This window comes from Telmatherina bonti (genome assembly GCF_933228915.1).
Source record: "Telmatherina bonti genome assembly, chromosome: 2".
Taxonomy (NCBI): Eukaryota; Metazoa; Chordata; class Actinopteri; order Atheriniformes; family Telmatherinidae; genus Telmatherina; species Telmatherina bonti.
In genome coordinates this window covers 2,491,575-2,634,773 of record NC_136620.1, presented here as the reverse complement: position 1 = coordinate 2,634,773, position 143,199 = coordinate 2,491,575, and the positions used below count along the sequence as shown (strand labels likewise).

Here is a 143,199-nt window from a genome sequence, read left to right as displayed (position 1 = left end):
GAACCCGGTCTGTTAGTGTCTGTGGCCAGATCCCGGTCTGAAGGTGCCCATGGCCAGAACCCAGAAACCGGTCTGAAGGTGTCTGTGGCCAGAACTCGGTCTGATGATGTCCGTGGCCAGAACCCAGAACCGGGTCTGATGGTGTCCGTGGCCAGAACCCGGTCTAATGTTGTCTGTAACCAGAACCCAGAACCGGGTCTGATGGTTTCCGTGGACAGAACCCGGTCTGATGGCGTCCGTGGCCAGAACCCGTTCTGATGGTATCTTTGGCCAGAACCCAGAACCCGGTCTCATGGTGTGAGTGGCCAGAACCCAGAACCCGTTCTGATAGTTTTTGTGGGAAGAACCCAGAACCCGGTGTGATGGTGTCTGTGGCCAGAACCCGGTCTAATGGTGTGTATGGCAAGAACCGAGAACCCGCTATGATGGTGTCTGTGGCCAGAACCCAGGACCCTGTATGATGGTGTCCGTGGCCAGAACCCAGAACCCGGTGTGATGGTGTTCGTTGGCCAGAACCTAGCACCCAGTATGATGGTGTCCGTGGACAGAACCGAGAACCCGTTATGATGGTGTCCGTGGTCAGAACCCGGTCTGATGGTGTCCGTGGCCAGAACCCGGAACCCGGTATGATGGTGTCCGTGGCCAGAACCCAGAGCCCGGTATAATGGTGTCCGTGGCCAGAACCGAGAACCCGTTATGATGGTGTCCGTGGCCAGAACCCAGAACCTGGTATGATGGTGTCCGTGGCCAGAACCCAGAACCCGGTCTAATGGTGTGCGTGGCCAGAACCGAGAACCCGGTATAATGGTGTCTGTGGCTAGAACCTGGTCTGATGGTGTCTGTGGCCAGAAACCGATCGGATGGTTTCTGTGGCCAGAACCCCGAACCCGTTCTGATGGTTTCGGTGGCATGAACCCAGAACCCAGAACCCGGTCATATGGTGTCCGTGGCAAGAACCCGGTCTGATGGTGTCCATGGCCAGAACCCAGAACCCAGAACCCAGAACCAGATCTGATGGTGTCCATGGCCAGAACCCAGTGTGATGGTGTCCGTGGCCAGAACCCGGTCTGATGGTGTCCGTAACCAGGACCCGGTGTGACGGTGTCCATGCCCAGAACCCGGTCTGTGGTGTCCGTGTCCAGAACCCAGAACCCGGTCTCATGGTGTCCGTGGCCAGAACCCAGAACTCGGTCTGATGGTGTCCGTGGCCAGAACCCGTTCTGATGGTGTCCGTGGTAACAACCCAGAACCCGGGCTGATCGTGTCTGTGGCCAGAACCCAGAACCCGGTCTGATGGGGTCCGTGGCCAGAACCCGGTCTGTTAGTGTCTGTGGCCAGAACCCAGAACCCGGTCTGATGGTGTCCATGGTCAGAACCCGGTCTGTGGTGTCCGTGTCCAGAACCCTGAACCCGGTCTCATGGTGTCTTTGGCCAGAACCCAGAACCCGGTCTGCTGGTGTCGGTGGCCAGAACAGAGAACACGGTATGATGGTGTCCGTGGCAAGAACCGAGAACCCGGTGTGATGGTGTCTGTGGCCAGAACCCGTTCTGGTGGTATCTTTGGCCAGAACCCAGAACCCGGTCAGATGGTGTGCGTGGCCAGAACCCAGAACCCGGTGTGATGGTGTCTGTGGCCAGAACCCGGTCTGATGGTGTGTATGGCCAGAACCGAGAACACGGTATGATGGTGTCCGTGGTAAGAACCGAGAACCCGGTGTGATGGTGTCTGTGGCCAGAACCCGGTCTGATGGTGTCTGTCGCCAGAACCCAGAACCCGGTGTGATGGTGTTCGTGGCCAGAACAGAGCACCCGGTACGATGGTGTCCGAGGCCCAGAACCCAGAATCTGGTCTGATTGTGTCCGTGGCCAGAACCCAGAACCCTGTCTGATGGTGTCCGTGGCCAGAACCCGGTCTGTTAGTGCCTGTGGCCAGAACCCGGTCTGTTAGTGTCTGTGGCCAGATGCCGGTCTGAAGGTGTCCATGGCCAGAACCCAGAACCCGGTCTGAAGGTGTCCGTGGCCAGAACTCAGTCTGATGATGTCCGTGGCCACAACCCAGAACCGGGTCTGATGGTGTCTGTGGCCAGAACCCGGTCTGATGGTGTGTATGGCAAGAACCGAGAACACGGTATGATGGTGTCCGTGGCAAGAACCGAGAACCCGCTATGATGGTGTCTGTGGCCAGAACTCGGTCTGATGGTGTCCGAGCCACAAAACCCGGTCTGATGGTGTCCGTGGCCAGAACCCGGTCTGTTTGTGCCTGGGCCAGAACCCGGTCTGTTAGTGTCTGTGGCCAGATCCCGGTCTGAAGGTGTCCATGGCCAGAACCCAGAACCCGGTCTGAAGGTGTCCGTGGCCAGAACCCAGAACCGGGTCTGATGGTGTCCGTGGCCAGAACCCGGTCTAATGTTGTCTGTAACCAAAACCCAGAACCGGGTCTCATGGTTTTTGTGGCCAGAACCCGGTCTGATGGCGTCCATGGCCAGAACCCGTTCTGATGGTATCTTTGGCCAGAACCCAGAACCCGGTCTGATGGTGTGCGTGGCCAGAACCCAGAACCCGGTCTGATGGTGTCCGTCGCCAGAACCCGGTCTGTTAGTGTCTGTGGCAAGAACCCGGTCTGTTAGTGTCTGTGGCAAGAACCCCTAACCCCGTCTGATGGTGTCCATGGTCAGAACCCGGTCTGATGGGGTCCGTGGCCAGGACCCGGTCTGATCGTGTCTTTAGCCAGAACCCAGAACCAGATCTGATGGTGTCCATGGCCAGAACCCGGTCTGATGGTGTACGTAGCCAGGACCCAGTGTGACGGTGTCCATGCCCAGAACCCGGTCTGTGGTGTCCGTGTCCAGAACCCTGAACCCGGTCTGCTGGTGTCTGTGGCCAGAACCCGGTCTGATGGTGTCCATGGCCAGAACCCGTTCTGATGGTATCTTTGGCCAGAACCCAGAACCCGGTCTGATGGTGTGCGTGGCCAGAACCCAGAACCCGGTGTGATGGTGTCTGTGGCCAGAACCCGGTCTGATGGTGTGTATGGCAAGAACCGAGAACACGGTATGATGGTGTCCGTGGCAAGAACCGAGAACACGCTATGATGGTGTCTGTGGCCAGAACTCGGTCTGATGGTGTCCGAGGCACAAAACCCGGTCTGATGGTGTCCGTGGCGAGAATCCAGGACCCTGTATGATGGTGTCCGTGGCCAGAACCCAGAACCCTGTCTGATGGTGTCCGTGACCAGAACCCGGTCTGTTAGTGCCTGTGGCCGGAACCCGGTCTTTTAGTGTCTGTGGCCAGAACCTGGTCTGATGGTGTCTGTGGCCAGAAACCGATCCGACGGTTTCTGTGGCCAGAACCCAGAACCTGGTCTGATGGTGTCCGTGGCCAGAACCCGGTCTGATGATGTGTATGGCCAGAACCGAGAACCCGGTATGATGGTGTCCGTGGCCGGAACCGAGAACCCGGTATGATGGTGTCTGTGGCCAGAACCCGGTATGATGGTGTCCGTGGCCAGAACCCGGTCTAATGTTGTCTGTAACCAGAACCCAGAACCGGGTCTCATGGTTTGCGTGGCCAGAACCCGGTCTGATGGCGTCCATGGCCAGAACCCGTTCTGATGGTATCTTTGGCCAGAACCCAGAACCCGGTCTGATGGTGTGCGTGGCCAGAACCCAGAACCCGGTCTGATGGTGTCCGTGGCCAGAACCCGGTCTGTTAGTGTCCTTGGCCAGAACCCGGTCTGTTAGTGTCTGTGGCAAGAACCCAGAACCCCGTCTGATGGTGTCCATGGTCAGAACCCGGTCTGATGGGGTCCGTGGCCAGGACCCGGTCTGATCGTGTCTTTAGCCAGAACCCAGAACCAGATCTGATGGTGTCCATGGCCAGAACCCGGTCTGATGGTGTCCGTAGCCAGGACCCAGTGTGACGGTGTCCATGCCCAGAACCCGGTCTGTGGTGTCCGTGTCCAGAACCCTGAACCCGTTCTCATGGGATCTGTGGCCAGAACCCAGAACCCGGTCTGCTGGTGTCTGTGGCCAGAACCCGGTCTGATGGTGTCCATGGCCAGAGCCCGTTCTGATGGTATCTTTGGCCAGAACCCAGAACCCGGTCTGATGGTGTGCGTGGCCACAACACAGAACCCGGTGTGATGGTGTCTGTGGCCACAACACAGAACCGGGTCTGATGGTGTCCGTGGCCAGAACCCGGTCTGATGGCGTCCGTGGCCAGAACCCAGAGCCGGGTCTGATGGTGTCCGTGGCCAGAACCCGGTCTGATGGCGTCCGTGGCCAGAACGCAGAACCGGGTCTGATGGTGTCCGTGGCCAGAACCCGGTCTGATGGTGTCTGTAACCAGAACCCTGAACCGGGTCTGATTGTTTCGGTGGCCAGATCCCGGTCTGATGGCGTCCGTGGCAAGAACCCGTTCTGAAGGTATCATTGGCCAGAACCCAGAACCCGTTCTGATGGTTTATGTGGCAAGAACCCAGAACCCGGAGTAATGGTGTCCGTGGCCAGAACCCGATCTGATGGTGTGTATGGCCAGAACCGAGAACACGGTATGATGGTGTCGGTGGCCGGAACCGAGAACCCGGTATAATGGTGTCTGTGGCCAGAACCCGGTCTGACGGTGTCCGAGGCCAAAACCCGGTCTGATGTTGTCCGTGGCCAGAACCCAGGACCCTGTCTGATGGTGTCCGTGGCCAGAACCCGGTCTGTTAGTGTCTGTGGCCAGAACCCGGTCTGAAGGTGTCCATGGCCAGAACCCAGAACCCGGTCTGAAGGTGTCCGTGGCCAGAACCCGGTCTGATGGTGTCTGTAACCAGAACCCAGAACCGGGTTTGATGGTTTACGTGACCAGAACCCGGTCTGATGGCGTCCGTGGCCACAACCCGTTCTGATGGTATCTTTGGCCACAACCCAGAACCGGGTCTGATGGTGTCCGTGGCCAGAACCCGGTCTGATGGTGTGTATGGCCAGAACCGAGAACACGGTATGATGGTGTCCGTGGCCAGAACCCAGAACCCGGTGTGATGGTGTCTGTGGCCAGAACCCGGTCTGATGGTGTGTATGGCCAGAACCGAGAACACGGTATGATGGTGTCCGTGGCAAGAACCGAGAACCCGGTGTGATGGTGTCTGTGGCCAGAATCCGGTCTGATGGTGTCTGTCGCCAGAACCCAGAACCCGGTGTGATGGTGTTCGTGGCCAGAACAGAGCACCCGGTACGATGGTGTCCGAGGCCCAGAACCCAGAATCTGGTCTGATTGTGTCCGTGGCCAGAACCCAGAACCCTGTCTGATGGTGTCCGTGGCCAGAACCCGGTCTGTTAGTGCCTGTGGCCAGAACCCGGTCTGTTAGTGTCTGTGGCCAGATGCCGGTCTGAAGGTGTCCATGGCCAGAACCCAGAACCCGGTCTGAAGGTGTCCGTGGCCAGAACTCAGTCTGATGATGTCCGTGGCCACAACCCAGAACCGGGTCTGATGGTGTCTGTGGCCAGAACCCGGTCTGATGGTGTGTATGGCAAGAACCGAGAACACGGTATGATGGTGTCCGTGGCAAGAACCGAGAACCCGCTATCATGGTGTCTGTGGCCAGAACTCGGTCTGATGGTGTCCGAGCCACAAAACCCGGTCTGATGGTGTCCGTGGCCAGAACCCGGTCTGTTTGTGCCTGGGCCAGAACCCGGTCTGTTAGTGTCTGTGGCCAGATCCCGGTCTGAAGGTGTCCATGGCCAGAACCCAGAACCCGGTCTGAAGGTGTCCGTGGCCAGAACCCAGAACCGGGTCTGATGGTGTCCGTGGCCAGAACCCGGTCTAATGTTGTCTGTAACCAAAACCCAGAACCGGGTCTCATGGTTTTTGTGGCCAGAACCCGGTCTGATGGCGTCCATGGCCAGAACCCGTTCTGATGGTATCTTTGGCCAGAACCCAGAACCCGGTCTGATGGTGTGCGTGGCCAGAACCCAGAACCCGGTCTGATGGTGTCCGTCGCCAGAACCCGGTCTGTTAGTGTCTGTGGCCAGAACCCGGTCTGTTAGTGTCTGTGGCAAGAACCCCTAACCCCGTCTGATGGTGTCCATGGTCAGAACCCGGTCTGATGGGGTCCGTGGCCAGGACCCGGTCTGATCGTGTCTTTAGCCAGAACCCAGAACCAGATCTGATGGTGTCCATGGCCAGAACCCGGTCTGATGGTGTACGTAGCCAGGACCCAGTGTGACGGTGTCCATGCCCAGAACCCGGTCTGTGGTGTCCGTGTCCAGAACCCTGAACCCGTTCTCATGGTATCTGTGGCCAGAACCCAGAACCCGGTCTGCTGGTGTCTGTGGCCAGAACCCGGTCTGATGGTGTCCATGGCCAGAACCCGTTCTGATGGTATCTTTGGCCAGAACCCAGAACCCGGTCTGATGGTGTGCGTGGCCAGAACCCAGAACCCGGTGTGATGGTGTCTGTGGCCAGAACCCGGTCTGATGGTGTGTATGGCAAGAACCGAGAACACGGTATGATGGTGTCCGTGGCAAGAACCGAGAACACGCTATGATGGTGTCTGTGGCCAGAACTCGGTCTGATGGTGTCCGAGGCACAAAACCCGGTCTGATGGTGTCCGTGGCGAGAATCCAGGACCCTGTATGATGGTGTCCGTGGCCAGAACCCAGAACCCTGTCTGATGGTGTCCGTGACCAGAACCCGGTCTGTTAGTGCCTGTGGCCGGAACCCGGTCTTTTAGTGTCTGTGGCCAGAACCTGGTCTGATGGTGTCTGTGGCCAGAAACCGATCCGACGGCTTCTGTGGCCAGAACCCAGAACCTGGTCTGATGGTGTCCGTGGCCAGAACCCGGTCTGATGATGTGTATGGCCAGAACCGAGAACCCGGTATGATGGTGTCCGTGGCCGGAACCGAGAACCCGGTATGATGGTGTCTGTGGCCAGAACCCGGTATGATGGTGTCCGTGGCCAGAACCCGGTCTAATGTTGTCTTTAACCAGAACCCAGAACCGGGTCTCATGGTTTGCGTGGCCAGAACCCGGTCTGATGGCGTCCATGGCCAGAACCCGTTCTGATGGTATCTTTTGCCAGAACCCAGAACCCGGTCTGATGGTGTGCGTGGCCAGAACCCAGAACCCGGTCTGATGGTGTCCGTGGCCAGAACCCGGTCTGTTAGTGTCCTTGGCCAGAACCCGGTTGGTTAGTGTCTGTGGCAAGAACCCAGAACCCCGTCTGATGGTGTCCATGGTCAGAACCCGGTCTGATGGGGTCCGTGGCCAGGACCCGGTCTGATCGTGTCTTTAGCCAGAACCCAGAACCAGATCTGATGGTGTCCATGGCCAGAACCCGGTCTGATGGTGTCCGTAGCCAGGACCCAGTGTGACGGTGTCCATGCCCAGAACCCGGTCTGTGGTGTCCGTGTCCAGAACCCTGAACCCGTTCTCATGGGATCTGTGGCCAGAACCCAGAACCCGGTCTGCTGGTGTCTGTGGCCAGAACCCGGTCTGATGGTGTCCATGGCCAGAGCCCGTTCTGATGGTATCTTTGGCCAGAACCCAGAACCCGGTCTGATGGTGTGCGTGGCCACAACACAGAACCCGGTGTGATGGTGTCTGTGGCCACAACACAGAACCGGGTCTGATGGTGTCCGTGGCCAGAACCCGGTCTGATGGCGTCCGTGGCCAGAACCCAGAGCCGGGTCTGATGGTGTCCGTGGCCAGAACCCGGTCTGATGGCGTCCGTGGCCAGAACGCAGAACCGGGTCTGATGGTGTCCGTGGCCAGAACCCGGTCTGATGGTGTCTGTAACCAGAACCCTGAACCGGGTCTGATTGTTTCGGTGGCCAGATCCCGGTCTGATGGCGTCCGTGGCAAGAACCCGTTCTGAAGGTATCATTGGCCAGAACCCAGAACCCGTTCTGATGGTTTATGTGGCAAGAACCCAGAACCCGGAGTAATGGTGTCCGTGGCCAGAACCCGATCTGATGGTGTGTATGGCCAGAACCGAGAACACGGTATGATGGTGTCGGTGGCCGGAACCGAGAACCCGGTATAATGGTGTCTGTGGCCAGAACCCGGTCTGACGGTGTCCGAGGCCAAAACCCGGTCTGATGTTGTCCGTGGCCAGAACCCAGAACCCTGTCTGATGGTGTCCGTGGCCAGAACCCGGTCTGTTAGTGTCTGTGGCCAGAACCCGGTCTGAAGGTGTCCATGGCCAGAACCCAGAACCCGGTCTGAAGGTGTCCGTGGCCAGAACCCGGTCTGATGGTGTCTGTAACCAGAACCCAGAACCGGGTTTGATGGTTTACGTGACCAGAACCCGGTCTGATGGCGTCCGTGGCCACAACCCGTTCTGATGGTATCTTTGGCCACAACCCAGAACCGGGTCTGATGGTGTCCGTGGCCAGAACCCGGTCTGATGGTGTGTATGGCCAGAACCGAGAACACGGTATGATGGTGTCCGTGGCAAGAACCGAGAACCAGGTGTGATGGTGTCTGTGGCCAGAACCCGGTCTGATGGTGTCTGTGGCCAGAACTCGGTCTGATGGTGTCTGTGGCCAGAACCCAGAACCCGGTGTGATGGTGTTCGTGGCCAGAACCGAGCACCCGGTATGATGGTGTCCGAGGCCCAGAACCCAGAATCTGGTCTGATTGTGTCCGTGGCCAGAACCCAGAACCCTGTCTGATGGTGTCCGTGGCCAGAACCCGGTCTGTTAGTGCCTGTGGCCAGAACCCGGTCTGTTAGTTTCTATGGCCAGATCCCGGTCTGAAGGTGTCCATGGCCAGAACCCAGAACCCGGTCTGAAGGTGTCCGTGGCCAGAACTCAGTCTGATGATGTCCGTGGCCACAACCCAGAACCGGGTCTGATGGTGTCCGTGGCCAGAACCCGGTCTAATGTTGTCTGTAACCAGAACCCAGAACCGGGTCTCATGGTTTCCGTGGCCAGAACCCGGTCTGATGGCGTCCATGGCCAGAACCCGTTCTGATGGTATCTTTGGCCAGAACCCAGAACCCGGTCTGATGGTGTGCGTGGCCAGAACCCAGAACCCGGTCTGATGGTGTCCGTGGCCAGAACCCGGTCTGTTAGTGTCTGTGGCCAGAACCCGGTCTGATCGTGTCTTTAGCCAGAACCCAGAACCAGATATGATGGTGTCCATGGCCAGAACCAGGTCTGATGGTGTCCGTAGCCAGGACCCAGTGTGACGGTGTCCATGCCCAGAACCCGGTCTGTGGTGTCCGTGTCCAGAACCCTGAACCCGTTCTCATGGTATCTGTGGCCAGAACCCAGAACCCGGTGTGATGGTGTCTGTGGCCAGAACCCGGTCTGATGGTGTGTATGGCCAGAACCGAGAACACGGTATGATGGTGTCCGTGGCAAGAACCGAGAACCCGGTGTGATGGTGTCTGTGGCCAGAACCCGGTCTGATGGTGTCTGTCGCCAGAACCCAGAACCCGGTGTGATGGTGTTCGTGGCCAGAACAGAGCACCCGGTACGATGGTGTCCGAGGCCCAGAACCCAGAATTTGGTCTGATTGTGTCCGTGGCCAGAACCCAGAACCCTGTCTGATGGTGTCCGTGGCCAGAACCCGGTCTGTTAGTGCCTGTGGCCAGAACCCGGTCTGTTAGTGTCTGTGGCCAGATGCCGGTCTGAAGGTGTCCATGGCCAGAACCCAGAACCCGGTCTGAAGGTGTCCGTGGCCAGAACTCAGTCTGATGATGTCCGTGGCCACAACCCAGAACCGGGTCTGATGGTGTCTGTGGCCAGAACCCGGTCTGATGGTGTGTATGGCAAGAACCGAGAACACGGTATGATGGTGTCCGTGGCAAGAACCGAGAACCCGCTATGATGGTGTCTGTGGCCAGAACTCGGTCTGATGGTGTCCGAGCCACAAAACCCGGTCTGATGGTGTCCGTGGCCAGAACCCGGTCTGTTTGTGCCTGGGCCAGAACCCGGTCTGTTAGTGTCTGTGGCCAGATCCCGGTCTGAAGGTGTCCATGGCCAGAACCCAGAACCCGGTCTGAAGGTGTCCGTGGCCAGAACCGGGTCTGATGGTGTCCGTGGCCAGAACCCGGTCTAATGTTGTCTGTAACCAAAACCCAGAACCGGGTCTCATGGTTTTCGTGGCCAGAACCCGGTCTGATGGCGTCCATGGCCAGAACCCGTTCTGATGGTATCTTTGGCCAGAACCCAGAACCCGGTCTGATGGTGTGCGTGGCCAGAACCCAGAACCCGGTCTGATGGTGTCCGTCGCCAGAACCCGGTCTGTTAGTGTCTGTGGCCAGAACCCGGTCTGTTAGTGTCTGTGGCAAGAACCCCTAACCCCGTCTGATGGTGTCCATGGTCAGAACCCGGTCTGATGGGGTCCGTGGCCAGGACCCGGTCTGATCGTGTCTTTAGCCAGAACCCAGAACCAGATCTGATGGTGTCCATGGCCAGAACCCGGTCTGATGGTGTACGTAGCCAGGACCCAGTGTGACGGTGTCCATGCCCAGAACCCGGTCTGTGGTGTCCGTGTCCAGAACCCTGAACCCGTTCTCATGGTATCTGTGGCCAGAACCCAGAACCCGGTCTGCTGGTGTCTGTGGCCAGAACCCGGTCTGATGGTGTCCATGGCCAGAACCCGTTCTGATGGTATCTTTGGCCAGAACCCAGAACCCGGTCTGATGGTGTGCGTGGCCAGAACCCAGAACCCGGTGTGATGGTGTCTGTGGCCAGAACCCGGTCTGATGGTGTGTATGGCAAGAACCGAGAACACGGTATGATGGTGTCCGTGGCAAGAACCGAGAACACGCTATGATGGTGTCTGTGGCCAGAACTCGGTCTGATGGTGTCCGAGGCACAAAACCCGGTCTGATGGTGTCCGTGGCGAGAATCCAGGACCCTGTATGATGGTGTCCGTGGCCAGAACCCAGAACCCTGTCTGATGGTGTCCGTGACCAGAACCCGGTCTGTTAGTGCCTGTGGCCGGAACCCGGTCTTTTAGTGTCTGTGGCCAGAACCTGGTCTGATGGTGTCTGTGGCCAGAAACCGATCCGACGGTTTCTGTGGCCAGAACCCAGAACCTGGTCTGATGGTGTCCGTGGCCAGAACCCGGTCTGATGATGTGTATGGCCAGAACCGAGAACCCGGTATGATGGTGTCCGTGGCCGGAACCGAGAACCCGGTATGATGGTGTCTGTGGCCAGAACCCGGTATGATGGTGTCCGTGGCCAGAACCCGGTCTAATGTTGTCTGTAACCAGAACCCAGAACCGGGTCTCATGGTTTCCGTGGCCAGAACCCGGTCTGATGGCGTCCATGGCCAGAACCCGTTCTGATGGTATCTTTGGCCAGAACCCAGAACCCGGTCTGATGGTGTGCGTGGCCAGAACCCAGAACCCGGTCTGATGGTGTCCGTGGCCAGAACCCGGTCTGTTAGTGTCTGTGGCCAGAACCCGGTCTGATCGTGTCTTTAGCCAGAACCCAGAACCAGATATGATGGTGTCCATGGCCAGAACCAGGTCTGATGGTGTCCGTAGCCAGGACCCAGTGTGACGGTGTCCATGCCCAGAACCCGGTCTGTGGTGTCCGTGTCCAGAACCCAGAACCCGGTGTGATGGTGTCTGTGGCCAGAACCCGGTCTGATGGTGTGTATGGCAAGAACCGAGAACACGGTATGATGGTGTCCGTGGCAAGAACCGAGAACCCGCTATGATGGTGTCTGTGGCCAGAACTCGGTCTGATGGTGTCCGAGCCACAAAACCCGGTCTGATGGTGTCCGTGGCCAGAACCCGGTCTGTTACTGCCTGGGCCAGAACCCGGTCTGTTAGTGTCTGTGGCCAGATCCCGGTCTGAAGGTGTCCATGGCCAGAACCCAGAACCCGGTCTGAAGGTGTCCGTGGCCAGAACCCAGAACCGGGTCTGATGGTGTCCGTGGCCAGAACCCGGTCTGATGGCGTCCATGGCCAGAACCCGTTCTGATGGTATCTTTGGCCATAACCCAGAACCCGGTCTGATGGTGTGCGTGGCCAGAACCCAGAACCCGGTCTGATGGTGTCCGTGGCCAGAACCCGGTCTGATGGTGTGTATGGCCAGAACCCGTTCTGATGGTATCTTTGGCCAGAACCCAGAACTCAGTCTGATGGTGTGCGTGGCCAGAACCCAGAACCCGGTGTGATGGTGTCTGTGGCCAGAACCCGGTCTGATGGTGTGTATGGCAAGAACCGAGAACACGGTATGATGGTGTCCGTGGCAAGAACCGAGAACCCGCTATGATGGTGTCTGTGGCCAGAACTCGGTCTGATGGTGTCCGAGGCACAAAACCCGGTCTGATGGTGTCCGTGGCGAGAATCCAGGACCCTGTATGATGGTGTCCGTGGCCAGAACCCAGAACCCTGTCTGAAGGTGTCCGTGGCCAGAACTCGGTCTGATGATGTCCGTGACCAGAACCCGGTCTGTTAGTGCCTGTGGCCAGAACCCGGTCTGTTAGTGTCAGTGGCCAGATCCCGGTCTGAAGGTGTCCATGGCCAGAACCCAGAACCCGGTCTGAAGGTGTCCGTGGCCAGAACTCGGTCTGATGATGTCCGTGGCCACAACCCAGAACCGGGTCTGATGGTGTCCGTGGCCAGAACCCGGTCTAATTTTGTCTGTGGCCACAACACAGAACCGGGTCTGATGGTGTCCTTGGCCAGAACCCGGTCTGATGGCGTCCGTGGCCAGAACCCAGAGCCGGGTCTGATGGTGTCCGTGGCCAGAACCCGGTCTGATGGCGTCCGTGGCCAGAACGCAGAACCGGGTCTGATGGTGTCCGTGGCCAAAACCCGGTCTGATGGTGTCTGTAACCAGAACCCTGAACCGGGTCTGATTGTTTCGGTGGCCAGAACCCGGTCTGATGGCGTCCGTGGCAAGAACCCGTTCTGAAGGTATCATTGGCCAGAACCCAGACCCCGTTCTGATGGTTTATGTGGCAAGAACCCAGAACCCGGAGTAATGGTGTCCGTGGCCAGAACCCGATCTGATGGTGTGTATGGCCAGAACCGAGAACACGGTATGATGGTGTCGGTGGCCGGAACCGAGAACCCGGTATAATGGTGTCTGTGGCCAGAACCCGGTCTGATGGTGTCCGAGGCCAAAACCCGGTCTGATGTTGTCCGTGGCCAGAACCCAGGACCCTGTCTGATGGTGTCCGTGGCCAGAACCCGGTCTGTTAGTGTCTGTGGCCAGAACCCGGTCTGAAGGTGTCCATGGCCAGAACCCAGAACCCGGTCTGAAGGTGTCCGTGGCCAGAACCCGGTCTGATGGTGTCTGTAACCAGAACCCAGAACCGGGTTTGATGGTTTACGTGACCAGAACCCGGTCTGATGGCGTCTGTGGCCAGAACCCGGTCTGATGGTATCTTTGGCCAGAACCCAGAACCCGGTCTGATGGTGTCCGTGGCCAGAACCCGGTCTGTTAGTGCCTGTGGCCAGAACCCGGTCTGTTAGTGTCTGCGGCCAGATCCCGGTCTGAAGGTGTCCATGGCCAGAACCCAGAACCCGGTCTGAAGGTGTCCGTGGCCAGAACTCAGTCTGATGATGTCCGTGGCCACAACCCAGAACCGGGTCTGATGGTGTCCGTGGCCAGAACCCGGTCTGATGGTGTGTATGGCCAGAACCGAGAACACGGTATGATGGTGTCCGTGGCAAGAACCGAGAACCCGGTGTGATGGTGTCTGTGGCCAGAACCCGGTCTGATGGTGTCTGTGGCCAGAACTCGGTCTGATGGTGTCTGTGGCCAGAACTCGGTCTGATGGTGTTCGTGGCCAGAACCGAGCACCCGGTATGATGGTGTCCGAGGCCCAGAACCCAGAATCTGGTCTGATTGTGTCCGTGGCCAGAACCCAGAACCCTGTCTGATGGTGTCCGTGGCCAGAACCCGGTCTGTTAGTGCCTGTGGCCAGAACCCGGTCTGTTAGTTTCTATGGCCAGATCCCGGTCTGAAGGTGTCCATGGCCAGAACCCAGAACCCGGTCTGAAGGTGTCCGTGGCCAGAACTCAGTCTGATGATGTCCGTGGCCACAACCCAGAACCGGGTCTGATGGTGTCCGTGGCCAGAACCCGGTCTAATGTTGTCTGTAACCAGAACCCAGAACCGGGTCTCATGGTTTCCGTGGCCAGAACCCGGTCTGATGGCGTCCATGGCCAGAACCCGTTCTGATGGTATCTTTGGCCAGAACCCAGAACCCGGTCTGATGGTGTGCGTGGCCAGAACCCAGAACCCGGTCTGATGGTGTCCGTGGCCAGAACCCGGTCTGTTAGTGTCTGTGGCCAGAACCCGGTCTGATCGTGTCTTTAGCCAGAACCCAGAACCAGATATGATGGTGTCCATGGCCAGAACCAGGTCTGATGGTGTCCGTAGCCAGGACCCAGTGTGACGGTGTCCATGCCCAGAACCCGGTCTGTGGTGTCCGTGTCCAGAACCCTGAACCCGTTCTCATGGTATCTGTGGCCAGAACCCAGAACCCGGTCTGCTGGTGTCTGTGGCCAGAACCCGGTCTGATGGTGTCCATGGCCTGAACCTGTTCTGATGGTATCTTTGGCCAGAATCCAGAACCCGGTCTGATGGTGTGCGTGGCCAGAACCCAGAACCCGGTGTGATGGTGTCTGTGGCCAGAACCCGGTCTGATGGTGTGTATGGCAAGAACCGAGAACACGGTATGATGGTGTCCGTGGCAAGAACCGAGAACCCGCTATGATGGTGTCTGTGGCCAGAACTCGGTCTGATGATGTCCGTGGCCAGAACCCGGTCTGTTAGTGCCTGGGCCAGAACCCGGTCTGTTAGTGTCTGTGGCCAGATCCCGGTCTGAAGGTGTCCATGGCCAGAACCCAGAACCCGGTCTGAAGGTGTCCGTGGCCAGAACCCAGAACCGGGTCTGATGGTGTCCGTGGCCAGAACCCGGTCTGATGGCGTCCATGGCCAGAACCCGTTCTGATGGTATCTTTGGCCAGAACCCAGAACCCGGTCTGATGGTGTGCGTGGCCAGAACCCAGAACCCGGTCTGATGGTGTCCGTGGCCAGAACCCGGTCTGTTAGTGTCTGTGGCCAGAACTCGGTCTGATGATGTCCGTTACCAGAACCCGGTCTGTTAGTGCCTGTGGCCAGAACCCGGTCTGTTAGTGTCAGTGGCCAGATCCCGGTCTGAAGGTGTCCATGGCCAGAACCCAGAACCCGGTCAGAAGGTGTCCGTGGCCAGAACTCGGTCTGATGATGTCCGTGGCCACAACCCAGAACCGGGTCTGATGGTGTCCGTGGCCAGAACCCGGTCTAATGTTGTCTGTAACCAGAACCCAGAACCGGGTCTCATGGTTTCCGTGGCCAGAACCCGGTCTGATGGCGTCCATGGCCAGAACCCGTTCTGATGGTATCTTTGGCCAGAACCCAGAACCCGGTCTGATGGTGTGCGTGGCCAGAACCCAGAACCCGTTCTGAAGGTTTCTGTTGCAAGAACCAAGAACACGGTATGATGGTGTCTGTGGCCAGAACCCGGTCTGATGGTGTCCGAGGCACAAAACCCGGTCTGATGGTGTCCGTGGACAGAACCCAGAACCCTGTATGATGGTGTCCGTGGCCAGAACCCAGAACCCGGTGTGATTGTGTTCGTGGCCAGAACCGAGCACCTGGTATGATGGTGTCCGAGGCCCAGATCCCAGATCCCGGTCTGATGGTGTCCGTGGCTCAGAACCCAGAACCCTGTCTGATGGTGTCCGTGGCCAGAACCTGGTCTGTTAGTGCCTGTGGCCGGAACCCGGTCTTTTAGTGTCTGTGGCCAGAACCTGGTCTGATGGTGTCTGTGGCCAGAAACCGATCCGACGGATTCTGTGGCCAGAACCCAGAACCTGGTCTGATGGTGTCCGTGGCCAGAACCCGGTCTGATGATGTGTATGGCCAGAACCGAGAACCCGGTATGATGGTGTCCGTGGCCGGAACCGAGAACCCGGTATGATGGTGTCTGTGGCCAGAACCCGGTCTGATGGTATCCGAGGCCAAAACCCGGTATGATGGTGTCCGTGGCCAGAACCCGGTCTAATGTTGTCTGTAACCAGAACCCAGAACCGGGTCTCATGGTTTCCGTGGCCAGAACCCGGTCTGATGGCGTCCATGGCCAGAACCCGTTCTGATGGTATCTTTGGCCAGAACCCAGAACCCGGTCTGATGGTGTGCGTGGCCAGAACCCAGAACCCGGTCTGATGGTGTCCGTGGCCAGAACCCGGTCTGTTAGTGTCCTTGGCCAGAACCCGGTCTGTTAGTGTCTGTGGCAAGAACCCAGAACCCGGTCTGATGGTGTCCATGGTCAGAACCCGGTCTGATGGGGTCCGTGGCCAGGACCCGGTCTGATCGTGTCTTTAGCCAGAACCCAGAACCAGATCTGATGGTGTCCATGGCCAGAACCCGGTCTGATGGTGTCCGTAGCCAGGACCCAGTGTGACGGTGTCCATGCCCAGAACCCGGTCTGTGGTGTCCGTGTCCAGAACCCTGAACCCGTTCTCATGGTATCTGTGGCCAGAACCCAGAACCCGGTCTGCTGGTGTCTGTGGCCAGAACCCGGTCTGATGGTGTCCATGGCCAGAACCCGTTCTGATGGTATCTTTGGCCAGAACCCAGAACCCGGTCTGATGGTGTGCGTGGCCAGAACCCAGAACCCGGTGTGATGGTGTCTGTGGCCAGAACCCGGTCTGACGGTGTGTATGGCAAGAACCGAGAACACGGTATGATGGTGTCCGTGGCAAGAACCGAGAACCCGCTATGATGGTGTCTGTGGCCAGAACTCGGTCTGATGGTGTCCGAGGCACAAAACCCGGTCTGATGGTGTCCGTGGCCAGAACCCAGAACCCTGTCTGAAGGTGTCCGTGGCCAGAACTCGGTCTGATGATGTCCGTGACCAGAACCCGGTCTGTTAGTGCCTGTGGCCAGAACCCGGTCTGTTAGTGTCAGTGGCCAGATCCCGGTCTGAAGGTGTCCATGGCCAGAACCCAGAACCCGGTCTGAAGGTGTCCGTGGCCAGAACTCGGTCTGATGATGTCCGTGGCCACAACCCAGAACCGGGTCTGATGGTGTCCGTGGCCAGAACCCGGTCTAATGTTGTCTGTAACCAGAACCCAGAACCGGGTCTCATGGTTTCCGTGGCCAGAACCCGGTCTGATGGCGTCCATGGCCAGAACCCGTTCTGATGGTATCTTTGGCCAGAACCCAGAACCCGGTCTGATGGTGTGCGTGGCCAGAACCCAGAACCCGTTCTGAAGGTTTCTGTTGCAAGAACCAAGAACACGGTATGATGGTGTCTGTGGCCAGAACCCGGTCTGATGGTGTCCGAGGCACAAAACCCGGTCTGATGGTGTCCGTGGACAGAACCCAGAACCCTGTATGATGGTGTCCGTGGCCAGAACCCAGAACCCGGTGTGATTGTGTTCGTGGCCAGAACCGAGCACCTGGTATGATGGTGTCCGAGGCCCAGATCCCAGATCCCGGTCTGATGGTGTCCGAGGCTCAGAACCCAGAACCCTGTCTGATGGTGTCCGTGGCCAGAACCCGGTCTGTTAGTGCCTGTGGCCGGAACCCGGTCTTTTACTGTCTGTGGCCAGAACCTGGTCTGATGGTGTCTGTGGCCAGAAACCGATCCGACGGTTTCTGTGGCCAGAACCCAGAACCTGGTCTGATGGTGTCCGTGGCCAGAACCCGGTCTGATGATGTGTATGGCCAGAACCGAGAACCCGGTATGATGGTGTCCGTGGCCGGAACCGAGAACCCGGTATGATGGTGTCTGTGGCCAGAACCCGGTCTGATGGTATCCGAGGCCAAAACCCGGTATGATGGTGTCCGTGGCCAGAACCCGGTCTAATGTTGTCTGTAACCAGAACCCAGAACCGGGTCTCATGGTTTCCGTGGCCAGAACCCGGTCTGATGGCGTCCATGGCCAGAACCCGTTCTGATGGTATCTTTGGCCAGAACCCAGAACCCGGTCTGATGGTGTGCATGGCCAGAACCCAGAACCCGGTCTGATGGTGTCCGTGGCCAGAACCCGGTCTGTTAGTGTCCTTGGCCAGAACCCGGTCTGTTAGTGTCTGTGGCAAGAACCCAGAACCCGGTCTGATGGTGTCCATGGTCAGAACCCGGTCTGATGGGGTCCGTGGCCAGGACCCGGTCTGATCGTGTCTTTAGCCAGAACCCAGAACCAGATCTGATGGTGTCCATGGCCAGAACCCGGTCTGATGGTGTCCGTAGCCAGGACCCAGTGTGACGGTGTCCATGCCCAGAACCCGGTCTGTGGTGTCCGTGTCCAGAACCCTGAACCCGTTCTCATGGTATCTGTGGCCAGAACCCAGAACCCGGTCTGCTGGTGTCTGTGGCCAGAACCCGGTCTGATGGTGTCCATGGCCAGAACCCGTTCTGATGGTATCTTTGGCCAGAACCCAGAACCCGGTCTGATGGTGTGCGTGGCCAGAACCCAGAACCCGGTGTGATGGTGTCTGTGGCCAGAACCCAGAACCCGGTCTGATGGTGTGTGTGGCCAGAACCCGGTCTGAAGGTGTCCATGGCCAGAACCCAGAACTCGGTCTGATGGTGTCTGTGGCCAGAACCGAGCACCCGGTATGATGGTGTCCGAGGCCCGGAACCCAGAACTCGGTCTGAAGGTGTCCGAGGCCCAGAACCCAGAATCCGGTCTGATTGTGTCCGTGGCCAGAACCCACAACCCGGTATGATGGTGTCCATGGCCAGAACCCGGTCTGATGGTGTCTGTGGCAAGAACCCAGAACCCGGTCTGATGGTGTCCGTGGCCAGAACCCGGTCTGATGGTGTCTGTGGCCAGAACCCGGTATGATGGTGTCCGTGTCCAGAACCCGGTATGATGGTGTCTGTGGCAAGAACCCAAAATCCGGTCTGATGGTGTCCGTGGCCAGAACCTGGTATGATGGTGTCCATGGCCAGAACCCGGTATGATGGTGTCTGTGGCCAGAACCCGGTCTGATGGTGTCCGTGGCCAGAACCCGGTCTGATGGTGTCCGTGGTAACAACCCAGAACTCGGTCTGATGGTGTCCATGGCCAGAACCCAGAACCAGGTCTGATGGTGTCCGTGGCCAGAACCCGGTCTGATGGTGTCTGTAACCAGAACCCAGAACCGGGTCTGATTGTGTCCGTGGCCAGAACCCGGTCTGTTAGTGTCTGTGGCCAGAACCCGGTCTGATCGTGTCTTTAGGCAGAACCCAGAACCAGATATGATGGTGTCCATGGCCAGAACCAGGTCTGATGGTGTCCGTAGCCAGGACCCAGTGTGACGGTTTCCATGCCCAGAACCCGGTCTGTGGTGTCCGTGTCCAGAACCCTGAACCCGTTCTCATGGTATCTGTGGCCAGAACCCAGAACCCGGTCTGCTGGTGTCTGTGGCCAGAACCCGGTCTGATGGTGTCCATGGCCAGAACCCGTTCTGATGGTATCTTTGGCCAGAATCCAGAACCCGGTCTGATGGTGTGCGTGGCCAGAACCCAGAACCCGGTGTGATGGTGTCTGTGGCCAGAACCCGGTCTGATGTTGTGTATGGCAAGAACCGAGAACACGGTATGATGGTGTCTGTGGCCAGAACTCGGTCTGATGGTGTCCGAGCCACAAAACCCGGTCTGATGGTGTCCGTGGCCAGAACCCGGTCTGTTAGTGCCTGGGCCAGAACCCGGTCTGTTAGTTTCTGTGGCCAGATCCCGGTCTGAAGGTGTCCATGGCCAGAACCCAGAACCCGGTCTGAAGGTGTCCGTGGCCAGAACCCAGAACCGGGTCTGATGGTGTCCGTGGCCAGAACCCGGTCTGATGGCGTCCATGGCCAGAACCCGTTCTGATGGTATCTTTGGCCAGAACCCAGAACCCGGTCTGATGGTGTGCGTGGCCAGAACCCAGAACCCGGTCTGATGGTGTCCGTGGCCAGAACCCGGTCTGTTAGTGTCTGTGGCCAGAACCCGGTCTGTTAGTGTCTGTGGCAAGAACCCAAAACCCCGTCTGATGGTGTCCATGGTCAGAACCCGGTTTGATGGGGTCCGTGGCCAGGACCCGGTCTGATCGTGTCTTTAGCCAGAACCGAGAACCAGATATGATGGTGTCCATGGCCAGAACCCGGTCTGATGGTGTACGTAGCCAGGACCCAGTGTGACGGTGTCCATGCCCAGAACCCGGTCTGTGGTGTCCGTGTCCAGAACCCTGAACCCGTTCTCATGGTATCTGTGGCCAGAACCCAGAACCCGGTCTGCTGGTGTCTGTGGCCAGAACCCGGTCTGATGGTGTCCATGGCCAGAACCCGTTCTGATGGTATCTTTGGCCAGAACCCAGAACCCGGTCTGATGGTGTGCGTGGCCAGAACCCAGAACCCGGTGTGATGGTGTCTGTGGCCAGAACCCGGTCTGATGGTGTGTATGGCAAGAACCGAGAACACGGTATGATGGTGTCCGTGGCAAGAACCGAGAACCCGCTATGATGGTGTCTGTGGCCAGAACTCGGTCTGATGGTGTCCGAGGCACAAAACCCGGTCTGATGGTGTCCGTGGCGAGAATCCAGGACCCTGTATAATGGTGTCCGTGGCCAGAACCCAGAACCCTGTCTGAAGGTGTCCGTGGCCAGAACTCGGTCTGATGATGTCCGTGACCAGAACCCGGTCTGTTAGTGCCTGTGGCCAGAACCCGGTCTGTTAGTGTCAGTGGCCAGATCCCGGTCTGAAGGTGTCCATGGCCAGAACCCAGAACCCGGTCTGAAGGTGTCCGTGGCCAGAACTCGGTCTGATGATGTCCGTGGCCACAACCCAGAACCGGGTCTGATGGTGTCCGTGGCCAGAACCCGGTCTAATGTTGTCTGTAACCAGAACCCAGAACCGGGTCTCATGGTTTCCGTGGCCAGAACCCGGTCTGATGGCGTCCATGGCCAGAACCCGTTCTGATGGTATCTTTGGCCAGAACCCAGAACCCGGTCTGATGGTGTGCGTGGCCAGAACCCAGAACCCGTTCTGAAGGTTTCTGTTGCAAGAACCAAGAACACGGTATGATGGTGTCTGTGGCCAGAACCCGGTCTGATGGTGTCCGAGGCACAAAACCCGGTCTGATGGTGTCCGTGGACAGAACCCAGAACCCTGTATGATGGTGTCCGTGGCCAGAACCCAGAACCCGGTGTGATTGTGTTCGTGGCCAGAACCGAGCACCTGGTATGATGGTGTCCGAGGCCCAGATCCCAGATCCCGGTCTGATGGTGTCCGAGGCTCAGAACCCAGAACCCTGTCTGATGGTGTCCGTGGCCAGAACCCGGTCTGTTAGTGCCTGTGGCCGGAACCCGGTCTTTTACTGTCTGTGGCCAGAACCTGGTCTGATGGTGTCTGTGGCCAGAAACCGATCCGACGGTTTCTGTGGCCAGAACCCAGAACCTGGTCTGATGGTGTCCGTGGCCAGAACCCGGTCTGATGATGTGTATGGCCAGAACCGAGAACCCGGTATGATGGTGTCCGTGGCCGGAACCGAGAACCCGGTATGATGGTGTCTGTGGCCAGAACCCGGTCTGATGGTATCCGAGGCCAAAACCCGGTATGATGGTGTCCGTGGCTAGAACCCGGTCTAATGTTGTCTGTAACCAGAACCCAGAACCGGGTCTCATGGTTTCCGTGGCCAGAACCCGGTCTGATGGCGTCCATGGCCAGAACCCGTTCTGATGGTATCTTTGGCCAGAACCCAGAACCCGGTCTGATGGTGTGCGTGGCCAGAACCCAGAACCCGGTCTGATGGTGTCCGTGGCCAGAACCCGGTCTGATCGTGTCTTTAGCCAGAACCCAGAACCAGATCTGATGGTGTCCATGGCCAGAACCCGGTCTGATGGTGTCCGTAGCCAGGACCCAGTGTGACGGTGTCCATGCCCAGAACCCGGTCTGTGGTGTCCGTGTCCAGAACCCTGAACCCGTTCTCATGGTATCTGTGGCCAGAACCCAGAACCCGGTCTGCTGGTGTCTGTGGCCAGAACCCGGTCTGATGGTGTCCATGGCCAGAGCCCGTTCTGATGGTATCTTTGGGCAGAACCCAGAACCCGGTCTGATGGTGTGCGTGGCCAGAACCCAGAACCCGGTGTGATGGTGTCTGTGGCCAGAACCCAGAACCCGGTCTGATGGTGTGTGTGGCCAGAACCCGGTCTGAAGGTGTCCATGGCCAGAACCCAGAACTCGGTCTGATGGTGTCTGTGGCCAGAACCCGGTCTGATGGTGTCCGTGGCCACAACCCGTTCTGATGGTGTCCGTGGTAATTACCCAGAACTCGTTCTGAAGGTGTCCATGGCCAGAACCCAGAACCAGGTCTGATGGTGTCCGTGGCCAGAACCCGGTCTGATGGTGTCTGTAACCAGAACCCAGAACCGGTTCTGATTGTTTCGGTGGCCAGAACCCGGTCTGAAGGTATCTTTGGCCAGAACCCAGAACCCGGTCTGATGGTGTGTGTGGCCAGAACCCGGTCTGAAGGTGTCCATGGCCAGAACCCAGAACCCGGTCTGAAGGTGTCCGTGGCCAGAACCCGGTCTGATGGTGTCTGTAACCAGAACCCAGAACCGGGTTTGATGGTTTACGTGACCAGAACCCGGTCTGATGGCGTCCGTGGCCAGAACCCGTTCTGATGGTATCTTTGGCCAGAACCCAGAACCCGGTCTGATGGTGTGCGTGGCCAGAACCCAGAAACCATTCTGATGGTTTCTCTGGCAAGAACCCACAACCCGGTGTGAGGGTGTCCGAGACCAAAACCCGGTCTGATGGTGTCCGTGGCCAGAACCGAGCACCCGGTATGATGGTGTCCGAGGCCCGGAACCCAGAACCCGGTCTGAAGGTGTCCGAGGCCCAGAACCCAGAATCCGGTCTGATTGTGTCCGTGGCCAGAACCCAGAACCCGGTATGATGGTGTCCATGGCCAGAACCCGGTCTGATGGTGTCTGTGGCAAGAACCCAGAACCCGGTCTGATGGTGTCCGTGGCCAGAACCCGGTCTGATGGTGTCTGTGGCCAGAACCCGGTATGATGGTGTTCGTGTCCAGAACCCGGTATGATGGTGTCTGTGGCAAGAACCCAAAATCCGGTCTGATGGTGTCCGTGGCCAGAACCCGGTATGATGGTGTCTGTGGCCAGAACCCGGTCTGATGGTGTCCGTGGCCAGAACCCGGTCTGATGGTGTCCGTGGTAACAACCCAGAACTCGGTCTGATGGTGTCCATGGCCAGAACCCAGAACCAGGTCTGATGGTGTCCGTGGCCAGAACCCGGTCTGATGGTGTCTGTAACCAGAACCCAGAACCGGGTCTGATTGTTTCGGTGGCCAGAACCCGGTCTGAAGGTATCTTTGGCCAGAACCCAGAACCCGGTCTGATGGTGTCCGTGGTAACAACCCAGAACTCGGTCTGATGGTGTCCGTGGCCACAACCCGTTCTGATGGTGTCCGTGGTAACAACCCAGAACTCGTTCTGAAGGTGTCCATGGCCAGAACCCAGAACCAGGTCTGATGGTGTCCGTGGCCAGAACCCGGTCTGATGGTGTCTGTAACCAGAACCCAGAACCGGGTCTGATTGTTTCGGTGGCCAGAACCCGGTCTGAAGGTATCTTTGGCCAGAACCCAGAACCCGCTCTGATGGTGTGTGTGGCAAGAACCCGGTCTGATGGTGTCTGTGGCCAGAACCCAGAATCAGGTGTGATGGTGTTCGTGGCCAGAACCGAGCACCCGGTATGATGGTGTCCGAGGCCAAAACCCGCTATGATGGTGTCTGTGGCCAGAACCCGGTCTGATGGTGTCCGTGGCCAGAACCCAGAATCAGGTGTGATGGTGTTCGTGGCCAGAACCGAACACCCGGTATGATGGTGTCCGTGGCCAGAACCCAGTCTGATTGTGTCCGTGGCCAGAACCCAGAAACGGTCTGATGGTGTCCGTGGCCAGAACCCGGTCTGATGGTGTCTGTGGCCAGAACCCAGAACCCTGTCTGATGGTGTCCGTGGCCAGAACCCGGTCTGTTAGTGTCTGTGGCCAGAACCCGGTCTGAAGGTGTCCATGGCCAGAACCCAGAACCCAGTCTGATGGTGTGCGTGGCCAGAACCCAGAAACCGTTCTGATGGTTTCTCTGGCAAGAACCCAGAACCCGGTGTGATGGTGTCCAAGACCAAAACCCGGTCTGATGGTGTCCGTGGCCAGAACCGAGCACCCGGTATGATGGTGTCCGAGGCCCAGAACCCAGAACCCGGTCTGAAGGTGTCCGAGGCCCAGAACCCAGAACCCGGTCTGATGGCGTCCGTGGCCAGAACCCAGAGCCGGGTCTGATGGTGTCCGTGGCCAGAACCCGGTCTGATGGCGTCCGTGGCCAGAACCCAGAACCTGGTCTGATGGTGTCCGTGGCCAGAACCCGGTCTGATGGTGTCTGTAACCAGAACCCAGAACCGGGTCTGATTGTTTCGGTGGCCAGAACCCGGTCTGATGGCGTCCGTGGCCAGAACCCGTTCTGAAGGTATCTTTGGCCAGAACCCAGAACCCGTTCTGATGGTTTATGTGGCAAGAACCCAGAACCCGGAGTAATGGTGTCCGTGGCCAGAACCCGATCTGATGGTGTGTATGGCCAGAACCGAGAACACGGTATGATGGTGTCGGTGGCCGGAACCCGGTCTGATGGTGTCCGAGGCCAAAACCCGGTCTGATGTTGTCCGTGGCCAGAACCCAGAACCCTGTCTGATGGTGTCCGTGGCCAGAACCCGGTCTGTTAGTGTCTGTGGCCAGAACCCGGTCTGAAGGTGTCCATGGCCAGAACCCAGAACCCGGTCTGAAGGTGTCCGTGGCCAGAACCCAGTCTGATGGTGTCTGTAACCAGAACCCAGAACCGGGTTTGATGGTTTACGTGACCAGAACCCGATCTGATGGCGTCCGTGGCCAGAACCCTTTCTGATGGTATCTTTGGCCAGAACCCAGAACCCGGTCTGATGGTGTGCGTGGCCAGAACCCAGAAACCGTTCTAATGGTTTCTCTGGCAAGAACCCACAACCCGGTGTGATGGTGTCCGAGACCAAAACCCGGTCTGATGGTGTCCGTGGACAGAACCGAGCACCCGGTATGATGGTGTCCGAGGCCCAGAACCCAGAACCCGGTCTGAAGGTGTCCGAGGCCCAGAACCCAGAATCCGGTCTGATTGTGTCCGTGGCCAGAACCCAGAACCCGGTATGATGGTGTCCATGGCCAGAACCCGGTCTGATGGTGTCTGTGGCAAGAACCCAGAACCCGGTCTGATGGTGTCCGTGTCCAGAACCCGGTATGATGGTGTCTGTGGCAAGAACCCAAAATCCGGTCTGATAGTGTCCGTGGCCAGAACCTGGTATGATGGTGTCCATGGCCAGAACCCGGTATGATGGTGTCTGTGGCCAGAACCCGGTCTGATGGTGTCCGTGGCCAGAACCCTTTCTGATGGTGTCCGTGGCCACAACCCGTTCTGATGGTGTCCGTGGTAACAACCCAGAACTCGTTCTGATGGTGTCCATGGCCAGAACCCAGAACCAGGTCTGATGGTGTCCGTGGCCAAAACCCGGTCTGATGGTGTCTGTAACCAGAACCCAGAACCGGGTCTGATTGTTTCGGTGGCCAGAACCCGGTCTGAAGGTATCTTTGGCCAGAACCCAGAACCCGGTCTGATGGTGTGTGTGGCCGGAACCGAGAGCCCGGCATGATGGTGTCTGTGGCCAGTACCCGGTCTGATGGTGTCCGAGGCCAAAACCCGCTATGATGGTGTCTGTGGCCAGAACCCGGTCTGATAGTGTTCGAGGCAAAAAAACCCGGTCTGATGGTGTCCGTGGCCAAAATCCGGTCTGATGGTGTCTGTAACCAGAACCCAGAACCGGGTCTGATTGTTTCGGTGGCCAGAACCCGGTCTGAAGGTATCTTTGGCCAGAACCCAGAACCCGGTCTGATGGTGTGTGTGGCCGGAACCGAGAGCCCGGCATGATGGTGTCTGTGGCCAGAACCCGGTCTGATGGTGTCCGAGGCAAAAAACCCGGTCTGATGGTGTCCGTGGCCAGAACCCAGAACCCGGTGTGATGGTGTTCGTGGCCAGAACCGAGCACCCGGTCTGATGGTGTCCGAGGCCCAGAACCCAGAACCCGGTCTGAAGGTGTCCGAGGCCCAGAACCCAGAACCCTGTCTGATGGTGTCCATGGCCATAACCCGGTCTGTTAGTGCCTGTGGCCAGAACCCGGTCTGTTAGTGTCTTTGGCCAGAAACCGGTCTGAAGGTGTCCATGGCCAGAACCCAGAACCAGGTCTGAAGGTGTCCGTGGCCAGAACTCGGTCTGATGATGTCCATGGCCACAACCCAGAACCCGTTCTGATGGTTTCTGTGGCAAGAACCCAGAACCCGGTGTGATGGTGTCCGTGGCCAGAACCCGGTCTGATGGTGTCCGAGGCCAAAACCCGGTCTGATGGTGTCTGTGGCCAGAACCCAGTCTGATGGTGTCTGTAACCAGAACCCAGAACCGGGTCTGATGGTTTCCGTGGTCAGAACCCGGTCTGATGGCGTCCGTGGCCAGAACCCGTTCTGATGGTATCTTTGGCCAGAACCCAGAACCCGCTCTGATGGTGTCCGTGGCCAGAACCCGGTCTGATGGTGTCCGTGGCAAGAACCCAGAACCTGGTATGATGGTGTCCGTGGCCAGAACCCAGAACCCGGTATGATGGTGTCCGTGGCATGAACCCAGAACCCAGTATGATGGTTTCTGTGGCCAGAACCCAGAACCCGTTCTGATGGTGTCTTTGGCCAGAAACCGATCCGTTGGTTTCTGTGGCCAGAACCCAGAACCCGTTCTGATGGTTTCTGTGGCCAGAACCCAGAACCAGATCTGATGGTGTCCATGGCCAGAACCCGGTCTGATGGTGTCCGTGGCCAGAACCCGGTCTGATGGTGTCCGTGACCAGGACCCGGTGTGACGGTGTCCATGCCCAGATCACGGTCTGTGGTGTCCGTGTCCAGAACCCAGAATCTGGTCTCATGGTGTCTATGGCCAGAACCCAGAACTCGGTCTGATGGTGTCCGTGGCCAGAACCCGGACTGTGGTGTCCGTGTCCAGAACCCAGAAAAAACGGTCTGATGGTGTCCGTGGCCAGAACCCGGTCTGTTAGTGTCTGTGGCCAGAACCCGGTCTGTTAGTGTCTGTGGCAAGAACCCAGAACCCGGTCTGATGGTGTCCATGGTCAGAACCCGGTCTGATGTTGTCCATGGCCAGAACCAGTTCTGATGGTGTCCGTGGTAAAAACCCAGAACCCAGGCTGATGGTTTCTGTGGCCAGAACCCAGAACCCGCTATGATGGTGTCCGTGGCCAGAACCCGGTGTGATGGTGTCTGTGGCCAGAACCCGGTATGATGGCGTCCGTGGCCAGAACCCAGAACCCGTTCTGATGGTTTCTGTGGCCAGAACCCGGTCTGATGGTGTCCGTGGCCACAACCCGTTCTGATGGTGTCCGTGGTAACAACCCAGAACTCGTTCTGAAGGTGTCCATGGCCAGAACCCAGAACCGGGTCTGATTGTTTCGGTGGCCAGAACCCGGTCTGAAGGTATCTTTGGCCAGAACCCAGAACCCGGTCTGATGGTGTGTGTGGCCGGAACCGAGAGCCCGGCATGATGGTGTCTGTGGCCAGAACCCGGTCTGATGGTGTCCGAGGCCAAAACCCGCTATGATGGTGTCTGTGGCCAGAACCCGGTCTAATGTTGTCTGTAACCAGAACCCAGAACCGGGTCTCATGGTTTCCGTGGCCAGAACCCGGTCTGATGGCGTCCATGGCCAGAACCCGTTCTGATGGTATCTTTGGCCAGAACCCAGAACCCGGTCTGATGGTGTGCGTGGCCAGAACCCAGAACCCGTTCTGAAGGTTTCTGTTGCAAGAACCAAGAACACGGTATGATGGTGTCTGTGGCCAGAACCCGGTCTGATGGTGTCTGTGGCCAGAACCCAGAACCCTGTATGATGGTGTCCGTGGCCAGAACCCAGAACCCGGTGTGATTGTGTTCGTGGCCAGAACCGAGCACCTGGTATGATGGTGTCCGAGGCCCAGATCCCAGATCCCGGTCTGATGGTGTCCGAGGCTCAGAACCCAGAACCCTGTCTGATGGTGTCCGTGGCCAGAACCCATTCTGTTAGTGCCTGTGGCCAGAACCCGGTCTGATGATGTGTATGGCCAGAACCGAGAACCCGGTATGATGGTGTCCGTGGCCGGAACCGAGAACCCGGTATGATGGTGTCTGTGGCCAGAACCCGGTCTGATGGTATCCGAGGCCAAAACCCAGAACCAGATCTAATGGTGTCCATGGCCAGATCCCGGTCTGATGGTGTCCGTAGCCAGGACCCAGTGTGACGGTGTCCATGCCCAGAACCCGGTCTGTGGTGTCCGTGTCCAGAACCCTGAACCCGTTCTCATGGTATCTGTGGCCAGAACCCAGAACCCGGTCTGCTGGTGTCTGTGGCCAGAACCCGGTCTGATGGTGTCCATGGCCAGAACCCGTTCTGATGGTATCTTTGGCCAGAACCCAGAACCCGGTCTGATGGTGTGCGTGGCCAGAACCCGGTGTGATGGTGTCTGTGGCCACAACACAGAACCGGGTCTGATGGTGTCCGTGGCCAGAACCCGGTCTGATGGCGTCCGTGGCCAGAACCCAGAGCCGGGTCTGATGGTGTCCGTGGCCAGAACCCGGTCTGATGGCGTCCGTGGCCAGAACCCAGAACCGGGTCTGATGGTGTCCGTGCCCAGAACCCGGTCTGATGGTGTCTGTAACCAGAACCCAGAACCAGGTCTGATTGTTTCGGTGGCCAGAACCCGTCTGATGGCGTCCGTGGCCAGAACCCGTTCTGAAGGTATCTTTGGCCAGAACCCAGAACCCGTTCTGATGGTTTATGTGGCAAGAACCCAGAACCCGGAGTAATGGTGTCAGTGGCAAGAACCCGATCTGATGGTGTGTATGGCCAGAACCGAGAACACGGTATGATGGTGTCGGTGGCCGGAACCGAGAACCCGGTATAATGGTGTCTGTGGCCAGAACCCGGTCTGCTGGTGTCCGAGGCCAAAACCCGGTCTGATGTTGTCCGTGGCCAGAACCCAGAACCCTGTCTGATGGTGTCCGTGGCCAGAACCCGGTCTGATAGTGTCTGTGGCCAGAACCCGGTCTGAAGGTGTCCATGGCCAGAACCCAGAACCCGGTCTGAAGGTGTCCGTGGCCAGAACCCGGTCTGATGGTGTCTGTAACCAGAACCCAGAACCGGGTTTGATGGTTTACGTGACCAGAACCCGGTGTGATGGTGTCCGTGGCCAGAACCCGTTCTGATGGTATCTTTGGCCAGAACCCAGAACCCGGTCTGATGGTGTGCGTGGCCAGAACCCAGAAACCGTTCTGATGGTTTCTCTGGCAAGAACCCACAACCCGGTGTGATGGTGTCCGAGACCAAAACCCGGTCTGATGGTGTCCGTGGCCAGAACCGAGCACCCGGTATGATGGTGTCCGAGGCCAGAACCCAGTCTTATTGTGTCCGTGGCCAGAACCCAGAAACGGTCTGATGGTGTCCGTGGCCAGAACCCGGTCTGATGGTGTCTGTGGCCAGAACCCAGAACCCTGTCTGATGGTGTCCGTGGCCAGAACCCGGTCTGTTAGTGTCTGTTGCCAGAACCCGGTCTGAAGGTGTCCATGGCCAGAACCCAGAACCCGGTCTGAAGGTGTCCTTGGCCAGAACCCGGTCTGATGGTGTCTGTAACCAGAACCCAGAACCGGGTTTGATGGTTTACGTGACCAGAACCCGGTCTGATGGCGTCCGTGGCCAGAACCCGTTCTGATGGTATCTTTGGCCAGAACCCAGAACCCGGTCTGATGGTGTGAGTGGCCAGAACCCAGAAACCGTTCTGATGGTTTCTCTGGCAAGAACCCACAACCCGGTGTGATGGTGTCCGAGACCAAAACCCGGTCTGATGGTGTCCGTGGCCAGAACCGAGCACCCGGTATGATGGTGTCCGAGGCCCAGAACCCAGAACCCGGTCTGAAGGTGTCCGAGGCCCAGAACCCAGAATCCGGTCTGATTGTGTCCGTGGCCAGAACCCAGAACCCGGTATGATGGTGTCCATGGCCAGAACCCGGTCTGATGGTGTCTGTGGCAAGAACCCAGAACCCGGTCTGATGGTGTCCGTGGCCAGAACCCGGTCTGATGGTGTCTGTGGCCAGAACCCGGTATGATGGTGTCCGTGTCCAGAACCCAGTATGATGGTGTCTGTGGCAAGAACCCAAAATCCGGTCTGATAGTGTCCGTGGCCAGAACCTGGTATGATGGTGTCCATGGCCAGAACCCGGTATGATGGTGTCTGTGGCCAGAACCCGGTCTGATGGTGTCCGTGGCCAGAACCCGTTCTGATGGTGTCCGTGGTAACAACCCAGAACTCGGTCTGATGGTGTCCGTGGCCACAACCCGTTCTGATGGTGTCCGTGGTAACAACCCAGAACTCGTTCTGAAGGTGTCCATGGCCAGAACCCAGAACCGGGTCTGATTGTTTCGGTGGCCAGAACCCGGTCTGAAGGTATCTTTGGCCTGAACCCAGAACCCGGTCTGATGGTGTGTGTGGCCGGAACCGAGAGCCCGGCATGATGGTGTCTGCGGCCAGAACCCGGTCTGATGGTGTCCGAGGCCAAAACCCGCTATGATGGTGTCTGTGGCCAGAACCCGGTCTGATAGTGTTCGAGGCACAAAACCCAGTCTGATGGTGTCCGTGGCCAGAACCCAGAACCCGGTGTGATGGTGTTCGTGGCCAGAACCGAGCACCCGGTCTGATGGTGTCCGAGGCCCAGAACCCAGAACCCGGTCTGATGGTGTCCGAGGCCCAGAACCCAGAACCCTGTCTGATGGTGTCCGTGGCCAGAACCCGGTCTGTTTGTGCCTGTGGCCAGAACCCGGTCTGTTAGTGTCTTTGGCCAGAAACCGGTCTGAAGGTGTCCATGGCCAGAACCCAGAACCAGGTCTGAAGGTGTCCGTGGCCAGAACTCGGTCTGATGATGTCCGTGGCCACAACCCAGAACCCGTTCTGATGGTTTCTGTGGCAAGAACCCAGAACCCGGTGTGATGGTGTCCATGGCCAAAACCCGGTCTGATGGTGTCTGTGGCCAGAACCCAGTCTGATGGTGTCTGTAACCAGAACCCAGAACCGGGTCTGATGGTTTCCGTGGTCAGAACCCGGTCTGATGGCGTCCGTGGCCAGAACCCGTTCTGATGGTATCTTTGGCCAGAACCCAGAACCCGGTCTGATGGTGTCCGTGGCCAGAACCCGGTCTGATGGTCTCCGTGGCCAGAACCCGGTCTGATGGTGTGTATGGCCAGAACCGAGAACACGGTACGATGGTGTCCGTGGCCGGAACCGAGAACCCGGTATGATGGTGTCCGAGGCCAAAACCCGGTCTGATGGTGTCCGTGGCCAAAACCCAGGACCCTGTATGATGGTGTCCGTGGCCAGAAACCAGAACCCGGTGTGATGGTGTTTGTGGCCAGAACCCAGAATCGGGTCTGATTGTGTCCGTGGCCTGAACCCAGAACCCGGTATGATGGTGTCCGTGGCCAGAACCGAGAACCCGTTATGATGGTGTCCGTGGCCAGAACCCGGTCTGATGGTGTCCGTGGCCAGAACCCAGAACCTGGTATGATGGTGTCCGTGGCCAGAACCCAGAACCCGGTATGATGGTGTCCGTGGCATGAACCCAGAACCCGGTATGATGGTTTCTGTGGCCAGAACCCAGAACCCGTTCTGATGGTGTCTGTGGCCAGAAACCGATCCGATGGTTTCTGTGGCCAGAACCCAGAACCCGTTCTGATGGTTTCTGTGGCCAGAACCCAGAACCAGATCTGATGGTGTCCATGGCCAGAACCCGGTCTGATGGTGTCCGTGACCAGGACCCGGTGTGACGGTGTCCATGCCCAGATCCCGGTCTGTGGTGTCCGTGTCCAGAACCCAGAATCTGGTCTCATGGTGTCTATGGCCAGAACCCAGAACTCGGTCTGATGGTGTCCGTGGCCAGAACCCGGACTGTGGTGTCCGTGTCCAGAACCCAGAAAAAACGGTCTGATGGTGTCCGTGGCCAGAACCCGGTCTGTTAGTGTCTGTGGCCAGAACCCGGTCTGTTAGTGTCTGTGGCAAGAACCCATAACCTGGTCTGATGGTGTCCATGGTCAGAACCCGGTCTGATGTTGTCCATGGCCAGAACCAGTTCGGATGGTGTCCGTGGTAAAAACCCAGAACCCAGGCTGATGGTTTCTGTGGCCAGAACCCAGAACCCGCTATGATGGTGTCCGTGGCCAGAACCCGGTATGATGTGTCCGTTGCAAGAACCCGGTGTGATGGTGTCTGTGGCCAGAACCCGGTATGATGGTGTCCGTGGCCAGAACCCAGAACCCGTTCTGATGGTTTCTGTGGCCAGAACCCGTTCTGATGGTGTCCGTGGCCAGAACCCGTTCTGATTGGTGTCCGTGGTAACAACCCAGAACTCGTTCTGAAGGTGTCCATGGCCAGAACCCAGAACCAGGTCTGATGGTGTCCGTGGCCAGAACCCGTTCTGATGGTGTCTGTAACCACAACCCAGAACCGGGTCTGATTGTTTCGGTGGCCAGAACCCGGTCTGAAGGTATCTTTGGCCAGAACCCAGAACCCGGTCTGATGGTGTGCGTGGCCGGAACCGAGAGCCCGGCATGATGGTGTCTGTGGCCAGAACCCGGTCTGATGGTGTCCGTGGCCAGAACCCAGAACCCGGTATGATGGTGTCCGTGGCATGAACCCAGAACCCGGTATGATGGTTTCTGTGGCCAGAAAGCGATCCGATGGTTTCTGTGGCCAGAAACCGATCCGATGGTTTCTGTGGCCAGAACCCAGAACCCGTTCTGATGGTTTCTGTGGCCAGAACCCAGAACCAGATCTGATGGTGTCCATGGCCAGAACCCGGTCTGATGGTGTCCGTGGCCAGAACCCGGTCTGATGGTGTCCGTGACCAGGACCCGGTGTGACGGTGTCCATGCCCAGATCCCGGTCTGTGGTGTCCGTGTCCAGAACCCAGAATCTGGTCTCATGGTGTCTATGGCCAGAACCCAGAACTCGGTCTGATGGTGTCCGTGGCCAGAACCCGGACTGTGGTGTCCGTGTCCAGAACCCAGAAAAAACGGTCTGATGGTGTCCGTGGCCAGAACCCGGTCTGTTAGTGTCTGTGGCCAGAACCCGGTCTGTTAGTGTCTGTGGCAAGAACCCAGAACCCGGTCTGATGGTGTCCATGGTCAGAACCCGGTCTGATGTTGTCCATGGCCAGAACCAGTTCTGATGGTGTCCGTGGTAAAAACCCAGAACCCAGGCTGATGGTTTCTGTGGCCAGAACCCAGAACCCGCTATGATGGTGTCCGTGGCCAGAACCCGGTATGATGTGTCCGTTGCAAGAACCCAGTGTGATGGTGTCTGTGGCCAGAACCCGGTATGATGGTGTCCGTGGCCAGAACCCAGAACCCGTTCTATTGGTTTCTGTGGCCAGAACCCAGAACCCAGAACCCAGAACCCAGAACCCGGTCTGATGGTGTCCGTGGCCAGAACCCGGTCTGATGGTGTCTGTGGCCAGAACCCAGAACCTGATCTGATGGTGTCCATGGCCAGAACCCTGTCTGATGGTGTCTTTAGCCAGAACCCAGAACCCTGTCTGATGGTGTCCGTGGCCAGAACCCGGTCTGATGGTCTCCGTGGCCAGAACCCGGTCTGATGGTGTCTGTGGCCAGAACCCAGATCCCGATCTGATGGTGTCCATGGCCAGAACCCGGTCTAATGGTGTCTTTAGCCAGAACCCAGAACCAGATCTGATGGTGTCCATGGCCAGAACCTGGTCTGATGGTGTTTGTGGCCTGAACCCGGTCTGTTAGTGTCTTTGGCCAGAACCCAGAACCCGGTCTGATGGTGTCCGTGGCCAGAACCCGGTCTGTTAGTGTCTTTGGCCAGAACCCGGTCTTTTAGTGTCTGTGGCCAGTACCCAGAACCCGGTGTGATGGTTTCTGTGGCCAGAACCCAGAACCAGGTCTGATGGTGTCCGTTGCCAGAACCAGGTCTGATGGTGTCCGTGGCCAGAACCCTGATGGTTTCCTTTGCCAGAACCCAGTCTGATGGTGTCTGCGGCCAGAACCCGGTCTGATGGTCTCCGTGGCCAGAACCCGGTCTGATGGTGTGTATGGCCAGAACCGAGAACACGGTATGATGGTGTCCGTGGCCGGAACCGAGATCCCGGTATGATGGTGTCCGAGGCCCAGAACCCGGTCTGATGGTTTCCGAGGCCCAGAACCCAGAATCGGGTCTAATTGTGTCCGTGGCCTGAACCCAGAACCCGGTATGATGGTGTCCGTGGCCAGAACCGAGAACCCGTTATGATGGTGTCCGTGGCCAGAACCCGGTCTGATGGTGTCCGTGGCAAGAACCCAGAACCTGGTATGATGGTTTCCGTGGCCAGAACCCAGAACCCGGTATGATGGTGTCCGTGGCATGAACCCAGAACCCGGTATGATGGTTTCTGTGGCCAGAAACCGATCCGATGGTTTCTGTGGCCAGAAACCGATCCGATGGTTTCTGTGGCCAGAACCCAGAACCCGTTCTGATGGTTTCTGTGGCCAGAACCCAGAACCAGATCTGATGGTGTCCATGGCCAGAACCCGGTCTGATGGTGTCCATGGCCAGAACCCGATCTGATGGTGTCCGTGGCCAGAACCCGGTCTGATGGTGTCCGTGACCAGGACCCGGTGTGACGGTGTCCATGCCCAGATCCCGGTCTGTGGTGTCCGTGTCCAGAACCCAGAATCTGGTCTCATGGTGTCTATGGCCAGAACCCAGAAAAAACGGTCTGATGGTGTCCGTGGCCAGAACCCGGTCTGTTAGTGTCTGTGGCCAGAACCCGGTCTGTTAGTGTCTGTGGCAAGAACCCAGAACCCGGTCTGATGGTGTCCATGGTCAGAACCCGGTCTGATGTTGTCCATGGCCAGAACCAGTTCTGATGGTGTCCGTGGTAAAAACCCAGAACCCAGGCTGATGGTTTCTGTGGCCAGAACCCAGAACCCGCTATGATGGTGTCCGTGGCCAGAACCCGGTATGATGTGTCCGTTGCAAGAACCCGGTGTGATGGTGTCTGTGGCCAGAACCCGGTATGATGTGTCCGTTGCAAGAACCCGGTGTGATGGTGTCCGTGGCCAGAACCCAGAACCCGTTCTGATGGTTTCTGTGGCCAGAACCCAGAACCCGGTCTGATGGTGTCTGTGGCCTGAACCCGGTGTGATGGTGTCTGTGGCAAGAACCCAGAACCCGGTCTGATTGTTTCCTTTGCCAGAACCCAGTCTGATGGTGTATGCGGCCAGAACCCGGTCTGATGGTGTCCGAGGCCAGAACCGAGAACCCGGTATGATGGTTTCCGTGGCCGGAACCGAGAACCCGGTATGATGGTGTCTGTGGCCAGAACCCGGTATGATGGTGTCTGTGGTCAGAACCCGGTCTGATGGTGTCTGTGGCCAGAACCCGTTCTGATGGTATCTTTGGCCAGAACCCAGAACCCGGTCTGATGGTGTGCGTGGCCAGAACCCAGAACCCGTTCTGATGGTTTCTCTGGCAAGAACCCAGAACCCGGTCTGATGGTGTCCGAGGCAAGAACCGAGAACCCGGTATGATGGTTTCCGTGGCCGGAACCGAGAACCCGGTATGATGGTGTCTGTGGCCAGAACCCGGTCTGATGGTGTCTGTGGCCAGAACCCAGAACCCTGTCTGATGGTGTCCTTGGCCAGAACCCGGTCTGTTAGTGTCTGTGGCCAGAACCCGGTCTGATGGTGTCTGTAACCAGAACCCAGAACCGCGTCTGATGGTTTCCGTAGCCAGAACCCGGTCTGATGGCGTACGTGGCCAGAACCCGTTCTGATGGTATCTTTGGCCAGAACCCAGAACCCGGTCTGATGGTGTGCGTGGCCAGAACCCAGAACCCGTTCTGATGGTTTCTCTGGCAAGAACCCAGAACCCGGTGTGATGGTGTGTATGGTCAGAACCGAGAACACGGTATGAATGTGTCCGTGGCCAGAACCCAGAACCCGTTCTATTGGTTTCTGTGGCCAGAACCCAGAACCCAGAACCCAGAACCCGGTCTGATGGTGTCCGTGGCCAGAACCCGGTCTGATGGTGTCTGTGGCCAGAACCCAGAACCTGATCTGATGGTGTCCATGGCCAGAACCCAGTCTGATGGTGTCTTTAGCCAGAACCCAGAACCCGGTCTGATGGTGTCCGTGGCCAGAACCCGGTCTGATGGTCTCCGTGGCCAGAACCCGGTCTGATGGTGTCTGTGGCCAGAACCCAGATCCCGATCTGATGGTGTCCATGGCCAGAACCCGGTCTAATGGTGTCTTTAGCCAGAACCCAGAACCAGATCTGATTGTGTCCATGGCCAGAACCTGGTCTGATGGTGTTTGTGGCCTGAACCCGGTCTGTTAGTGTCTTTGGCCAGAACCCAGAACCCGGTCTGATGGTGTCCGTGGCCAGAACCCGGTCTGTTAGTGTCTTTGGCCAGAACCCGGTCTTTTAGTGTCTGTGGCCAGAACCCAGAACCCGGTGTGATGGTTTCTGTGGCCAGAACCCAGAACCAGCTCTGATGGTGTCCGTTGCCAGAACCAGGTCTGATGGTGTCCGTGGCCAGAACCCTGATGGTTTCCTTTGCCAGAACCCAGTCTGATGGTGTCTGCGGCCAGAACCCGGTGTGATGGTGTCCGTGGCCAGAACTCAGTCTGATGGTGTCCGTGGCCAGAACCCAGAACCCCGTGTGATGGTGTCCGTGGCCAGAACCCAGAACCCGATCTGTTGGTGTCTGTGGCAACGGTCAAATCCAAAGTTCCAGCACTCTCTCCTACCTGAAGTCTCACTTCACTATAAATATGATCTGTGGACTCCTAATGAAATGGATAACAAATGCGATGCAAAGATAGATAAAAGAAAGTGAGAAACGGCCCTACAACACAGCCGAAGGCAAACCAAGACATGAGAAGAGACCAAACCTTCACAATCAGGGGGACGAGAGACACCTTCACCAACTCCACTCAAACAGAAATATAGTCGGCCCTGATTGGGGACTCCATAACGCTGCATGTGACAACGGATTGAACTTTTTCTGATACAACCATCAGGAAACAAGCAGAGATCTTTCCAGACTATTTGGTCTTTACATCCAAAAGGCATTAGGGTCATCATGATATTCTGTGGAGGAAAAGTGACTCTGAGATCCATAAGAAAAACTTTTCTCTGCTGTCGGAGGGAATGCGTCACTCTAGAGACGCCATGTCTTCATTTCACACCCATTTCAGCAGGGGATTGAGTTTTTCGATAACTTCAATATCTCTTGGAACTGTAAGGAACATTTCAGACCTGATGGAGTGCATCCAGATCTATCTGGAAGCAGATTACTTGGTGCTCATCGTCATGCTGTAGGGACGGCAAACCCAAACATGAGCACAGAGATAAGAGCCAAGGACGTAGAGGCGAGACCAGCTCTCCCCCATCATCACATCCTCTTCTCCACATCACCCAAGGTCTCCAGAAGATGTCTCTGTCCCAGTCCAGACCACAGAGACCCAAATCTGTCCCCTGCAGACCAGAATCCAGACCAGAGGCCAGACAAGAAACCAGACCAGAGGCCAGAACAGATTCCAGAACCGAGACCAGACCATAGTCCAGACCAAAGTTCAGGCTAGAGTCTAGATCAGAGTCCAGACCAGAGACCAGATGAGCAGAGTGAACGTGTTCAGCACAACACGGCAGCCAGACCATCATTCTGCTGCCAGACTGCTGGACAGGACGGGTTTTTAAAAAAAACTTGGTTTAGTTTAGGAATCTCACTATAACTTGTCCGGGCCTCTGCAGTCCAGTCTTCTTCATTCCAGTTCGAACTCTCCATCAAGTCCACGTTTATCTTTGATTTGTTCTTCCAAACTTGATTATTTTATTCCCCTCACAGTTTTCAGGCACTGAGGATCTTTATATGTTGGTCCTTTGATCAACACTTTTCAGGTTAGCACTTCTTGCCTCAAGTTGTTTCAGATGGCGTGACTATGGATTAATAATTTTGCCGTCTTGGTTTCTTTGTTCTGCTGCACCAAGACCCAAGGCCCTTTTTGAGTCACTTACACCTTTCTTTATCTCTTCAACGTTTCCAGCTGTTTCAGAACAAAATTCTATGATTTCTTTTAGTCTTTCAGAAAGACAAGAGGCACAGCAATAGCTTGAGTTTTTCCTCCTTTTGTTAAGCCATCTTCTTCTTTACATTTCCAAATATGTGAATAATGTCTCAATGAAAATACCGATTTTTTTAAGTTAAGTTTTTAAGATCATCTACGTGGTTGGTAGTGTGTCACCAGCTGGCTGCCATCTTGCTTGACTACTTCAGGGTCACTTCACAATTTGCATTGCAAGTTCAAAAGTATTCAAAGTTTTGTTGCATTTATAGGCAGTTTATGGTTTATCTAGTTTTCTCCTTTTTTTGTTGGGCTGAATTGCTTCTTTCAGGTATCCCTTTAACTTTCGCACTAACAAAACAGCCAGTGAAAAATGGTTTTCTGTGTTTTTTTCCATTTGTTTTGGACAAGAATACAGACAATAAATAAGAAGAAGATGTTAAAAAGAAGAATTTAATAATAATATAAGTGAAATGGTGGAAATGTGAAACAGTAGTGTTATGACAAACAGCTTTGGTTTTACTTTCCCAAACTAACTGGTAGAGATGGTTATGCAAGTTTATTTCCACAATTTTTTAAAGAAATTCATTCAAGGCACTGCAAATTTACTTCTACCAAATGGTATCTATTTGCAGGTTTCATTCATGGCAAAATCTGTAAATGCAGAAGGGCTTCTAACTGTGAACAGTTTTTTATAGACGTTTTTATGAAGTGTCTTACCCTCTCAAAGTCCTTTAAAGGGTTCTCCAGGTTCAGGTGCAACAGGTTTCCCAGTATGGGCAGGGCTGGGGGTCCCGGGGGGAAGTTCTTGGGCCTCCAAGATTTGAAGTGGAAGATGAATAAGCAAACACAGAGCCATAACAGAACTACTGAGGCCAACATGGTGGTGGTGGTGGTGTTGCTTCAGCTGGTAGCTCTGCCTTGTCTAGCTCTGCATTTTGTTCCTGTGGGCTGTAGGAGCATTGCAACATCACAGGCAGGTCAAAAGTCCTCATCTGATAAGACCAAACCAGGCCACAAAGTCTTACTCACAAGCTGATACCCTCCACTTTTCCTAGGTGATTACTCAAATATTTAATTTACATAAATGCTTAAAAGTAGCTTCGAAGGTTGTATTAAAGGAGGAGGCTGATGTCTGGCAGATACAGATCACAATTTCGTTGATAGAGTACTTTTCTCCAGAGAGATCTCTCAGACTGGACATTTATGTGCTGGAGGACATGTAATGATCTCAGCAATGTTTTTGTTTAAATATAAAGCTTATGATATGAATAAATCCTGAACAGCTGACTCTGTGTCAAGGTTGGCTTTGGAATGTTTAGAATTCCACTGCTCTTTAGGTCTATATTTTTAAAATGTCTATCTATTTTATTGTTTGTTTATCTGTTTGTGTATCTTTTTAAATGGACCATGAGCCCAGAGTAAAGATTTAAGGTATAAGCAGTGCTTTTCAGTTTTCCAACATATATGATGCAACCCAGTGTGCTGCACAGGATCAATACAAACTGACAAGAGAACAGCTAGTTACGTATTGTAGCGCGTGTTTAAAAGACTCAAGATTTAGCAGTAAAACGCACGTGTTTATGACTGAAACACTAGTGGTCGGCAGATCAATTCAAATATCGATGATATCTATTCCAAGGTTGGTATCAAAATCGATTAATACTAGTGCGTATGTATGTGTGATCTTGGACGGGTTCTACTAGAACTGGAATTTCCCCTAAGGGATGAATAAAGTATCTATCTGTCTGTCTGTCTGTCTGTCTATCTGCCTGCTTCTATTTCATATGGGCTTCACTCTTTAAGGCCATCACTAGTGGGTTTATCTTTCCGTGCACATGCAAGTAGCACTAAGAACTAGCCCAAACACACTTGTCGGGTGGGCCCTTTTTTCTGCCTCCAGTATAAATTGGGCTGAGCATTACAATCGGCTCCCAAATTTTCTTCAGCACTGAAGCGTCACGTCCTTCATCCAGAGTTAAGATGACCCCCACTAGTGGTATCCCACAGTGCCCAGTTTGCCAGACCAGCTACACTCAGGATCTACAGCAGAAACATCGGAATGTCATTCGGACTGGAGAAATGTGGGCGGATGATCACAAAGAGAGGGAAGGTAATCCATACGGAGGGCATTGCACTCCCAGAGGGCAGGATAACAGATGTGGAGGAAAGCTACAAGTACCTGGGCATACCACAGGGGAATGGTAAGTCCAGTGTCCAGCGACTAGACACTAAGAGCAAAGAAGGGGGCCGGGGACTAGTGAGCATCAAGGCCACTATCCAAGATGAAACATCCAAGCTCCATGATACATCAGGAAGAGGGCACCGAGGGATGAAGCACTTAGTGAATGTCTCAGACAATGGAGTCTGGAGGAACACGAGATGGAAGAACCATCATGGGAGGAAAAGCCCCTGCATGGGATGTACCACCAGAAGATCACCGAAGTGGCCGATATAAACAAGTCCTATCAATGGCTGGAGAAGACTGGACTGGAGGACAGCACAGAGACACTAATCATGGCAGCACAGGAGCAGGTCCTGATCTACCACACCAGGCAGGATCCCAGATCTATCAGACCAGGCAGGATCCCAGGTCTACCATACCAGGCAGGATCCCAGGTCTACCAGACCAGGCAGGATCCCAGGTCTACCATACCAGGCAGGATCCCAGGTCTACCAGACCAGGCAGGATCCCAGGTCTACCAGACCAGGCAGGATCCCAGGTCTACCATACCAGGCAGGATCCCAGGTCTACCAGACCAGGCAGGATCCCAGGTCTACCAGACCAGGCAGGATCCCAGGTCTACCAGACCAGGCAGGATCCCAGATCTATCAGACCAGGCAGGATCCCAGGTCTACCATACCAGGCAGGATCCCAGGTCTACCAGACCAGGCAGGATCCCAGGTCTACCATACCAGGCAGGATCCCAGGTCTACCAGACCAGGCAGGATCCCAGGTCTACCAGACCAGGCAGGATCCCAGGTCTACCAGACCAGGCAGGATCCCAGATCTATCAGACCAGGCAGGATCCCAGGTCTACCATACCAGGCAGGATCCCAGGTCTACCAGACCAGGCAGGATCCCAGGTCTACCAGACCAGGCAGGATCCCAGATCTACCAGACCAGGCAGGATCCCAGATCTACCATACCAGGCAGGATCCCAGATCTATCAGACCAGGCAGGATCCCAGGTCTACCATACCAGGCAGGATCCCAGGTCTACCAGACCAGGCAGGATCCCAGATCTACCAGACCAGGCAGGATCCCAGGTCTACCAGACCAGGCAGGATCCCAGATCTACCAGACCAGGCAGGATCCCAGATCTACCATACCAGGCAGGATCCCAGGTCTACCAGACCAGGCAGGATCCCAGATCTACCAGACCAGGCAGGATCCCAGGTCTACCATACCAGGCAGGATCCCAGGTCTACCAGACCAGGCAGGATCCCAGGTCTACCAGACCAGGCAGGATCCCAGATCTACCAGACCAGGCAGGATCCCAGGTCTACCAGACCAGGCAGGATCCCAGATCTACCAGACCAGGCAGGATCCCAGATCTACCATACCAGGCAGGATCCCAGATCTATCAGACCAGGCAGGATCCCAGGTCTACCATACCAGGCAGGATCCCAGGTCTACCAGACCAGGCAGGATCCCAGATCTACCAGACCAGGCAGGATCCCAGGTCTACCAGACCAGGCAGGATCCCAGATCTACCAGACCAGGCAGGATCCCAGATCTACCATACCAGGCAGGATCCCAGATCTATCAGACCAGGCAGGATCCCAGGTCTACCATACCAGGCAGGATCCCAGGTCTACCAGACCAGGCAGGATCCCAGATCTACCAGACCAGGCAGGATCCCAGATCTACCATACCAGGCAGGATCCCAGATCTACCATACCAGGCAGGATCCCAGATCTATCAGACCAGGCAGGATCCCAGATCTACCAGACCAGGCAGGATCCCAGATCTACCAGACCAGGCAGGATCCCAGATCTATCAGACCAGGCAGGATCCCAGATCTACCAGACCAGGCAGGATCCCAGATCTACCAGACCAGGCAGGATCCCAGATCTACCAGACCAGGCAGGATCCCAGATCTACCATACCAGGCAGGATCCCAGATCTATCAGACCAGGCAGGATCCCAGGTCTACCAGACCAGGCAGGATCCCAGGTCTACCAGACCAGGCAGGATCCCAGATCTACCAGACCAGGCAGGATCCCAGGTCTACCAGACCAGGCAGGATCCCAGATCTACCAGACCAGGCAGGATCCCAGATCTACCATACCAGGCAGGATCCCAGATCTATCAGACCAGGCAGGATCCCAGGTCTACCATACCAGGCAGGATCCCAGGTCTACCAGACCAGGCAGGATCCCAGATCTACCAGACCAGGCAGGATCCCAGATCTACCATACCAGGCAGGATCCCAGATCTATCAGACCAGGCAGGATCCCAGGTCTACCATACCAGGCAGGATCCCAGGTCTACCAGACCAGGCAGGATCCCAGGTCTACCAGACCAGGCAGGATCCCAGATCTACCAGACCAGGCAGGATCCCAGGTCTACCAGACCAGGCAGGATCCCAGATCTACCATACCAGGCAGGATCCCAGATCTACCATACCAGGCAGGATCCCAGATCTATCAGACCAGGCAGGATCCCAGGTCTACCAGACCAGGCAGGATCCCAGGTCTACCAGACCAGGCAGGATCCCAGATCTACCAGACCAGGCAGGATCCCAGGTCTACCAGACCAGGCAGGATCCCAGGTCTACCATACCAGGCAGGATCCCAGATCTACCAGACCAGGCAGGATCCCAGATCTACCAGACCCGGCAGGATCCCAGATCTACCAGACCAGGCAGGATCCCAGATCTACCATACCAGGCAGGATCCCAGATCTATCAGACCAGGCAGGATCCCAGGTCTACCATACCAGGCAGGATCCCAGGTCTACCAGACCAGGCAGGATCCCAGATCTATCAGACCAGGCAGGATCCCAGATCTACCAGACCAGGCAGGATCCCAGATCTACCAGACCAGGCAGGATCCCAGATCTACCATACCAGGCAGGATCCCAGGTCTATCAGACCAGGCAGGATCCCAGATCTACCAGACCAGGCAGGATCCCAGATCTACCAGACCAGGCAGGATCCCAGGTCTACCAGACCAGGCAGGATCCCAGATCTACCAGACCAGGCAGGATCCCAGATCTACCAGACCAGGCAGGATCCCAGATCTACCAGACCAGGCAGGATCCCAGATCTATCAGACCAGGCAGGATCCCAGATCTACCATACCAGGCAGGATCCCAGATCTATCAGACCAGGCAGGATCCCAGGTCTACCAGACCAGGCAGGATCCCAGATCTACCAGACCAGGCAGGATCCCAGGTCTACCAGACCAGGCAGGATCCCAGATCTACCAGACCAGGCAGGATCCCAGGTCTACCAGACCAGGCAGGATCCCAGATCTACCAGACCAGGCAGGATCCCAGATCTACCAGACCAGGCAGGATCCCAGGTCTACCATACCAGGCAGGATCCCAGATCTACCAGACCAGGCAGGATCCCAGGTGCTGGGGATGTTTTTTGGAGTGTTGGCTGGCTTACCTTGTACTCCGAGGAAGGAGCCACCCAGAGAGCTGATTTTCTTTGCAAATGGCAGAGCAATTAACAGGGCAATTTTCATGGACAAAAACTTCAATGGGACCTAATCCAAAGGTTTGAAAGACGCCCCAGTCAGTGCAAGTAACACCAGGGATAAATCCCACAGAGGCGCTAAGGCACATGACATCGGTCTGTGTCTACGTATGCCTTTTAGGAAGCATTTGACCAGGGGATGACTGAACAGTGTTCAGGGGAGCATGTCTTAATATATATATATATATATATATTGAGGGGAGAGAGAGAGAGAGAGAGAGAGATATGTAACTGAGTACAAAAGTCCATATTAAATTATGGCAAAGTAGGTGCAACACCGCCATCTACTGGCGTAGTGCACAGCGTGGGAATTGCACAGAGGAGAAACCATCTTGCTGTGTTAAGACATGCTCCCCTGGTCATCCCTGGTAAAAATTTATTTTAATGTGCAAATAAGGAGCTTTAAAAAGATTGACAATCTCAAAGGCATGAGATTACAGTCTAAATATTATAACATGTCAAAAAATGTTAGATATTATTTCCATAATATAAACTTTCAAAATGAGAGAAAACAAAAGATGGCATCTGTAAAAGTTTGGGCACCCTGCATAGTTAGTACCTTGGACAACAGAGACCTGACAGTGTCCTGGATTGTTTACAGTTAGTGTCTGGAAAGACCAGGTGATGTCAATATCAAAGGTTTTAAATGCTCAGACTCATCTGACCTCGCCTCAACAATCGGCACCATGGGTTCCTCTAAGCAGCTGTCAAGAACACTGGAACTGAAAATAGTTGATGCTCACAAAGCAGGAGAAGGGTGTAAGAAAATAGCAAAGTGTTTTCAGATGCTAATATCCTCTGTTCCGAATGTAATCAAGAAATGGCGGTCATTGGGAACAGTGGAAGTTAAAGCAAAATCTGGAAGACCAAGAAAAATATCAGACAGAACAGCTCACAGGATTGTAAGAAAAGCAAGTCAAATCCCAAGTTTGACTGCATGATCCCTCCAGGAAGATCTGGCTGATACTGGAGTCATGGTACACCATTCCACTATAAAGAGGTACTTGTACAAATATGGCCTTCATGGAAGAGTCATCAGAAGGAAACTTCTTTTACGTCCTTACCACAAAAATCTGCATTTGAAGTTTGCAAAGGAACATATAGACAAGCCTGCTGCATTTTGGAAACAAGTTCTGTGGACTGATGAGGTTAAAATTGAACTTTTTGGTCGGAATGAGCACAGGTATGTTTGGAGAAGAAAGGGCACATAATTTAATGAAAAGAACCTCTATCCTACTGTTGAGCATGGGGGTGGATCAATCATGCTTTGGGGTTGTATGGCAGCCAGTGGCACAGGGAACACGTCACGAGTAGAAGGGAAAATGGATTCAATGGGATTTGAGCAAATTTTGGATGCCAACCTAATGCCATCTGTGAAAAAGCTGCAGTTAAAGAGAGGATGGATCTACAAATGGATAATGATCCTAAAAACACCTCAAAATCCAGGGTGGATTACATCAAGAGGCATGAACTGAAGGTTTTACCATGGCCTTCACAATCTCCTGACCTCAACATGATTGAAAGTCTATGGATAGACCTTATAAGAGCCGTGCGTCACAGATGACCCAGAAATCTCAAAGATCTGCAAGACTTTTGCAAGGAAGAATGAGCAAAGATACCTGAGAATGAAGTCCTAAAGCTTCTACAAAACTCTAAACCAACTACCTGTGCACTTGATCCGGCCCCTACCGACATCCTGCAGAGCATTTCTCCGACAATCAAAACTGCAGTAACTCATTTTTATCAACTCCTCTCTTGAATCTGGGGTCTTTCCCTCTGTCTTCCAGCAAGCTCGGGTCACCCCGCTGCTGAAGAAACCCACACTCAACCCAGTCCAGGTTGGAAACTACCGGCTGGTCCCACTGGTGCCGTTCTTATCTAAACTACGAGAGCGTTCTGTCTTCAGCCAAATCTCGCGATTCCTTCACGCCCTAATCCAGACCTACACTCCCTCTCCACAGCTACGTTCCACCAGTGAAAGATGCCTCGTGTTACCACCACAACTTGGGACTAAATCACCAGCCAGACTCTTTTCCTCTGTTGTTCCACGATGGTGGAATGATCTCCCAAACTCTGTCCGCTCTGCAGAGTCCCTGTCTACTTTTAAGACCCAGCTGAAGACTCAGCTCTTCAAGGAGAACTTCAACACTTAGTTTAGCTGTATTTGTTGGAAAGTTGGAGAACTTAGTCCAGTTCTTTGCAACAAACTTTATGGTATTAATTCTTTGTAGTTTAACATAGGTGATATTATATGGTGGAAAGGGAGTAAACAAAAAAAACAAACAAAAAAAAAGCCTGTAGCACTTCATGCAAGGATCTGCGTCCAAGTGGACAGTCCACCAGCGTCTTCCTACGATGTCCTCTACTGTTTGATTTTGTGCTTGTGTTGTTCTCACTCATATGTAAGTCGCTTTGGATAACAGCGTCTGCTAAATGACTGTAGAATAGAATAGAATAGAATAGAATAGAATAGAATAGCTCAAACAAGAATTAAAAGGCTCTTGGCTGGCAAAACAAGAGGTTACAAGCTGGGATACTTACCAAAGGGGGGTGTACAAGGTACCAACTATGCAGGGTTCCCAAACTTTTACAGACACCATTTTTTGTTTTTTTGTTATTTTAAAAATTAAAATGATGGAAATAAGATCAAACCTTTTTTGACATGTTATAAAACTGTCTAATCTGTAATTTGATGCCTTTTGGAGATTTTCCATCGTTTTAAAGCTCCTTATTTGCACATTAAAATACATTTTTACCAGGGGTGCCCAAACTTTCGATCACCACTGTAGAAGAAACATAAATAAATTCAGACAAAATAACAAACCCTGAGAATAAATCCATTCTGGGATCTCCCCTCCCCATCACACCTTAAAAAAAGGAGAAAAAAATGCTAGGTGCGCCCGAAACCCCAACACAACAAAAAAAATCCACACGTTCTGTGCTTATAATGGCGAAAATGTCTCAGATAACTTTCTAACAAGCCCCACTCAACCTCATGAAGTAATATACAGACATCTCAATGATATAACTTTAGTAAATCTGTCTTTAGTTTTTAGGCTGTAAAATATGTACGTCTAAACTTGGGCAGATAGTGAAACAAGGATTGAGCCCAGAGAAAAGGAGAAAGAAAGATTAAATACATACATATATCTACATGTGTGTGTATATATATATATATATATATATATATATATATATATGCGTGTGTGTGTGTATGTACATATATGTATATATGTATGTATATGTATGAACATACATATGGCTGCTTCTGTTGCTTTTTTCAGTCAGAGGGATCTGTAAACATAGCGGTGAAGTCACTACATTGGAAACACTGTGGGTGCACTGGGTAAATGCTGCCCACTGGTGGACAGCGGTTGGAGGATTCTGTGACCCTGCAGAGCCACCTTGTGTCAGAACATCTGACCTGTTCCCAGGAAAACTGAACACCTGGTAGGGGATGAAGAACCTGCCTTAAATTAAAGACCTGGATTTGTTTACGAAATCTGGACATGGTTAAGAACCTGGGTTATTTTGAGGGACCTGGGTCGAATTGAGGGTTTGGGTGTAGCACCAGCTTCAGGATTAGGAGCTTGTTCAGTGTAAACAGTTAACATGTTGCTACATTTTTCAATTTAAAACGAGAACCAACATGTTTGGGACTTCTCATCATTTCCTTGCTGGTACTGGAGCGTCTCTTCTAGAAGGGGTTTCAAGTGAAGGTGTCCTACAGCGCTGGGTTGGACTCGTCGCAGTTCAGCGAGTATGTGCTGTGTGACAAACTGCGCTTCAGTAAGACCATCCATAGCGCCGTGATCCAGATCAAACAGGAGCTTCTAGACTAACAGCATGGAGCAGTTCTGGAAGTCCGGTAGAGCCTGCATCTTTTCAAACCTGACTCCTTGGACCTGAACTTGGTCCAGATGAACAGATGACTTTTATAACAGAACTTTTTAAAAAAAAAACCATTTGTCTTTGTGCTGCTGAGTTGTTGGTACAGTGTTGATTAAAAACTTCTGGAGACCCGAACATGAACATCATCATTTTATTCCATTTTTCTGCAAACGTACAAACAACTGTAAAACCTGAAAGAGCTTTAGCTTCCATCCAGAATGTAGGAAATATAAATAGTCACATAAATCTAGTCCTTCCAGCAGATGGACCGGAGTTGGGTTCTGAGTCCAGGTCCTGCTCAGGATCTGTTAACGGGTTAGGCTAAATGTCACACAAACAAAAAAAAACTAAACTAACATTTAAATATGAGGTCCAGCTGCATTTTCTTGACCAATCAGAGCTAAAGTTCGACCGTGACGACGAAGGTGAGGACAAGGCGGCTGCAGGAATGTAGAACCTTGTGTAGCCTGAGAGTTCAGTGTCGGAGAACCAGCTCCCGGTCAGTGTTTGTGTTAAAGGGACAGCCATGTTTATCTGCTGAGTCACCATCAGCTTCAAGTACTCTGATGAACTTTAAAAACAATCATCAAACTTTAATTATTACCTGTACGGGTCACCTGTACGGGTCACCTGTACGGGTCACCTGTACGGGTCACCTGTACGGTCAGAGAAGTGTCTGGTGGTGTCATGTCATTAGAAGTGGGATGAATGAGCATCCTTTCACATGAAGGCTGGTATGATCTGAGGCTGAAATCTGCTACCGGACCAGAATCCATCAGACCCCTCAGGAGGACCAGAATCCATCAGACCCCTCAGGAGGACCAGAATCCATCAGACCCCTCAGGAGGACCAGAATCCATCAGACCCCTCAGGAGGACCAGGGCCGTGGCCCCTCAGGAGGACCAGAATCCATCAGACCCCTCAGGAGGACCAGGGCCGTGGCCCCTCAGGAGGACCAGGGCCGTGGCCCCTCAGGAGGACCAGGGCCGTGGCCCCTCAGGAGGACCAGGGCCGTGGCCCCTCAGGAGGACCAGGGCCGTGGCCCCTCACTTTAGCAGGGCCTTGTAGAGTGTCAGAGAATGAGCTGTGCTGCGGTCCTGCTCCAGACACAGGATGAAGTCCCTGAGGTTTACCCGAGTAATCCGCTGACGGAGCTGCTGGCGGGGGCAGATGGCTGCCGAGGACATGCTGGAGCCTGGAGCCACCTGGGGAGGGAGGAGATGAGAGAAGAGGCACATTCATCATGGGCAGGTTTTCTTTACTGGTAGACTTCCACTGAGGGTTCTTCTGCAGCTGCTGCTTGAACCTGTACAGTCCAGGTCCACCAGAACCCAACCTGGCCCAGCTGTAGATCAGGCAGGACCAGGATTCCTCCTCAGTCATCTGATTTAACTAAAACTGTTGAGGAACATGGCGGTTCTGCTCAGCTCTGTGGGCCATACAGGTCTCACAGAACTTTCTGGATCTTCTCCATCAGATCGATACGTCTGCAGGAATCAAACCATCTGGAGAACTGAACCTGAACGTTTCCTCAGGTCCAGAATAACCTCATTAGAGGACGAAGACAGGAGACCTTCAGCTCAGGAGTTTGGAATTCTGACATCCCTGATTTTATGGAGCAAGACAGAACATTTGTGTATTTGATGTCCTACCTCGCTGCCTGATGTGGCTCCGCCCACTGCGTCCAGCTTCCGTTTCTTTCGTGGTCCGATGGCGGCAAGAGCCGTGAGGTTGGCGTCTCGCTGCCGCATCTGAGCGAGTTCCTGCTGCTGCATCTGAGGAATCAAACCATGATGTTACAGATCTAGAACCGGCCACAGAACTGGGGGGTAGAACCGGCCACAGAACTGGGGGGTAGAACCGGCCACAGAACTGGGGGGTAGAACCGGCCACAGAACAACCGGCCACAGAACTGGGGGGTAGAACCGGGCCACAGAACTGGGGGGTAGAACCGGGCCACAGAACTGGGGGGTAGAACCGGCCACAGAACAACCGGCCACAGAACTGGGGGGTAGAACCGGCCACAGAACAACCGGCCACAGAACTGGGGGGTAGAACCGGCCACAGAACAACCGGCCACAGAACTGGGGGGTAGAACCGGGCCACAGAACTGGGGGGTAGAACCGGGCCACAGAACTGGGGGGTAGAACCGGGCCACAGAACTGGGGGGTAGAACCGGCCACAGAACAACCGGCCACAGAACTGGGGGGTAGAACCGGCCACAGAACTGGGGGGTAGAACCGGGCCACAGAACTGGGGGGTAGAACCGGCCACAGAACTGGGGGGTAGAACCGGGCCACAGAACTGGGGGGTAGAACCGGGCCACAGAACTGGGGGGTAGAACCGGCCACAGAACTGGGGGGTAGAACCGGGCCACAGAACTGGGGGGTAGAACCGGGCTTTACCTCTTTTGCCTTCTGTTTGAGTCTAGCCTGTTCTGGATCTTCTTGTCGCGCTCGACTCTGAAAGAAAGACATCAGATTCCATGTTTGATGAAAGAAACACAACCTATCCCCCATCAGAACCCATCCCCATTAAAACCCCCCCCCCCCCCCCCCCCCCCCCCCCCCCCCATCACAGCCCCCATGCCCCCCAACGGTGGTCATCAGCAGAAACCGGGTCACTGATTCAGAACCAGTACAAAGAAATAACAGGGTTCTGAAGGCCACAACCAGAACCAGCATGTGCAGTGAGAACAACTCCAAAAACAAAACAAATAGCTGCTGCTCTGTGACCATGGCAACGGACAGAGGAGGTGAGAAGTACCTTGGCAGCCTTCAGCAGCATCTCCCTCTCCTGTTCATCCTTCCTCTGCTTCTCCATCCTCTCCAGCTGCTCAAAGAAACGGAGTTGAGAGCGAACGTCTGACATCTGCTCGTGGTGCTCTTCATCCTAATGAGGAAGAGGTCCGATCAGCCCCAGGAGCTCCAACATCACCAGCTTACACATCCAACAACTGGGTCAGAACCAGAACCAGAACCAGAACCAGAAAGAAGTGCGTGTGTTGGTACCTTTCCTCCATCGGTGCGATGCTGGGCAACGACCGAAACCTTCTCCAGCAAAAAGCGCAGCCTGGACTGAGTTGCATGAGAGATGATGTTGACCACGTCCAGAGGAACCTCTGTCACACCCAGCTTCTTAGCTGAGGGGAGAACCGTTTATCAGACATATGCTCCCACAACGACGACAGCACAAGTGACAAACTCCAGTTCTGGAGGACTCATCGGGGGCGGTACAGCTCCACCTGGTGGCAGTCAGAGACCGTCAGAGGGCAATACTGAAAAAATGGAGCTGTTGAAGTGCTCTTGGGGGGCTTTGGAGATGAATTGTTCACTTTTGATGATATAAATCCATATGGTCAGTGGTCGGCAACGAGACAATAATATCTGTTTTACAAGGTTATACTGATTAAAACTGAAAGCAGGTTCTTGTCAACACAGAGTGATGATTACAGCGCTGTAAGACAGCTGGTCGAGCGAGAGGGGGGAGAGAGAACCACAGCATGTCAGCTGCGTCGGGAGCAGCAGAAGTTAGCTGTGAGAAAATGTCCTTAGCAGCAAATGTTTTGCTCCAAACTTTAGTAAACACCATAAAGCTCTTCTAGTGTCAATCCTGTTTCTGCTTCATCCAGCTGCAGCGAAGCGAAGGGAGTTTAGCCTGAAGCTACCTGAAGCTAGCTGCTGCTGGGTGAAGCGAAGGGAGTTTAGCCTGAAGCTATCTGCAGCTAGCTGCTGCTGGGTGAAGCGAAGGGAGTTTAGCCTGAAGCTACCTGAAGCTAGCTGCTGCTGGGTGAAGCGAAGGGAGTTTAGCCTGAAGCTACCTGAAGCTAGCTGCTGCTGGGTGAAGCGAAGGGAGTTTAGCCTGAAGCTACCTGAAGCTAGCTGCTGCTGGGTGAAGCGAAGGGAGTTTAGCCTGAAGCTACCTGAAGCTAGCTGCTGCTGGGTGAAGCGAAGGGAGTTTAGCCTGAAGCTACCTGACGCTAGCTGCTGCTGGGTGAAGCGAAGGGAGTTTAGCCTGAAGCTACCTGAAGCTAGCTGCTGCTGGGTGAAGCGAAGGGAGTTTAGCCTGAAGCTACCTGAAGCTAGCTGCTGCTGGGTGAAGCGAAGGGAGTTTAGCCTGAAGCTCACTGCAGCTAGCTGCTGCTGGGTGAAGCGAAGGGAGTTTAGCCTGAAGCTCTCTGCAGCTAGCTGCTGCTGGGTGAAGCGAAGGGAGTTTAGCCTGAAGCTCTCTGCAGCTAGCTGCTGCTGGGTGAAGCGAAGGGAGTTTAGCCTGAAGCTACCTGAAGCTAGCTGCTGCTGGGTGAAGCGAAGGGAGTTTAGCCTGAAGCTACCTGAAGCTAGCTGCTGCTGGGTGAAGCGAAGGGAGTTTAGCCTGAAGCTACCTGACGCTAGCTGCTGCTGGGTGAAGCGAAGGGAGTTTAGCCTGAAGCTACCTGAAGCTAGCTGCTGCTGGGTGAAGCGAAGGGAGTTTAGCCTGAAGCTACCTGAAGCTAGCTGCTGCTGGGTGAAGCGAAGGGAGTTTAGCCTGAAGCTCTCTGCAGCTAGCTGCTGCTGGGTGAAGCGAAGGGAGTTTAGCCTGAAGCTCTCTGCAGCTAGCTGCTGCTGGGTGAAGCGAAGGGAGTTTAGCCTGAAGCTACCTGAAGCTAGCTGCTGCTGGGTGAAGCGAAGGGAGTTTAGCCTGAAGCTACCTGAAGCTAGCTGCTGCTGGGTGAAGCGAAGGGAGTTTAGCCTGAAGCTCTCTGCAGCTAGCTGCTGCTGGGTGAAGCGAAGGGAGTTTAGCCTGAAGCTCTCTGCAGCTAGCTGCTGCTGGGTGAAGCGAAGGGAGTTTAGCCTGAAGCTCTCTGCAGCTAGCTGCTGCTGGGTGAAGCGAAGGGAGTTTAGCCTGAAGCTCTCTGCAGCTAGCTGCTGCTGGGTGAAGCGAAGGGAGTTTAGCCTGAAGCTACCTGAAGCTAGCTGCTGCTGGGTGAAGCGAAGGGAGTTTAGCCTGAAGCTACCTGAAGCTAGCTGCTGCTGGGTGAAGCGAAGGGAGTTTAGCCTGAAGCTACCTGCAGCTAGCTGCTGCTGGGTGAAGCGAAGGGAGTTTAGCCTGAAGCTATCTGCAGCTAGCTGCTGCTGGGTGAAGCGAAGGGAGTTTAGCCTGAAGCTACCTGAAGCTAGCTGCTGCTGGGTGAAGCGAAGGGAGTTTAGCCTGAAGCTACCTGAAGCTAGCTGCTGCTGGGTGAAGCGAAGGGAGTTTAGCCTGAAGCTCTCTGCAGCTAGCTGCTGCTGGGTGAAGCGAAGGGAGTTTAGCCTGAAGCTCTCTGCAGCTAGCTGCTGCTGGGTGAAGCGAAGGGAGTTTAGCCTGAAGCTCTCTGCAGCTAGCTGCTGCTGGGTGAAGCGAAGGGAGTTTAGCCTGAAGCTACCTGAAGCTAGCTGCTGCTGGGTGAAGCGAAGGGAGTTTAGCCTGAAGCTACCTGAAGCTAGCTGCTGCTGGGTGAAGCGAAGGGAGTTTAGCCTGAAGCTACCTGACGCTAGCTGCTGCTGGGTGAAGCGAAGGGAGTTTAGCCTGAAGCTACCTGAAGCTAGCTGCTGCTGGGTGAAGCGAAGGGAGTTTAGCCTGAAGCTATCTGCAGCTAGCTGCTGCTGGGTGAAGCGAAGGGAGTTTAGCCTGAAGCTATCTGCAGCTAGCTGCTGCTGGGTGAAGCGAAGGGAGTTTAGCCTGAAGCTCTCTGCAGCTAGCTGCTGCTGGGTGAAGCGAAGGGAGTTTAGCCTGAAGCTCTCTGCAGCTAGCTGCTGCTGGGTGAAGCGAAGGGAGTTTAGCCTGAAGCTCTCTGCAGCTAGCTGCTGCTGGGTGAAGCGAAGGGAGTTTAGCCTGAAGCTACCTGAAGCTAGCTGCTGCTGGGTGAAGCGAAGGGAGTTTAGCCTGAAGCTACCTGAAGCTAGCTGCTGCTGGGTGAAGCGAAGGGAGTTTAGCCTGAAGCTATCTGCAGCTAGCTGCTGCTGGGTGAAGCGAAGGGAGTTTAGCCTGAAGCTACCTGAAGCTAGCTGCTGCTGGGTGAAGCGAAGGGAGTTTAGCCTGAAGCTACCTGAAGCTAGCTGCTGCTGGGTGAAGCGAAGGGAGTTTAGCCTGAAGCTATCTGCAGCTAGCTGCTGCTGGGTGAAGCGAAGGGAGTTTAGCCTGAAGCTACCTGAAGCTAGCTGCTGCTGGGTGAAGCGAAGGGAGTTTAGCCTGAAGCTCTCTGCAGCTAGCTGCTGCTGGGTGAAGCGAAGGGAGTTTAGCCTGAAGCTCTCTGCAGCTAGCTGCTGCTGGGTGAAGCGAAGGGAGTTTAGCCTGAAGCTCTCTGCAGCTAGCTGCTGCTGGGTGAAGCGAAGGGAGTTTAGCCTGAAGCTACCTGAAGCTAGCTGCTGCTGGGTGAAGCGAAGGGAGTTTAGCCTGAAGCTACCTGAAGCTAGCTGCTGCTGGGTGAAGCGAAGGGAGTTTAGCCTGAAGCTATCTGCAGCTAGCTGCTGCTGGGTGAAGCGAAGGGAGTTTAGCCTGAAGCTACCTGAAGCTAGCTGCTGCTGGGTGAAGCGAAGGGAGTTTAGCCTGAAGCTACCTGAAGCTAGCTGCTGCTGGGTGAAGCGAAGGGAGTTTAGCCTGAAGCTACCTGAAGCTAGCTGCTGCTGGGTGAAGCGAAGGGAGTTTAGCCTGAAGCTACCTGAAGCTAGCTGCTGCTGGGTGAAGCGAAGGGAGTTTAGCCTGAAGCTACCTGAAGCTAGCTGCTGCTGGGTGAAGCGAAGGGAGTTTAGCCTGAAGCTACCTGAAGCTAGCTGCTGCTGGGTGAAGCGAAGGGAGTTTAGCCTGAAGCTACCTGACGCTAGCTGCTGCTGGGTGAAGCGAAGGGAGTTTAGCCTGAAGCTACCTGAAGCTAGCTGCTGCTGGGTGAAGCGAAGGGAGTTTAGCCTGAAGCTACCTGAAGCTAGCTGCTGCTGGGTGAAGCGAAGGGAGTTTAGCCTGAAGCTCTCTGCAGCTAGCTGCTGCTGGGTGAAGCGAAGGGAGTTTAGCCTGAAGCTCTCTGCAGCTAGCTGCTGCTGGGTGAAGCGAAGGGAGTTTAGCCTGAAGCTCTCTGCAGCTAGCTGCTGCTGGGTGAAGCGAAGGGAGTTTAGCCTGAAGCTACCTGAAGCTAGCTGCTGCTGGGTGAAGCGAAGGGAGTTTAGCCTGAAGCTACCTGAAGCTAGCTGCTGCTGGGTGAAGCGAAGGGAGTTTAGCCTGAAGCTATCTGCAGCTAGCTGCTGCTGGGTGAAGCGAAGGGAGTTTAGCCTGAAGCTCTCTGCAGCTAGCTGCTGCTGGATGAAGCGAAGGGAGTTTAGCCTGAAGCTCTCTGCAGCTAGCTGCTGCTGGGTGAAGCGAAGGGAGTTTAGCCTGAAGCTCTCTGCAGCTAGCTGCTGCTGGGTGAAGCGAAGGGAGTTTAGCCTGAAGCTACCTGAAGCTAGCTGCTGCTGGGTGAAGCGAAGGGAGTTTAGCCTGAAGCTACCTGAAGCTAGCTGCTGCTGGGTGAAGCGAAGGGAGTTTAGCCTGAAGCTACCTGAAGCTAGCTGCTGCTGGGTGAAGCGAAGGGAGTTTAGCCTGAAGCTACCTGAAGCTAGCTGCTGCTGGGTGAAGCGAAGGGAGTTTAGCCTGAAGCTACCTGAAGCTAGCTGCTGCTGGGTGAAGCGAAGGGAGTTTAGCCTGAAGCTCTCTGCAGCTAGCTGCTGCTGGGTGAAGCGAAGGGAGTTTAGCCTGAAGCTCTCTGCAGCTAGCTGCTGCTGGGTGAAGCGAAGGGAGTTTAGCCTGAAGCTACCTGAAGCTAGCTGCTGCTGGGTGAAGCGAAGGGAGTTTAGCCTGAAGCTACCTGAAGCTAGCTGCTGCTGGGTGAAGCGAAGGGAGTTTAGCCTGAAGCTACCTGAAGCTAGCTGCTGCTGGGTGAAGCGAAGGGAGTTTAGCCTGAAGCTACCTGAAGCTAGCTGCTGCTGGGTGAAGCGAAGGGAGTTTAGCCTGAAGCTCTCTGCAGCTAGCTGCTGCTGGATGAAGCGAAGGGAGTTTAGCCTGAAGCTCTCTGCAGCTAGCTGCTGCTGGGTGAAGCGAAGGGAGTTTAGCCTGAAGCTCTCTGCAGCTAGCTGCTGCTGGGTGAAGCGAAGGGAGTTTAGCCTGAAGCTACCTGAAGCTAGCTGCTGCTGGGTGAAGCGAAGGGAGTTTAGCCTGAAGCTACCTGAAGCTAGCTGCTGCTGGGTGAAGCGAAGGGAGTTTAGCCTGAAGCTATCTGCAGCTAGCTGCTGCTGGGTGAAGCGAAGGGAGTTTAGCCTGAAGCTATCTGCAGCTAGCTGCTGCTGGGTTTAGCTTTTCACAGCAGAGGTTTCAGAGATTGGGGAAGCAACAGTAAACCAGCAAAGAAATGTTGGCTGTGAAAATGAAGATGAGGAAAGTAAGCTGAATACTCATGTTGGTGTTTAGTTCACTTGGTAAAGCAGACAGGTGTAAGGTTCAATTCCCAAATCTCCCTGACCCACTTTCTCCTCTATTGCTAATTAATAAAGGACACTAGAGGCTACACCATGTTATATATTTTAACACATGGTGTTAAAATGTTTCATGGTTTTAATTTGAACAATAATATATAAATAAATGTAGAAATACAATGAAATTAAACAGAATTTGTTTGAAAAAAAAAAAAAGACAGTCATTTTGGCCATTTGGTTGGTCAAAGATAATTGCCCCAGGCCAAATCTAGCTGCCAACCCGTTTTAGAAAATAATTAAATATGTGATAAGCAAGTCACAAAGAGTAAAATTAAATTACTTTCCACATCCACTGATCCAGGTTTCAAGCTGTTCACATTGCTACAGACGTATTTCTTCTTCTCTTACTTGAGCAACAGTAAGGTCTCTTTTTGAGAGTTTACCGCTGCATCTGGGGTGACTGACTTCTATCTGAGATTCAAATGTGTTTACATCCTATTGGTGTTTGACTCCACATTGCTATTATTCAGTCTTTTACAACCTGAATAACAGTGTTGTGCAAAACCGAAGAGAATGTGTGAATTACTCTCCCTCCTCACATACCACATAAAAAAGTCATGATAAGATTTTTCATGTCTTTCAGGCAAGTTCAAAGCTCATGCATGCATCTGCTGATCATGTTTAAATTCACTTCTGTAAACGGAGCGTTTTGTGACATCACGTATATGGCGCTTTCTCAAAAAACGTTTAGAAGCAATGGAGCAAAAGGTTTGACGCCTCTCGACTGAAGACTTATGAAAGATATTAAACAGTAATACCAGGAGAGGCAAGTAAGGGGCAGCAGCGCCCTGTCTGAAAGAGACGATCATAAAGAAGACCTGCGGCGTCGTCTATAGAGCTGCTGCACGCACCGAACCTGCCATACGCCTGTAATAGCCAACTTTCAGGATTTAACTTGGCGGTAAAATGTCCCGCCTCCATGGCAACTAACCCGCCATACACACAACATCCGGAGGAACGGGAAACGGCCACACCAACGAAAAGAATAAAACCAGAGAAATGGTGAGAAATTTGAGACATTTGTGCAAAATCAAATATAAACATTTTTATATTAAATCTATTTGCAAAAATGCATATTTGACACTGATCCTCCTCCAGGAGGAACCCAGCGATGCCGAGTCAAACTAGGACGAACCAATTCAATTTAATTCAATTCAGCTTTATTTGTACAGCGCCACTTCACAACAATGTTGTCCCAGGACACTTTACATACACATCATTTCAAGCCAATTCATACATTTCCTATAATAGAAACCAACTGATAGCATCGAGTCATGACTTGGATCCAATCCTCCATCCTGAGCTGCACGAGGCGACAGTGGGAAGGAAAAAACTCCCCTTTAACAGGAAGAAAACCTCCAGCAGAACCCGGCTCAGGGAGGGCAGCCATCTGCCTCGACTGGTTGGGGTGGAGACGACAGGAAAGACAGATCAACATGTACAACTGCACTTATTCAGGAAGACCTGCGGAAAAAGGTTGTGCCCCCCCACAACCCAGAAAGAATAAAACAGCACCGGGGGAGTAAATCATGAAAACCTCATTAATATCAAAACAATGAATCTAATAAGACAAAATAATAAATCCATTAAATGTGGTTTAATGAATATTAGAGCTCTTGTGTTGAAGTCTCTGTTAATCAATGACCTGATTACTGATCATCATATTGATCTATTCTGTCTTATGGAAACCTGCTGCAGCAGGAGGATCATGTTAGTATTAATGAATCGACTCCACCAGATTGTCTAAATGTTCATGTTTCCAGAACTACAGGTCGAGGAGGAGGTCTGGCAGCTATCTTTAAATCAGAACTATTGATTAGTCCTAGACATAAAATAGTTCCAATAGCTTTGAACACCTGACTCTTAGTCTCTCCCACCCAAGATGGAAATGAGAGAAGCCACTTCTCCTAGTAGTAGTCTACCGTCCACCTGGATCTTCCTCACAGTTCCTAACTGACTTCTCAGACCTCTTATCAGACTTAGTGCTGAATACTGATAAAGTTATTGTTCTGGGGGATTTTAACATTCATCTTGATGATGAACATGACAGTTTAACCATTGCCTTTAACTCTATATTAAGTTCAATTGGATTTTCCCAAAATGTCCACAGACCGACTCATCCTCATCGTCACACTCTGGATCTTCTTCTGACATGTGGCATCAAAAGTGATCAACTAACAGTTTTTCCTCATAACCCTGTTCTGTCTGATCATTTTTTAATAACTTTTGAGTTTACTTTACTTGACTACACAAGGGCTGAGAAGAAAATTCATTCTAGTCGATGTTTGTCAGATAGTGTTGTTAACAAATATAAGAAGTCTATTTCAGCAGTATTTCCTCCAACACCATGTGTTAACCTGACAGGAAACACCCATCCAAGCTTTACTCCAACACAGGTCCATGAATGTGTTGCTAGAATGACAGCTTTAATGCGTATAACACTAGATAATGTTGCTCCTCTAAAGAAGAAGAGAACCAGTCAGATGAAGCGGCCCGGTGGTTTAATTCCCAGCTTCAAGCTTTAAAACAGACATCAAGACGTTTGGAAAGAAAATGGCGTTCATCTGGCTTAGAAGAGTGTCTCATAGTCTGGAAAGAAAGTTTAATAGTGTATAAAAAGCCTTGCATGTGGCTGGAACAGCTTATTATTCATCATTGATAGAGGAGAACAAGAACAACCCCAGGTTTCTCTTCAGCACTGGAACCAGACTGACTAAGAGCCATAGTGCCGTTGAGCCATCTATTCCTTTCAACCTCAGCTGTGACGACTTTATGAGTTTCTTTGGAAACAAAATAGTTTCTATCAGGAAGGAAATCAGTAATAACCTGAACACTACTAATGTTATTTCATCTGCAGCAGCCTTAGAGACGTCTTTAGAAGCTGATTGTCATTTGGACCGTTTCTTGCCTGTACAGCTCTCCGAGTTAACCAACATAATAGCTTCATCTAAACCTTCAACCTGTGTTTTAGACCCCATCCCAACCAGATTATTCAAGGAAATATGTTTAATCAATACGTCTGTACTGGACCTGATCAGTTCATCTCTATTATTAGGATATGTACCTCAATATGTTAAGACAGCTGTAATTAAACTGTTGCTTAAAAACAACTCTGGATCCAGGACTTTTAGCTAATTATAGACCAATATCTGATCTCCCCTTCTGGTCTAAAGTTCTGGAGAAAACAGTTTCAACCCAACTATGTTCCTATCTGAGCAGAAACAATCTGAAGAGTTTCAGTCAGGATTTAGAGCTCATCATAGCACAGAGACAGCACTGGTGAAAGTCTAATGATCTTCTCATGGCCTCAGATAAAGGACTTCTGTCTGGACTCATTCTTTTAGATCTCAGTGCTGCATTCGACACTATTGATCACAATATTCTGCTACAGAGGCTGGAACATGTTATTGGGATTAAAGGGACCGCATCAGACTGGTTCCAGTCAGATTTATCTGATAGATTTCAGTTTGTAAATGTAAATGATGAGTCTTCCTCACACACCAGGGAAAGTCATGGAGTTCCTCAGGGTTCTGTACTTGGACCAATACTTTTCACATTATACATGCTTCCCTTAGGAAATATCACCAGGCAGCATGGTATAAATGTTCATTGCTATGCGGATGACACTCAGATCTACCTCTCCATGAAGCCAGATGAAACCAATCAGTTTCTTAGATTACAAAGATGTCTGACAGACATCAAGACCTGGATGACTCTGAATTTTCTCCTTTTAAACTCAGACAAGACAGAGGTTGTTATCTTCAGGCTGAAAAACTTAGAACAAAATGATCCAGTAATGTAATTAATCTGGATGGCATTAATCTGGCCTCCAGTACCACTGTGAGGAACCTTGGAGTCATTATTGACCAGGACTTGTCTTTTAGCTCACATTTAAAACAGGTTTCTAGAACCGCCTTCTTCCACCTGCGTAATATTGCAAAAGTTAGGGGCATCTTGTCTCAGAAAGATGCAGAAAAATGAGTCCATGCCTTTATTATTTCCAGACTGGATTACTGCAAGTCCTTATTTATGGGTTGTCCCAAATATGCCCTGAAAAGTCTCCATCTGATCCAAAATGCTGCAGCGAGGGTTCTGATGAGGACTACAGGAGAGATCATATTTCACCAGTTTTAGCCTCTCTACACTGGCTCCCTGTTAAATCCAGGAGAAAGTTTAAAATTCTTCTCCTCACATATAAAGCTCTCCATGACCAAGCTCCATTGTACATAAAAGATCTTATAGTTCCATATATTCCAAATAGAGCACTTGGCTCTCAGACTGCAGGTTTACTGGTGGTTCCCAGAGTCTCAAAGAGTCCTATGGGAGGAAGGGCCTTTAGCTATCAGGCTCCTCTCTTATGGAACCAGCTCCCACCGTGGGTTCTGGAGGCAGACTCCCTCCACACCTTTAAGATGGAGCTGAAAACCTTCCTTTTCTTTCCTGTCCTCTCCACCCCAACCAGTCGAGGCAGATGGCTGCCCTCCCTGAGCCGGGTTCTGCTGGAGGTTTTCTTCCTGTTAAAGGGGAGTTTTTTCCTTCCCACTGTCGCCTCGTGCAGCTCAGGATGGAGGATTGGATCCAAGTCATGACTCCATGCAATCAGTTGGTTTCTATTATAGGATATGTATGAACTGGCTTGAAATTATGAGTATGTAAAGTGTCCTGGGACAACATTGTTGTGAAGTGGCGCTGTACAAATAAAGCTGAATTGAATTGAATTGATTTATTCTTGTTGGTGTCACTGTTTCCCGTTCCTCCAGATGTTGAGCGTATGGCAGGGCAGAGTTGGCATGGAGGCGGGACCGAGTCTTAGATGTTCCAGACGGGTCTGACCTGTGTCCAGGATGCGGTGGTGCAGCAAGTCAGTTGGAAGGAAAGACTCGTCTTTACAGGACCGGATCTTGGTGCCAACCAGCTCCGAGCTGGTTGCTAGGATACGGGCATTTTCCTCATTGAGGTTGACGCCCGCCATCGAGGCCACGTCGTTGATGTCGTCATCATCTCTGTGGAGGGTGGAGGAAACGTGTTAAAGCAGACTGGGTCCCAGAATCAGAACTTCAGCGTTCATTTTCAGTTTTCTGAACCCAGAACGCTGACAGAACGCCAGTGGACACCTGCTGCCCCCTGCTGGCTGATTTGGGTTAAATGAACCAGATGTTTTAATCCAGGTGGTACTGGTTGGATTGATAATTTATAAGACTGAAACCTGATCACTCTGATTGATCATGGCTGGTAAACTCCTTTCTTGCTTGTGAAGGTGGAGCCTCTGATCTGAGTGCAGCTGGTCACGCTCAGTTCTGGTGCTGATCATCTTGGTAGTGGTGACAAATCAGACTTACCTAAAAGTCCCGCCCCCCGGGTCGCTGAGCTTCTTCTGATTGGCTAAAACCTGCAGGCTAGCCAGACTCTTCACAGCGCAGCCAGCAGGTCCTCGTATGAACGTAGCTGCAGAACAAGTAAAAGCTCAAATTCTGACCTGAGATCAGCAAATTGAGACGGATATCGACACCTACACTCGAAGGTCGAAAGGAACACACCAGCTGCACTTAGCACTCACCTTGATGTCTGACCTGCTGACTGATGACTACAGGTGAACGGGTCTGCAAAGTCTGGACTCCAGGTCTATTGACAGGCTGAAGGAAAGACGTCATGATTAGACAGGTAACAGTTTCACCTGTTACCGAGCTGCAGCAAGTTCCACCTGCAGACCAATCAGTGTTAAAGGCATGGAAAATCTGATCAGCAAGGACTGATAACCCCAAAGTGTGACCTGTAAAACACCTGGTCTGTGACCTGTAAAGCACCTGATCTGTGACCTGTAGAGCACCTGGTCTGTGACCTGTAGAGCACCTGGTCTGTGACCTGTAAAGCACCTGGTCTGTGACCTGTAAAGCACCTGGTCTGTGACCTGTAGAGCACCTGGTCTGTGACCTGTAGAGCACCTGGTCTGTGACCTGTAAAACACCTGGTCTGTGACCTGTAGAGCACCTGGTCTGTGACCTGTAAAACACCTGGTCTGTGACCTGTAAAACACCTGGTCTGTGACCTGCAGAGCACCTGGTCTGTGACCTGTAAAACACCTGGTCTGTGACCTGCAGAGCACCTGGTCTGTGACCTGCAGAGCACCTGGTCTGTGACCTGTAGAGCACCTGGTCTGTGACCTGTAAAACACCTGGTCTGTGACCTGTAAAACACCTGGTCTGTGACCTGTAGAGCACCTGGTCTGTGACCTGTAAAACACCTGGTCTGTGACCTGTAAAACACCTGGTCTGTGACCTGTAAAACACCTGGTCTGTGACCTGTAAAACACCTGGTCTGTAACCTGTAGAGCACCTGGTCTGTGACCTGCAGAGCACCTGGTCTGTGACCTGTAGAGCACCTGGTCTGTGACCTGTAGAGCACCTGGTCTGTGACCTGTAAAACACCTGGTCTGTGACCTGTAAAACACCTGGTCTGTGACCTGTAAAACACCTGGTCTGTGACCTGTAGAGCACCTGGTCTGTGACCTGTAGAGCACCTGGTCTGTGACCTGTAGAGCACCTGGTCTGTGACCTGTAAAACACCTGGTCTGTGACCTATAAAACACCTGGTCTGTGACCTGCAAAACACCTGGTCTGTGACCTGTAAAACACCTGGTCTGTGACCTGTAAAACACCTGGTCTGTGACCTGCAGAGCATCTGGTCTGTGACCTGCAAAACACCTGGTCTGTGACCTGTAAAACACCTGGTCTGTGACCTGTAAAACACCTGGTCTGTGACCTGTAAAACACCTGGTCTGTGACCTGTAAAACACCTGGTCTGTGACCTGTAAAACACCTGGTCTGTGACCTGTAAAACACCTGGTCTGTGACCTGCAAAACACCTGGTCTGTGACCTGCAAAACACCTGGTCTGTGACCTGCAAAACACCTGGTCTGTGACCTGTAAAACACCTGGTCTGTGACCTGCAAAACACCTGGTCTGTGACCTGCAAAACACCTGGTCTGTGACCTTAGAAACACCTGGTCTGTGACCTTAGAAACACCTGGTCTGTGACCTGTAAAGCACCTGGTCTGTGACCTGTAAAGCACCTGGTCTGTGACCTGTAAAGCACCTGGTCTGTGACCTGTAAAGCACCTGGTCTGTGACCTGTAAATCACCTGGTCTGTGACCTGTAAAGCACCTGGTCTGTGACCTGTAAATCACCTGGTCTGTGACCTGTAAAGCACCTGGTCTGTGACCTGTAAAGCACCTGGTCTGTGACCTGTAAAACACCTGGTCTGTGACCTGTAGAGAACCTGGTCTGTGACCTTAGAAACACCTGGTCTGTCACCTTAGAAACACCTGGTCTGTGACCTGTAAATCACCTGGTCTGTGGCCTGTAAAACACCTGGTCTGTGGCCTGTAAAACACCTGGTCTGTGACCTGTAAAACACCTGGTCTGTGACCTGTAAAACACCTGGTCTGTGACCTTAGAAACACCTGGTCTGTCACCTGTAAAACACCTGGTCTGTGACCTGTAAAACACCTGGTCTGTGACCTGTAAAACACCTGGTCTGTGACCTGTAAAACACCTGGTCTGTGACCTGTAAAACACCTGGTCTGTGACCTGTAAAACACCTGGTCTGTAACCTGCAAAACACCTGGTCTGTGACCTGCAAAACACCTGGTCTGTGACCTGTAAAACACCTGGTCTGTGGCCTGTAAAACACCTGGTCTGTGACCTGCAGAGCACCTGGTCTGTGACCTGCAGAGCACCTGGTCTGTGACCTGCAGAGCACCTGGTCTGTGACCTGTAAAACACCTGGTCTGTGACCTGTAAAACACCTGGTCTGTGACCTGCAAAACACCTGGTCTGTGACCTGTAAAACACCTGGTCTGTGACCTGCAGAGCACCTGGTCTGTGACCTGTAAAACACCTGGTCTGTGACCTGTAGAGAACCTGGTCTGTGACCTTAGAAACACCTGGTCTGTCACCTTAGAAACACCTGGTCTGTGACCTGTAAATCACCTGGTCTGTGGCCTGTAAAACACCTGGTCTGTGGCCTGTAAAACACCTGGTCTGTGACCTGTAAAACACCTGGTCTGTGACCTGTAAAACACCTGGTCTGTAACCTGCAAAACACCTGGTCTGTGACCTGCAAAACACCTGGTCTGTGACCTGCAAAACACCTGGTCTGTGGCCTGTAAAACACCTGGTCTGTGACCTGCAAAACACCTGGTCTGTGACCTGTAGAGAACCTGGTCTGTGACCTTAGAAACACCTGGTCTGTCACCTTAGAAACACCTGGTCTGTGACCTGTAAATCACCTGGTCTGTGGCCTGTAAAACACCTGGTCTGTGGCCTGTAAAACACCTGGTCTGTGACCTGTAAAGCACCTGGTCTGTGACCTGTAAAACACCTGGTCTGTGACCTGTAAAACACCTGGTCTGTGACCTGTAAAGCACCTGGTCTGTGACCTGTAAAGCACCTGGTCTGTGACCTGTAAAGCACCTGGTCTGTGACCTGTAAAACACCTGGTCTGTGACCTGTAGAGAACCTGGTCTGTGACCTTAGAAACACCTGGTCTGTCACCTGTAAAACACCTGGTCTGTCACCTGTAAAACACCTGGTCTGTGACCTGTAAAACACCTGGTCTGTGACCTGTAAAACACCTGGTCTGTGACCTGTAAAACACCTGGTCTGTGACCTGTAAAACACCTGGTCTGTGACCTGTAAAACACCTGGTCTGTAACCTGCAAAACACCTGGTCTGTGACCTGCAAAACACCTGGTCTGTGACCTGTAAAACACCTGGTCTGTGGCCTGTAAAACACCTGGTCTGTGACCTGCAGAGCACCTGGTCTGTGACCTGCAGAGCACCTGGTCTGTGACCTGCAGAGCACCTGGTCTGTGACCTGTAAAACACCTGGTCTGTGACCTGCAAAACACCTGGTCTGTGACCTGTAAAACACCTGGTCTGTGACCTGCAGAGCACCTGGTCTGTGACCTGTAAAACACCTGGTCTGTGACCTGTAAAACACCTGGTCTGTGACCTGTAAAACACCTGGTCTGTGACCTGTAAAACACCTGGTCTGTGACCTGTAAAACACCTGGTCTGTGACCTGCAAAACACCTGGTCTGTGACCTGCAAAACACCTGGTCTGTGACCTGTAAAACACCTGGTCTGTGACCTGTAAAACACCTGGTCTGTGACCTGTAAAACACCTGGTCTGTGACCTGTAAAACACCTGGTCTGTGACCTGCAGAGCACCTGGTCTGTAACCTGTAAAACACCTGGTCTGTGACCTGCAGAGCACCTGGTCTGTGACCTGCAGAGCACCTGGTCTGTGACCTGCAAAACACCTGGTCTGTGACCTGCAAAACACCTGGTCTGTGACCTGCAAAACACCTGGTCTGTGACCTGCAGAGCACCTGGTCTGTAACCTGTAAAACACCTGGTCTGTGACCTGTAAAACACCTGGTCTGTGACCTGCAGAGCACCTGGTCTGTAACCTGTAAAACACCTGGTCTGTGACCTGTAAAACACCTGGTCTGTGACCTGCAGAGCACCTGGTCTGTGACCTGTAAAACACCTGGTCTGTGACCTGTAAAACACCTGGTCTGTGACCTGCAGAGCACCTGGTCTGTGACCTGTAAAACACCTGGTCTGTGACCTGTAAAACACCTGGTCTGTGACCTGCAGAGCACCTGGTCTGTGACCTGCAGAGCACCTGGTCTGTGACCTGCAGAGCACCTGGTCTGTGACCTGTAAAACACCTGGTCTGTGACCTGCAGAGCACCTGGTCTGTGACCTGTAAAACACCTGGTCTGTGACCTGTAAAACACCTGGTCTGTGACCTGCAGAGCACCTGGTCTGTGACCTGTAAAACACCTGGTCTGTGACCTGTAAAACACCTGGTCTGTGACCTGCAGAGCACCTGGTCTGTGACCTGCAGAGCACCTGGTCTGTGACCTGCAGAGCACCTGGTCTGTGACCTGTAAAACACCTGGTCTGTGACCTGCAGAGCACCTGGTCTGTGACCTGCAGAGCACCTGGTCTGTGACCTGCAGAGCACCTGGTCTGTGACCTGTAGAGCACCTGGTCTGTGACCTGTAAAACACCTGGTCTGTAACCTGTAAAACACCTGGTCTGTGACCTGCAGAGCACCTGGTCTGTAACCTGTAAAACACCTGGTCTGTGACCTGTAAAACACCTGGTCTGTGACCTGCAGAGCACCTGGTCTGTGACCTGTAAAACACCTGGTCTGTGACCTGTAAAACACCTGGTCTGTGACCTGTAAAACACCTGGTCTGTGACCTGTAAAACACCTGGTCTGTAACCTGTAGAGCACCTGGTCTGTGACCTGTAAAACACCTGGTCTGTGACCTGTAAAACACCTGGTCTGTGACCTGTAAAACACCTGGTCTGTAACCTGTAAAACACCTGGTCTGTGACCTGTAAAACACCTGGTCTGTGACCTGCAGAGCACCTGGTCTGTGACCTGTAAAACACCTGGTCTGTGACCTGTAAAACACCTGGTCTGTGACCTGTAAAACACCTGGTCTGTGACCTGTAAAACACCTGGTCTGTGACCTGTAAAACACCTGGTCTGTAACCTGTAGAGCACCTGGTCTGTAACCTGTAGAGCACCTGGTCTGTGACCTGTAAAACACCTGGTCTGTGACCTGCAGAGCACCTGGTCTGTGACCTGCAGAGCACCTGGTCTGTGACCTGCAGAGCACCTGGTCTGTGACCTGTAGAGCACCTGGTCTGTGACCTGTAGAGAACCTGGTCTGTGACCTGTAGAGCACCTGGTCTGTGACCTGTAGAGCACCTGGTCTGTGACCTGTAGAGAACCTGGTCTGTGACCTGTAGAGAACCTGGTCTGTGACCTGCAGAGCACCTGGTCTGTAACCTGTAAAACACCTGGTCTGTGACCTGCAGAGCACCTGGTCTGTGACCTGCAGAGCACCTGGTCTGTGACCTGCAGAGCACCTGGTCTGTGACCTGCAGAGCACCTGGTCTGTGACCTGTATCTGAAGGTGCGCTTGCTGGTCCTACCGGAGCTGCTGTGCTTGTGATTGGTGGGTTGAGGCGGACCGTGCTGCCTGCTGGGCCCACAGGCAGCCGTGCTCTGATGGTGGTGGTGATGGAGGAGGGGGCGATAGGTGGCGGTACAGAGGCGGTGGGATTGGTTGTCGTCAGAGTCTGCTGGCTGTTCAGTAATGTCTGACGGAGGGCTGGGAGGCTTTTCTGTGGACAAATAAGAACTGATTTAGCAGAGGAAAAGTAACAAAAAGCTGACTGGAAGGATGTGTTGTAGTCTACCTGTAGCTGTACGACTAGTAACTGTCATTTTAGTTATGGTCCTGGTAAATACAACCACTGTACAGTCTTTCATCCATTTTCTGAACAGCTTAGCCCAGTTTAGGGTCGCAGGGAAGCTGGAGTCTATCCCAGCAATCATTGGGCAAGACACCTGGACAGTCACCAGTCCATCACAGGACCTGTACTCTACAGTCACATTTAATTTCTTTGTAATAACTATAATTAGAAAATAATTACACATCATTGTACAGTTTAATTACAGATGAGTTTTAAATGCTGTAATTGTGGAAAACTAAACTACAAGCCATTCTTGCTGGTGTTGTGGGATTGTACCATCCTGAAATTTTAATCCCCACACATTGAAAAAAAGGATTGAAAAAACTAAATAATTTTACTGGGCGATGCCATTTTAGACATCATGGTTCCTCATTGAACAACCTATGCTTAACAGCACATTAATGTGTGGAGACACTCTAAAATCATTCCATGTTTACATAGAAAAGTTCCCTAACCCTTCATTCTCCATGAGAAATGAAAAGTTTTTTGTTTTCAGACATCGTGTTGTTCTCGCAGACAGGACTGCAGCTTGTTCTTGATGCATCAGCCAAGCAGCCAATGTCATGGGGCTACAAGTACTATCGTCTGATTGGTCATAAAAGCTGGGGTAGGTAACGTTCCTCAGAGACATGTTCCTCTGGGTGAAGTGGTTCCTCATCCTGATTGTAGTCTATACATTCTGTAATCATGATCAATAAGAAATATAGTTAGACCCTCAGTTTACTGTAAATCTGTAAAAACTCTGACCAATCCAAACGTTCCGACCCAAATGGAGTTGTTCATTTCTTTTCCTAAGCTTCTTCTCCCGGCTCCCCTCCTCCCCCTCCAGCAGCATACCTGATAGCCACACCCTGCATATAAACAGCGTGTTAGGATGAAAATACAAAGTAGTGAAGAAGAAACTCGGAAGGCAAACATGGCTGAGAAAATGCAGGAAGGATTTCCCGACCCGGCTCGGTTTATTTGCCTCCTCCTGCTAAACAGCCGAGAAAGAGAAAATCTTTGGTGGAAAAAGCTGCGAATAAAAAAGCCTCGGATCACGCAAGGAGCAGAACCAGAGGGGGAGGAGCCAAGGCAGGGGGAGGGGCCAAGACAGGGGGAGGAGCCAAGACATGGTGCTACTTTCAGATCTTGCTCACTCCCCAACATTCCCTACCCCAGCTTTAACACGGACAGTTGCCACTTCTGCATTTTTGCTGATGGAGGTTAAACGAATAGTTTAAATGAGCTGCTGACCAAGGTGGTGAGCAGGTCTGACATTTTAACACACGAACCCAGTTGTGTGCCTTACAGTGCATGCTTCATATTTGTTCAATAGGAAGTAACACGGCTCATTGCAGATCCCGTTGCAGTAATCCTCGACCCGTTGCAGATGAAGCTGCCTGTGGAGTATGAACTGGTCAAATAAAAAGATGCTTTTTCTCGTTATTGTAGCCTTGAGAGTAAGACAACTTTCACACTAACAAGCTTTATGCTGCAAGTGATGGCGTGTTTTATGATGTCATCCAGTGCCTGCCAACAGACATCTAACCTCAACGTTCATGGTTGGCTTAGAAATGCAGAAGCCACAGGCGTCATTGCAAGTTGTCCTAACAAACAAAACAATCTGATAAACTGTCGATGACAAATCTCCTACTGGGCCATGGCGAGTGAGAGTCGGCATCGCTAAAGAGTTGGGTGTAGAATATGTTCGTGTTGTGCCACTACAAACGTAAACATCAATAATTACAGATAATTAAGATGATTACGTTAATGCAGAAATCAAGTCATGGTGGATTTAGCATCTCGAGTCTGAATGAACGCTACATATTGTGTCTGGACTAAAAACCCTCTGCACGGACTGGAAAACCTTCGTAGAGAGCGTAAATCATGGTTACACACAACCGCTCCTGATGGTAGAAGACATACTCATGTTGGTGAGCTCGCAGACTTACACAAAAACAGCTAATTAGTGTTTAACTGCACAACTATAACATGCTAATTACTGTGTAATTAACTACAAATCAGTAGTTAGTGCGCTGTAGGGCTATGCATCACTGGTGTCATGATTCAGTTACCATTATCTTGTCACTGATTGTATTCAACGATGCATCACTATACCCTCCTCACTGCACACTGATCCATTCTTTGGAAATCAATGTCAATGTTGCGATTAAAACATCTGAAACATGTCAACAATGATGTCAGTTTCAATGTCATTATTCAAATTTACTGTTACACTGCAGGAAAATGTTGAAAAAATGATTACGAGAGTACATCTGCCGTTGGTACTGGTACCTCTTTTTATACCAGTACCAATGGCAGATGCCGTGCAGTCAGGCTGTGTGTTTTGTCTCTTTAGGCTTTCCGTAGTCTTTCAGCTGTTTTTATGTCCTGCTTTATGGCCAGGAAACGTTTGGCTGCATGCGAACCATTAGCCTCGCATGCGGACCATTAGCCTCGCATGCGGACCATAAGCCTCCCATGCGGACCATTAGCCTCCCATGCGGACCATTAGCCTCCCATGCGAACCATTAGCCTCCCATGCGAACCATTAGCCTCCCATGCGAACCATTAGCCTCCCATGCGAACCATTAGCCTCCCATGCGAACCATTAGCCTGCCATGCGAACCATTAGCCTGCCATGCGAACCATTAGCCCCGCATGCGAACCATTAGCCTCGCATGCGAACCATTAGCCTCCCATGCGAACCATTAGCCTCCCATGCGAACCATTAGCCTGCCATGCGAACCATTAGCCTGCCATGCGAACCATTAGCCTGCCATGCGAACCATTAGCCTCCCATGCGAACCATTAGCCCTGCATGCGAACCATTAGCCCCGCATGCGAACCATTAGCCTGCCATGCGAACCATTAGCCTCCCATGCGAACCATTAGCCTCCCATGCGAACCATTAGCCTCCCATGCGAACCATTAGCCTCCCATGCGAACCATTAGCCTCCCATGCGAACCATTAGCCTCCCATGCGAACCATTAGCCTCGCATGCGAACCATTAGCCTGCCATGCGAACCATTAGCCTGCCATGCGAACCATTAGCCTGCCATGCGAACCATTAGCCTGCCATGCGAACCATTAGCCTCCCACGCGAACCATTAGCCTCCCACGCGAACCATTAGCCTCCCACGCGAACCATTAGCCTCCCACGCGAACCATTAGCCTCCCACGCGAACCATTAGCCTCCCATGCGAACCATTAGCCTGCCATGCGAACCATTAGCGTCCCATGCGAACCATTAGCCTGCCATGCGAACCATTAGCCCCGCATGTGAACCATTAGCCTGCCATGCGAACCATTAGCCCCGCATGTGAACCATTAGCCTGCCATGCGAACCATTAACCTGCCATGCGAACCACTAGCCTTGCATGCGAACCATTAGCGTCCCATGTGAACCATTAGCCTGCCATGCGAACCATTAGCCCCGCATGTGAACCATTAGCCTGCCATGCGAACCATTAACCTGCCATGCGAACCACTAGCCTTGCATGCGAACCATTAGCCTCCCATGTGAACCATTAGCCTGCCATGCGAACCATTAGCCTCCCATGTGAACCATTAGCCTGCCATGCGAACCATTAGCCTCCCATGTGAACCATTAGCCTGCCATGCGAACCATTAGCCCCGCATGCGAACCATTAGCCTGCCATGCGAACCATTAGCCTCCCATGCGAACCATTAGCCTCCCATGCGAACCATTAGCCTCCCATGCGAACCATTAGCCTCCCATGCGAACCATTAGCCTCCCATGCGAACCATTAGCCTCGCATGCGAACCATTAGCCTGCCATGCGAACCATTAGCCTGCCATGCGAACCATTAGCCTGCCATGCGAACCATTAGCCTCCCACGCGAACCATTAGCCTCCCACGCGAACCATTAGCCTCCCACGCGAACCATTAGCCTCCCACGCGAACCATTAGCCTCCCATGCGAACCATTAGCCTCCCATGCGAACCATTAGCCTGCCATGCGAACCATTAGCGTCCCATGCGAACCATTAGCCTGCCATGCGAACCATTAGCCCCGCATGTGAACCATTAGCCTGCCATGCGAACCATTAACCTGCCATGCGAACCACTAGCCTTGCATGCGAACCATTAGCGTCCCATGTGAACCATTAGCCTGCCATGCGAACCATTAGCCCCGCATGTGAACCATTAGCCTGCCATGCGAACCATTAACCTGCCATGCGAACCACTAGCCTTGCATGCGAACCATTAGCCTCCCATGTGAACCATTAGCCTGCCATGCGAACCATTAGCCTCCCATGTGAACCATTAGCCTGCCATGCGAACCATTAGCCTCCCATGTGAACCATTAGCCTGCCATGCGAACCATTAGCCTCCCATGTGAACCATTAGCCTGCCATGCGAACCATTAGCCTCCCATGTGAACCATTAGCCTCGCATGCGAACCACTAGTAGTGTTTACCAATGGTGTTTACATTGATGTTAGCCGGAAACACAGCTAGCTGAAAGTTTGGAAGCGGATGTGGCCGGGGTGGGGGGCGAGTTGATGCTGCAGTGGTGAACATGAGCGGCGGCACAATATCTACATATTCCAATCATGATGTGTTACTGCGTGGATGCAGGGTCTGAGTCCACGCTGTGATGCTCGGTACGAATCAACAGCTCCGATGGGCCGGCTGGTACCTTGAGAAAGGGGATGAGGTAGGGCTGCGGGGAGGACTTCAGCTCAGCCTGCAGCCGGGACGTGAACTCCTCAGGCTCAATCTTTGCATCCTGAGCAAACACAAAACACACACATGAAGACATGGACATGTCTGCAGCCAGCCAAGCACCAAGGTGGACGTCCTACCAGCAGGTCCTGGACCAGGGCCTTCACATTCTTGGAGGTCTCTGGGGAGGGGGAGTTATGGGACGCCAGCTTGATGAGCGTAGCGAGGAAGTTCTTGCACTTCTTCACGTTCTCTTGCATTTCCTGTTGGGAAGAAGAAGCAGATGAGCTGCAAGTTGGTGGGGGGCGGGGTTAGGACCTGAAACCTGCTGGACCTGACCTGTGAAACCACAGTGACTCTCGGGGTGGGCGAGGCAGCGGGGAGGGGCAGCGACGCCACGCCGCCAGACTTGGCAGCAGACATACCCCCTGTTGTTATCACTGTGGGGGTCTTCTGCGGCACGGTCATCTTCACCGCCACAGCCGTAACGCCGGGGGCCCCGGCCGTAACGCCAGGGGCCCCGGCCGTAACGCCGGGGGCCACGGGGAGGGTCTTCGGGGAAAAGACCACCACACAGAGACAGACACGATGTCATTACAGCTGGAGGACGATGGTGAAACCATCTGGCTTCACTCCGTTACCATGACAGCAGATGATGCTCAAACATGGCGGCTCACCTGGGCGGAGGTGGGCGGGGGGGGCTGAACCATCCTGGGTTGTGTGGGGGAGGCAAGGCGGACAGTCTGGGGGGGGGGCGGATGTCTGCAGACGACATGAAAATCTTATGGTTAAAGCAGGAAGTGTGTGTGTGTAGCAGGAAGTGTGTGAGTTGCAGGAAGTGTGTGTGTAGCAGGAAGTGTGTGTGCAGCAGGAAGTGTGTGAGTTGCAGGAAGTGTGTGTGTAGCAGGAAGTGTGTGTGTAGCAGGAAGTGTGTGAGTTGCAGGAAGTGTGTGTGTAGCAGGAAGTGTGTGAGTTGCAGGAAGTGTGTGTGCAGCAGGAAGTGTGTGTGCAGCAGGAAGTGTGTGTGCAGCAGGAAGTGTGTGTGTAGCAGGAAGTGTGTGAGTTGCAGGAAGTGTGTGTGTAGCAGGAAGTGTGTGAGTTGCAGGAAGTGTGTGTGCAGCAGGAAGTGTGTGTGCAGCAGGAAGTGTGTGTGCAGCAGGAAGTGTGTGAGTTGCAGGAAGTGTGTGTGCAGCAGGAAGTGTGTGTGCAGCAGGAAGTGTGTGTGCAGCAGGAAGTGTGTGAGTTGCAGGAAGTGTGTGTGCAGCAGGAAGTGTGTGTGCAGCAGGAAGTGTGTGTGCAGCAGGAAGTGTGTGTGCAGCAGGAAGTGTGTGAGATGCAGGAAGTGTGTGTGCAGCAGGAAGTGTGTGTGCAGCAGGAAGTGTGTGTGCAGCAAGAAGTGTGTGAGTTGCAGGAAGTGTGTGTGCAGCAGGAAGTGTGTGTGCAGCAGGAAGTGTGTGTGTAGCAGGAAGTGTGTGAGTTGCAGGAAGTGTGTGTGCAGCAGGAAGTGTGTGTGCAGCAGGAAGTGTGTGTGCAGCAGGAAGTGACATATAGAATTAAAGTTTTCGTGTTAACATGGGAGGAATGTGACCCTGTTCATCTTTTATTCTGAAACACAAACACACACAACTTCCTGTTGGGGTAGATGCAACTTGCTGAACGGCGGCGACAGAGCAGTGCAAGGCGCCAACACGAGTTCAGCTCCTGTTGCTGTGTGTTTACAGCCGTGTGAAGAACTTTTCACCTTATCCTCATGTCCTGGGATCGTTAACGCCCAGTGAAACCAGCCCAGTATGTGCTGGTTGGGCCACGCCCAGTGAAACCAGCACATACTGGGCTGGTTGGGCCACGCCCAGTGAAACCAGCACATACTGGGCTGGTTGGGCCACGCCCAGTTAAACCAGCACATACTGGGCTGGTTGGGCCACGCCCAGTTAAACCAGCACATACTGGGCTGGTTGGGCCACGCCCAGTTAAACCAGCACATACTGGGCTGGTTGGGCCACGCCCAGTTAAACCAGCACATACTGGGCTGGTTGGGCCACGCCCAGTTAAACCAGCACATACTGGGCTGGTTGGGCCACGCCCAGTTAAACCAGCACATACTGGGCTGGTTGGGCCACGCCCAGTTAAACCAGCACATACTGGGCTGGTTGGGCCACGCCCAGTGAAACCAGCACATACTGGGCTGGTTGGGCCACGCCCAGTTAAACCAGCACATACTGGGCTGGTTGGGCCACGCCCAGTGAAACCAGCACATACTGGGCTGGTTGGGCCACGCCCAGTTAAACCAGCACATACTGGGCTGGTTGGGCCACGCCCAGTTAAACCAGCACATACTGGGCTGGTTGGGCCACGCCCAGTGAAACCAGCACATACTGGGCTGGTTGGGCCACGCCCAGTGAAACCAGCACATACTGGGCTGGTTGGGCCACGCCCAGTTAAACCAGCACATACTGGGCTGGTTGGGCCACGCCCAGTTAAACCAGCACATACTGGGCTGGTTGGGCCACGCCCAGTTAAACCAGCACATACTGGGCTGGTTGGGCCACACCCAGTGAAACCAGCACATACTGGGCTGGTTGGGCCACGCCCAGTGAAACCAGCACATACTGGGCTGGTTGGGCAGGATGTGCAGTTTTAAGATTAAAATGTCCCCATCATTGTGTTTCATCACCACTCCCAGTTCATCATCGTCCCAACAACAGCTATACTGGTAAACCAGCCCCGTGTCAGGCTGGGGGGGCGGATCAACCACCCGGACTGGGATCAGAGCCAGAAAACTGGAACACAGCATGAGAGCAGAATTCCTGTTTGAAACAGGAAACACTTCCTGACCCTTTCAAGTATCTGACAGTCTGAAGCAGGTGAGCATGGGACTCACTGTGGTCGCGGTGCTGACCCGTATGGTGGTCGCCACCGTCGGGGTCGCAGGTCTCTGAGTGACCACTGTCTGACCCGGCTGGTTCTTGGCCTGGGCCTGGGCCAGAACCGTCTGAGGGATGATGACCAGCTGACCAGTCTCTGTCCGGACCAGAACCATACCTGCAGGAAGAGGAGCATCGGCATCAAGAAAGGGAAACACAAAATCCGTCAGGTGACGTAATTCCTTACCTGGGGGGATGGTGAAGCCGGGGGGCAGCTGGATGGTGGTCTGCTGCTGGGGCCGAACGGCCAGTGCGGGTTGAGGGGTGCTTGCTCGGGTTGAGCTGACCACCAGCCCGGGTCTCTGCGGCTGGATGGAGGTTGCCCCGACCACAGAGGCACCCGGTGGTCTCACTCCTGGCATGGAGGGCTGGGGCACCCCGTTGACTGCTGGTTTGGCCCCGGCAGGCGGCGTGTTGGTCCCAGTCTGGGCGATGGGGGACTGGGATGCAGCTGTGGGAGGGGTGCTGGTCAGGATGACAGGCTGGCTGGGCATCAGCATCTTGCTGTGCATCAGAGAGCTGCTGTGGTTGATGACCTGAGAGGGAGAACTGGAGGGGCCACCCTTGGGGTCCACGCCGTTCACCGGGCTGGGGTGCCGCTGCATAGCCACGGCGGGGAGGCCGGGCTGTGGAGCCACGGAGGCAGTCCCGGCGGGTGGAGGGACACCGGGCAAGTTTCCGGCTCCGGACCCGCCATTTACACCCTGTAAACCGGGAGACGAAGTCCTGGTGGCATCCATCGGGAGAACCGCAGGGGAGCTGGGAGCCGCACTCCCAGCTCCCCTGGGAGCTGTCCTGGTGGGGAGCTCCCCCACCAGGACAGCAGCCTGGTGGACAGCGGACTGAGTGGGCAAAGTTACGGGTCCCGGTCCGGGTGAAGCAACCGGAGCTCCCGCGGCCTGCAAGCCGGGTCCGGCGGAGGTAGAGGAGGGGAGCGCTTTCCCGGAGAGCGGCTGGTTGGTCCCGGGTCGCTGGTTCGAGCCCGCTGCAGGGTGCTCCGCGGGTCGCTGGTTCGAGCCCGCTGCAGGGTGCTCCGCGGGTCGCTGGTTCGAGCCCGCTGCAGGGTGCCCTTGCTGCTCCGCGGGTCGCTGGTCCGAGCCCGCTGCAGGGTGCCCTTGCTGCTCCGCGGGTCGCTGGTCCGAGCCCGCTGCAGGGTGCCCTTGCTGCTCCGCGGACCCCGCTGGACCGCGCACTTTTCCTGAGAAGTGTCCTGCAGCGACCGCAGCTACATCCCGTTTCCCGTCGGCAAGCGGCGCCGTGGGGGGCCTCCTGTCGCCCAGCTGGGACTCCAAAGAGCCCACCAGGTCGCTGACCGCCTTCTCGTCCACCTCGTTGAAGAGCATGTCCTCCAGCGGGTCGGAGGCTCCCGCCATCTTTGATGATAGACCGTTGTGCAAATCGCTTTTTAGAATTTACGCATGCGCGCAGGATCGGGCTGGTTTCGGAGCGTAGACATAAAACGACCAGACTTATCTGACTACGGGGGGGGGGGGTATGCGTGCAGGTGTGTCCGTAGGTAGAGTCGAGTTTGATCAAAATTTATTCAGAATGAGCATCAGATGATTTTAATAAAGACAAATAAATAAAGACAAAGAAATTGCAGTATGAATAGAATACCTACAAGAAAATAAAGCATAGCATCGTGATGTTTAAAAACACAAGTGAGGGAATATAGTTTTTATATTTAGAAGACGTTTTTCTAAACAAGTTATTGTTATTATCTACTCTGTTGTAAAACTGTCAGACGTTTCGCTTCTATTCTTAACAGATCTACAGTTCTTCCCCGTGACGAAATCGCGCGATATCATGAACTCTCGTAAGCCCCGCGTGTCGAGCCATTGGATGGAGGAGCAGCGGCCATGTTGTAGCTGCAGAGCGGTAGCGTCGTCGGAGGGAAACAAACCGGCAGAGCCGCGGGTCCTGGTGGTCGTCAGGCTCGGAAAACCTGCCGCATTCTTCTGTGTTCAGACCGCCGAGCTCCGGGGGACACAATGAGCGGCGGGACGCCTTATCTCGGCAGTAAAATCAGTCTGATTTCCAAGGCAGAAATCCGCTATGAAGGGATCCTGTACACCATAGACACGGAGAACTCCACCGTGGCGCTGGCCAAAGGTGAGGGGGGGGGCGGCGGCGGCGGGGGGGGGGGGGGTCAGGGGGGACACTGACAATGACCCCGACACTGCACCATGTTTATAGGCAGCAATCAGAAAGGTCAAAAGCGGGTTATAGTCGGTGTTGGCATCCTTCAGCTGGTGGGGGTGAACTCCCGGGTGACGACCCACCAAACTGACAGTCACGTACCGGAAGTCTCCCCCCCCCAGGTTTCTGGGTTTCATGGGAACATTTCCGGCTAACTAGCATCAGCGGGGATGTTGACGCAAAGTGACGACACGCTTCCTGACGAGCGTACAGTTTCCCACCAGCTCGTGAGTGTGTGACGTCACTGCGTGCGCAGCGGCACATGATGACTATGTGTGTGAGCGGCTGAAGTAAAGATTCAGACAGAACCGGTCACGTGGACGCGCAGCGCGGAGCTAGATGTGTTATGCAGGGCGGATAAACTGATTGGTTAAGGCCCCGTAAACGTTGCCATTTCTATCTAACCCTGCAATTTGAGGAAAATCCGGGAACTTTTAATGGGTGACTTGAACGGCACTTGTCAGAATCAAAATTGCTCTTCTTTTCAGGTGGTGGGAGGGGGTTGTTAAAGGGCAGGATGCTGGACTCCCTCCATTTAGCTGACAGTGAATCCCAGGCTTATTACTTTTTGTGAAGGTTACTGTGGGCTAGGACCGAGTAAATGTTACGTTCTGTAGTTTACAGCTGCTCACATGGAAATAGTCACAAACGGACAGGCCACCATGTTGGGGGGTGTTGTAAACCGGGACAGTGCAGGAATGCTGGGAAGCAATCACATTTTTTCAACCCAGCAGAACCCTTCGTTCTTGTTGTCCAGGAGCGGGGAACCTCAGCCCTGAACGTGTCCAGTCCTCCCAGTTCCAACACACCAGAGTCGAATGAACCAGCTGCCGATCTGGATTTGCTGTTGAATCCTTCAGATCTGGATCAGGTGTGCTGGAGTAGGAACACCTGAAGGACTCCTGTCCTCGATGACCAGGAGTCCCCATGTTTGTTGTAGGTTCTGACCCATTCTGAGTGCTGCTGTTGGTTCTGGTGGGTACGCCTCAGTCTCAGTGAGTCACCGTTCTCTCCAGATTGGGTTGGTGGCGTCAGCAGAAGCCAGCTTGCCTCTGGGTTCTGGACCGTGGTTTTGGTTGCAGTGTACGTGTGATATCTCTGATCCATACCTGAGGTTCTGTTTACCTCTAACCCGACCGGTGTTTTCGTCAACAGTCCGGTCATTTGGGACAGAGGACCGGCCGACGGACCGGCCCATCCCCCCTCGGGACGATGTGTTTGAGTACATAATCTTCAGAGGCAGTGACATCAAAGACCTGACGGTGTGCGAGCCACCCAAACCCACCTGCTCTCTGCCCCAGGACCCGGCCATTGTCCAGGTAGAAGGTTCCTTCCTTTAGGTTCTGATGAAGAACCGGATCAATACTCACATGGCTCTCTTGTTTACTTTAAATCCCTACTTCTCTGGTTTTCAGTCCTCCGTGATGTCCAGCTCCTCAACTGTGGTGGGCGCCGCACCGACTCCATTTCAGTCCGCGGGGTCTTACGGCCTCTTCAACAGAGCTCCAGTTCCAGCCTACAACCAGTTCAGCACCAGTCCGCTGGTCTCGCCGCAGTTTGGACCTATTGGCGTCGGTAAGAACAGGCAGCTGAAGGCAGTTCCAGCTTGGCATGAAATCCAAGGCTTCTGAGTCAGTGTGTGGTTCTGATCCACGTTCACCATGCCATCACAACTGAGGTGGCGCTGAAAGGCAGTGTTGCTCTAAGCCTGCCCAGCCAAGGCCTCCTCTATGTGTTCCAGTCAGTCCTGAACCCAATCTCATGCTGGTGCCAGTAGGCCACGCAACACTAGTCCCGACCAAGCGGCAACCTCCGGTTATATACGTCCGGTTAAAAGTGAAGCCGCTGCAGAAGAGCATAAAACTGCAGTTCCCCCTTCATCCACTAGGGGCTGCATAACAGAGCAAATCCCCATAGACTCCCATGTTAAAAAGACCAACTTCACAGCAGAATAAACACGTTTACAACAGAAAAAAGCATGTTTACAACAGAAATAAACACGTTTACAACAGAAATAAACACGTTTACAACAGAAATAAGCATGTTTACAACAAAAATAAACACGTTTACAACAAAAATAAACACGTTTACAACAAAAATAAACACGTTTACAACAGAAATAAGCATGTTTACAACAAAAATAAACACGTTTACAACAGAAATAAACACGTTTACAACAGAAATAAGCATGTTTACAGCAGGAATAAGCATGTTTACAGCAGGAATAAGCATGTTTACAGCAGGAATAAACACGTTTACAGCAGGAATAAACACGTTTCAGCAGGAATAAGCATGTTTACAGCAGAAATAAACATACTTAAAGTGGGAATAAACACGTTTACAGCAGGAATACACAGCGGAAAAAAGCATGTTTACAACAGAAATAAACACGTTTACAACAGAAATAAGCATGTTTACAACAGAAATAAGCACGTTTAAAACAGAAATAAGCACGTTTACAACAGAAATAAACACGTTTACAACAGAAATAAACACGTTTACAACAGAAATAAACACGTTTACAACAGAAATAAAAATACTTAAAGCAGAAATAAACACGTTTACAGCAGGAATAAACACGTTTCAGCAGGATTAAACACGTTTCAGCAGGAATAAGCATGTTTACAGCAGGAATAAGCATGTTTACAGCAGGAATAAGCATGTTTACAGCAGGAATAAACACGTTTACAGCAGGAATAAACACGTTTCAGCAGGAATAAGCATGTTTACAGCAGAAATAAACATACTTAAAGCAGGAATAAACACGTTTACAGCAGGAATACACAGCGGAAAAAAGCATGTTTACAACAGAAATAAACACGTTTACAACAGAAATAAGCATGTTTACAACAGAAATAAGCATGTTTACAACAGAAATAAGCATGTTTACAACAGAAATAAACACCTTTACAACAGAAATAAACACCTTTACAACAGAAATAAACACCTTTACAACAAAAATAAACACGTTTACAACAGAAATAAACACGTTTACAACAGAAATAAGCATGTTTACAACAGAAATAAACACCTTTACAACAGAAATAAACACCTTTACAACAGAAATAAGCACGTTTAAAACAGAAATAAGCACGTTTACAACAGAAATAAGCACGTTTACAACAGAAATAAGCACGTTTACAACAGAAATAAGCACGTTTACAACAGAAATAAACACGTTTACAACAGAAATAAACACGTTTACAACAGAAATAAACACGTTTACAACAAATAAAAATACTTAAAGCAGAAATAAAAATACTTAAAGCAGAAATTAACACGTTTACAGCAGAAATAAACACGTTTACAGCAGAAATAAACACGTTTACAACAGAAATAAAAATACTTAAAGCAGAAATAAAAATACTTAAAGCAGAAATTAACACGTTTACAGCAGAAATTAACACGTTTACAGCAGAAATTAACACGTTTACAGCAGAAATAAATACGTTTACAACAGAAATAAACACGTTTACAGCAGGAATAAACACGTTTCAGCAGGATTAAACACGTTTCAGCAGGAATAAGCATGTTTACAGCAGGAATAAGCATGTTTACAGCAGGAATAAACACGTTTACAGCAGGAATGAACACGTTTACAGCAGGAATAAACACGTTTACAGCAGGATTAAACACGTTTCAGCAGGATTAAACACGTTTCAGCAGGAATAAGCATGTTTACAGCAGAAATAATCATACTTAAAGCAGGAATAAACATGTTTACAACAGAAATAAACACGTTTACAACAGAAATAAACACGTTTACAACAGAAATAAACACGTTTACAACAGAAATAAACACGTTTAAAACAGAAATAAACACGTTTAAAACAGAAATAAACACGTTTAAAACAGAAATAAACACGTTTACAACAGAAATAAACACGTTTACAACAGAAATAAAAATACTTAAAGCAGAAATTAACACATTTACAGCAGAAATTAACACGTTTACAGCAGGAATAAACACGTTTCAGCAGGATTAAACACGTTTCAGCAGGAATAAGCATGTTTACAGCAGAAATAAACATACTTAAAGCAGGAATAAACATGTTTACAACAGAAATAAACACGTTTACAACAGAAATAAACACGTTTAAAACAGAAATAAACACGTTTACAACAGAAATAAACACGTTTACAACAGAAATAAAAATACTTAAAGCAGAAATTAACACGTTTACAGCAGAAATTAACACGTTTACAGCAGAAATTAACACGTTTACAGCAGAAATTAACACGTTTACAGCAGAAATTAACACGTTTACAGCAGAAATAAACACGTTTACAGCAGAAATAAACACGTTTACAACAGAAATAAAAATACTTAAAGCAGAAATTAACACGTTTACAGCAGAAATAAACACGTTTACAGCAGGAATAAACACGTTTCAGCAGGATTAAACACGTTTCAGCAGGAATAAGCATGTTTACAGCAGGAATATACACGTTTACAGCAGGAATAAACACGTTTCAGCAGGATTAAACACGTTTCAGCAGGAATAAGCATGTTTACAGCAGGAATACACAGCGGAAAAAAGCATGTTTACAACAGAAATAATCACGTTTACAGCAGGAATAAACACGTTTACAGCAGAAATAAATACGTTTACAACAGAAATAAACACGTTTACAGCAGGAATAAACACGTTTCAGCAGGAATAAACACGTTTCAGCAGGAATAAACACGTTTCAGCAGGATTAAACACGTTTCAGCAGGAATAAGCATGTTTACAGCAGGAATAAGCATGTTTACAGCAGGAATAAACACGTTTACAGCAGGAATAAACACGTTTACAGCAGGAATAAACACGTTTCAGCAGGATTAAACACGTTTCAGCAGGAATAAGCATGTTTACAGCAGAAATAAACATACTTAAAGCAGGAATAAACATGTTTACAACAGAAATAAACACGTTTACAACAGAAATAAGCATGTTTACAACAGAAATAAGCATGTTTACAACAGAAATAAGCATGTTTACAACAGAAATAAACACCTTTACAACAGAAATAAACACCTTTACAACAGAAATAAACACCTTTACAACAGAAATAAACACCTTTACAACAGAAATAAACACGTTTTACAACAGAAATAAACACGTTTACAACAGAAATAAGCATGTTTACAACAGAAATAAACACGTTTACAACAGAAATAAACACGTTTACAACAGAAATAAGCACGTTTAAAACAGAAATAAGCACGTTTAAAACAGAAATAAGCACGTTTACAACAGAAATAAACACGTTTACAACAGAAATAAACACGTTTACAACAGAAATAAACACGTTTACAACAGAAATAAAAATACTTAAAGCAGAAATTAACACGTTTACAGCAGAAATTAACACGTTTACAGCAGAAATTAACACGTTTACAGCAGAAATTAACACGTTTACAGCAGAAATAAACACGTTTACAGCAGAAATAAACACGTTTACAACAGAAATAAAAATACTTAAAGCAGAAATAAAAATACTTAAAGCAGAAATTAACACGTTTACAGCAGAAATAAACACGTTTACAGCAGAAATAAACACGTTTACAGCAGAAATAAACACGTTTACAGCAGAAATAAACACGTTTACAGCAGAAATAAACACGTTTACAGCAGAAATAAACACGTTTACAGCAGAAATAAACACGTTTACAACAGAAATAAAAATACTTAAAGCAGAAATAAAAATACTTAAAGCAGAAATGAACACGTTTACAGCAGAAATAAGCACGTTTACAGCAGAAATAAACACGTTTACAGCAGAAATAAACACGTTTACAACAGAAATAAAAATACTTAAAGCAGAAATAAAAATACTTAAAGCAGAAATTAACACGTTTACAGCAGAAATAAACACGTTTACAGCAGGAATAAACACGTTTCAGCAGGATTAAACACGTTTCAGCAGGAATAAGCATGTTTACAGCAGGAATAAGCATGTTTACAGCAGGAATAAGCATGTTTACAGCAGGAATAAACACGTTTACAGCAGGAATAAACACGTTTCAGCAGGAATAAGCATGTTTACAGCAGAAATAAACATACTTAAAGCAGGAATAAACACGTTTACAGCAGGAATACACAGCGGAAAAAAGCATGTTTACAACAGAAATAAACACGTTTACAACAGAAATAAGCATGTTTACAACAGAAATAAGCATGTTTACAACAGAAATAAGCATGTTTACAACAGAAATAAACACCTTTACAACAGAAATAAGCACGTTTACAACAAAAATAAACACGTTTACAACAGAAATAAGCATGTTTACAACAGAAATAAACACGTTTACAACAGAAATAAACACGTTTACAACAGAAATAAGCACGTTTACAACAGAAATAAGCACGTTTACAACAGAAATAAGCACGTTTAAAACAGAAATAAGCACGTTTACAACAGAAATAAACACGTTTACAACAGAAATAAACACGTTTACAACAGAAATAAAAATACTTAAAGCAGAAATAAAAATACTTAAAGCAGAAATTAACACGTTTACAGCAGAAATAAACACGTTTACAGCAGAAATAAACACGTTTACAACAGAAATAAACACGTTTACAGCAGGAATAAACACGTTTCAGCAGGATTAAACACGTTTCAGCAGGAATAAGCATGTTTACAGCAGGAATAAACACGTTTACAGCAGGAATAAACACGTTTACAGCAGGAATAAACACGTTTCAGCTGGATTAAACACGTTTCAGCAGGAATAAGCATGTTTACAGCAGAAATAAACATACTTAAAGCAGGAATAAACATGTTTACAACAGAAATAAACACGTTTACAACAGAAATAAACCCGTTTACAACAGAAATCAACACGTTTACAACAGAAATAAAAATACTTAAAGCAGAAATTAACACGTTTACAGCAGAAATTAACACGTTTACAGCAGAAATAAACACGTTTACAGCAGAAATAAACACGTTTACAGCAGAAATAAACACGTTTCCAACAGAAATAAAAATACTTAAAGCAGAAATAAAAATACTTAAAGCAGAAATTAACACGTTTACAGCAGAAATAAACACGTTTACAGCAGAAATAAACACGTTTACAGCAGAAATAAACACGTTTACAACAGAAATAAAAATACTTAAAGCAGAAATAAAAATACTTAAAGCAGAAATGAACACGTTTACAGCAGAAATAAACACGTTTACAGCAGAAATAAACACGTTTACAACAGAAATAAAAATACTTAAAGCAGAAATAAAAATACTTAAAGCAGAAATTAACACGTTTACAGCAGAAATAAACACGTTTACAGCAGGAATAAACACGTTTCAGCAGGATTAAACACGTTTCAGCAGGAATAAGCATGTTTACAGCAGGAATAAGCATGTTTACAGCAGGAATAAACATTTTTACAGCAGGAATAAACACGTTTCAGCAGGAATAAGCATGTTTACAGCAGAAATAAACACGTTTACAACAGAAATAAACACGTTTACAACAGAAATAAAAATACTTAAAGCAGAAATAAAAATACTTAAAGCAGAAATTAACACGTTTACAGCAGAAATAAACACGTTTACAGCAGAAATAAACACGTTTACAACAGAAATAAAAATACTTAAAGCAGAAATAAAAATACTTAAAGCAGAAATTAACACGTTTACAGCAGAAATTAACACGTTTACAGCAGAAATAAATACGTTTACAACAGAAATAAACACGTTTACAGCAGGAATAAACACGTTTCAGCAGGATTAAACACGTTTCAGCAGGAATAAGCATGTTTACAGCAGGAATAAACACGTTTACAGCAGGAATAAACACGTTTACAGCAGGAATAAACACGTTTACAGCAGGAATAAACACGTTTACAGCAGGATTAAACACGTTTCAGCAGGATTAAACACGTTTCAGCAGGAATAAGCATGTTTACAGCAGAAATAAACATACTTAAAGCAGGAATAAACATGTTTACAACAGAAATAAACACGTTTACAACAGAAATAAACACGTTTACAACAGAAATAAACACGTTTAAAACAGAAATAAACACGTTTAAAACAGAAATAAACACGTTTACAACAGAAATAAAAATACTTAAAGCAGAAATTAACACGTTTACAGCAGAAATAAACACGTTTACAGCAGAAATAAACACGTTTACAGCAGAAATAAACACGTTTACAGCAGAAATAAACACGTTTACAGCAGGAATAAACACGTTTCAGCAGGAATAAGCATGTTTACAGCAGGAATAAGCATTTTTACAGCAGGAATAAGCATGTTTACAGCAGAAATAAACACGTTTACAACAGAAATAAAAATACTTAAAGCGGAAATAAAAATACTTAAAGCAGAAATAAAAATACTTAAAGCAGAAATTAACACGTTTACAGCAGAAATAAACACGTTTACAGCAGAAATAAACACGCTTACAACAGAAATAAAAATACTTAAAGCAGAAATAAAAATACTTAAAGCAGAAATTAACACGTTTACAGCAGAAATAAACACGTTTACAGCAGGAATAAACACGTTTCAGCAGGATTAAACACGTTTCAGCAGGATTAAACACGTTTCAGCAGGAATAAGCATGTTTACAGCAGGAATAAACACATTTACAGCAGGAATAAACACGTTTCAGCAGGATTAAACACGTTTCAGCAGGAATAAGCATGTTTACAGCAGAAATAAACATACTTAAAGCAGGAATAAACACGTTTACAGCAGGAATACACAGCGGAAAAAAGCATGTTTACAACAGAAATAATCACGTTTACAGCAGGAATAAACACGTTTACAGCAGAAATAAATACGTTTACAACAGAAATAAACACGTTTACAGCAGGAATAAACACGTTTCAGCAGGATTAAACACGTTTCAGCAGGAATAAGCATGTTTACAGCAGGAATAAACACGTTTACAGCAGGAATAAACACGTTTACAGCAGGAATAAACACGTTTACAGCAGGAATAAACACGTTTCAGCAGGATTAAACATGTTTCAGCAGGAATAAGCATGTTTACAGCAGAAATAAACATACTTAAAGCAGGAATAAACATGTTTACAACAGAAATAAACACGTTTACAACAGAAATAAACACGTTTACAACAGAAATAAACACGTTTACAACAGAAATAAACACGTTTACAACAGAAATAAACACGTTTACAACAGAAATAAGCATGTTTACAACAGAAATAAACACGTTTACAACAGAAATAAACACGTTTACAACAGAAATAAACACGTTTACAACAGAAATAAGCACGTTTAAAACAGAAATAAGCACGTTTAAAACAGAAATAAGCACGTTTACAACAGAAATAAACACGTTTACAACAGAAATAAACACGTTTACAACAGAAATAAAAATACTTAAAGCAGAAATTAACACGTTTACAGCAGAAATTAACACGTTTACAGCAGAAATAAACACGTTTACAACAGAAATAAAAATACTTAAAGCAGAAATAAAAATACTTAAAGCAGAAATTAACACGTTTACAGCAGAAATTAACACGTTTACAGCAGAAATTAACACGTTTACAGCAGAAATAAATACGTTTACAACAGAAATAAACACGTTTACAGCAGGAATAAACACGTTTCAGCAGGATTAAACACGTTTCAGCAGGAGTAAGCATGTTTACAGCAGAAATTAACACGTTTACAGCAGGAATAAACACGTTTACAGCAGGAATAAACACGTTTCAGCAGGATTAAACACGTTTCAGCAGGAATAAGCATGTTTACAGCAGAAATAAACATACTTAAAGCAGAAATGAACACGTTTACAGCAAAATAAACATACTTAAAGCAGAAAATTAACACGTTTACAGCAGGAATACACACGTTTACAGCAGAAATAAGCATGTTTACAGCAGAAATAAGCATGTTTACAGCAGAAATAAGCATGTTTACAGCAGAAATAAACACGTTTACAGCAGAAATAAACACGTTTACAGCAGAAATAAACACGTTTACAGCAGAAATAAACACGTTTACAGCAGAAATAAACACGTTTACAGCAGAAATAAATACGTTTACAACAGAAATAAACACGTTTACAACAGAAATAAACACGTTTACAGCAGGAATAAACACGTTTCAGCAGGAATAAGCATGTTTACAGCAGGAATAAACACTTTTACAGCAGGAATAAACACGTTTACAGCAGGAATAAACACGTTTACAGCAGGAATAAACACGTTTCAGCAGGAATAAGCATGTTTACAGCAGAAATAAACATACTTAAAGCAGGAATAAACATGTTTACAACAGAAATTAACACGTTTACAGCAGAAATTAACACGTTTACAGCAGAAATAAGCATGTTTACAGCAGAAATAAACACGTTTACAGCAGAAATAAACACGTTTACAGCAGAAATAAACACGTTTACAGCAGAAATAAACACGTTTACATCAGAAATAAACACGTTTACAGCCGAAATAAGCATGTTTAAAGCAGGAATAAACATTTTTACAGCCGGAATAAGCATGTTTACAGCAGGAATAAACATGTTTACAGCAGGAATAAACACGGTTACAGCCTGGTACAAAAATCCATTTTAGGTTTAACAGGGAGGCTGAAAAATATGATTCACTGTTGAAACTGGACTATGTTGAGGGTCCACGTTTCACTTAGATGCTGTGAAGTTACTTCCACCCTCTTTGCTGTGTAGAGTGAATGCTATTAAAAGGATTACCCTGCTAAAGTTTATTTCACCTTTTGAAATTATAACAAATAATTATTCCCACAGAATATTTCAAAAACTGAATCAGTGATTTTTTTTTCTTTTTTTTTTTCTGGGAGATAAAAAAGAAAAAAGAAACAGAATATTTGAAATAAAGCATTTGTTTAGATCTACAGATGTTGAAAAGTTATTACTGGCCAGTTACATATACACTTGTCCTCAAAATTATTCATACCCTTGTTCATTTTTGGGATTTTTTATTTGTTTTTGTGTTAAAATGAAAACATGTTGTTTGTTTATGAATTACATGTGACCAGTAAGTGAAATGACAAAGCAATGCAGAGTTTGATAAATTCCTTTTTCCGGGGTATTTTATTAACAAATTTACTAAAAATGACATGTTCAAAATTGTGAATACCCCAGGTTTCCCATGTGCAGTTTCTTTCTTTAATAGTCAATAGCATAGCCTTTGTTTTTTTATTATTGCTTCCAGACGACTCCTATAGGTGTCCACAAGCTTCCTGCACGTCTCTTGTTATCCCATTCTTCCATGGCAAAAGCCTCAGGCGGTGTCAGGTTGGTCTCCTAACCCTCACTCTGACTTGCCACAAGTTCTCGATCAGATTTCGATCCGGACTCTGCCTGAGGCCATTCTAGGACATTGGCATCATTGTCCTTGAATAGCCAAGTCTTCACTAGCTTGGCAGTTTGTTTGGGATTATGGTCCTGTTGGTACGTCCAGTTGTGACCAAGCTGCAGATTCCTGATGTAATCCTCCTTTCTCATGATCCCTTCCACCTTGACACGGTTCCCTGTACAACTGGAAGAGAAGTATCCCCATAGCATTATGCTGCCACTGCCATGTTTGACAGTGGGAACAGTGTTCTTTGGCTCGATGGTGGACTGTGACACCTTTGTCCCTGCCTGTTCAAGCATCTCAACAAGTGCCTTGGTTGCGCTTCGGGATTGTTGTTGACCTCTCTGCAAATTTTCCTGGCAAGTTTGGGGGACACCATGTGCTTCCTCCCACGCCCACTGAGGTTCTTAACAGTATTGAACCTTTTGTGCTTGTTGATCGTGCTCTGGATGGTTGACACAGGGACTCGATACAGCTTTGAAATGGTCTTGTAACCTTTTCCTTCACTGTGGCCTTGCACAAGACATTGACGGAGGTCCTCACTGAGCTCTCTCTTCTTGATCGTCATCATTAGAGAATGAAAATGACCCCAACACTTTTCCTTAATTTAGAATCTCCTGGAAAGAGGCTTTATTGTTTTAATCGTTGTTCAACTTTTGACTAAACACAAGAGGCGTTTATTCCATTGAAACATGATATTCATCAGAAAAGGAAAGAATTGTTGATACATTGTCAGGTTATGAATAATTCTGAACATGAACAAAAGTAAACTTTTTGCCATATCTACTGACATGAAAATGAAATTTATCCAACTTGTTATGTGTTGGTTCATTGTACCTGTTAGACACAGGATATGCAAGAGGAACCAACAAAATAGCTTTTACAAATAAAGAAACCTAAATCACAGTGTAATTTTCCAATGGGTATGAATAATTTTGAGGACAAGTGTGTGTAGTAATTTGCAGTTACCAAGTGATTGTATGTCCTGTTTTAGAAATACTTGAGTTACCTCCAATAAGCAAAAACATGATTAGTATGTTTGCCAAAGGTTTCGTCTTACCAATTACACAATGAGACAGTTTTCAGACCGCATGGAGTGAAGAGATGCGAACGCAAACAGCAGAGCAGCAAAGAAAGCTAGCCCTTTTCTAAATCCACAATTACTCAGTTAAAGCAGACATAAACAAATCCAGTTTAAAGTGAGTACCTTTTTTCTATTACTCCAAGGTTCCATTACATAAATGTTACCTGGATGAGCCCCCAGTGTGATAATGTAAAACAACTGAAGCATCACTTTGGCACTGTTGTTGAGAATGTTCTTATACAACGATGGTATGTTAAGTGTTATCAGTGAGATCTCATCCTAGAGATATGACCTGTTTTTGATAGAGACGCAGAATCTTAACCTAACCCCCTAACCCTAACCTCTCAAGTCGGCTCTGTGGCTCTAAACACTGCTCCGAGTATTACAAACTGGTTTAATGAACGGGTGAATGCAATAAACTGGGAATAAATTATATTTATAAATTCTACAAATCTACAGAAATGCAAAAACACTTGGAATCCATTCTGAAATTTAGATTCTTAAACCATAGACTTGTTTTTTCTCTATCTTTACTCAGTCTTGTTTTTTTCTCTTTATTGATACTGTTAGATAATATTATTAATACTATTGTCCTTGTTATAATGCCACCAGATATGGTGCTCACGATGATAACTGCAACAGTATTGATGTTATTTATATATATACTTTCTTTTGTTTCCTGCTGATTGTATCTAGTTAATAATTTCAAAGTGTTTTATGCTAGTGGAGCTGAGGCTTTGTCCACACGTAGCAGGCGTCTCACAAAACCAAGATATTTCCCTCCGATTCTGCCTGTCGCCCACATAAAAACACAGATTTCTGCATAAAAACGATGGTTTTAAAATTCTCCGACCAAAGTGAAGATGTGTGACGTGTATAACCGTGTTTAGGTGTTGAACGTCTCCATGTGGACGTATATTACTGTGTTTAGATGTTGAAACGTCTCCATGTGGACGTATATTACCGTGTTTAGGTGTTGAAACGTCTCCATGTGGACGTATATAACCGGGTTTAGGTGTTGAAACGTCTCCATGTGGACGTATATAACCGGGTTTAGGTGTTGAAAAGTGTCCATGTGGACGTATATAACCGGGTTTAGGTGTTGAAACGTCTCCATGTGGACGTATATAACCGGGTTTAGGTGTTGAAACGTCTCCGTGTGGACGTATATAACCGGGTTTAGGTGTTGAACGTCTCCGTGTGGACGTATATATAACCAGGTTTAGGTGTTGAAACGTCTCCATGTGGACGTATATAACCGGGTTTAGGTGTTGAAACGTCTCCGTGTGGACGTATATAACCGGGTTTAGGTGTTGAACGTCTCCGTGTGGACGTATATATAACCAGGTTTAGGTGTTGAAAAGTGTCCGTGTGGACATACATGTAACCAGGTTTAGGTGTTGAAAAGTGTCCGTGTGGACATATATAACCAGGTTTAGGTGTTGAAAAGTGTCCGTGTGGACATATATAACCAGGTTTAGGTGTTGAAACGTCTCCGTGTGGACGTATATAACCGGGTTTAGGTGTTGAAACGTCTCCATGTGGACGTATATAACCGGGTTTAGGTGTTGAAACGTCTCCATGTGGACGTATATAACCGGGTTTAGGTGTTGAAACGTCTCCATGTGGACGTATATAACCGGGTTTAGGTGTTGAAAAGTGTCCATGTGGACGTATATAACCGGGTTTAGGTGTTGAAACGTCTCCATGTGGACGTATATAACCGGGTTTAGGTGTTGAAACGTCTCCGTGTGGACGTATATAACCGGGTTTAGGTGTTGAACGTCTCCGTGTGGACGTATATATAACCAGGTTTAGGTGTTGAAACGTCTCCATGTGGACGTATATAACCGGGTTTAGGTGTTGAAACGTCTCCGTGTGGACGTATATAACCGGGTTTAGGTGTTGAACGTCTCCGTGTGGACGTATATATAACCAGGTTTAGGTGTTGAAAAGTGTCCGTGTGGACATACATGTAACCAGGTTTAGGTGTTGAAAAGTGTCCGTGTGGACATATATAACCAGGTTTAGGTGTTGAAAAGTGTCCGTGTGGACATATATAACCAGGTTTAGGTGTTGAAACGTCTCCGTGTGGACGTATATAACCGGGTTTAGGTGTTGAAACGTCTCCATGTGGACGTATATAACCGTGTTTAGGTGTTGAAACGTCTCCGTGTGGACGTATGTAATCGGGTTTAGGTGTTAAAAAGTGTCCGTGTGGACGTATATAACCAGGTTTAGGTGTTGAAACGTCTCCGTGTGGACGTATATAACCGGGTTTAGGTGTTGAATCGTCTCCATGTGGACGTATATAACCGTGTTTAGGTGTTGAAACGTCTCCGTGTGGACGTATGTAATCGGGTTTAGGTGTTAAAAAGTGTCCGTGTGGACGTATATAACCAGGTTTAGGTGTTGAAACGTCTCCGTGTGGACGTATATAACCGGGTTTAGGTGTTGAATCGTCTCCATGTGGACGTATATAACCGTGTTTAGGTGTTGAAACGTCTCCGTGTGGACGTATGTAATCGGGTTTAGGTGTTAAAAAGTGTCCGTGTGGACGTATATAACCAGGTTTAGGTGTTGAAAAGTGTCCGTGTGGACATATATAACCAGGTTTAGGTGTTGAAACGTCTCCATGTGGACGTATATAACCGGGTTTAGGTGTTGAAACGTCTCCGTGTGGACGTATATAACCGGGTTTAGCTGTTGAAACGTCTCCATGTGGACGTATATAACCGGGTTTAGGTGTTGAAACGTCTCCATGTGGACGTATATAACCGGGTGTAGCTGTTGAATCGTCTTCCATGTCGTCGCCTCTCTCTGGCGTGGATGTGAGTAAATGTGTGTAAATTTGGAGGTGAAGTTAATGATTGGAAGAAAAAACATAAGGTATGGTAGGGTGGCGCTGCAGTCCGGAGCCAGTGCTGCTGGTGGTTTTTAAACCTGCCATGTTGAGGACGGCTGGGCTTCCTGCACTGGGATCAGCAAAGCGTTGTTGTGTAATTGGTTTCTGTCCAGCATGGACACCAAATTTAGGCGCGACAAGTCCAAACAGACAGACTGGCGGAACCAGTCTAGTTCGGCTGAAAACTGCTCTTCTTTTGTTTGGGTGGACTAGATGACGTGAGTCGTTGTTCTGGTTCTCCTCAGGCCGCAACAGTCCCAGTCTGGACCCAGCGAGGAAGAGTCCCACCCAGGATCAGGTGACGACCACGACAACCGCGCCCACTGCTCCCGCACTTGGATTGGACCGCAGGAGCCCCACCCACAGTCGCACAGCACCAGCCGGCCCAGGCCAGAGTGGCCAGGTGGTTCCACATCCAGATGGAGCTGATCTGAGGAGAGGTGAGATGGGGGGCGGGCAACTTAATTGATACAGAATATTTATGACAAAAAGATGAAAAATAAAAACACAATCAGTGACATCAAGAGAAAGTAAGGGGTGGGGTTCCTGTTTCGAGGGTGTGGGCTGGCCCCTCCACTGGCTACGGTTACATGATGTTTTTTAATTCAGAATTAAATAATTCCGAATTAACGTATTCTCCTACGAGTTTAGATAGGAAGGGGGCTCACCATCTGCGGGAGGAGCCGTAGGGGTCGGATGCAGTATGAGTTGGGTGGCAGCAAGGGACGAGGATCCTGGCGTTCCGATCCCTGGCTGCAGAAGCTGGCTCTAGGGACGTGGAACGTCACCTCTCTGGTGGGGAAGAAGCCTGAGCTTGTGCGCGAGTTTGAGCGGTTCCGAATAGATATAGTTGGACTCACCTCGACGCATGGCTTGGGCTCTGGAACCAGAACCCTCGAGAGAGACTGGACCTTCTTCCACTCTGGAGTTGCTCATGGTGGGAGGCACCGAGCAGGTGTGGGCATTCTCATCAGCCCCCAGCTTGGTGCCTGCACGTTGGGGTTTACCCCAGTGGATGAAAGGGTAGTTTCCCTCCACCTCCGGGTGGGGGGACGGGTCCTGACTGTTGTCTGTGCTTATGCACCGAACAGCAGTTCAGAGTACCCACCCTTTCTGGAGTCCTTGGAGGGAGTGCTGGAGGGTGCTCCTTCTGGAGACTCCATTGTTCTGCTGGGGGACTTCAATGCTCACGTGGGCAATGACAGTGAGACCTGGAGGGGAGTGATTGGGAGGCATGGTCCCCCCCCCCCTGAACCCAAATGGTGTTTTGTTATTGGACTTCTGTGCTCGTCATGGATTGTCCATAACGAACACCATGTTCCAACATAAGAGTGTCCATATGTACACCTGGCATCAGGATTCCCTGGGCCGCAGTTCGATGATGGATTTTGTAGTCGTATCATCGGACCTGCGGCCACATGCCTTGGACACTCGGGTGAAGAGGGGGGCGGAGCTGTCAACTGATCACCACCTGGTGGTGAGTTGGCTCAGGTGGTGGGGGAGGAAGCCGGTCAGATCTGGCAGGCCCAAACGTGTTGTGAGGGTCTGCTGGGAACGTCTGGCTGAGTCCCCCGTCAGAGTGAGCTTCAACTCCCACCTTCAGCAGAGCTTCAACCATGTCCCGAGTGAGGCGGGGGACATTGAGTCCGAATGGGCTGTGTTCCGTGCCTCTATTGCTGAGGCGGCCGGCCGGAGCTGTGGCTGTAAGGTCATTGGTGCCTGTCGTGGCGGTAATCCCAGGACTCGTTGGTGGACACCAGCAGTGAGGGATGCTGTCAAGCTGAAGAAGGAGTCCTATCGGGCCTTCTTGGCCTGTGGGACTCCGGAGGCAGCTGATGGGTACCTATGGACTAAGCGGCTTCGGCTGTCGCCGAGTCAAAAACTCGGGCATGGGAGGAGTTTGGCGAGGCCATGGAAAAGACTTCTGGACGGCTTTGAGGAGATTCTGGTCCACCATCCGGCGGCTCAGGAGGGGGAAGCAGTGCTCCGTCAACACTGTGTACAGTGGAGATGGGGAGCTGCTGACCTCAACTCGGGACGTTGTGGGTCGGTGGAGGGAATACTTCGAAGACCTCCTCAATCCTACCAACACGTCTTCCGATGAGGAAGCAGAGCTGGAGGACTCAGGGGTGGACTCTCCTATCTCTGGGGCTGAAGTCGCTGAGGTGGTTAAAAAGCTCCTTGGCGGCAAGGCCCCGGGGGTGGATGAGATCCACCCGGTGTTCCTTAAGGCTCTGGATGCTGTGGGGTTGTCCTGGCTGACACGCCTCTGCAGCATCGCGTGGACATCGGGGGCAGTGCCTCTGGACCGGCAGACTGAGGTGGTGTTCCCCCTTTTAAAGAAGGGGGACCAGAGGGTGTGTTCCAATTACAGGGGAATCACACTCCTCAGCCTCCCTGGTAAGGTCTATTCAGGGGTCCTGGAGAGGAGGGTCCGCCGGATAGTCGAATCTCGGATTGAGGAGGAGCAGTGTGGTTTTCGTCCTGGTCGCGGAACAGTGGACCAACTCTATACACTCTTTGGGGTCCTGGAGGGGGCATGGGAGTTTATCCAACAAGTCTCCATGTGCTTTGTGGACCTGGAGAAGGAGTTTGACCGTGTCCCCCGGGGTCTCCTGTGGGGGGTACTCCAGGAGTATGGGGTACCAGACCCCCTTGTACGAGCTGTCCGGTCCCTGTACGACAGGTGTCAGAGCTTGGTCCACATTGCCGGTAGTAAGTCGGATCCGTTTCCAGTGAAGGTTGGACTCCGCCAAGGCTGCCCTTTATCACCGATTCTGTTCATAACTTAAATGGACAAAAGTTTGTAGGTTCAGCCGAGTTGTTGGGGGTCTCTGCTTTTTACAGATGACGTGGTCCTGTTGGCTTCATCTGGTCGTGATCTCCAGCTCTCGCTTGAGCGATTCGCGGCCGAGTGTGAAGCGGCTGGGATGAGAATCAGCACCTCCAAATCTGAGACCATGGTCCTCAGCCGGAATAGGGTGGATTTCCCTCTCCGGTTCGGGAGTCAGGTCCTGCCTCAAGTGGAGGAGTTTAAATATCTCGGGGTCTTGTTCACGAGTGAGGGAAGGATGGAGCGCGAGATGGACAGACGGATCGGTGCGGCGTCTGCAGTAATGCGGACTCTGCGCCGGTCTGTCGTGGTGAAGAAGGAGCTGAGCCAGAAGGCGAAGCTCTCGATTTACCAGTCGATCTACGTTCCTACCCTCACCTATGGTCATGAGCTGTGGGTCGTGACCGAAAGAACGAGATCTCGTGTACAGGCGGCTGAAATAAGTTTCCTCCGCAGGGTGGCCGGGCTCTCCCTTAGAGATAGGGTGAGGAGCTCGGTCATCCGGGAGGAGATCAGAGTAGAGCCGCTGCTCCTCCGCATGGAGAGGAACCAGTTGAGGTGGCTCGGGCATCTGGTCAGGATGCCTCCTGGACCTCCCTGGTGAGGTGTTCCAGGCACGTCCCTCTGGGAGGAGACCCCGGGGAAGACCCAGGACATGCTGGAGGGATTATATCTCTCAGCTGGCCTGGGAACGCCTCGGGATCCCCCCCGCAGAGTTGGCAAATGTGGCTGGGGAGAGGGAAGTCTGGGCTTCCCTGCTTAGGCTGCTGCCCCCGCGACCCGACCCCGGATAAGTGGCAGAAGATGGATGGATGGATGATTCCTACGAGTTTACGTTACATTTATAAATAAATTAAATTAAATGCTTGTTCCGGAGGCTGATGGCTGCTGGCAGGAATGATTTTCTGTATCTTTCAGTCTTACATCGGACCTGAAGAAGCCTCTCACTGAACACACTTTGTTGTTTCATCACTGTGTTGTGGAGAGGGTGTGAAGAATCCTCCATCATCTTCATCAGCTTGTGCAGCATTCTTCTTTGGACAATCAGCTCCAGCGGCTCCAGAGTTACTCCAAGCACAGAAGCAGCTTTCTGGATCAGTTTGTTGATTCTCTTCAAGTCTCTGGTTCTGATGCTACTACCCCAGCAGATGCTGCAAAGCTGACTGCACTCTCCACAACAGACTTATAGAAGATATGCAACATCTTGGTGCAGACGTTAAACCATCTCAGCTTCCTTAAGAAGTACAGTCTGCTCTGACCTTTCTTGTAGATGTAGTCAGTGTTGCATTTCCAGTCCAGTTTGTTGTCCAGCTGAACTCCAAGATACTTGTATTCCTCCACCACCTCCACCTCCTCTCCCAGGATGGAAACAGTGCTTTGTTTATTCTTCTTCCTCCTGAAGTCAACAATCATCTCTTTTGTTTTGCTGCTATTTAATATGAGATGATTGTCACCGCACCATTTAACAAACTGACTGACCAGTTCTCTGTACTCTGCTTCTTGTCCATCCCTGATACACCCCACAACTGCAGAGTCATCAGAGTATTTCTGCAGATGACAGGACTCAGAGTTGTACTGGAAGTCTGAGGTGTACAGAGTGAAGAGGAATGGCCAGAGTACAGTTCCTTGTGGTGCACCAGTGCTGCTGACCTCCATCTCAGACACACAACCTTTCAGTCTCACAAACTGGGGTCTGTTTGTGAGGTAGTCATAGATCCAGGTGGTTGTGGAGGTATCCACCTGGAATTTATGGAGCTTCTCACATAACAAAGCAGGCTGAATGGTATTAAAAGCACTGAGAAATGAAAGAACATGACCCTCAGAGTGCTGCCTGAATGGTCCAGATGAGAGTGTGCTCTCTGGAGCAGGTATATGATGGCATCTTCAACCCCAAGTCCATTACGATATGCAAACTGGAATGGGTCCTGAAAGGTGTTTACTTGCTTGTTGAGGTGAGCCAGTAAGAGTCTCTCCAGGACTTTCATGATGTGAGATGTCAGGGCAACTGGTCTGTAGTCACTTGGTTCAGCTGGTTGTGTTTTTTTAGGCACTGGAACAAGGCAGGAGGTTTTCCACAGCACTGGGACTCTATTTTGTCTCAGACTGGTGTTGAAAAGGTGCTGGAGAATCGGACATAGTTGTTTTGAGCAGGTCTTGAGAACTCTGGGACTGACACCATCTGGACCTGCAGCCTTGTTCTGGTTCAGTTTTTCAAGTTGCTTCTTAACCTGATTGCAGGAGACAAACAAGGTGGAGGTCTCAGGATGTCCTGATGTGGAGGGAGATGAAGCTGTGTTCTGGTCCATGACTGAGCTGCAGGGTGACAGATTGGAGGCGTGACAGGAAAGCAGTGGGCTTATGGAGGGTGTGTGGTCTGTTGGGCTGGAGGTAGGGGGTGAACTGAACCTGTTGAAGAATATGTTCAGCTCATTAGCTCTGTCCAGACCTCCATCAGGCTGGTCCCCCTTTAACTTGAAGCCGGTGATCTTCTTCATTCCAGACCACACATCCCTCAGGTTATTCTGCTGGAGCTGACTTTCTAACTTCTTCCTGTAGTCCTCCTTGCACTTCTTAGTTTGTGTTTTAAGTTGTTTTTGTGTTGCCCTCAATAACTCCCTGTCTCCATCCCTGAAGGCTTTCTTTTTGATGTTCAGCAGCTTTTTCAGGTCACTGGTGATCCAGGGTTTGTTATTGGGGAAGCACCTCACTGTTCTTGCAATTCCACCACCCTTTAGCTTTCCGCTGTGTTGTCTACTGCGGTCTGCACGGACTGTTTTAAAGCCCGCTACAGACACAGTACAGTGAAGGGATGTGTTCATTCAGCCATGTCTCGGTGAAGCACATAATACTGCACTCTCTGTATTCTTTCTGAGACCTTGTTAGCATCTCGAGCTCGTCCGTTTTGTTAACTAGCAATCTCACATTACCCATCACAACAATTGGACAAAATTGTTTAAATCTCCATTGCTTTTTTGTCTGCCTCCCTCCCGCTCTGCATCCTCTTCTTTCTTTTCACCTCCATCGGAATTGTCTTTAGCATTACAGTTCAAATTGTCTTTAGCATTACAGTTCAAGTTGTCTTGAGCATTACAGTTCAAGTAGCATTACAGTTAAACTTGTCTTGAGCATTACAGTTCAAGTAGCATTACAGTTAAACTTGTCTTTAGCATTACAGTTAAACTTGTCTTTAGAATTACAGTTCAGTTGTCTTTATCATTGCAGTTAGAACAGTCTTTACCATAACAGTTCAGGTTGTCTTTAGCATAACCGTTCAAGTTGTCTTTAGCATTACAGTTTAAGCTGTCTTTAGCATTACAGTTTAAGTGGTCTTTAGCATCACATTTCAGGTTGTCTTTAGCATCACAGTTCAGGTTGTCTTTAGCATAACAGTTCAGGTTGTCTTTAGCATAACAGTTCAGGTTGTCTTTAGCATTACAGTTTAAGTGGTCTTTAGCATCACATTTCAGGTTGTCTTTAGCATCACAGTTCAGGTTGTCTTTAGCATAACAGTTCAGGTTGTCTTTAGCATAACAGTTCAGGTTGTCTTTAGCATAACAGTTCATGTTGTCTTTAGCATAACAGTTCAGGTTGTCTTTAGCATAACAGTTCAAGTTGTCTTTACCATCACAGTTCAGGTTGTCTTTACCATCACAGTTCAGGTTGTCTTTAGCATTACATTTCAGGTTGTCTTTAGCATAACAGTTTAAGCTGTCTTTAGCATCACAGTTCAGGTTGTCTTTAGCATAACAGTTCAGGTTGTCTTTAGCATAACAGTTCAGGTTGTCTTTAGCATAACAGTTCATGTTGTCTTTAGCATAACAGTTCAGGTTGTCTTTAGCATAACAGTTCAAGTTGTCTTTACCATCACAGTTCAGGTTGTCTTTAGCATTATAGCTCAGCTCTCTTCAGCATTACAGTTTAAGCTCTCTTCAGCATTACAGTTTAAGCTGTCTTCAGCATTACAGTTTAAGCTGTCTTCAGCATTACAGTTTAAGCTGTCTTCAGCATTACAGTTTAAGCTGTCTTCAGCATTACAGTTTAAGCGGTCTTTACCTTTACAGTTCAGGCTGTCTTTAGCATTACAGTTTAAGCTGTCTTTAGCATTACATTTCAGGTTGTCTTTAGCATCACAGTTCAGGTTGTCTTTAGCATCACATTTCAGGTTGTCTTTAGCATCCCAGTTCAGGTTGTCTTTAGCATCACAGTTCAGGTTGTCTTTAGCATCACAGTTCAGGTTGTCTTTAGCATCCCAGTTCAGGTTGTCTTTAGCATCACAGTTCAGGTTGTCTTTAGCATCCCAGTTCAGGTTGTCTTTAGCATCACAGTTCAGGTTGTCTTTAGCATCACAGTTCAGGTTGTCTTTAGCATCACAGTTCAGGTTGTCTTTAGCATCACAGTTCAGGTTGTCTTTAGCATCACAGTTCAGGTTGTCTTTAGCATCACAGTTCAGGTTGTCTTTAGCATCCCAGCTCAGGTTGTCTTTAGCATCACAGTTCAGGTTGTCTTTAGCATTACATTTCAGGTTGTCTTTAGCATCACAGTTCAGGTTGTCTTTAGCATCCCAGCTCAGGTTGTCTTTAGCATCCCAGCTCAGGTTGTCTTTAGCATAACCGTTCAAGTTGTCTTTTGCTTTACATTTCAAGTCCTCTTTAGCATTACAGTTTAAGCTGTCTTTAGCATCACAGTTCAGGTTGTCTTTAGCATAACAGTTCAGGTTGTCTTTAGCATAACAGTTCAGGTTGTCTTTAGCATAACAGTTCATGTTGTCTTTAGCATAACAGTTCAGGTTGTCTTTAGCATAACAGTTCAGGTTGTCTTTAGCATAACAGTTCATGTTGTCTTTAGCATAACAGTTCAGGTTGTCTTTAGCATAACAGTTCAAGTTGTCTTTACCATCACAGTTCAGGTTGTCTTTAGCATTATAGCTCAGCTCTCTTCAGCATTACAGTTTAAGCTCTCTTCAGCATTACAGTTTAAGCTGTCTTCAGCATTACAGTTTAAGCTGTCTTCAGCATTACAGTTTAAGCTGTCTTCAGCATTACAGTTTAAGCTGTCTTCAGCATTACAGTTTAAGCGGTCTTTACCTTTACAGTTCAGGCTGTCTTTAGCATTACAGTTTAAGCTGTCTTTAGCATTACATTTCAGGTTGTCTTTAGCATCACAGTTCAGGTTGTCTTTAGCATCACATTTCAGGTTGTCTTTAGCATCCCAGTTCAGGTTGTCTTTAGCATCACAGTTCAGGTTGTCTTTAGCATCACAGTTCAGGTTGTCTTTAGCATCCCAGTTCAGGTTGTCTTTAGCATCCCAGTTCAGGTTGTCTTTAGCATCCCAGTTCAGGTTGTCTTTAGCATCCCAGTTCAGGTTGTCTTTAGCATCACAGTTCAGGTTGTCTTTAGCATCACAGTTCAGGTTGTCTTTAGCATCACAGTTCAGGTTGTCTTTAGCATCACAGTTCAGGTTGTCTTTAGCATCCCAGTTCAGGTTGTTTTTAGCATCACAGTTCAGGTTGTCTTTAGCATCCCAGCTCAGGTTGTCTTTAGCATCACAGTTCAGGTTGTCTTTAGCATTACATTTCAGGTTGTCTTTAGCATCACAGTTCAGGTTGTCTTTAGCATCCCAGCTCAGGTTGTCTTTAGCATCCCAGCTCAGGTTGTCTTTAGCATAACCGTTCAAGTTGTCTTTTGCTTTACATTTCAAGTCCTCTTTAGCATTACAGTTCAGATTGTCTATAACATTACAGTTCAAGCGGTCTTTAGCATTACAGTTCAAGTTCTTTAGCATTACATTTCAGGTTGTCTTTAGCATTACAGTTTAAGTGGTCTTTAGCATTACAGTTCAGGTTGTCTTTAGCATAACAGTTCAGGTTGTCTTTAGCATAACAGTTCATGTTGTCTTTAGCATAACAGTTCAGGTTGTCTTTAGCATAACAGTTCAGGTTGTCTTTAGCATAACAGTTCATGTTGTCTTTAGCATAACAGTTCAGGTTGTCTTTAGCATAACAGTTCAAGTTGTCTTTACCATCACAGTTCAGGTTGTCTTTAGCATTATAGCTCAGCTCTCTTCAGCATTACAGTTTAAGCTCTCTTCAGCATTACAGTTTAAGCTGTCTTCAGCATTACAGTTTAAGCTGTCTTCAGCATTACAGTTTAAGCTGTCTTCAGCATTACAGTTTAAGCTGTCTTCAGCATTACAGTTTAAGCTGTCTTCAGCATTACAGTTTAAGCTGTCTTCAGCATTACAGTTTAAGCTGTCTTCAGCATTACAGTTTAAGCGGTCTTTACCTTTACAGTTCAGGCTGTCTTTAGCATTACAGTTTAAGCTGTCTTTAGCATTACATTTCAGGTTGTCTTTAGCATCACAGTTCAGGTTGTCTTTAGCATCACATTTCAGGTTGTCTTTAGCATCCCAGTTCAGGTTGTCTTTAGCATCACAGTTCAGGTTGTCTTTAGCATCACAGTTCAGGTTGTCTTTAGCATCCCAGTTCAGGTTGTCTTTAGCATCACAGTTCAGGTTGTCTTTAGCATCCCAGTTCAGGTTGTCTTTAGCATCACAGTTCAGGTTGTCTTTAGCATCACAGTTCAGGTTGTCTTTAGCATCACAGTTCAGGTTGTCTTTAGCATCACAGTTCAGGTTGTCTTTAGCATCCCAGTTCAGGTTGTCTTTAGCATCACAGTTCAGGTTGTCTTTAGCATCCCAGCTCAGGTTGTCTTTAGCATCACAGTTCAGGTTGTCTTTAGCATTACATTTCAGGTTGTCTTTAGCATCACAGTTCAGGTTGTCTTTAGCATCCCAGCTCAGGTTGTCTTTAGCATAACCGTTCAAGTTGTCTTTTGCTTTACATTTCAAGTCCTCTTTAGCATTACAGTTCAGATTGTCTATAACATTACAGTTCAAGCGGTCTTTAGCATTACAGTTCAAGTTCTTTAGCATTACATTTCAGGTTGTCTTTAGCATTACAGTTTAAGTGGTCTTTAGCATTACAGTTTAAGTGGTCTTTAGCATAACAGTTCAGGTTGTCTTTAGCATCACATTTCAGGTTGTCTTTAGCATCACAGTTCAGGTTGTCTTTCGCATCACAGTTCAGGTTGTCTTTCGCATCACAGTTCAGGTTGTCTTTAGCATCACAGTTCATGTTGTCTTTAGCATAACAGTTCAGGTTGTCTTTAGCATCACAGTTCAGGTTGTCTTTAGCATAACAGTTCAGGTTGTCTTTAGCATCACAGGTCATGTTGCCTTTAGCATTACAGTTCAAGCTAGTGATTTGTTCCAACTGGGGACCAGTTCCGACTGGGGACCGGTTTGAAAGCCGGCGTGGCCGAGAGGGAGGCAACACGAGGGAGAGATTGCAGTAAACGTGGCCCAGGTCACCGTCGCCAGTCCTGATCATCCTGCATGCTTTCAGTCAGACAATGGAGCTCAGGATCATCCTCCTCTCCTCGCATCTGAACATCTTTGTAAACAGCTTCTCCATGATCGTCACGTCACGACTTCCTGTTCACTCCCTCAGATAACGCTGCTCTTTTTTCCGCAGCCACGGGCACACCAGCCAGCCGGCGTGGCCGAGGGGGGGGCCACCGTGGTAGGGGGCGCTTTAATGTACGCCGAGACGGACCCATGAAGTTCGAGAAGGACTTTGACTTTGAGAGCGCCAATGCGCAGTTCAACAAGGAGGAGATTGACCGGGAGTTCCAGAGCAAGCTGAAGCTGAGAGGTAGGTGGGCCGTCGGTTTGAAGGGTCATTGGATGCGGCCTTGATGATCACATTACTCTGTGTCTTGCAGACGAGAAGGTGGAAAAGGCCTTGAATGGAGAGGACAAAGGCAACTCTAGCGTAGAAACTCAGAACAGTGAAGGCACCGCAGACGATGAGTGCGACCCCCTGGGACCAAACTGCTACTACGACAAGTCCAAGTCCTTCTTCGACAACATCTCCTGCGACGACTCCAGGTAAGAAGACTGGTTACTTCACGTTGGTATGGCAACAGCTGATGCGCTGTTAGCAGTGAGTCATCTCCCTAAAATGTCCTGGTACACCCGTGGTATGATGTCCTGGTACACCCGTGGTATGATGTCCTGGTACACCCATGGTATAATGTCCTGGTACACCCATGGTATGATGTCCTGGTGCCCCCGTGGTATAATGTCCTGGTGCCCCCGTGGTATGATGTCCTGGTACACCCATGGTATAATGTCCTGGTACACCCGTAGTATGATGTCCTGGTACACCCGTGGTATAATGTCCTGGTACACCCGTGGTATAATGTCCTGGTACACCCGTAGTATAATGTCCTGGTACACCCGTGGTATAATGTCCTGGTACACCCGTGGTATAATGTCCTGGTACACCCGTAGTATGATGTCCTGGTACACCCGTGGTATGATGTCCTGGTACACCCGTGGTATGATGTCCTGGTACACCCGTGGTATAATGTCCTGGTACACCCGTGGTATGATGTCCTGGTACACCCGTGGTATAATGTCCTGGTACACCCGTGGTATAATGTCCTGGTACACCCATGGTATAATGTCCTGGTACACCCGTGGTATAATGTCCTGGTACACCCGTGGTATAATGTCCTGGTACACCCGTGGTATGATGTCCTGGTACACCCGTGGTATAATGTCCTGGTACACCCGTGGTATAATGTCCTGGTACACCCGTGGTATAATGTCCTGGTACACCCGTAGTATAATGTCCTGGTACACCCGTGGTATAATGTCCTGGTACACCCGTAGTATAATGTCCTGGTACACCCGTGGTATAATGTCCTGGTACACCCGTGGTATAATGTCCTGGTACACCCGTGGTATAATGTCCTGGTACACCCGTGGTATGATGTCCTGGTACACCCGTGGTATAATGTCCTGGTACACCCGTGGTATAATGTCCTGGTACACCCGTGGTATAATGTCCTGGTACACCCGTAGTATGATGTCCTGGTACACCCGTGGTATGATGTCCTGGTACACCCGTGGTATAATGTCCTGGTGCCCCCGTGGTATGATGTCCTGGTACACCCGTGGTATAATGTCCTGGTACACCCGTGGTATAATGTCCTGGTACACCCGTGGTATAATGTCCTGGTGCCCCTGTGGTATGATGTCCTGGTACACCCATGGTATAATGTCCTGGTACACCCGTGGTATGATGTCCTGGTACACCCGTGGTATAATGTCCTGGTACACCCGTGGTATAATGTCCTGGTACACCCGTGGTATAATGTCCTGGTACACCCGTGGTATAATGTCCTGGTACACCCGTGGTATAATGTCCTGGTACACCCGTGGTATAATGTCCTGGTACACCCGTGGTATAATGTCCTGGTACACCCGTGGTATAATGTCCTGGTACACCCGTGGTATGATGTCCTGGTGCCCCCGTGGTATGATGTCCTGGTTTCTCTCTTCCAGGAAAGCCAATGAGAAGTCTGGAGGTTCAGGTTTCCCACGGTGAGTTTTTTCTGACGTTTGTCTTGCTGTCTGCCTGCACAAGACTTTTATCAGTTCCTGGCTCTCACCGGGAGAATCCGCTTCCTGGCTCTCACCGGGAGAATCCGCTTCCTGGTTCTCCCTGGACCAGCAGGGCCAGGTTCCAGGTTCTCCCTGGACCAGCAGGGCCCGGTTCCGGGTTCTGGATAAAGCAGATTAAAAGGGATTGAGGGGATGTCATACAGCAGGAGGGAAACTTGACACTTCTTTTTCTCCTCTTCCTCAGAGAGCGGAGGCAGACCTGGGCTGAGGAGAGGAGGATGAACGCCGAGACGTTCGGCATCCCTTTGCGTCAGAGCCGAGGCCGTGGAGGTTTCCGCAACCGCGGGGGGATGGGTTTCCGGGGGGGACGGGGGCGCTCAGCCAGCCGTGGATCCTTCGGGCCCCCGCAGGGAGGAGGCGGCTTCAGGACAGGATACAGAGGAAACCAGGCTGGGCGGGAGTTTGCTGACCTGCCTTACAGGGTAATGCTCTTTGTTCATCTGCACAACCAGACATGTAGATCCCGCCGTGCCCCGGGCTGAAGGCGCCGTGCCCCGGGCTGAAGGCGCCGTGCCCCGGGCTGAAGGCGCCGTGCCCCGGGCTGAAGGCGCCGTGCCCGGGCTGAAGGCGCCGTGCCCGGGCTGAAGGCGCCGTGCCCGGGCTGAAGGCGCCGTGCCCCGGGCTGAAGGCGCCGTGCCCCGGGCTGTGATTGGTGTGATGGGACCAGTCTAACCCTGTTGTCTGTGTTTACCTGCAGGAGGACAACAAGGCGTCGGCGTAGTCTCTCCACCTGGACAAACTCCTGCTTTGTGACTAAATGATGAAGCTTCCAGTTGTCTGCCTGTCACCAGCTGTTCTCCTGGGAGGAAGCTGCACTTCCTGTGTCCACATGATGATGATGATGATGGTGCAGTTGGTCTGAGAATTCCAGGAGATGGACGGACCTCTTCCTCCCGACTCCGACCGGACCTCTTCCTCCCGACTCCGACCGGACCTCTTCCTCCCGACTCCGACCGGACCTCTTCCTCCCGACTCCGACCGGACCTCTTCCTCCCGACTCCGACCGGACCTCTTCCTCCCGACTCCGACCGGACCTCTTCCTCCCGACTCCGACCGGACCTCTTCCTCCCGACTCCGACCGGACCTCTTTCTCCCGACTCCGACCGGACCTCTTCCTCCCGACTCCGACCGGACCTCTTCCTCCCGACTCCGACCGGACCTCTTCCTCCCGACTCCGACCCTCTTTCTCCCGACTCCGACCGGACCTCTTCCTCCCGACTCCGACCCTCTTTCTCCCGACTCCGACCGGACCTCTTCCTCCCGACGGCGGTTTCCGGCGCCGATTCTGTGTTCTGGTTATTTGTCCACATAGAAAGGTCAAAGGTCACATTTTAAGTAGTTTTTGATGCAGTTCTGGAAGACCCGCGGAGCCGAGGTGGAGGAGACGAAGGTCGGTATCGGCTCGGGACGCGTTGGCAGCGCTTTCTGTTGGCGGCCTGCACGCAGGCTGACAGGAAGTGATGTCATCTCGAACTGTCAGCTGAAGAACGTAGAAGGGTTCCGGTCTGAGTTTTGGGCTTTGGGTTTGACCAGAGCAACAATCATGATCCGATATGCAGAACCGCCTGTCAGAACCGGACGACCCAGCAGATCCCCCTCCCTAACCTCACCAACCAAACCGCCAACAGAACCGGAAGCAGCTTCTTCCCTCTGAGCCACTGAAACTGTTCAAGGCGCGGAACCCTGTGATGTTTGTTCTGCAACCTGGATCTGGATCTCTGGATCTGGATCGGGTCAGGAGGATCTCTGGATCCAGATCCGGATCCAGGAAGAAAGCGAGCTTTTAAATGATGCACTGTAAAAAATAAAACACTAAAGTGATTCAGCAGAAAGTTTCTGCTTCATTTTTCCGTGTTGAACAGAAGAAGTTCTGTTTGGACCTAAAGTCCGGATCGGATCGGTAAGGGTTCCACTCTTTCATCTGCAGACGAGAAGGTAAAGGTTGGAATAAACCACTGCCACCACCACACCACACACACGCGCGCGCGCACACGGCTCTGGGACTGTGATTGGAACAGCTGAGTGGGCGGGGCCAGCCCTGTGAGGCTCATGCTGTGATTGGCTGACGCGGCCTTGGCGTCATCTCGCCAGCTGCCGTGGAGGGGTGGTGTGGGGTGTTTTCACGCGTGGAGCAGCAGCAGTCCGGTTCTGTTCGCCGAGCTCCGACACTCCCGCAGCACGATGGCTCTGAGCGCCGACCCGAACTTCAGGCAGCTGGAGCAGTGGTACCGCAGCAACGCCGGCGGCCTGAACATGAGGGACATGTTCGGCCAGGACCACGACCGTTTCGCCAAGTTCAGGTAGGCGGTTCGGCCAGAGGGCTGGTTCTGCCTCCGGCTGTTAGGTTTACCGGGTCCAGACCCGGACTGGTATCACGTTGCACTGATTATCGATCCTGATTGGACCCGTTAGTTCCGGTTATCGATCCTCTCCTTACCCAGTCAGCCACAAGGTCATTTCTCCAGGTGGTTCTCTGCCTCCGCAGGGCTCGTGCCAGCCAGGAGTGTCCTCCCCCAGCCCTCTCCTGTCTGTGGGGAAACCCTCCTCTCCCCTGCCAGGGCTCGGTCGGATCGGTACCGACCGCTGGAACCGACTTCAGTGTTCATGCTAACGCTAGCCTGGTTGCTAATGTCACAGAGTCCATTATCGGACACGCGTGTCTGATTTCCGCGTTTCTCTGGAGGCGTCCAGGAACGGTTACCTGCACACACACACACAGGTGTTCTGGTCCCTTTACCGGGTTGTCATGACGACAGCGTGGATATTTTACACTCATTAGGGTGTGGCAAAGCCGATCCGTGCCGCCCTTCCGCATGTCCGGTGTCCGTACAAGACCAGTTCGGACGTGCTGGTCCAACTGGTCTTGGTACGGTACGGACCAGCACGTCCGGTGTCCGTACCGAGACCAGTTGGACCAGCGCGTCCCGTGTATGTAACGTAGAACCCTGAGGAGCCCGAGACCCAGACCCCAGGGGAATCAAGAACCCTGTGGTGCTGGAAACCCAGGAAACATTCTGTCCAGTGAAAACAAAGTGAGCAGGACAACACGGACTATGTGCAGCAGCCGGTAGCATCATGTTCCTGAGAAGAGACGGAACCGGACGGTTCTGGCATACGTTGGTTGTCGGTGATGCTTTCTGTGTTTAACGAATGTCTCTCTGCGTGTTGACAGCACCACCCTGCAGACGGACGATGGGGACATCCTTGTGGACTTCTCCAAGAACCTCATCACCGAGGAGGTCTTGTCCATGCTGCTCGCTCTGGTGAGTGTCCTCCATGTGACCCTGCGGGGGCGGAGCAACGAGCAAAGCGTGCTTTATCTGGTCCGGGCCTGGACCAGGTCCTGGCGGGTCAGCATGAAATCTGTTGCTCCAAGTTTCAGTTTAACAGGAAGATTACGAAACAAATGTTGCGATAGAGTGTCAACATCAAGTCTGTCCACACAGTCACAGTCCTTCCTCCTAACACACTCCTTCCTCCTCCCGGTGCCCAGGAACTGGACCATGTTGGGTCCAGGACCAATTACAGCTGAGGGCCGATGCGCCTCCCTCCTGGGCCGGTTGTCATGGCACATCAGGGGGTCAACTTGGGGTTCAGTGTCTTGCTCAAGAACACTTCAGCACAAAGGCCAAGTTTCCCCACCCCTAACTTATTCTCTCTCACACATTCACACATACCGTCAATATGTCTACCTGTAAGGTCTGTTAACAGCCCTCACTCACTCAGCATCGTCATACTGTCGGTTTTCCCGTCAAATCTGCTCACAACTCCCTCTCACTTGGTGGATCTTTGCTGTCACCGCTCCCTTTCAAAAGCTCGGTCTTTGTAAAACACTCACACTAAACATCATACGGTAGGTGTTTTTACTGTTCACACACCCTCAGCAGGATATTTGCCACACACACTGGGGCGTGGGCAGCTTCATTAGCCCCCATCAAAATTTCTTCAGAAATTTTCTAGTTATTATTATTTTCCAGTCTCTTTTTTTTTTTTTATATATAACCTGCATGCTTCTGCTACTGCACCTATACCTTTCCAACAGTAGACTATTAAAGATTTCTTCATCTTATTATTAGTTTATTTTTAGGTGGTGATCCTAAAATTCTATTTTCAATCAACAGCACCCATTGTAGAAGTTTTACTGAAGAATTATCTAAATGACTGTGGGCTGTCTTTATCAATTTCCCCACATTTTATCTGAACTGGAGATTTTAACATTCCTATGGTGGATGGTGATGCAGAGTGATGTCCCACGTTTGGTTTCCACTAAGTCGTAGACCATGACACCACATTATAGCATACTGGCAGGATGGTGTTGGTTTTAGTTTAGCAGACATCAGCACGGCAGAGTAGAAGCACTCTCATTAGAACATTTGCTTTTATTCACAGCTTTTGTTGTCTCTCCATCCTGGTGGGCCGGTCTTGGTTCACAATGCCCGAGCCAGTTTTTGTCCCAGTCCAGCACTGGGTATCTGAACTAGTTTGTCCATAAACTGTGTTTTGTTTTTTATTTACATGTTTGCCCTGCGATGGACTGGCGAGCTGTCCAGGGTGTACCCTGCCTGTCGCCTGAAGCCAGCTGGGATAGGCTCCAGCTTCCCCGCAACCCTGAATTGGATTAAGCGGCTCAGAAAATGAATGAAAGAATGTTTGTTTGTGTTTGTGTAGGCCAAATCCAGGGGAGTGGAGGAGGCCCGAGACCAGATGTTCTCTGGAGAAAAGATCAACTTCACCGAGGTATTGATCTGGAAACACTTTGGCCGTCTTCACACATGTTGTGTTTATTCTACACATGGCTGTTGCTATGCATGTTGATGTGTAGCTGCTGGTGTTCTTCCACTTTAAAACCTCTCTGAGGACACGTCTGAAGCCTATAAAGAGCTCCGTTACAGGACACTTCCTCTAAAATGTCTTGATGGTTGAACAATCTGCTCCAGCAGAACAAACACACTCTACACCCTTCCTGTGTCACCATGTCCAGTTGTCACATCCCCAGAACCAGGAGCAGCTGGTGTGGGCGGGTGGCTGGCTGTAGAGGGGGGGGCAGGGGGTGCCACTCGGGTACAGAAGGAGAAAGTGTCGGCCACCGTTAGCATAGCATGATGAATGGATGTATTGAGTCATGTGACTGCGTTTCAGGGCCGTGCGGTCCTCCACATCGCCCTGCGGAACCGCTCCAACACACCTATCCTTGTTGATGGTAAAGACGTGATGCCAGAGGTCAACCGGGTTCTTGACAAGATGAAGGCTTTCTGCCAGGTGTGTGTGGTTTTATCGGCTGTGTGCATGTGGGCGACAGACATCCTGATATGCGACGTGTTTACAGAAAGTCCGCAGTGGTGACTGGAAAGGCTTCAGTGGGCGGAGCATCACCGATGTGGTAAACATCGGCATCGGAGGGTCTGACCTGGTGAGAGCTCGCGCGCGCGCACACACTATCAGGAGGTGTATGTGGTGATATAACAGTGTTTCTGTGGTGCGTTCAGGGACCTTTGATGGTGACGGAAGCTTTGAAGCCGTACTCAGCCGGAGGCCCGAACGTCTGGTTCGTGTCCAACATCGACGGGACTCACCTGGCCAAGACCCTGGCCCAGCTGGACCCAGAGACCACGCTGTTCATCATCGCCTCCAAGGTGAGTCATTTAACTGCTTTCTCATCGTAGGTCCAGGTGTCTACATTACATCCAGGTGTGTGTGTGTGTGTGTGTGTGTCCACCTGACTGCTGCTGTTGTTGCAGACTTTCACCACCCAGGAGACGATCACCAACGCTGAGTCAGCTAAAGACTGGTTCTTGAAGGCAGCTGGAGACGTGAGTTCCCGTCATAGCTTGTGATGATGATGATGATGATGATGATGATGCCACAGTCATGATCTTTCTTCTTCTCCTCAGAAATCAGCTGTAGCCAAACACTTTGCAGCTCTGTCAACCAACTCTGTGAGTCTGCCGGACGCCTCTGACCCGTTTAGACTGGTTCTAATGGACGACTGTCCCCCTTACTGGTCCAAGACGCCCCCCTTACTGGTCCAAGACGCCCCCCTTACTGGTCCAAGACGCCCCCCTTACTGGTCCAAGACGCCCCCCTTACTGGTCCAAGACGCCCCCTTACTGGTCCAAGACGCCCCCTTACTGGTCCAAGACGCCCCCCTTACTGGTCCAAGACGCCCCCCCTTACTGGTCCAAGACGCCCCCCTTACTGGTCCAAGACGCCCCCCTTACTGGTCCAAGACGCCCCCCTTACTGGTCCAAGACGCCCCCTTACTGGTCCAAGACGCCCCCTTACTGGTCCAAGACGCCCCCCTTACTGGTCCAAGACGCCCCCCTTACTGGTCCAAGACGCCCCCCTTACTGGTCCAAGACGCCCCCCTTACTGGTCCAAGACGCCCCCTTACTGGTCCAAGACGCCCCCCTTACTGGTCCAAGACGCCCCCCTTACTGGTCCAAGACGCCCCCCTTACTGGTCCAAGACGCCCCCCTTACTGGTCCAAGACGCCCCCCCTTACTGACCCGTTTAGACTGGTTCTAATGGACGACTGTCCCCCTTACTGGTCCAAGACGCCCCCCTTACTGGTCCAAGACGCCCCCCTTACTGGTCCAAGACGCCCCCCTTACTGGTCCAAGACGCCCCCCTTACTGGTCCAAGACGCCCCCCTTACTGGTCCAAGACGCCCCCTTACTGGTCCAAGACGCCCCCCTTACTGGTCCAAGACGCCCCCCTTACTGGTCCAAGACGCCCCCCTTACTGGTCCAAGACGCCCCCCTTACTGGTCCAAGACGCCCCCCTTACTGGTCCAAGACGCCCCCCTTACTGGTCCAAGACGCCCCCTTACTGGTCCAAGACGCCCCCCTTACTGGTCCAAGACGCCCCCCTTACTGGTCCAAGACGCCCCCCTTACTGGTCCAAGACGCCCCCTTACTGGTCCAAGACGCCCCCCTTACTGGTCCAAGACGCCCCCCTTACTGGTCCAAGACGCCCCCCTTACTGGTCCAAGACGCCCCCCTTACTGGTCCAAGACGCCCCCCTTACTGGTCCAAGACGCCCCCCCTTACTGACCCGTTTAGACTGGTTCTAATGGACGACTGTCCCCCTTACTGGTCCAAGACGCCCCCCTTACTGGTCCAAGACGCCCCCCTTACTGGTCCAAGACGCCCCCCTTACTGGTCCAAGACGCCCCCCTTACTGGTCCAAGACGCCCCCTTACTGGTCCAAGACGCCCCCTTACTGGTCCAAGACGCCCCCCTTACTGGTCCAAGACGCCCCCCTTACTGGTCCAAGACGCCCCCCCCTTACTGGTCCAAGACGCCCCCCCTTACTGGTCCAAGACGCCCCCCCTTACTGGTCCAAGACGCCCCCCCTTACTGGTCCAAGACGCCCCCCTTTACAGGTCCAAGACGCCCCCCTTTACAGGTCCAGGATCCAGCACTGGACCCTGTTGGAGCCCAGGATCCAGCACTGGACCCCGCTGGAGCCCAGGATCCAGCACTGGACCCCGCTGGAGCCCAGGATCCAGCACTGGACCCCGTTAAAGCAGATCTTAGTATTTTTGTGATACCATATGATAGGTTTTGTTCCTTCTGGTTCTGGTCCAGATCACTGATGCCGTCTCTCCTCTTCAGGTAAAAGTGAAGGATTTCGGAATAGACACGGAGAACATGTTCGAGTTCTGGGATGTAAGTGTGTGTGTGTGTGTGTGTGTGTGTGTGTATGGTTTCTTTCGTCTGATTGGGTGACTGACTGTGATGTCGTGTCTGTCCTCAGTGGGTTGGAGGTCGTTACTCTCTGTGGTCCGCCATCGGTCTGTCCATCGCTCTGCACATAGGTAGGTTGGCTGAAGAGCCGTAACTCACCGGGCCGTTGCTGTTTATTACAGTCCAACTGTCTTTTTACAGTTCTTTAAAACAACTATAACAAAAAAAATCAGAACATGGTGCTACCAGCTGGTCGATCCGAGTCTGGGTTCCATGTTGTGGTTCCGTGTCTGGGTTCCATGTGTTGGTTCCGTGTCTGGAGTCCATGTGTTGGTTCCGTGTCTGGATTCCATGTATTGGTTCCGTGTCTGGGTTCCATGTTGTGGGTCCATGTCTGGGTTTCATGTTGTGGTTCTGTGTCTAGGTTCCATGTGGTGTTTACGAGTCTGGGTTCCATGTTGTGGGTCCATGTCTGGGTTTCATGTTGTGGTTCTGTGTCTAGGTTCCATGTGGTGTTTACGAGTCTGGGTTCCATGTGTTGTAAGTCTGGGTTCCATGTTGTGGGTCCATGTCTGGGTTTCATGTTGTGGTTCTGTCTAGGTTCCATGTGGTGTTTACGAGTCTGGGTTCCATGTGTTGTAAGTCTGGGTTCCATGTGTTGGTTACGTGTCTGGGTTCCATGTGTTGGTTCCGTGTCTGGGTTCCATGTGTTGGTTCCGTGTCTGGGTTCCATGTGTTGGTTCCGTGTCTGGGTTCCATGTGTTGCAAGTCTGGGTTCCATGTGTTGGTTACGTGTCTGGGTTCCATGTGTTGGTTCCGTGTCTGGGTTCCATGTGTTGTAAGTCTGGGTTCCATGTGTTGGTTACGTGTCTGGGTTCCATGTGTTGGTTCCGTGTCTGGGTTCCATGTGTTGTAAGTCTGGGTTCCATGTGTTGGTTACGTGTCTGGGTTCCATGTGGTGTTTACGAGTCTGGGTTCCATGTGTTGTAAGTCTGGGTTCCATGTGTTGGTTCCGTGTCTGGATTCCATGTATTGGTTCCGTGTCTGGGTTCCATGTTGTGGGTCCATGTCTGGGTTTCATGTTGTGGTTCTGTGTCTAGGTTCCATGTGGTGTTTACGAGTCTGGGTTCCATGTTGTGGGTCCATGTCTGGGTTTCATGTTGTGGTTCTGTGTCTAGGTTCCATGTGGTGTTTACGAGTCTGGGTTCCATGTGTTGTAAGTCTGGGTTCCATGTTGTGGGTCCATGTCTGGGTTTCATGTTGTGGTTCTGTCTAGGTTCCATGTGGTGTTTACGAGTCTGGGTTCCATGTGTTGTAAGTCTGGGTTCCATGTGTTGGTTACGTGTCTGGGTTCCATGTGTTGGTTCCGTGTCTGGGTTCCATGTGTTGGTTCCGTGTCTGGGTTCCATGTGTTGGTTCCGTGTCTGGGTTCCATGTGTTGCAAGTCTGGGTTCCATGTGTTGGTTACGTGTCTGGGTTCCATGTGTTGGTTCCGTGTCTGGGTTCCATGTGTTGTAAGTCTGGGTTCCATGTGTTGGTTACGTGTCTGGGTTCCATGTGTTGGTTCCGTGTCTGGGTTCCATGTGTTGTAAGTCTGGGTTCCATGTGTTGGTTACGTGTCTGGGTTCCATGTGGTGTTTACGAGTCTGGGTTCCATGTGTTGTAAGTCTGGGTTCCATGTGTTGGTTCCGTGTCTGGATTCCATGTATTGGTTCCGTGTCTGGGTTCCATGTTGTGGGTCCATGTCTGGGTTTCATGTTGTGGTTCTGTGTCTAGGTTCCATGTGGTGTTTACGAGTCTGGGTTCCATGTTGTGGGTCCATGTCTGGGTTTCATGTTGTGGTTCTGTGTCTAGGTTCCATGTGGTGTTTACGAGTCTGGGTTCCATGTGTTGTAAGTCTGGGTTCCATGTGTTGGTTACGTGTCTGGGTTCCATGTGTTGGTTCCGTGTCTGGGTTCCATGTGTTGGTTCCGTGTCTGGGTTCCATGTGTTGGTTCCGTGTCTGGGTTCCATGTGTTGCAAGTCTGGGTTCCATGTGTTGGTTACGTGTCTGGGTTCCATGTGTTGGTTCCGTGTCTGGGTTCCATGTGTTGTAAGTCTGGGTTCCATGTGTTGGTTACGTGTCTGGGTTCCATGTGTTGGTTCCGTGTCTGGGTTCCATGTGTTGTAAGTCTGGGTTCCATGTGTTGGTTACGTGTCTGGGTTCCATGTGGTGTTTACGAGTCTGGGTTCCATGTGTTGTAAGTCTGGGTTCCATGTGTTGGTTACGTGTCTGGGTTCCATGTGGTGTTTACGAGTCTGGGTTCCATGTGTTGGTTCCGTGTCTGGGTTCCATGTGTTGTAAGTCTGGGTTCCATGTGTTGGTTACGTGTCTGGGTTCCATGTGTTGTAAGTCTGGGTTCCATGTGTTGGTTACGTGTCTGGGTTCCATGTGGTGTTTACGAGTCTGGGTTCCATGTGTTGTAAGTCTGGGTTCCATGTGTTGGTTCCGTGTCTGGGTTCCATGTGTTGTAAGTCTGGGTTCCATGTGTTGTAAGTCTGGGTTCCATGTGTTGGTTACGTGTCTGGGTTCCATGTGTTGGTTCCGTGTCTGGGTTCCATGTGTTGTAAGTCTGGGTTCCATGTGTTGGTTACGTGTCTGGGTTCCATGTGTTGTAAGTCTGGGTTCCATGTGTTGGTTACGTGTCTGGGTTCCATGTGTTGGTTACGTGTCTGGGTTCCATGTGTTGGTTACGTGTCTGGGTTCCATGTGTTGTAAGTCTGGGTTCCATGTGTTGGTTACGTGTCTGGGTTCCATGTGTTGTAAGTCTGGGTTCCATGTGTTGGTTACGTGTCTGGGTTCCATGTGTTGGTTACGTGTCTGGGTTCCATGTGTTGGTTCCGTGTCTGGGTTCCATGTGTTGGTTCCGTGTCTGGGTTCCATGTGTTGTAAGTCTGGGTTCCATGTGTTGGTTACGTGTCTGGGTTCCATGTGTTGGTTACGTGTCTGGGTTCCATGTGTTGGTTCCGTGTCTGGGTTCCATGTGTTGTAAGTCTGGGTTCCATGTGTTGGTTACGTGTCTGGGTTCCATGTGTTGGTTCCGTGTCTGGGTTCCATGTGTTGGTTCCGAGTCTGGGTTCCATGTGTTGGTTATAAGTCTGGGTTCCATGTTGTGGTTCTGTGTCTGGATTCCATGTTGTGGTTCCGTGTCTGCGTTCCATGTTGTGGTTCTCACTCTAGGTTCCATGTTGTGGTAACAAGTCTGGGTTCCATGTGTTGGTTACGTGTCTGGGTTCCATGTGTTGGTTCCGTGTCTGGGTTCCATGTGTTGTAAGTCTGGGTTCCATGTGTTGGTTACGTGTCTGGGTTCCATGTGTTGTAAGTCTGGGTTCCATGTGTTGGTTACGTGTCTGGGTTCCATGTGTTGGTTACGTGTCTGGGTTCCATGTGTTGGTTACGTGTCTGGGTTCCATGTGTTGTAAGTCTGGGTTCCATGTGTTGGTTACGTGTCTGGGTTCCATGTGTTGTAAGTCTGGGTTCCATGTGTTGGTTACGTGTCTGGGTTCCATGTGTTGGTTACGTGTCTGGGTTCCATGTGTTGGTTCCGTGTCTGGGTTCCATGTGTTGGTTCCGTGTCTGGGTTCCATGTGTTGTAAGTCTGGGTTCCATGTGTTGGTTACGTGTCTGGGTTCCATGTGTTGGTTACGTGTCTGGGTTCCATGTGTTGGTTCCGTGTCTGGGTTCCATGTGTTGTAAGTCTGGGTTCCATGTGTTGGTTACGTGTCTGGGTTCCATGTGTTGGTTCCGTGTCTGGGTTCCATGTGTTGGTTCCGAGTCTGGGTTCCATGTGTTGGTTATAAGTCTGGGTTCCATGTTGTGGTTCTGTGTCTGGATTCCATGTTGTGGTTCCGTGTCTGCGTTCCATGTTGTGGTTCTCACTCTAGGTTCCATGTTGTGGTAACAAGTCTGGGTTCCATGTGTTGATTCCATGTTGTGGTTCAATGCTGTGGTTCTGTGTCTGGGTTCCATGTTGTGGTTCAATGCTGTGGTTCTGTGTCTAGGTTCCATGTGTTGGTTCCGAGTCTGGGTTTCATGTTGTGGTTCCGTGTCTGGGTTCCATGTGTTGGTTCCGTGTCTGGATTCCATGTGTTGGTTCCGTGTCTGGGTTCCATGTGTTGGTTCCGTGTCTGGGTTCCATGTGTTGGTTCCGTGTCTGGGTTCCATGTTGTGGGTCCATGTCTGGGTTTCATGTTGTGGTTCTGTGTCTGGGTTCCATGTTGTGGTTCTGTGTCTGGGTTCCATGTGTTGGTTACGTGTCTGGGTTCCATGTGTTGGTTCCGTGTCTGGGTTCCATGTGTTGTAAGTCTGGGTTCCATGTGTTGGTTACGTGTCTGGGTTCCATGTGTTGGTTACGTGTCTGGGTTCCATGTGTTGGTTCCGTGTCTGGGTTCCATGTGTTGTAAGTCTGGGTTCCATGTGTTGTAAGTCTGGGTTCCATGTGTTGGTTACGTGTCTGGGTTCCATGTGGTGTTTACGAGTCTGGGTTCCATGTGTTGTAAGTCTGGGTTCCATGTGTTGGTTACGTGTCTGGGTTCCATGTGTTGGTTCCGTGTCTGGGTTCCATGTGTTGTAAGTCTGGGTTCCATGTGTTGGTTACGTGTCTGGGTTCCATGTGTTGGTTCCGTGTCTGGGTTCCATGTGTTGGTTCCGAGTCTGGGTTCCATGTGTTGGTTATAAGTCTGGGTTCCATGTTGTGGTTCTGTGTCTGGATTCCATGTTGTGGTTCCGTGTCTGCGTTCCATGTTGTGGTTCTCACTCTAGGTTCCATGTTGTGGTAACAAGTCTGGGTTCCATGTGTTGATTCCATGTTGTGGTTCAATGCTGTGGTTCTGTGTCTGGGTTCCATGTTGTGGTTCAATGCTGTGGTTCTGTGTCTAGGTTCCATGTGTTGGTTCCGAGTCTGGGTTTCATGTTGTGGTTCCGTGTCTGGGTTCCATGTGTTGGTTCCGTGTCTGGATTCCATGTGTTGGTTCCGTGTCTGGATTCCATGTGTTGGTTCCGTGTCTGGGTTCCATGTGTTGGTTCCGTGTCTGGGTTCCATGTATTGGTTCCGTGTCTGGGTTCCATGTTGTGGGTCCATGTCTGGGTTTCATGTTGTGGTTCTGTGTCTGGGTTCCATGTTGTGGTTCTGTGTCTGGATTCCATGTTGTGGTTCCGTGTCTGCGTTCCATGTTGTGGTTCCGTGTCTGCGTTCCATGTTGTTGTTATAAGTCTGGGTTCCATGTTGTAGGTTACAAGTCTGGGTTCAATGCTGTGGTTCTGTGTCTGTGTTCCATGTTGTGGTTCAATGCTGTGATTCTGTGTCTGGGTTCCATGTTGTGGTTCAATGCTGTGGTTCTGTGTCTGGGTTCCATGTTGTGGTTCAATGCTGTGATTCTGTGTCTGGGTTCCATGTTGTGGTTCAATGCTGTGATTCTGTGTCTGGGTTCCATGTTCTAATCTGTGTTTTTCAGGCTTTGAGAACTTCGAACAGCTGCTGGCTGGAGCTCACTGGATGGTAGGACATTTATTTTTCCTACTGTCCTGTTCAGACCCCCCCCCCCCCCCCCCCCCCCACACACACACACACACACACACACACACACACACACACACACACCCTACCTTATTTCCTTGTTTCCAGGACAACCATTTCCGCAGCGCCCCATTGGATAAGAACGTCCCGATCCTGCTGGCTGTTCTGGGCGTTTGGTACATCAACTTTTTCCAGGCGGAGACTCACGCCATGCTGCCGTACGACCAGTACATGCACCGCTTTGCTGCCTACTTCCAGCAGGTCAGTGTGCAGGGGGGGGGTGGGGCTTAATGTTCCTGCAGGGCCGACACACGAGGACGAGCTAAGTCCATGATGGGCTGCTCCACAGTGCTCACTTGCTTCCATGTTTTTACTGTTCTTGGTTCTCATTGGCTGTCTGTCACCGTCCATCAGCTGAGTCATCAGAACCAACCAGAGCTCGCCTTCCAGACTAAAGGTCTTCACCTTTTCCGCATTTCATCCGAATAAATTGTATGGCAATATTCATCGGATCAGCGTAAAATCAATGTGAACGTTCACACCAATAATTAATTCCGTCCAGTCAGTTTGATTTTTATTCTTTCAACTGAGGTTTATTTTTATTTTATTAGTATTTGCATCCAACAGATATAATCACTTCCATCCGGATTTCCGTCCTGAGATCAGTCTAAAATCCATCTGGAAGTTTGTCCTGGTCCATCTTCAGATCCTGGATTAAAACGATGAAACTTCCCAAGTTCCCCTCTGTGTTCTAGAACAGGATAAACTCTGCGCCTCCTTCTGTCTTTCTGTCATTGCTTGATGGGAATCCACCTCTCAAGTTCATCACAGTTTATCGTCACACTTGGTGTGCAGAGACAGAAACATCTTCAGTTCGCCTCCAAATTAGTTGCATTTTCATGACGTCTGTTGGCATCGGTCCCCGTGTGGAAAGGCCTAAACGCTCCACATCCTGTTCACCTGCAGGCCTGCTGGTACCAGTACCGGTCTGGGCGGGCTGTCGCATGACCAGTACCGGTCTGGGCGGGCTGTCGCATGACCAGTACCGGTCTGGGCGGGCTGTCGCATGACCAGTACCAGTTGAAACCAGGTTCTGGTTTCGGCTCATGGTAAACTGCAGCTCTACAACTGACAGGTTTCCTCATCTGGTTTCAGAATGTTTCCATCCAGAACCATGGGGCTGTTGTTGGAACTTGACACTGGACAGAAATTTATTGATCCACAACGGCGCCCTGATTCTGGAGGTCCAAATGCGACACATCTGAAATCGACCCAAACAACGCATCTAGATCCCTTTGGCCAGGAGCAACAAGCTCTGGTACCTCTGGGTTGACATTGTAAAGTCCAACATGGCTGGCATGGTCCCAGTTCAACACGTCCACCAGTTGGTACCATTTCCACTGATGGTCCGGTTGGTTTCCAGGGCGACATGGAGTCCAACGGGAAGTACGTCAGCAAAGACGGCAGCCGCGTGAACTACCACACAGGACCAATTGTCTGGGGGGAGCCAGGGACCAATGGGCAGCACGCCTTCTACCAGCTCATCCACCAAGGTGAGTCCTGTTCACCTGCGTAACTGGGGCATAACTGACGTAACTGGTGTGTAACTGGCGCATAACTGACGTAACTGGTGTGTAACTGACGTAACTGGTGTGTAACTGGCGCATAACTGACGTAACTGGTGTGTAACTGGCGGATAACTGACGTAACTGGTGTGTAACTGGCGCATAACTGACGTAACTGGTGTGTAACTGGCGCATAACTGACGTAACTGGTGTGTAACTGGCGCATAACTGACGTAACTGGTGTGTAACTGGCGCATAACTGACGTAACTGGTGTGTAACTGGCGCATAACTGACGTAACTGGTGTGTAACTGGCGCGTAACTGACGTAACTGGTGTGTAACTGGCGCGTAACTGACGTAACTGGTGTGTAACTGGCGCGTAACTGACGTAACTGGTGTGTAACTGGCGCGTAACTGACGTAACTGGTGTGTAACTGGCGCGTAACTGACGTAACTGGTGTGTAACTGGCGCGTAACTGACGTAACTGGTGTGTAACTGGCGCGTAACTGACGTAACTGGTGTGTAACTGGCGCGTAACTGACGTAACTGGTGTGTAACTGGCGCGTAACTGACGTAACTGGTGTGTAACTGGCGCGTAACTGACGTAACTGGTGTGTAACTGGCGCGTAACTGACGTAACTGGTGTGTAACTGGCGCGTAACTGACGTAACTGGTGTGTAACTGGCGCGTAACTGACGTAACTGGTGTGTAACTGGCGCGTAACTGACGTAACTGGTGTGTAACTGGCGCGTAACTGACGTAACTGGTGTGTAACTGGCGCGTAACTGACGTAACTGGTGTGTAACTGGCGCGTAACTGACGTAACTGGTGTGTAACTGGCGCGTAACTGACGTAACTGGTGTGTAACTGGCGCGTAACTGACGTAACTGGTGTGTAACTGGCGCGTAACTGACGTAACTGGTGTGTAACTGGCGCGTAACTGACGTAACTGGTGTGTAACTGGCGCGTAACTGACGTAACTGGCGTGTAACTGGCGCGTAACTGACGTAACTGGCGTGTAACTGGCGCGTAACCGACGTACCTGGCGTGTACCTGGCGTAACTGGTGTGTACCTGGCGTGTACCTGGCGTAACTGGTGTGTACCTGGCGTGTACCTGGCGTAACTGGTGTGTACCTGGCGTAACTGGTGTGTAACTGGTGTAACTGGTGTGTAACTGGCGTAATTTGTGTGTAACTGACGTAACTGGTGTGTAACTGGCGTAATTTGTGTGTAACTGGCGTAACTGGTGTGTAACTGGTGTGTACCTGGTGTGTAACTGGCTTACCTTGTTGTTGGTCAGGTACTCGTATGATTCCTGCGGATTTCCTCATTCCTGCCCAGACCCAGCATCCAATCAGAGACAACCTGCACCACAAGGTAATGTCCAGGTCCCAGTTGGCTCACCTTCATGGTGAGTTGTTCTGTTCTCACCGTTATTGATCAGAAGAGAATGATCAGTTTTATTCTGAATCAATCAGTTTATTTAAAGGATGTTATTCCAGATCCAAACATTCCCAAATCTCCTGGTGGATCCCAGAATGGGATTTACTGGGTCCTGAATGAAAACTGCCAGTAAATCCTGGATGTGACAGATGTGTCTCCAGACTACGACGGAACGGTTTAAAGCGTAACGCGGGACTACGACGGAACGGTTTAAAACGTAACGCGGGACTACGACGGAACGGTTTAAAGCGTAAAGCGGGACTACGACGGAACGGATTAAAACGTAACGCGGGACTACGACGGAACGGTTTAAAACGTAAAGCGGGACTACGACGGAACGGTTTAAAACGTAACGCGGGACTACGACGGAACGGTTTAAAGCGTAAAGCGGGACTACGACGGAACGGTTTAAAACGTAAAGCGGGACTACGACGGAACGGATTAAAGCGTAAAGCGGGACTACGACGGAACGGTTTAAAACGTAAAGCGGGACTACGACGGAACGGTTTAAAACGTAAAGCGGGACTACGACGGAACGGTTTAAAGCGTAAAGCGGGACTACGACGGACCAGTTTAAAACGTAAAGCGGGACTACGACGGAACGGTTTAAAGCGTAACGCGGGACTACGACGGAACGATTTAAAACGTAACGCGGGACTACGACGGAACGGTTTAAAGCGTAAAGCGGGACTACGACGGACCAGTTTAAAACGTAAAGCGGGACTACGACGGAACAGTTTAAAACGTAAAGCGGGACTACGACGGAACGGTTTAAAGCATAAAGCGGGACTACGACGGAACGGTTTAAAACGTAACGCGGGACTACGACGGAACGGTTTAAAGCGTAAAGCGGGACTACGACGGAACGGTTTAAAACGTAAAGCGGGACTACGACGGAACGGTTTAAAACGTAACGCGGGACTACGACGGAACGGTTTAAAACGTAAAGCGGGCCTACGACGGAACGGTTTAAAACGTAAAGCGGGCCTACGACGGAACGGTTTAAAACGTAAAGCGGGCCTACGACGGAACGGTTTAAAACGTAAAGCCGGACTACGACGGAACGGTTTAAAACGTAAAGCCGGACTACGACGGAACGGTTTAAAACGTAAAGCGGGACTACGACGGAACGGTTTAAAACGTAAATCGGGACTACGACGGAACGGTTTAAAGCATAAATCGGGACTACGACGGAACGGTTTAAAACGTAACGCGGGACTACGACGGAACGGTTTAAAGCGTAAAGCGGGACTACGACGGAACGGTTTAAAGCGTAAAGCGGGACTACGACGGAACGGTTTAAAGCGTAAAGCAGGACTACGACGGAACGGTTTAAAGCGTAAAGCGGGACTACGACGGAACGGTTTAAAGCGTAAAGCGGGACTACGACGGAACGGTTTAAAGCGTAAAGCGGGACTACGACGGAACGGTTTAAAGCGTAAAGCGGGACTACGACGGAACGGTTTAAAGCGTAAAGCGGGACTACGACGGAACGGTTTAAAACGTAAAGCGGGACTACGACGGAACGGTTTAAAACGTAAAGCGGGACTACGACGGAACGGTTTAAAGCATAAATCGGGACTACGACGGAACGGTTTAAAGCATAAATCGGGACTACGACGGAACGGTTTAAAGCGTAAAGCGGGACTACGACGGAACGGTTTAAAGCGTAAAGCGGGACTACGACGGAACGGTTTAAAGCGTAAAGCGGGACTACGACGGAACGGTTTAAAGCGTAAAGCGGGACTACGACGGAACGGTTTAAAACGTAAAGCGGGACTACGACGGAACGGTTTAAAACGTAAAGCGGGACTACGACGGAACGGTTTAAAGCGTAAAGCGGGACTACGACGGAACGGTTTAAAGCGTAAAGCGGGACTACGACGGAACGGTTTAAAGCGTAAAGCGGGACTACGACGGAACGGTTTAAAACGTAAAGCGGGACTACGACGGAACGGTTTAAAACGTAAAGCGGGACTACGACGGAACGGTTTAAAACGTAAAGCGGGACTACGACGGAACGGTTTAAAACATAAAGCGGGACTACGACGGAACGGTTTAAAGCGTAAAGCGGGACTACGACGGAACGGTTTAAAACGTAAAGCGGGACTACGACGGAACGGTTTAAAACGTAAAGCGGGACTACGACGGAACGGTTTAAAGCGTAAAGCGGGACTACGACGGAACGGTTTAAAGCGTAAAGCAAGAATCCCATCAAGAGGCAAGACCTAAAACCCCCGTTTACAGACCTCCTCCATCTCATCTGACTGAGCTGGAGCTGTTTTGCAAAGAAGAATATGTCCGTTTGTAGATGTGCAAAGCTGGTAGAGATGTTTCACTTTTCAGCTTTTAATTTGTGAAAAAAATAAAATTGTGTAATTTTCATTGTACTTCACAATTGTGTGACACTTTGTGTTGGTCTTTACATAGAATTCTAGTAAAACATATTCATATTTGTGGCGTGTGATGTCAGAATGTGGAATAGCTCCAGCGGTTGAAATACTTTTACACGTTACTGTAACTATAGAAATGTAAAGTTTCAAACAAATGAAAAAAATTTACATTTTCATAAATTTTATTTTTAAAAAAATTTAGAATTACAAGGTTATGTTATTCTATAACTGAATATTTTAAATTTTTACGATTAGAAATTGCAGGGTTTTCCTGTTTTCTAAAAGATGATTCATTAAATGTGAACATCTGGATAATGGGCTTCTTTATTCATAAGTGATAGCAAAACACTTTTAGCCATCATCTTTCCACTTAAAATAAAACCTTGTTTTTTGTTTTTATTGCAGTACTTTGTACTTTACTTGTGTTTTAATTGAATTTTATGTTTTCATCCTTTTAATGTTTATTTGGAAAATATAAAAACAAGCGATGTAAGACAAACCAAAGAGAAAACATCCGTTGTTTTAGAAATGTGGGGAAAACAGCCTGTAGCTCTACATGTCCACACCTGGTCCAGCTGGACTCCAGCAGTCCACCAGCACCTTTCTATGATGGTCCTACTGGTTGATTTCCTGCTTGTGTTGTTCTCAGATGTACGTCGCTTTGGAGAAAAACATCTGCTAAATGACTGTAGAATAGAATAAATAAGAATAAACTAGGTTTAAATGTTGATCAGCATGGAGAGAGTTTACCACGTGTGGATGACAATTCCACACCACAGTACTTCAGTGAAATTGGACTCCTTGTGGTGAGATCTTGGGCAGAAGGTAAAGTTTGTGAAATAGAGTTTGTAGTGGAAAAAGTCTGTCAATGATGAGTCTGGTTCTGAAGTGAAATTTTTTTTACTGTTTATTGATCAGAAAATAAGAACAGAACAGAATAATACAAATTAGAGAGACCGTTCAGGGGTCCGACGGGGTGGAGGTCTGAAGTGCTCTAGAAGTGTTCAACACAAACCTACTTTTTCAGCCCTGACCTATAGTACATCAATTTCATGTCATAAACCTCTGTTATTCTGAACAAGAAATGTCTTGTTGCTTAAAAAGTTCGGTCAGACTAAATTATAACCTCCCAATGGCACCATGGTATCTGACTCCTTAGCTGCAAAACCCTTCAAAGGAAAAGAGTGTTCTAACTAATCAGATCCCAGATGTCTGGATGCAGACATCTCAGGCCCTCTGCATATTAGCTGTCTGTAAGGGTAGAAATGCAGACACTGTGTAACTAAGCTCAAGTTCTTTAGTTCATCGTGACCTTTTCAGAAAGCCCACAAAGCCAGAATCAGAAATGCATATATTCTAAGGACTATGAAATATATGAAAATCTAAGTCAGAACACAAAATTTCCACAACAGAGGTGAAGAATGAACATGTGCATTTGCGAACATGACACTTCTGACAAATCTTTTTTGTTACATATAAATCTTCTTAAGGTTAGTATAGTAGGTAGAGCCCCATACAATATTACAGTAGCTAATATATGGAAAAAAAAGATTATAATATAAAGTCAGAAGACCTATTTAGAAAGTTACAGCTTTTTTTATTGTCCCAACTGATTTCATGATCTTTGTGTAAACGTAGTGATTTCCAACTAAGTTGATCGTCAACTAAGACACAACTTTTACCTGCTTAACCACATTTCCATCAACATGTAGGGAGGCTCTTCCTATATATTTTCTCTTGCCACTGAAGATCTTAACCCTAACCCACCTAATAGACTTTTTTATTTGACATTACTAAATTAGTATAGTCTGCAAAAAGGACAAGTAGAACGTCTCCAGTTACATGAATTCAATTCAACTTTATTTGTACAGCACCACTTCACAACAATGTTGTCCCAGGACACTTTACATACACATCACTTCCAGCCAATTCATACATATCCTATAATAGAAACCAACTGATTGCATGGAGTCATGACTTGGATCCAATCCTCCATCCTGAGCTGCACGAGGCGACAGTGGGAAGGAAAAAACTCCCCTTTAACAGGAAGAAAACCTCCAGCAGAACCCGGCTCAGGGAGGGCAGCCATCTGCCTCGACTGGTTGGGGTGGAGAGGACAGGAAAGAAAAGGAAGGTTTTCAGCTCCATCTTAAAGGTGTGGAGGGAGTCTGCCTCCAGAACCCACGGTGGGAGCTGGTTCCATAAGAGAGGAGCCTGATAGCTAAAGGCCCTTCCTCCCATAGTACTCTTTGAGACTCTGGGAACCACCAGTAAACCTGCAGTCTGAGAGCCAAGTGCTCTATTTGGAATATATGGAACTATAAGATCTTTTATGTACAATGGAGCTTGGTCATGGAGAGCTTTATATGTGAGGAGAAGAATTTTAAACTTGATCCTGGATTTAACAGGGAGCCAGTGTAGAGAGGCTAAAACTGGTGAAACATGATCTCTCCTGTAGTCCTCATCAGAACCCTCGCTGCAGCATTTTGGATCAGATGGAGGCTTTTCAGGGCATATTTGGGACAACCCATAAATAAGGACTTGCAGTAATCCAGTCTGGAAATAATGAAGGCATGGACTCATTTTTCTGCATCTTTCTGAGACAAGATGCCCCTAACTTTTGCAATATTACGCAGGTGGAAGAAGGCGGTTCTAGAAACCTGTTTTAAATGTGAGCTAAAAGACAAGTCCTGGTCAATAATGACTCCAAGGTTCCTCACAGTGGTACTGGAGGCCAGATTAATGCCATCCAGATTAATTACATAACTGGATCATTTTGTTCTAAGTTTTTCAGCCTGAAGATAACGACCTCTGTCTTGTCTGAGTTTAGAAGGAGAAAATTCAGAGTCATCCAGGTCTTGATGTCTGTAAGACATCTTTGTAATCTAAGAAACGGATTGGTTTCATCTGACTTCATGGAGAGGTAGATCTGAGTGTCATCCGCATAGCAATGAACATTTATACCATGCTGCCTGATGATATTTCCTAAGGGAAGCATGTATAATGTGAAAAGTATTGGTCCAAGTACAGAACCCTGAGGAACTCCATGACTTACCCTGGTGTGTGAGGAAGACTCATCATTTACATTTACAAACTGAAATCTATCAGATAAGACTGGAACCAGTCTAATGCGGTCCCTTTAATCCCAATAACATGTTCCAGCCTCTGTAGCAGAATATTGTGATCAATAGTGTCGAATGCAGAACTGAGATCTAAAAGAATGAGTCCAGACAGAAGTCCTTTATCTGAGACCATGAGAAGATCATTGGACTTTCACCAGTGCTGTCTCTGTGCTATGATGAGCTCTAAATCCTGACTGGAACTCTTCAGATTGTTTCTGCTCAGATAGGAACATAGTTTGGTTGAAACTGTTTTCTCCAGAACTTTAGACCAGAAGGGGAGATTAGATATTGGTCTATAATTAGCTAAAACTCCTGGATCCAAAATCGGTTTCTAAGCAACGGTTTAATTACAGCTGTCTTAACATATTGAGGTACATATCCTATTAATAGAGATGAATTGATCAGGTCAAGTACAGACGTATTGATTAAACATATTTCCTTGAATAATCTGGTTGGGATGGGGTCTAAAACACAGGTTGAAGGTTTAGATGAAGCGATTATGTTGGTTAACTCGGAGAGCTGTACAGGCAAGAAACGGTCCAAATGACAATCAGCTTCTAAAGACGTCTCTAAGGCTGCTGCAGATGAAATAACATTAGTAGTGTTCAGGTTATTACTGATTTCCTTCCTGATAGAAACTATTTTGTTTCCAAAGAAACTCATAAAGTCGTCACAGCTGAGGTTGAAAGGAATAGATGGCTCAACGGCACTATGGCTCTTAGTCAGTCTGGTTCCAGTGCTGAAGAGAAACCTGGGGTTGTTCTACTTCTCCTCTATCAATGATGAATAATAAGCTGTTCCAGCCACACGCAAGGCTTTTTATACACTATTAAACTTTCTTTACAGACTATGAGACACTCTTCTAAGCCAGATGAACGCCATTTTCTTTCCAAACGTCTTGATGTCTGTTTTAAAGCTTGAAACTGGGAATTAAACCACCGGGCCGCTTCTTCTGACTGGTTCTCTTCTTCTTTAGAGGAGCAACATTATCTAGTGTTATACGCATTAAAGCTGTCATTCTAGCCACACATTCATGGACCTGTGTTGGAGTAAAGCTTGGATGGGTGTTTCCTGTCAGGTTAACACATGGTGTTGGAGGAAATACTGCTGAAATAGACTTCTTAAATTTGTTAACAACACTATCTGACAAACATCGACTAGAATGAATTTTCTTCTCAGCCCTTGTGTAGTCAAGTAAAGTAAACTCAAAAGTTATTAAAAAATGATCAGACAGAACAGGGTTATGAGGAAGAACTGTTAGTTGATCACTTTTGATGCCACATGTCAGAAGAAGATCCAGAGTGTGACGATGAGGATGAGTCGGTCTGTGGACATTTTGGGAAAATCCAATTGAACTTAATATAGAGTTAAAGGCAATGGTTAAACTGTCATGTTCATCATCAAGATGAATGTTAAAATCCCCCAGAACAATAACTTTATCAGTATTCAGCACTAAGTCTGATAAGAAGTCTGAGAAGTCAGTTAGGAACTGTGAGGAAGATCCAGGTGGACGGTAGACTACTACTAGGAGAAGTGGCTTCTCTCATTTCCATCTTGGGTGGGAGAGACTAAGAGTCAGGTGTTCAAAGCTATTGGAACTATTTTTATGTCTAGCCAAATTAGCCACATCATCAACATAAATAAGAAATAACAATGGTCCAAGAACTGAGCCTTGGGTTACCCCACATAGGATGGTAGCTTGACAAGAAACACAAGTTTTAAAATGGACATATTGCTGTCTATCATTCAGATAATTTTGTCCCGGTGCCGTTGTGAAGGGACCAAGTCGGCAAATGAAAAGGAACACAGGTGGCTTCAAAAGAAAAGGGTTTTATTTTCCCAAACAACATGAAGGAATTAGGTCTAGGACCAGTGACAACACATATGGGGTAATGCATATTAAACATACTAACAAACTAGACAAAGAAACAGAACCTAAGAGTTTAATGATTCATTACAAAACTACTAACAAAAGAAAGCCCAAACTATTCAGAAGTGGAAAAAAATAAAAATAACATTTAAATTAAACTATTGATCTCCACCTCTTAAGACGAGGTCTTCCCAAAGGCCCATGGCTCTTCCTGCTCACCAGCTTCCCTCCTGCCCCCAGTGCCCAAGCTAATCCCTTCAGCACCTGTAAAAAGAAACATAAGGTTAAACCAAATCACAAACAGTTGAAAACACAGTGGCTCCTTAATGTGCGCACTAACATAAAGGAACTATAGCATCTCAAGTTTGAATATAAAAACCTAAATATTTGAAAATGTGTTGGTGCTTTTACCACCTGTACATGTGTGGCCATTGGCCTGGCCATCACAGCCAAATTCTTCAAATCTGCAATTGCTTCTTTTATTTCCTCTGGTTCAGTAAAGTTATACATAACTGCAAATGTAGCAAGAATATAATCAGTAGGATTACACCAATCGGCAACCTCCGGCTGTTAAAAGTTAAGCCAAAACCTGCAGTTCTCCCCTCATCCACAAGGGGCTCCAAAACAGCAGATGACTCCAATGTTAAAAAGACCAACTTCACAGCAGAAATAAACATGTTTGCAGCAGAAATAAACATGTTTGCAGCAGAAATAAACATGTTTGCAGCAGAAATAAACATGTTTACAGCCTGGTGCAAAAATCCATGTTAGGTTTAATAGGTCAGGTTTACCTTCATGACAACTGTGGGGGGAGTGAATTTTTTTCTAACTCGCCCGTTTAAAAGTTAATTATTCTCGAAGTTCGGCATATTTAGGGCCGTGTCATTTTGATCTGACCAGATCTCCTGCTTCAAGTCAGAAGAACGTAGAACCGCGGTTTTTAGCCGGTTAACAACATGACTTAGCTTTAGCCCGCTTACCTCCGTTAGCTGGTTAGCTCCTGTTATCTCCGGGTTAGCTCGGTTAGCTCTTAGCTACAGAAAGCTCGGAGTTCGCTCGATGTCAATCATCCACCATGACGCTCACAGCCCCCCTCTCAGCTCCACCTCTTTGCCCATATTTGTATTTTCCGGGTGAGACGACATGCATGCCCCTGCCAAGATGGTGATGGTAGGAACCGCCCACCGAGCTTCAATTCAGCTCTTCAGAAACCTACAGGTGACGTCAGACTCTGCATTGGTAATTTCGTTTGCCAGTGAAGACCCAATATTCACAAAGTATTGATTAAAGTTGTATGTGCTCTATGGGTTGGGATATGTTTTGAGCTGAGGGAAAATGCTTTTGTCTTTCTGGAACAGCTGACTGAGCATTTCCGTGTGTGTTTGATGCGATGTCTTATGATTTTACGCTTGATTCCCGATGCGCAGCATTTTGTTTCAGACCTGCCGTATAAAGTTATTACGGTTGTACTTTACTGCTTTTATCTGTTGGACATTAGATTGGCCTAAATGTGGAGCCTGGACTGAAACGGGTCCAGGTTCCAGATCTAACCCAGATGTTTCTTCAGACCTGTCTCCAGGTGATTCTCCAGATATTGATGCGCTGTTTCTCTTCCAGATCCTCATGGCCAACTTCCTGGCCCAGACAGAAGCTCTGATGAAGGGGAAAACTTCAGACGAGGCTCGTAAAGAGCTTGAAGCTGCTGGCATGTCGGGAGCCGCTCTGGAGAAACTGCTGCCTCACAAAGTAAGAGAACCGGACCGCCTCATGGGGAACCGGGCCGCTCCACCGATCCAGTTGTTGCTGTAGTGATTCTTCTCTGATTCTCTTCTCTGGAAGGTTTTCCAAGGAAACAAGCCAAGCAACTCCATCGTGTTCAAGAAGCTGACCCCGTTCATGCTGGGAGCTCTGGTTGGTGAGTTCTGCTTTGTGACCCGTCTGCTGGTTCTGTCGGTTCTCCACTGCCAAAGAAAACCATGAAACATGTTTATACGACTGAAAGAACAGGTTCTGCCCGGCTACGGTACCGAAGAGGTGTGGTGATTACGGATGTGGTGACGTCATTGCAGGGCGTAGTCATGGTAACGATGGGCGTGCACATTATGGAGCGGTATGGTAATTATCAAGGGGGCGTGGTCCGTGTAGCGATCTACGGAGCAGCAAAAAGGACAAAAATCAGATCAGTGAGCAGTTCAAGGTTCAGATGTGGATTTATTCAACAATAAGACTGGTTTAGACCAAGGTCTGATCCAGCACTGATCCAGGTCAGGATCTAGTCATCATCTGGATCTAGTCAGACCGGCATCTCTCCCTGGATCTAGTCAGACCGGCCCTGGATCTAGTCAGACCGGCATCTCTCCCTGGATCTAGTCAGACCGGCATCTCTCCCTGGATCTAGTCAGACCGGCATCTCTCCCTGGATCTAGTCAGACCGGCATCTCTCCCTGGATCTAGTCAGACCGGCATCTCTCCCTGGATCTAGTCAGACCGGCATCTCTCCCTGGATCTAGTCAGACCGGCATCTCTCCCTGGATCTAGTCAGACCGGCATCTCTCCCTGGATCTAGTCAGACCGGCATCTCTCCCTGGATCTAGTCAGACCGGCATCTCTCCCTGGATCTAGTCAGACCGGCATCTCTCCCTGGATCTAGTCAGACCGGCATCTCTCCCTGGATCTAGTCAGACCGGCATCTCTCCCTGGATCTAGTCAGACCGGCATCTCTCCCTGGATCTAGTCAGACCGGCATCTCTCCCTGGATCTAGTCAGACCGGCATCTCTCCCTGGATCTAGTCAGACCGGCATCTCTCCCTGGATCTAGTCAGACCGGCCCTGGGCTCGTGAAGCAGCCTCTGGCTGTCTGAAAATGCATGTAAACAAGTCATAATGATCCTCAACGCTGCAGTTCTCTCCACTAACAAGAGCTGCAGGCTGCTTGCAGAAACTTTGCTGTCCTAACGGCCCGAACTGACCCTGTCAGAGTTGCCAGTTCTGGCTGATTTCAGCTGCAGCGAACTCCACCACAGATCTGCTCCGTCGGTAGCTCCGTATATATGATGAAATGATCATCTCTTTGTTCCAGCCATGTACGAACACAAGATCTTCGTCCAAGGAGTGATGTGGAACATCAACAGCTACGACCAGTGGGGGTGAGTCAACACCACAGTGGGCGGGGCCGCCGATACACACCCACTTAAGCTCCGCCCACTGTCTTCTTAAACTACGTTTACCAGCTACCAGTTCTTCTTCTGTTGTTTACACTGTCTGATGACAACCTCCCTCCTCTCCCCCTCCTCCCTCCTCCTCCTTCCCCCCTCCTCCTCCAGGGTGGAACTGGGAAAGCAGCTGGCCAAACGGATCGAGCCGGAGCTGCGGGACACCTCGGAGGTCTCGTCCCACGACTCGTCCACCAACGGTCTCATAAACTTCCTGAAGAAGAACTTTGCCTAAGCCCCGCCCACTCTCTGTCCACCTCGTCTGATTGGCTGACCAATGTTTTATGAGTGTGCGCTTCCTGTCTGACCTGAGTGTTTTGTGGTGTTTCAGTATTCGTGCCCAGATGCACCTGTAGGTAGGTGACGCCCCCCCCCCCCCCCCCCCCCGCCCCCAAACGCCAAGTCCGCTGTGACTGAAATAAAAAGCTTTCCGTCACTGACTGGTCCTGGTTGTGTTCTTATGAGCTGAAACTCCGTTTCCAGGGAAACGCGTGAAGGAGGGTGCGGTTCTGGGACGTGACAAACCGTCCAGCAGAGCAGATGCAGGAAGACATTTAGAAGTCGACATATTTCCCACCGATCCGTTTCCAGGACCAGGTTCTGACGCCTCATCACTGAAGGCTGGAGACCGGGTCCTGTTGGGTCGGAACCAGGTGTAGCAGGTGGCTGGAGACCGGGTCCTGTTGGGTCGGAACCAGGTGTAGCAGGTGGCTGGAGACCGGGTCCTGTTGGGTCGGAACCAGGTGTAGCAGGTGGCTGGAGACCGGGTCCTGTTGGGTCGGAACCAGGTGTAGCAGGTGGCTGGAGACCGGGTCCTGTTGGGTCGGAACCAGGTGTAGCAGGTGGCTGGAGACCGGGTCCTGTTGGGTCGGAACCAGGTGTAGCAGGTGGCTGGGTCAGAACCGAGCTGTGCTGGTGACCGGTGAGGGTGGAAACTGCTGCTGGTTAGGTGTTGCTCAGCAGCTGAACTGGACCGGTTCTGGTGAACCTGTCTCTGTGACGGGTACAGGTTGTTTCTGGCTGACTGGCTCCACACTGGATGAACAGGAAACTCAGCAGACATGCAGCAACATGTCTCATTCAGGTTTCCTGCTGGTCTAACGGAGGTTCCATCCCAGGGATCTCCAGTTCTGGATCTCCTGGACCAGGTCCCACAGGTTTTAAATGTTTCCCTGCTGCAACACACAGTAACGGCAGCTCTTGAGCCGTTGAGTCGCTTTGCAATAAATTGGCTGGTAGCATCCTACTGGTGGAAAAGGGTACTACACGTTCTATGGAGCCGAAAAGTTGAAGGATCACTAACTTTGTAATTTAATAAAACATCATATATGGACAGCAACCTATATGAGTCAATAAATTAGGTACAGACATGTGATGGGCTTATTACAGAAACTGGCGACTCCAGGTTTTATTTCAAATTTTTAAAAAAATTAAATGTAACACTAATTTTCTGTTTCAGAAGCAGCTGGTGTGACGTGCTTGTCAAGTTTTTCCGCCCCGCATTTATGAATCCATCTTTCCTGTCCAAACCCGTCGCTGCACACGCTGAATGTGCACGTGAAGCCTGATTTTATTTGGCCTGATCTGTGCTTGAGAACAGACTGAATATGACAACATTTCTAGAGCCAGCCCGAGGCAACCTGCAGGAAACATGCGGGAATTAAGGGTGGAAGGTCGGCCTGCTCCACCAGCTGACATGAGAAATGATGTGAAGCTCAGACTGAAGAGGGCAAAGTGAAGTCAGCTGTAGCCTGTAGATAGCTAGCTTGTTTCACTGAGCTACAGGTTCATTTTAACCGATCCCAAACTAAAATGCACGCCTTAGACAGGACCAAACCATTTAATGCACTTTCACCGGAGTGTTTACTTAACATCAATATTCATTTTTATGTTGATCTGTTTATTTTACTGCTATATTTTCTTATAGCCTTTGGAAAAAAAATTTTTTTTAATGAAGGGTTGATAATATGCTTAGTTTGCACATTTTGGGCTCCGATGAAGTCGTGGGCCTTTGGAATCTTCTAAACCCCCCCATATGCCCCCCTGGTGTGGTTGATGTAACTTGTTTTACATCTGTAGCCAGTTGTAACACAGTTGATAACTTATTATTAAATATATAAATATAATATCACTCTCCAAAAAAAACTGTACCAAACACGTCTTGGACAGTGTGTTGGTGTAATTGATAGCAGAGCAATACATATTTTCCAAAAACATATATTTCAAATGAACACAGATACAACCGTCGGGTCAAATTCAGTCAAATAGCTGAAGTGGTTTAACGTGAGGCTGAGGCCAACAGGTAGCAAGCCACAAGCCACCAGCGCTAACATTGACAGCCCTTCTGACGTGTCCATCAAAAGGACACACCCATAATTATGCCAAATTTAATGATTAAATTACTTTTAAACGGATTAGAAAAAAATTCACTCCCCCCACAGTTGTCATGAAGATAAAACCTGACCTATTAAACCTAAAATGGATTTTTGTACCAGGCTGTAAACATGTTTATTCCTGCTGTGAAGTTGGTCTTTTTAACATGGGAGTCTATGGGGATTTGCTCTGTTTTGGAGTGATCCATCCAAGAGGATGAAGGGGGAACTGCAGTTTTATGCATTTCCGCATTGGTTCGACTGGTAAATGGAGAGCTTCGCCTTCTGGCTCAGCTCCTTCTTCACCACGACAGACCGGCGCAGAGTCCACATTACTGCAGACGCTGCACCGATCCGTCTGTCGATCTCACGCTCCATCCTTCCCTCACTCGTGAACAAGACCCCGAGATATTTAAACTCCTCCACTTGAGGCAGGACCTGACTCCCGACCCGGAGAGGGCAATCCACCCTATTCCGCCTGAGGACCATGGTCTCAGATTTGGAGGTGCTGATTCTCATCCCAGCCGCTTCACACTCGGCCGCGAATCGCTCAAGTGAGAGCTTCTGTAAAAAGCAGGGACCCAATCCTGAGGCCACCAAGCCGGATTCCCTCAACACCTTGGCTGCGCCTAGAACAGGGATGTCAAAGTCAAATACACAGAGGGCCAAAAAAACAAACTGGCTATAAGCCGAGGGCCGGATTAGTTCAATGTTTATTAAAACATATTGGAATGATTGCAAGTAGTCTATTGAACCAAGACCTAACACAATATATTATTTAATGATTAAACGAATAATCGGGAAAACATTTTTCAGCAGGCACACAGACAAGAACAAACTGCCTTCAAAGAAAAATCACATGTCCTGTACATTAAATGAATAAATATTTTCTTATGGCTCTGTCAGTAAGTTAAAGAGAAAACATTTTCAACAGGCAAACAGCAAAAAAGCAATTTTCCTTCAGAAACAAAATAAGTTCCTTATATCAAGATAAATGCATAAATGAAACTGCATGCAATATAAACTGAAAATGCAATATTATGCTGCTCTATTATCCTACCAATTACTGCTTCAAATAGTAAAATGAGAAAATATTGAATATATCAAATCAGTTGTGTTCTTTCTCATGGCTCTTATCTGCAGTTTCCCCTGAGTCCATTAACTGAAAAATTAATATAAATAAAATACAATAAAATAAAAATGCAAAAATATATGGCACACAGACAAAACAATACTTTCTGTGTGTTTCTTAGACGTTTCATGGTGCCTTCTTACACTGTATTCTTTCATTACAGCCAAACTTTCTCCACACAGAAGACACACAGGTTTGCCATTTACCTCAGTGAACATGTACTCTGCCTCCCACCTAGCTTGAAACCCCCTGTTCTCAGCATCTACCTTCCGTTTAGCCATTTTTTGGGGAGGAGGTAGCTGAAAGTTGACATCTGCTCTGACTGCTAATGAATGATGAAGCCGAGGTCCGCTTGCTGCGCCGCAGTGAGTTCGCGGGTTACCGTTGTATTGTGGGAAATGTAGTATTGGTGCGTGCAAAACACCAGCGGGTGGCTACAGCCTGCGGGCCGGTTCTAATACTAATCAAATATCATCCCGGGGGCCAGAGATAATTCATTCGTGGGCCGGATTCTGCCCGCAGGCCTTGACTTTGACATATGTGACCAAGAAATTCTGTCCATATAAGTTATGAACAGAATCGGTGATAAAGGGCAGCCTTGGCGGAGTCCAAGCTTCACTGGAAACTGATCCGACTTACTACCGGCAATGTGGACCAAGCTCTGACACCTGTCGTACAGGGACCGGACAGCTCATACAAGGGTGTCCGGTACCCCATACTCCCAGAGTACCCCCCACAGGAGACCCCGGGGGACACGGTCGAATGCCTTCTCCAGGTCCACAAAGCACATGTAGACTGGTTGGGCAAACTCCCATGCCCCCTCCAGGACCCCAAAGAGGGCATAGAGCTGGTCCACTGTTCCGCGACCAGGACGAAAACCACACTGCTCCTCCTCAATCCGGGATTCGACTATCGGGCGGACCCTCCTCTCCAGGACCCCTGAATAGACCTTACCAGGGAGGCTGAGGAGTGTGATTCCCCTGTAATTGGAACACACCCTCTGGTCCCCCTTCTTAAAAAGGGGGACCACCACCCCAGTCTGCCAATCCAGCGGTACTGCCCCCGATGTCCACGCGATGCTGCAGAGGCGTGTCAGCCAGGACAACCCCACAGCATCCAGAGCCTTAAGGAACTCCAGGTGGATCTCATCCACCCCCGGGGCCTTGCCGCCAAGGAGCTTTTTGACCACCTCAGCGACTTCAGCCCCAGAGATAGGAGAGTCCACCCCTGAGTCCCCCAGCTCTGCTTCCTCATCGGAAGACGTGTTGGTAGGATTGAGGAGGTCTTTGAAGTATTCCTTCCGCCGACCCACTACGTCCCGAGTTGAGGTCAGCACCTCCCCATCTCCACTGTACAAATTGTTGACGGAGCACTGCTTCCCCCTCCTGAGCCGCCGGATGGTGGACCAGAATCTCCTCGAAGCCGTCCAGAAGTCTTTCTCCATGTAGAAACTCCTCCCATGCCCGAGTTTTTGCCTCGGCAACAGCCGAAGCCGCATGCTGCTCAGCCTGTCGGTACCCATCAGCTGCCTCCAGAGTCCCACAGGCCAAGAAGGCCCGATAGGACTCCTTCTTCATCTTGACGGCATCCCTCACTGCTGGTGTCCACCAATGAGTCCTGGGATTACCGCCACGACAGGCACCAATGACCTTACAGCCACAGCTCCGGCCGGCCGCCTCAGCAATAGAGGCACAGAACACAGCCCATTCGGACTCAATGTCCCCCGCCTCACTCGGGACATGGTTGAAGCTCTGCTGAAGGTGGGAGTTGAAGCTCGCTCTGACAGGGGACTCAGCCAGACGTTCCCAGCAGACCCTCACAACATGTTTGGGCCTGCCAGATCTGACCGGCTTCCTCCCCCACCATCTGAGCCAACTCACCACCAGGTGGTGATCAGTTAAAGCTCCGCTCCCCTCTTCACCTGAGTGTCCAAGGCATGTGGCCGCAGGTCCGACGATACGACTACAAAATCGATCATCAAACTGCGGCCCAGGGAATCCTGATGCCAGGTGTACATATGGACACTCTTATGTTGGAACATGGTGTTCGTTATGGACAATCCATGACGAGCACAGAAGTCCAATAACAAAACACCATTTTGGTTCGGGGGGGGGGAGACCATGCCTCCCAATCACTCCCCTCCAGGTCTCACTGTCATTGCCCACGTGAGCATTGAAGTCCCCCAGCAGAACAATGGAGTCCCCAGAAGGAGCACCCTCCAGCACTCCCTCCAAGGACTCCAGAAAGGGTGGGTACTCTGAACTGCTGTTCGGTGCATAAGCACAGACAACAGTCAGGACCCGTCCCCCCACCCGGAGGCGGAGGGAAACTACCCTTTCATCCACCGGGGTAAACCCCAACGTGCAGGCACCAAGCTGGGGGCTGATGAGAATGCCCACACCTGCTCGGCGCCTCTCACCATGAGCAACTCCAGAGTGGAAGAAGGTCCAGCCCCTCTCGAGGGTTCTGGTTCCAGAGCCCAAGCCATGCGTCGAGGTGAGTCCAACTATATCTAGTCGGAACCGCTCAACCTCGCGCACAAGCTCAGGCTCCTTCCCCACCAGAGAGGTGACGTTCCACGTCCCTAGAGCCAGCTTCTGCAGCCGGGGATCGGACCACCAGGGTCCCCACCTCTTGCTGCCGCCCAGCTCACACTGCACCCGACCCCTACGGCTCCTCCCGCAGATGGTGAGCCCACGGGAGGTGGGGCCCATGTAACCCTTTCGGGCTGAGCCCGACCGGGCCCCATGGGCGAAGGCCCGGCCACCAGATGCTCGCTTTCGTACCCCGCCTCCAGGCCTGGCTCCAGAGGGGGGTCCCGGTAACCTGCGTCCGGGCAAGGGAACATTTCTGCCCGGGTTTGTGTTCATCATAGGGGTCTGTGAGCCGTACTTGGTCTGGTCCATCCCCTAGGTACCTGTTTGCCATGGGTGACCCTACAAGGGGCATAAAGCCCCAGACAACATAGCTGCTAGGATCTTTGGGACACACAAACCCTTCCACCACGATAAGGTGATGGTTGAGGGAGGGGTGACGGCTCAGGGAGCTGCTGTTAGTGAATAAACCTGCAGATGACTCAGTGACTGTGTCACATGCAGAACATGCAGAGTGGAACATGTTCAGAGAAGAGTGATCATGCCAATGTGATCCCGCCCACAGAAGAGAAGGAGTAGGCCAGAAGAACCCCGAGATTCAGGTAGCCGGCAGCCATCCCCATGCACAGGCTCCAACCACCCCACTCCAGAGCCAGCTATGGACCCACCCAGGAGGCGGCGGAGGGGAGCCGCAGCCAGATTCCCCCGCAGTCAGGGGGAAAAGGCCCCAGCGGGCTCAGACCGGCAACGGCTGCGAGAGCATGCCTCCCCCCCTCCACACACAAACACACACACACACATATGCACATACTTCCTCCCTACACACACCCTATCCGCCCCATCCAATACACATGGTCTATCTCAGTACCCTAACTCACCTTTCCATCTCTATTCATACACTACCCCCTATATGTGCCCACACCTCCCACCCCGTCCCTCCACCTCTACACCCCACTTGCACACTTCGCCCACCCCACTTCCTTTCTACACATACAAACCTCCCCCCCACCTCTACTTACATTCCATCCGCAACTTAATCCATTCGCTCCCGCACACCCTCATCTTTCCTTCCCAACATGTCCCATATGGGACACCCCAGGTGGAGCAGAGACCAGCAAGGCCCCAATCAGGGCCCCCACAACTACCGCCCACCACCTCCAGTGCCCCCCCCCACCATTCCCCAGACACAGCCAACCCAGCAACCCCCAGAGCCAGCGGAGTTCTCCCCTCAGCCAGTCCAGCCCAGATCCAGGTCTACTGGACAACCCTCTTACCCTGCCTGAACCCGCCCCCCACAACAAAGCCCCGGAAATAGGGGCGTGAGAGGACCCCTTCTCCCCATCCCCCCTCCCCACTAATGATTGTGAAGTGTGTGTTGTTTGTAAATAAAATTGAGGGGCAGTAACCCCACCATGTTGGGAGAGGGACTGCCGAAGCGGCCTAAGCGGCCCCCGCCCCCCAAAAGATGTCCATGAGTTGTCAGTGTGTTTTTTGTGATATGGTGACTAGTGTAATTAAAACTGGGAGGTGGGCCGGTACTGGGTGCAGTGATCAAGACCACCTTCAAGGCCTCTCTCACCACCCAGCACAACGTGCACACCTCCCAACACCCTGCCTGTGTGTGGTGGAGAGCAGGGAAGGGTTATCTAGGACCAGAGGGTAGTGACTCCCTCTAGAAGGTGAGCTGCCTTCGGCACTAGGCACACCCCCACTCCCAGGGCCCCCGAAGGCCAGGACAAGCAGCTGCCCCAACAGCCAGATCCCTCACCAACACCAACCAAGGAGCCGTCGCCGGCTCCAGGAGGCTCCAACCCGCCACATACAAAGGGTGCCAGGAAGACAAGGAAGCAGAGGGGCTGCAGAAGGGGACCCCAGAGCAAAGGCCACCCACCCTGGACACCACCCACCTGGTGACATGTTGGAGTCCCTCTTCGCCTACACCCCAATAAGTTCACACACACACACACACACACTTCTCACACAAACCCCTTTCTCACCTCTGTCCGACAACCTTAATAACCACTACCCCTCCACCCCCCATACACACATACTACTATACTCCGAAACACATGCACCCCCACACTCCTCTATATACACACCCCTACTCTCCCATCCCCCCAAAACATGTACCACTATACGCCCATACACCTACACCCTCACGCACATCTATATACACACGTGCACGCAAACACTCCCCAACACACACGCCTACCCCTATAACCATGTATCACTACATTCCCCCATACATCCCCCCTTACCCCTCATCCATGAGCACCAACACCTACCCCCATCCACTTGCAACACCACACTCCCCTACTTTCACACACCACAACTCTCCCCCATACATACCCCATACCCACATGCACACTCACACATACATACACACACACACCGATCCCCAACCATCTTGGTACCAGGGCCACAACCAGGCACCAGGGCACGGAACTGCCCCTCACCGCAGAAGCAGATCCAGGTCAGCCCAACCCTCAGGGTGGAGGCCGACCTCCCCACCCCCACCCCCGAGAGACAAGGGGCAGCTCAGGCACTGGAGTCCAGGACCCCCGCCCAGCCCACTCGGCAGCGACATGGCTGCCCGCCATGGAGCCAGCATCCGCTGACCCAGCCTTCGCCAGTGGCCTCGCCCCTCTGCCGCAAGGCAACCCAAACCGCTGACCCACCAAAGGCCCCCCTCCCAGAGGGCCCTCTCTGATTGATCCTTTGAGAAGGCAGACATCATCTCTATGCTGACGTGGTCTATTAAAAGATTTCTAAACTGCTGGATACATAGATTCTGTTTGGTTTCTTCGCGATGCACAGGCTAGTGAGGATTGGATCTGCAGAGTTAAACCCTATGTTGTTTTCACCCAAGTGACCCAGTAGCCACAGTTTGGGGTTTGCAGGGATATTACATTTAAACCAGTCTGACAGATCTTTACATACCTGGAGCCAGAATCTCTGGACAGGTGGGCAAGACCATAAAGCATGATAGTAGCTGTCAGTCATGTTGTCAGTGCAGTGTGGACAGATATGTGATTGTGACAGACCCATCCTGAACATCCTGTGTCCTGTATAATGAGTTCTATGCAGAATTTTGAATTGTATTAGTTGCATGTTTGAATTCTTAGCCATTTTAAATGTGTTTAAACAGATTTGTGACCATTCATTTTGGTCAAAGTTACTGGATAAGTCTGCTTCCCATTTAGAAGCTGGGAGACAGATGGAATTTTTTGCGATAGTAAACTATATATTTAGTTAACTGCGATAGTAAACTAGCTTCTTATACACTGATATGATTGGATGGTTGAGCTGATGAATGGTAAATCAGAGATGACTAAATCCTCACATGTTTGCTTTACTTTTAACCGCCGGAGGTTGCCGCTTGGAGTTAATCAAAAATTACTGGCGTGTTCTTGTGAGGATGTTTACATTATGTTTGCCTGATGTTATTATGCCAACATCAATTTAACATTCAAGTGTAACATAATTGAACATTAGTAACTGTTTGATTTGAAAATGTCTTCACAATTATCCAAGACTTGAGATCTGTTCAACATGATATCCCAACATCAGATATCTTTTTGACAATCTCAATCTGAGTTGAGCGGCAGAAAGAGGCGGGTACCCTGGTGGTCCGATCCCCGGCTACAGAAACTGGCTCGAAGGACGTGGAACGTCACCTCTCTGGTGGGGAAGGAGTCTCAGCTTGTGCGCGAGGTTGAGCGGTTCCAGCTAGATATAGTTGGAGTCACCTTGGGCTCTGGAACCAATTCCTTTGAAAGGGGCTGGACCTTCTTCCATTCTGGAGTTGCTCATGGTGAGAGGTGCTGAGCAGGTGTGGGCATTCCCATTGGCCCCCTGCTTAGGCTGCTGGCCCCGCAACCCAACCCCTGATAAGGGGTGGTAAAATGGATGGAACACGCAAGAGGAGGGAGAAAGAAGATGAGACATACAAGAGAATTGTGCTAGACAGGAAGGCGTCAGGAGAGGGCCCTAAAGTACTAGCAACATGTCCAGGTGCCGCTCTTGCCTGATAACTGGGATGGCTCCAGCTTCCCAAAACTATTCATTGGAATAAGCAATGCAAATATGGACTGAGAGTGGACATCGTGGATGCTCCAGTATGCGATTGTGGGGAGGGGCGTTGTGCACTCCTGGCACATGCGCTCTGTGTGTGCTCATCGTTTACCCATCACGCCCAATTCATGAAACTAGAGATTTCTCAAGGAAAAGGGGACCAAGGAGAGTTTGTCGAAGAAAAAAAGTGTGGTACATTTCTGAGTAAACAGCACCATGAAATTTTAATTAGGTCTTCTCCTAAAAACTGATATCATAATGTCTTGCTTGCAAACTTTTTAGCTACTTTGGTTTTAGCTACTATAGTTTTGCTAGTTTTGTTTTACCTACTTTAGTTTTAGCTTGCTAAGTTTTAGCTACTTCAGTTGTAGCTAGTTTTGTTTTACCTAGTTTAGTTTTAGCTAGCCAAGTTTTAGCTACTTCAGTTGTAGCTAGTTTTGTTTTACCTAGTTTAGTTTTAGCTAGCCAAGTTTTAGCTACTTCAGTTGTAGCTAGTTTTGTTTTACCTACTTTGGTTTTTCGCTCCTTTATCTGGGATAGTGGGCGTGAGGGACAGGGATGGATGGCCATGCTCATCCTTCCTTGCTAGTCTTTAAGTTTTTCCTTTGAATTAGGAACCCATTGAATTGTCCATCAGAATTTGCTTTAAAGCCAATAAATCACATCTGCAAGGAGGAAAGTATCAGGCAGACTTAAGTCCAGATGCCCCTCTTTTCAGCTATAGCTAAGCTCAAATCCAGACAACCTGAACAGTAAAAGTGCTGTAATACTTTGACCAGACAAAATTAATATAAATACAACAATGACCTAGTAAAGATAAAATTGACTTATTTAATAAGGATTAATAAGGAATGAAAACAGAAATTAGAAGATGAGTGGTTACTGCTACATTGGCCAAAATGATTGGGTATTACACTTTATCCCTATTTAAAAAAATGTCTAATGGAAAAGTCTTTTTACATTGCACATAACACACAGGAAATGTTAAGTTTTGATTTACATTATTGAAGGCAATAAAGTTTTCAGATTAAAAGGCATTTCAGAT

General features: G+C 50.4%; 3 protein-coding genes across 4 annotated transcripts; 2 read left to right on the top strand and 1 right to left on the bottom strand.

The window, feature by feature from the left end:
* Positions 1-47,950: 47,950 nt before the first annotated feature.
* LOC306767941 (transcription initiation factor TFIID subunit 4-like) lies at positions 47,951-76,643 on the bottom strand (the record flags this gene model as incomplete). The annotated part of the gene is given in 16 exon segments (XM_079256113.1): positions 47,951-49,018; positions 49,466-49,588; positions 50,219-50,275; positions 50,580-50,705; positions 50,825-50,955; positions 61,160-61,329; positions 61,666-61,771; positions 61,884-61,959; positions 67,349-67,540; positions 72,321-72,410; positions 72,487-72,609; positions 72,686-72,898; positions 73,024-73,104; positions 73,106-73,108; positions 75,228-75,388; positions 75,458-76,643. Coding segments are annotated over 16 exon segments (2,997 nt in total). The 3' UTR covers positions 47,951-48,859.
* Positions 76,644-77,109: 466 nt separating this feature from the next.
* Positions 77,110-106,390, top strand: lsm14aa (LSM14A mRNA processing body assembly factor a). 2 transcript variants are annotated; one of them, XM_079254084.1, is made up of 9 exons: positions 77,110-77,382; positions 78,625-78,788; positions 78,885-79,044; positions 93,014-93,208; positions 103,133-103,312; positions 103,383-103,548; positions 105,013-105,051; positions 105,317-105,554; positions 105,830-106,390. In XM_079254084.1, exons 1-9 carry the CDS (start codon positions 77,262-77,264, stop codon positions 105,851-105,853), a joined length of 1,287 nt encoding a protein of 428 aa, XP_079110210.1. In that variant the 5' UTR covers positions 77,110-77,261; the 3' UTR covers positions 105,854-106,390. The 2 variants fall into 2 exon arrangements, with proteins under 2 accessions (XP_079110210.1, XP_079110211.1); XM_079254085.1 differs by lacking the exon at positions 105,013-105,051.
* An 844-nt stretch (positions 106,391-107,234) lies between these two features.
* Positions 107,235-132,406, top strand: gpia (glucose-6-phosphate isomerase a). The gene is made up of 18 exons (XM_079259564.1): positions 107,235-107,432; positions 108,305-108,395; positions 109,801-109,869; positions 110,272-110,391; positions 110,459-110,542; positions 110,619-110,765; positions 110,871-110,942; positions 111,024-111,068; positions 112,749-112,802; positions 112,891-112,951; positions 118,314-118,357; positions 118,484-118,636; positions 119,799-119,928; positions 121,243-121,319; positions 130,388-130,516; positions 130,610-130,685; positions 131,850-131,916; positions 132,094-132,406. The coding sequence occupies exons 1-18, from the start codon at positions 107,314-107,316 to the stop codon at positions 132,215-132,217; spliced, it is 1,662 nt and encodes a 553-aa protein (XP_079115690.1). The 5' UTR covers positions 107,235-107,313; the 3' UTR covers positions 132,218-132,406.
* The last annotated feature ends 10,793 nt before the right edge of the window (positions 132,407-143,199 follow it).

Excerpts from the sequence above, each read along its gene's own strand:
- lsm14aa (XM_079254084.1), top strand. The coding sequence starts at position 77,262 with ATGAGCGGCGGGACGCCTTATCTCGGCAGTAAAATCAGTCTGATTTCC. Across the intron at positions 103,313-103,382 it reads GAGCAAGCTGAAGCTGAGAG|ACGAGAAGGTGGAAAAGGCC; the intron begins GTAGGTGGGCCG and ends TGTGTCTTGCAG. Across the intron at positions 103,549-105,012 it reads ATCTCCTGCGACGACTCCAG|GAAAGCCAATGAGAAGTCTG; the intron begins GTAAGAAGACTG and ends TCTCTCTTCCAG.
- gpia (XM_079259564.1), top strand. The coding sequence starts at position 107,314 with ATGGCTCTGAGCGCCGACCCGAACTTCAGGCAGCTGGAGCAGTGGTAC. Across the intron at positions 112,803-112,890 it reads ACATGTTCGAGTTCTGGGAT|TGGGTTGGAGGTCGTTACTC; the intron begins GTAAGTGTGTGT and ends GTCTGTCCTCAG. Across the intron at positions 118,637-119,798 it reads TTGCTGCCTACTTCCAGCAG|GGCGACATGGAGTCCAACGG; the intron begins GTCAGTGTGCAG and ends GTTGGTTTCCAG.